This window comes from Amblyomma maculatum, chromosome 11 (genome assembly GCF_055883805.1).
Source record: "Amblyomma maculatum isolate TAMU_Amacu chromosome 11, ASM5588380v1, whole genome shotgun sequence".
NCBI classification, from domain to species: domain Eukaryota; kingdom Metazoa; phylum Arthropoda; class Arachnida; order Ixodida; family Ixodidae; genus Amblyomma; species Amblyomma maculatum.
In genome coordinates this window covers 65,141,800-65,253,424 of record NC_139354.1, presented here as the reverse complement: position 1 = coordinate 65,253,424, position 111,625 = coordinate 65,141,800, and the positions used below count along the sequence as shown (strand labels likewise).

The 111,625-nt window shown below is 44.6% G+C and overlaps 2 protein-coding genes across 2 annotated transcripts in view; both read right to left on the bottom strand.

Moving 5' to 3' along the window:
- Positions 1-273: 273 nt before the first annotated feature.
- LOC146173995 (venom metalloproteinase BumaMPs1-like) lies at positions 274-65,915 on the bottom strand. The gene is made up of 14 exons (XM_084584967.1): positions 65,780-65,915; positions 64,928-65,100; positions 55,332-55,424; positions 47,045-47,165; positions 46,772-46,831; positions 46,594-46,712; positions 46,454-46,525; positions 37,113-37,255; positions 30,334-30,383; positions 25,163-25,271; positions 14,015-14,185; positions 12,321-12,480; positions 12,113-12,238; positions 274-351 (listed from the first exon to the last, which is right to left on the bottom strand). The coding sequence occupies exons 1-14, from the start codon at positions 65,841-65,843 to the stop codon at positions 301-303; spliced, it is 1,512 nt and encodes a 503-aa protein (XP_084441093.1). The 5' UTR covers positions 65,844-65,915; the 3' UTR covers positions 274-300.
- Positions 65,916-100,051: 34,136 nt separating this feature from the next.
- Positions 100,052-111,625, bottom strand: part of LOC146173994 (venom metalloproteinase Antarease-like) — a 62,958-nt gene continuing 51,384 nt past the window's right edge. Inside the window, exons 13-16 of the mRNA XM_084585316.1 lie at positions 102,108-102,278; positions 101,409-101,559; positions 101,189-101,308; positions 100,052-100,090 (exon numbers count right to left, since the gene is read on the bottom strand). Coding sequence (XP_084441442.1) covers positions 100,052-100,090; positions 101,189-101,308; positions 101,409-101,559; positions 102,108-102,278 — 481 coding nt within the window. The remainder of the gene's footprint in view (positions 100,091-101,188; positions 101,309-101,408; positions 101,560-102,107; positions 102,279-111,625) is intronic.

Here is a 111,625-nt window from a genome sequence, read left to right as displayed (position 1 = left end):
GCAGGAACTGCCACCCCTAACCATCTTCCCCCAGTGGCGTCTGTGTGCTGTGAGACTCCCCTGACGGGGCTGGGACAGGTGGGACACCGCCGCTTGCGGCGGGTGCTAGCCTGCCACCGAATTTTTATTTACAGTGAATCTGCGTCATTTATTGGCGAAAGGACAAACATCATCGCACGACAGCACCCCTACAGTATCGTCTGGTTAGACTATTAGTGCTGCCAGTTAATTATGTGCATTCATAAAAAGAACAGAACCACTTTGTTCAACTTCGATTTTATTTCTTTTATTTCATGCCGCTTATACCTTTTTCGGTCTCGGCCAATGTTTACAATCTCCATTTATGCATACCTGGAACACAGTGATTGTAAATTTTTAGCATAAACACGCTGTATACAACAATGACAGTAATAAATCAACATCAATGTCAGGCTTCTGTGTAAGTATTTAAAATGTCAAAATCTCTTACAGGGTCTACAACGAAGGTCACTGCGCCTTGCAAATCAAAGCAACAGATTGTAAAGTACGGCATTGTATGTGTTCGCTAGCTCCTACACCTTCGCATCTTAATGGTGTAGAAGATCTTGGCATCCTTCGTTTTAGAATACGGTACAAATAAATGTTTGCCCACGGTTCACTTACGGCTTCATAAGCGGCTGTTGTGCCAAACGAAACAATTACCAAGAGCTACAGTCGGAATGCACTTGCAGCTTGAGTCAAAATTACCCAGTGAACTTGCGATTATTTGCACTTGTGAACATGTGACCTTCTGAGCTGTCCTGTGTCACATGTGCCACATGACAATTGTCAATTGTCTTGTGGCACACGGGGCACATGACATTTGGACAATTGGCAGTAGTCACGTGTGCAACCAGGTCAAAGCGTCCTAGTAGCAACCGTCCATTTTTAAAGGTGTGCTGTAACAAAAGAGGGAAGATGTACTGAGCGGTCACGCCAGAACAGCAGTTGGATTTGATTTGCAGCTTTCATTGCGTAACACGACCAATCCAGCTTTCGGCGCCCATTCGCAAAACAGGGCAACCTTTGCCACCTGGACAATGCAGAAATAAAATGCATTAGGTAACCCTAGTGAAAAACCCCGTACCGCACCAAACGGATTTTTACCCATCATGTATATATATTGTTCGCTAAAAATATCATACCATCGTGACCAGTACTGTGTAAAATATAAAGAGATTTATAGTGATTGCTAAAACGCTCGATCCGGACAGGCATCGGATATGGACGTAATATAGGCAGGAAATGACATGTAGGCAGGTCAAACCAGAGAGATCGTGTCCAACTTGGTTCTCAATCCGGACGCATCGATCCAATGTGGAGCTCATATACTGCATTTACTCAAACCGCATAAATCCGTCATTTATGGAACTGCTACCGGACAGAGCATATCCGCTTCCGAAACTAAGCCGGACAGGTCGATGAAGCTTAACCAGAATGGCCGTGTAGGAGCATGCCAGTGCGGTAAATAAGCATGAAACCATGCATAGCGTTCGTTACAACTTTTTTTTTTATATGTAAGGCGTACACGTTGTTTCACAAGTACCCAGAAGATATTGCCGCAAACCATTGGAATCCTTATTATTTTTTCGACAGCCGCCGGAATGCGGTCTCATCATTTCGATTTTGGCACGCATATCAATTCTGTATTTTAGTTCATTCACACCCATTGTCGCGAGGTGCAGGTTTATTAGTATTTTTTTTTTGTCGCGCAGGACGCGCCGAGATGTATCATGATGATTACTGCCGCTCGCGTATGTTTCTGCAATGTTCTAGGTTATGCTAGACACCTTTTGCGGCTTCATCTATATATTTTTGCCACCATTATATTTAGCGCTGACGAGTGAAACAGGCATTCTTTATTCGATGACCGCCGAAAATGATTGTTAATATCGCCATCGCCGATTGCTTACTTCTTGTGCGGGCGCAAGTCAGCAGAATAAAGATTTTATTCAAGTGAAGTGCAATCCTTGTCATGCGTTTACAACTGCATTGTAACTACTACGTGACAACATAAAGCGCTCTAAGTGTGCGGTTGCAAATACATACGTGCATAAAATTGCATTTTCGGGTGAAACAGTCGCTGCATGTCGCCCGATCTTGCTATGTACCTTCATATCTGCGACTGAAGAATACCCTCAAGTGCAAATGCTGGAGCGTAATTGAAGCATTTGGCTCACCATAAAATATGCACAGATCTCATAGCAGAAGACGCTTTCTTTAGTATTTACGCTTAGATGAAAGTGCATTCATTTGCGTCGCAGCTCCGCTGGCAGCATGTGAATTTAAAACAAGCAATATTGTGCCAGATATATTTGTATGTTGCAAATGTTACACACGTTGAAGATGATGAGCACTTGTAAATAGGGATATTTTGACGTTTCTCTACAAGGCAGCGAAGTATTCTAAAGATGCAGTATATTGGTGACCCCTCGTCATACCCAGGAAAACGATTCAGGGTGTTTAAAATGTGTCGGTGGACTACGATAACTTCTCCAAACAAGAAAAAAATATACAAAGTTCTGAAATAGCAAAGTTCGCTAAATAAAAACAAAAATAACCACTGCAACTAGTAGCGGTTAGTGATTTCGCCTTCGACAAAATGAGTGCCTGCCCCACGACCGCTAAAGAAATGGAACGTGAGCATGGAAGCTATCCAGGAAGTCACGCAGACTGATCTCTTAGGATGACACGCAAGCAGCTCTAGGGTCAATTTTGGAAGAATACAATTATATATTAGCCTCTAGGGAGGCTTATCTGGAGGGTCATGCTGTTCCTGGTCACCATACTGGACGTTGCAGCGATTTCATACATTATTAATGATGAAGAGCGACTTGTATACTGTGACCTCGCTATTTCGGGTGTTCAATGCAGAATTACTTAATTTTATGCTTCTGTAAAGCAGCAGCGTAGAATATTTTTTCTGTCTCTGGTTGACCATTTCCACACAAATCGTAAAATGATACTCTTGTGTGGTTTCAGTTGTGCTTGAAGGGACGAACACCGAGCGGTGTTAAGTAATCGCTATGCGCCTCTCGCTATATCGCTATATCTATTAGATACTCGCTAAAACTTAACAGGTTAATATTCTGGCACCAGATTCTTACACATAAGCTAAAAATCTATTAATTTAATTACACAAAGCGGTTGCAGCGCGAAAAACCAGACATAGCCACAATAACTCCTCAGTCCCAATTTTTGCGCGCACGAAAGCGTCCAGTTTTTTTGTTTTTTTTTTTTTTTAAGAACAATTTAAGATCGGAATTCCTTTCCGGTAAAAGTAACTTGATATAATAATTTATCAAAGCAGCTCGAGGATTATCGCATGTAATTTTTGTATTTGTAATCTAATTGTGAATCATTCACTATGGTTTTCTGCAATATTTTCGGATGTTTTGCGTGTTTTTTTGGTTTTGGTTAATGTATTTCATGCATAAAGCTACAAGCTAATTTTTGAGTATTGTGCCTATCCTGCTTGGGCCGAAATGGATTGCAGTATTTGTAAGTATTAATAACAAATATAATAATAATTATATTAACAATAATAATTATACCAATATCGAATATTTGAGGCAAGAGATATTTGAATTTCTCTTCCTCGCTAGTGTTCCCTTGTAATAACGACAAAAGCGGTCTTGTATCAGTTGGCAGAGTACAGGGCTGTCGTGCTGGTGTAATGTAGCTCATATCCCGGCCTGTACTTAAACGTTTTTCTATTCTGAATTTTTTTTTTTTTTCAGGTGTAGTCGTCGTGGTTTATAGCTCTGCATGTTTGTTCAAGCCCTCTGCCCTTTTTTGTCCTGAAACAAGGACCACTGACAACACAGGAACTTCCAGAATCATAGCTCCGGCTGTTTTCATGCTGAATCTGCCTGTAAAATAAACCGGTATTCCAAATCCTGTACGCAATATACAGGATTTTTTCAGGGGTGAAAGCCGATAGTGCGCAGAGGTGGTGGTCGATGCTGTTCGAGCAAAGACTTCTAATCCTGTGAGCGTTTCGCCCTACTGATGGACTTCACTACTGCAGCGGGGAGCGCATTGCATCGATTGAATGTATAAATAATCTTTTGTAACCTGGTTTTGGGGGCTTCTAACCGAAATCAGAGTGCGTCATTGTCATTTCACAAAGACTAAGCCATATATCATATAAAATTCCTGGTCTTACTTCAGCGGGTAGTAGGCACTAATATGCCCATTATCCTAAAGCAAAGAGCCAATCTCACAAAGCTATCTCTTGTATTTTGTGTGTGGGAAAGTGAGCCAGCAATATCTTATTTACTCGTGGTTTACGCACATCATTAGGGCACTGCAATATCTAAGCGTTCAAATAGAGATAAAGAAGGTCGCTTCACATTTGGATTGCATTGTTTAAAAGAGGTGTTATTTATATAATATCATATATTATTATTATTATTATTATTATTATTATTATTATTATTATTATTATTATTATTATTATTATTATTATTATTATATTCATGCAATATTGCAATATTTACAAATTGGTATGGGCCAACCAAAGCCACATATGGGGTTGTAGGGTGTGGCCCGGCAGCAGCGACATTCTATTTGCCAAGAACATATGTTACAGAACGAAAATAAGAAGCAGATAAGAGTAAAAAAGACCTATATATCTATATAGACCTATAATGGCCTGGCAAGGGCTAAACGAGCAAATATCCCCACTTCTGGTTCTCAAGCGTCCTTCGTTGGGAATTTTAGAGCAGATGCAAACCAAACTCGGGTTTTCATACAGAAAACTCTGGCCTAATGTAAATGAGGTTACCCACTCAAAAGCCCCATAGGCTCCGCACGGGCCATTGCGGCGCTAAGAACGGGCGTGCGCGCACTTTGCCTACATGGGTCCCTTGAAGAGTACTCGAGGAAACGTACGACGGAACTGTGGTCTTCATGCAGAGAACCCCTGGACTACCCCAGTTGCGGCTGCACACCAAACAACTCGATAGCTTCCGCATGGAGTGTGACGGGGCTGGAAAGTGGTCATACGCGCTTCTGCCCACATCGCGGTCTCTTGTCTGGCACTTTAGGGCCGACGCGACGCAAATGTGAGCAAAAAAAAAAAAAGAGAGACGATGAGCTAGCCGAAATGGGACTTGCCGCTGAAAAGCCGGATATGTCCCGCATGGGTCTCGGTCGGGCGAAAAGCGGGTAAAACGCGGGCATCCCCCCCCCCCCCCCCCCCCCCCCCTGCCCGTACGGGTCTTTTTAGGGTACTTGCGGGCAAATGCAACATATATTTTTTTCTATGCGGTAAAACTAATCAGCCCAATTGAAGCTGGCTATGGAAGTCAGCATTAGGCCCCACATTGGCCGAAGCCGGGCTTAACGATGCGAAACCTCTCCACTCTATATTTTGAAGTGCCATTTTGCTTATGTAATGCATATTACCCACACCTGCAATTCACTCTTCTGGTGGTTTCATATAAGGGTTATAATCATATTTATGCTGATACGAATGATTATATGGTTAGTAGTAGTAGTTCTTCCGCTTTGAGTATATACTGAACTACCTGAAAAGCTTCCCGGCGCCGTCGGTATTCGACCAAGAGCGCCTAAACATTTGCACACAAACATTTAGGTAGTTACACTATTATTATTATTATAGCGTGGGAATAAACATCGCTTACATTACTCTGCATAGAATACTAATTAAAAAAGTTGTGATTAACGTTTCGCACTTGATTAATTGGACTTGGGCAGCCCCGAAAATGCCAACTTCAACCCATGAGGGATATACGTGGGTCAGCCCCAATCGGGCTGGCCTCCGAATAACCCACGCTGGTAATATTTGGGTTTTGTAGAGATCAACAGACATGAACATTAAAACGTTGAGCAATGGAGCAGCACCCGCCTATTAGGGATTCTGGTGTTCTGCGCACTTTGCTATCTGGACTGAATGCGGGCATTCATATTTCCTGGGCACGAATTTGGATCGATAATGGCAAAATTAAGCAGCCCACGCGGGCTCCATCTGTGCACGAGTTGTAAATCCCACATGGGGTCCATATGGGCTGCCACCATGGCCGCAGCACGGGCCTGCACTTCGTAGCCCCCTTTGAGCTGCTTCTGCAGCTTACATTTTTTGCGTTGCTGTGACAATATATGTGACAGCTAATGCTCGTGCACTTTTTTTTATTTTCGTCGCAACTTCTGGTGTCTTCTTTTAAAGAAAAAACAAAGTTGTGTGTAATGGTAAAATCATTCGGACCATTGCATCGCAAGTCAGACAGGCTACGCATACTATCCCTGCTGTCATTCAGTTTGGTTCCTGTTCACATTGAAAAGATAGCGTGGAGCGAAAAGCACTGCAGTACAGTGGTGAGCATCCTTGTCTAGAGCGCGCCGACGGTGCTCCGCAAAGCAAGTCAGCGCCATCTAACGTTGGGCTATGGGTTTGAGTTATGCATCCTGTGCGCGTGCGTGGCCAAAACAAAACAGCGCCTGGTCGGGGGTTCTCGGACTTATGTCCGCTCAGTGTCTGCGCTTCATGCCGCCAGGTACGCACTTAATGATATGTAACAGCGGCCGGAAACCCAACGCGTTTCGCGCGAATCACGAAGCGGCTAGGTAATTGCAATGGTATATCAGGTGATTGCTCAGTTCAAAATCACATTTTGCAAGTGATAGCGGATGATCGCGCGTTTCACACAAGCAGTAGGCAAAGAGTGCGAGAATTGAGCACTAATTCGTTTCTTATTGTCTATTTTCCTCCTGCGTTGCAGTCGTATTGTTTGATGGCGTGTTTTTAGGCCGGATTACAGCTATAATTTTGCATCCGTACAGATCTAGGAACTTGACTTCCTTCACAATAAAACACAGGGGCGACGAGTGGTGCGTATGCAGGAACGCGCGCTGTCACTCGCGCTTGCTTGCCTGGCCGTCTCGTTACAATCGAGAAACACGGTGGCATCGCGACGCTCTGACGACCGTCACAGCCTCACAAATGCAAGAAGTGCGACCCTAGCGGCACAAAAGGTACTCACAAGATGGGGGCTGGAAAAGGAAGCGATGAGTAGGCATCCGTTTGATTTGGCACATGCGCATGAGACGCATAGCTCAAACCCAGAGCCTAACGGTAGATGTCGCTGACATGCTCCGCAGAGCACCGTCGGCGCGCTCTAGACAAGGCTGCTCACCACCATACGTTTACATTCAAACCACCAGCCAGAACTGAGAGCTCAAATTGAACTTTTTCAGGCCTATGGCTATTTTGGACATGTATTACCTTCAATTAAATCCTCCCTCTAATGAGTAAGCGTCGTACTCAACATCTCCTGGAGCCCTCTTCACTTTTCGCCCCATGCAATGTGCAAGCAGAGCGACATCAAGACATATAACGACACACCTCCATCATTAGCGACAGACAAGTCTTACATCATGTAGCGTAGTTGTTAGGTACTCTTTAAACGTCCTTCTAAAACTTCTCAGAAAATTACCTTGTCTCAATGTCCAATTATATGTGTAAATATTTTAAATCGAAAGCCTTTTTTTACTCGTGAGTGGTGTGATGAGATTACGTGAACGGGAAATGTTCACCGTCATGGCGCTATAATAAACGATCTGTCTGCACCTGGAAACGAATCACTAACGCTACGGATGCCACTTGAGCGCGGAGCCCAATACTCCGCACCGGGCTCGTGAGACGCAGATAGCAATTATTCGCGTCTAGCGAACCTGCCATCTCCATGACAACGTAGGGGCCGTCGGTGTACCTCGGCGTAACATATAAGAAAGGGGAAGAAACAGTAGTTAGTGCACGCGCTATAACAACAGAGATGGAGAAAGTGTGACCAACCGCGGCCGCACATATACCAACCCCGCACGTCATCTAGCGCTAAATCCGCGCCCTCTCGCACCGCTCCGCAAACCAAGCAGTGCAACGAGCGCGCCCTATCGCCGCCAAGTGAAGCTTCTGACCCCTAATCCGGCACTGAAGAAGCCCCTCTCCTTTCTTGTGTCATCTGCGGGGCCACCTAGCCCGACCAGTTTGTCTGTCGCGAATTGAGCTCCTCGTCCGATGAGGCGGAAGTAGATCTGAGACCGTTACCGCATTCACGGCAAGCTGCAGCCCTTCTCCGGATACGGACTTGCACCCGAGTAAAAAAAAACATATCCCCTGACATGGAAATGGACCTTGACGTAGGCGTTGGAAGGAATATAGTAGGTTTATGTGTTATGTGTAAGCTTGGGACGCGGCATTTGCGGTTACCAACCTCTCTTAAAATCTGACAACGGCAAAAAAAAAGAAAATAAAATGTACCAAGTGAGTAAAAAAAACAATACTACCAAAGAAACACTGAAGTAGAAGAAGACCCAAAGACGTTCGTCTTATCGAACTCAAAGGGTCTTAAGTGCCTCCTAGATTTTTTTCTTTTACCGTAGATCAAGAGGTCCACTGAGTTTTCCTCGATCAACGCACTGCTAAGTAACAAAAAGAAAAAAATTTTGCCTGTCAACTTCTTGCACTGGGCTTTAAGTAGTAGGTGACTGAACAAGCTGCTAACTACTGCTAAGGAATGCGTTAGGGGCTCGTAAGTGATCGTATGGTTACAAGGCCGTCGTATCGCAAAATCAGGGTGTATTAAGTTGCCCTCAATATATTCAGTGCAAAGTCATCGAAACGGGGAGTAACTTTGGATTTCACCTCGTTCGGACCGAATGATGTTGAGGGACTAACAGAGTTCAAAGCGAGACCTATACGAAAATTAGAAAAATAAGTGAACCCTGTCTATGCAACTTCTCAATCTATACTTCCTCCATGCTCCTACCGGAAGCGCTAATCACTGCTCCACGCTGACTTCCCGAGGACAAGTCCATATTTTTCTGTGCCCTGCTTAAGCGCGTCGAAGAATGCTGAGAAAAACAACCGAAGCGGCTATGTGGCAGGGGGAAAATATCACGGCAGAATTGACACCGCATTATCTGATAGGCAATAAAGTGTATTCAAAATCAAACTCATTGTAAGTTTGCTAAACCATGCAAAACCACACTTAACAGAGCATATATAATTAAAGGAGACAATAGGCTAAGAACTCAAGCTATACGTAGGGGCTGATATTTACGTTTTGTATTTGACATTGACAAGAAATATTCCTGAGATGATTTTAGGGAGAAACAACGCGCAGATGGTGGGAGTCGTACCCACGAGCTCCGAATATCGCGTCCAGTGCTCTCCCAACTGAGCTACAACGACGGCTGTCCAACATTTTCCTTTCTTGTCTCTCTGGGTATTTAATTGACTATTGACGTGGAACATCCTATCATACCGCTAGTGTCAGGTCCCACATGATCATCAGGGAGGGCGGCAGCTGTGCGAGAATCCTCCTACGCTACCTTTTCGACCTCAAGACTGCCAGAACAGAGACCCTCGCAAGCTATTAAGCAGGAATTTAACATGGAAATGCGGGGCTCGTTAGGATATAATTAAAGGAGCCAACAGTCCAAAAGTTCAAGGTATACATAGAGGATGATATTGTTTTTTATTTTTTACCGCTCAGTTTTTTACATCATACGCAGGAGGTAAAAGACCCTTCTTTGCATAATGCGTGACCTAACCTTTAAACAGCGGATTTTAAATCCACCAGGATGAAAGCAGGTAGCAAAAAGAAGTCGTCAATTACAAATATTTAAGCCGTTATTATTGATGGCACCCAATAAAGACAGGCAGAGCGAGTAGTATTCAATGCCGAATTATGAAACTTCCCTGCCCTTTTTCCGCTGGCCTTTTCCGCAAATCATTCTGCGAAACGCCGCAATACCGAATAAATGGTGGTGCCTTGAGACCATTCAGATTTTTCCTAGTGTTTTTTAACATTCCTTTCAACTCTGTTTTGTATATCACTGTTTTCTTCATCCTTCGTCCACTCATTTTTCGCTCAGGTATAGTCCCTCAGTGGCTTCCGCTACGCGAAGGCTGTTGAGAGTTAGGTGCTCAACTGCATTTTTACTGGCGCCTATATGTATCAGCCGAAACTCACAAACGGGGAAATCCATTAGAAGGTTCTGACAACGTCAACGAATTTCAAAAGCCGTCAAAGCGCGAGTCAGCAGGTAATGTCTTCGCCTTGCCCATGGCGAGAAAGAAAGGACTTAACGTAACTGCGGACGAAACAAAAAATTTCGCGAAATTGATCAACCCTACTTTCTCCCTAGGTTGAAAAGGTTGCAGAAGTGGTCGCCTATCTTTTCCTCAGGTTCCTCAGTGTAGCCAGAGAAAGAACGTAATCACGCTACCTACCCTCAAGAAAATCACAAGGTCAAGTAGAGACGCTAGGCATGCATAAAATCTTGCCGACACATGAAAGTGTCTACCACCATGAATAGGACATCCTAGAATGCGGTAAGCTTTTCTCGTATACATTTCTTCCTTAACTTACTGGTGGCTGAGTAATAGTCATTATTGTCCACGTATGCTGTGCTCAAATCTCCAAGGAGCTTAGCTAACCTACCCATTCCATCAGTTAGATAGGAGTGTAGGACAAATCTTCGGGCAGTACATGACATATAATCAAGAATGCGCTGCGCCAAGTAAACCACACGCCATTTGGCTGCGCAGCCAAATAGTTGTCATAGCTTTAGTGCACTTCATCTATCGTGCCGAAGATGTTCAACACCATTTTCTGAAGAAACGTCTAATTTGCTTCCATGCAGGTCGAATGATTAAAAATCTATTTTGGCAGTATACATTTTGCAATATGTGGATTTGACTGCTTAAATTTACATACTCGAGACTGGGAAAGAAGACCACCCATTTGTAAACGAGGCGTATCAGCTCATTCGGTAAAAAGGATGTCTCCAGACTTCAGTTTCGGCGTGTGTGCTTTATCAATTTATTGGAAATTTGAGGGAGTACGCGGAAGTGTTAGGCACATGGCACGAAAATTGTCAGAACTTGTCTGCACGGATGCATGTAGTTGAGTAACTTTCAAACTTGATTCATAGGGAAGGAAAGGCGAAGCACCTTTCACAACTCTGGTTTGAAACCGCAACTATGTGGTCTAAGAATTGATGAACGTAGGAGCTAAAAAACAAAATGAGAAATATGTGCCGTAATCGGGTGCATTAAAATGCCTATGACCACACAGGCATATTTACCGCGCATTGGCACAGTCGAGGCAATGTTCCTTTATTTACTTCGTGGTTCAGGTCAGGTATTCACCGAAATTGTCCCAGTGTGCCTTTTCTTTCCTATCAACCCATCCAAAAATGATCTATGCCGTCTACATTTAAGGAAGGGCTTGAGCATTACCTAATTGTTACCAATATTGAGCCCCGCGGCTTTCGGCAGCGGATGTAATATTTGTAATTTATAACATGCCATGTGTATGGCAGTGGTCATTTCGCCCAGTCGCAATGATGTCCCGCCGCTCAGCAAAATTAAGCGTAGAAGTTACAGGATTCCACCTAATTGCGCTTAGGAATGGGACACCAAAGGCACTTTATAGGACTGTTTTTCCTAACCGCATCGTCATTGTTATCTCAACTCTCACCTTCTAACAAATATTCCAATTTTAATCATTACCAACTAAATGCGTCATCATTAGTATTGTTACGACGACGATTATCATTATCACTACCTGCATCATCATTGTCATCGCTACTATAAACCTTATGCTATACGAGGAGAATTACAATGTGTTTCTCACAAGCCAACCTTAAAATAGTGATTCGCGCTCGGCTGGATATAGAAGGTATAATGATTCAATTCCAGGTGGAGACAGTTTTTTTCTTGGGTGTCCGTTCGCGCAAACATTTTCTGCGAACAACTGCTGAGGACAGTTGCGCAGTCCATGAGCCGAGAAAAGTATTTGCTTCATAAATTGAAATATTGTTACGGACGAAAGATGAAGAAGAGGGCAGTGGCGCGGGCAGGAGCCCGCTCACAACTTACTAGGCCCGCTCACAACTTCATTAAAAGTCACCTCACGACACCATCGAGCATCTTCTCTCTGTCCTCTGTTCTCCTGTTGTCATCGCTTGCCGCCACGTAACATTATTATCGGATTTAGATGAATGGAATTTCGGAAAAGGAAGTGTTCTATAAGAGCCGTCAAAAAGGTCATATGCATACCAGGTCCTTATGGCTCTTGCTACAACCAGTGCCGTCTATGAGTATCATTGGCCACATAGAGTCCGAGGCAGCGAACTCCTTGCCATCGACAAAACACTGAGCGATACAGTGCCTGATCCCATATTTCTGCAAAAGTAAAAGCAATACAATATATGCGCATGCGGCACCAAAGCATTATATCGAGCACATTGACTCTAGATTTAAGTACCTCCATATAGTAAGTGTTGCGAAGAGTTGGGTAGGTCATGCGGCACTGCTTGTTTAAGCTTAAGCGGTATCCAGGTAAAATGTACTTCTTTGTCCACTTTTTACGAAGAATTTTGGTAGTTCGCGAGTTATTGCGTTGTAAACATCCTGCTTCGTACGACCTGCAGAGAAAGTAAATGTGTGCTGGACGATCATACATTATCACATGCTACAAAATAGATACAGCAGGTTCTCAATAGTCATGCATCCGCTTTGCTCTGCTTTCTTGCACTTAGCTTCCACTCGGCCAGGTAGTACTGCTGGATGATCGCGTATTTCGGTCGTCGCTCCCGGTACAACAGATTTTATTCCTCACCACTTCCACTGCTGTTTAGCCTTCTCTATTCGGCACGCCGCTTGAGCTGTGCTGTTGCAATGTCTTCGCTACTTGAGAGATTTTAAGCGTTCCTTGGAAAAGTAACTATCAACACTGCTATAAGAAGAGCAAGGAAAGGGGTGCTAAACTGGCGCGCGGCGTCTATGATGGAGTACAATGAGCAAAGCTTGTTAACTCGCCACACCGATACTCCTCTTCGGACCAAGCTAGCGCAATACCGGCAAGCGCGACAGCTCACTTCCAGCTCTTGAGGGAGCTCGCTTGCTACACGTGCTTGGGAACACGAGACCTAGTTAATGAATTTCGACTACAGATCTATAACCCTATTACTTGTAATATCGAAGGCTGCGCTCTTCGTTTTTATTTTTAATAGTAAACATAACATCACAAATTGGATGCCAAACAACTAATAATCTGTTAACTATCTTGGAGTCCCACACCGATTTGAACATATTTACACTTTGTACGGATTCTGCAGTTACATCTTTGCTGGCTGCCTTTTGCAACTTCACATCAACCTCTTCAGTCGCCTACTGTGTCATTAATATCATAGAATTATATCAGTCAGCGATCCTAACGCACAATCGGTTTCCTTTTTTACGTGTTTCACCCGAGTTCATTCCCCCTTCATGGTTTGAGCTAGTGCCTAATCAATTATCTGCCCGATCCGTGCCCTCTTTGTTATATAGTTCTTATGTTCCTCCGGTTCTTTCACCAATACAGGTACTCTATTGCGGCTTTTAATATGTCGCCATTCATGATAGTTTTAAATTTCGAATTCGTGGCGTAAATTAATTCGAATACAAATTTTTGTCATGGTGATCGCAATTTTCTATTATTATATCGAATTCGGCGCTGAATTTATTCTCTGATTTATACAACGCAGCAATCCCATGTTTGATTGTAAGCTTACTTTTGCGTTTTAGAATTTGCGGTCATTGCCTATGTTCCTAAGTACCTAATGTAAACATACATACATTAAACGAACAGAAAGTCACCCTATCGTTAAGCTGACAAAGCCCGTTCGCCTAATAGTCATTTTTTCTCTGTAAAAGAAAGCAAAAATTGTACACATTGTGCATATAGTTTTCTCCTACGACATCCGTGTTCGAAAATATATACAGTGCAGCAGTACACAATAGTTACCTAGGACGGCTGATTTTAATGAGCAAAAGCAATGTTATTATGCCCGCCCTTCTCTTTCTTCACCATTTTGAGTAAAACACTTCTTAAAATGTAAACCAGGTTGAACGCTTCGAACGAAGTTGAACACAATTATATCACATGCAATTTAAAGCACATACTCTCAGCCCCCATACCATGTCATCTGGGAAATTTCGTAATCGCAGCAGGAGGAAAACTTCATGCTTCGGTGGTCTTCTTCAATATAGCTCATGATGTTGCCATTTTCCCAAGGACACCTAGTTGAGTCAGGCTTAAATGATTTAATGTGACCATCTATTTGTGTCCCGTCGTGCGGACATCCCAACCTGTATCAGCATAACAAAAACAAATACAAACACAGTTTACCTAATGCGTGCATTCGGATGCGTACAACAGTTCTGAAATAAAATTCTCTAAAGTTTGCAACAACTGTTCGTATACATTCAGCTTATATGTACCAAATACAACATTCTAAGCATCGAGATCCCAACGTGTTAGCCGCGATGCCGATTTGCTACTAGTCGCTCTATTCAGTTTGAATTTCCAAGAGGTTTCAAAACGTTTGTCTCAATTTCAGCTAGCCATATTTAATATATATTTGGTCGACTGTGATTAAAGCAATCTGTGTTATGCTGAGATAGTTTAATTCTCTACTGCATAATTTGAAAATGTTCTTTTAATAATATCCGAAGAGCGGTCCAGCGCAACCTACATACTAGCAACACCAACCGCGGACATACTAAACAGTACATGTTTCCAAATGTGCTATCTTCATCAAGCTTTATAAAAGACAATGTCAGCGTTTGTTTCTTGTATGACATTTAGCTTAAAATATTACCGCTTTCATGGGCTGGTATGATGTAATAATCGCGGTGAACAAAAAAAATATTGACACCCTTATGGCTCTGTGAATAATTTTTCTGTATTCTTAGCAAATGAGTTACACATTTAGTGTAGTGCCTACTTTACGAGCTACTCTTTCTGAAGAAAACTATTATCCGGTACATATGCCTACATACATAACTTTACAAGAAAAAAAAAATGAAAAACCTTGAGTAGCCATAGGAGACATGGAGACAGAACACGGTTCTAGTGTATAGGGTACAAAGCAGTGAGCGGAACATTCACTCAGAAAGTAAAGAGAGAAAATAAAAAGCCCACATCTTCCTTGTATATCGGATGCACATTTTAGAAAACAAGAATGACTAAGAGGGTCACTATGCCTTTATATAAAAATGCAACTGATTAAAACGAATAATATGGATCGTGAATTAAAATACCAGTAATGCAGATCCCATATTTCCAGAGTGGCATTTATTCACGGTTGGTGAAGCCATCAGAGTAATAATATATCCCGAGGACGATAAGATGGTTGCAAGTCATGGATTGATGTTTGTAGAAAGTGTGAAAATGCGGGACGACCAAACTGTCGTTCCTCTGGTTGTCATATTAGAATATGTAATGCGTTATTTTAAAGACGCGAACGAATTGCTATAGTGTTCCACTCTTGCGATAAAGAGCAGAAAATCACCTGTAGTAAGCAAATTTGTGACGATTATTTGTGGTGACAATGTTAAAGGAAGGAAATTATTGTTTTCAAAAAGACAGATACTGTATTTACAACGTGGCAGAATCTTTTTCTCAGCTACTGAAAACTTGTGAAAATTACGTTTGTACTTGTACCCTAAAGTTAAAAATGGTATATAAAGTGGAAGTAAATAATGCATTCCAAGTTTGAAGCTTGACTTATAAATCTATAAATCGAACAAACTGCGACAACGACGTACTAAGCATGAGACAGAGTAAAGGTTAAACGAATGTTAGCCACCTGCACGGGAAAGCTTAATATGAAAGAAATGGGCAACGAAAGTTTTCTGATGATTGACAATCTCAGTTTCCTAACGTTCAAACGCAATAACTTCACCATTTGAAATTTGCTTATTTTACATGAAGCCCAATAGATAATTTTTTCGGGCGGGTTGTCCCTCATTTGAATATGTTTCGAACAAGCACAAAACTGATGGAGTACTTCATCGCATATTATTATATGTTGAGCTTTAGAACCAAATATAAACATTGTGCCGTTGTCGGCGTAAACAGTAAACGAAATCGTACTATTTATGTTTGTTGTACCACTCATGTGTAGATTACATGTTAGACGACCAAATAAAGTTCCTGGTGAGCCGCTGTAAAATAGGCAGAAACGACAGAAGTCAGTTTAAATATACACGCTCTTATTTCCCCTAGATACAAATTTATTGATATTAAACGTTTCCACGAATTCTATAGGTCTACATCTTAGGCACCAAAATGCGATAATCAAGGGAGCCAGAACATTGTTATAATTAATAAATATTGCAAGTGTGAGCATGTGTTTCAATTCTTGCTACAATAATTTTTTTGTGTTTAGCTGTCCCCATTGAGCTTCCTCTTCAAAATTTGCAATGTGAATTTGTGGTAATGTTTCTATATTCACGAAATTGTCTATGCCAGATATATATATATCTTTCCATTTTCTTACAGAGCAGGGATTGGTTGATAGTATTTTGGTGATATTTGTTCGCCGTCTTTAAATATCATGGACATTTGCTTTTTTCATCGCAACTGGATAACTCCTCGATTCAAGATTTAGATTAAACGTATTTAGGTTACCTTGTTGAATTGTAATAAATGTTTTCATCGTTAGTTTATTCGCACCTCATGCGTGCTCAATGTTCAGGCTCAAACATATAATGTACTTCAGATTCACCTCTTGGATAAAGAAGGGCCTTCTGTTCAATACTCGTGATAAATCCTGATGCATACAGAAATGGTTTTTAGGACAATACGCTTAATGCACTAAAGCTTGATGCAGTTCGCAAGTGCTTTGTCTGGCTATTCGTTATCATTAGGCATCAAGAAGTGTGGTACGCAATTTGCCTTTCCCGACCTGAAACATTACCAACTTCTAAAAGATGTCAGGGCGCCGAGAGGTAATATCAGCAAACATGTGATCGTACAATTTTTTATTTCTTTTATATGTTCGCAGGTAACACATGGTATTCTCGTTTTTTAGGTACCCTTTTTTATTTCCCATGTTTATGCAAAATGCTGAATGAAATTGTTATAAGCATCATTTCGATTTACATACATACATACATACATGAACTTTATTGCGAGAAATATACATGCAAAAAAAATAGCGGGTGCCCGCAGAAGCGCAAGCGCTTGTGGGCGGGCAACGGCAGTCACAGCGGTATGCATTCAATATAAAAAACGCTGATAGTACACAGTCAGTCAAAAAAGAAAAACAAAAACTGGTACAATGCATATATATTTTTCTCAGTACAATCAATAGCTAAAAGACACTGAAACCTGTAGTCAATAAACGTAATGAAATCGGCAAAAAAAGAAAAAAACGAACATAAATTACAAAGAAGCTTAATAGCTTTCTTCGCGACCTGCAATCCACGCTTTCAGTGCAGATTTAGTAGCCTTCATAGAATCGCAACCCAACACATGTGCTGGTAGTTTGTTGAAATAGTAAGGAATATAAAACTGTCGTGTCTTTTTGCCATAATTGGTATAAACCCTTGGTACCTTGTAACGTGCTATGTGCCTAAGGGACTCTGGTTTTTTATCTGGTTGTTTGAACTGGTTTGAAAAGTAATTTCTTAGAATTACCACTTGCACGTACAAGTCATGCAGGGGACTAACACCTGCTTCAGCCATCCTGGTGTTGTAGTCAGCCTTCTCATAAGCAGTTCCATACAGCAAATTAGTGGAGATTCTGCACAACAACTTATCAACCTTCCTAATCTTACAGGGCGCACACGATCCATAGACAGAAATGCCGTATCTAAGCATAGATTCTCCCAAAGATTTATACACAGTCTGACGCAACTTTACAGGTGCAGTGTATTTTATACGATACAGCTGCACAGAAAGGGAACGCAGTCGCTTTAATAAGTGGTCAATTTGAGACGACCAACACATATTAGAATCAAGATACAGGCCGAGATATTTAACACTGTTCGAGTAGGGCAGCAGCGAACAGTCACAATTGGCATAGTCATTACCATGCAAAAGAATCGACGCGGAAAGATCAACATTCTTGTGCGGATTTCGGAAACATATTAACGCAGTTTTCTTTTTGTTTATGTATATTTGATTTCCAGAAAACCAATCTACTATTTTTTTGACATCGTACTAAAGTAGTTTAAGTGCCTGTGGGCTTGATTCATGGGATATTACTAATGCCGTATCATCAGCATACTGAAATAACCTTGCATTTATATTTAAGTCAACCATATCGTTTACATAGATATTAAACAAGAAGGGCCCCAAAACAGAACCTTGTGGTACGCCGTACTGAATATCAGAAAAGGTACTAAATGATTCATTAATTTTTACTACTTGTTTACGATTAGACAGATAGCTTGCAAAATATTTTTGATATGGACCACGGAATCCAACACTTTCCAATTTTTTTAACAAAACAGAGTGTTCTACGGTATCGAATGCTTTCGATAAATCCATAAATAACCCAAAAACACATAAATTCTCATCCAAATTACCATTGATAAAATCGCAGCAATCTTCGAGAAGCTCAACCGTACCAATATTACGACGAAAACCATACTGTGTAGTACTCAAACATGAATACTTTTCACAAAATGATGTCATATATTGGTGGACAATTTTTTCCATCAGGATGCTAATGACCGGCAGTATGGCAATCGGTCTGTAGTTGGTTGGATCCGACTTTTTTCCCGACTTGTAAATTGGTCTTAAAACTGAGGTCTTAAGACCTGGCGGTATGTCTCCTGTATTAAAACAACCATTGAGTATATGTAAAAGTACTTCTTTAAGTATGGAGTAATTGCTCCGCAAATCACGCAACCTAATCCTATCGTATCCTGGTGGTTTGCTATCTGGTAGCGTCTGAATAAGGTTCCACAACTCTTCGTCATCAACAGGTGGAAACGCGGCCGAATTGATTGTTTTCTTGCCTTGGTAGGGGATGGTGGAATCGTTAGTTCGCGTTTTCAGCTCCCTAATGGATGATAGAAACGCGTCATTAAAAGAATTCGCAACGATCGCAGAATCCACCTCTCCGAAAGTACAACGCAAATTCTCATCCAAATTAGGTTTCTTCTGTCTACCTAATAACCCATTTAATAGATTCCAGGTTTTCCTTTTATTCTTGCTACACCTAGAAAATTCAGCAGAAAAATATTGCTTCTTTGCTAGCCTCAGTGCAGCAGTAAGTTTATTACGATGTGCCCTGTATTGCTCTTTCAAGGCTAGATTCCCGACATCTTGTTTATACGCACTCCAAAGTTTGTCTTTTTGATGAGATAATTTCAGTATATCATTCGTTATCCATTTCTTCTCAGGATTCCTTAACCTGATTTTAACCTCCTTTGTGGAACTGGCATACAGGTCATCAAACTTAGCTACTAAAGAGTTATAAGCATCAACGTGACTTTGAGTTAACAGTATCTTCCAGTTAAAAGTTTGAACAAGGTTGTCCAAACAATTCTTATCGATAATTTTTATCGTTCTAACAGTCTGACTTGACGTTTCCCTATCGTGCTTGAGCACACAAAGCACAGTGAAATAATGATCCGCCACTTTTCTTCGTATTACTGCATCGTTAACGTCATAATTCGGGAGTCTAACTGCTATATGCTCGATACACGACTGAGTAAGTCTAGTGCCCATTACCTCTTCTCTAGTATAACTACGAATCATATTCTCTATTCCGTATGAGGCAAGTAAGTCTAAATAGCACTCAACACCAGGCTTCCTTGTTTCTGAAATGTCAATATTAAGGTCTCCCGCTATTATCAGATTAATTTGATTGTGTCGATTTAACAATTCTGTAAGTTCAGAAAAACATACGTCGAGTATTGAGTTAGGAGGGCGATATATTGCCAGCACAAAAAATGTTTCGTCTTTGGAAGTGAGTGAAAGGGCCACCACCTCCGCCGCAGTAAAAGCACAGGATACTCTTTCAACGTGCCAACATTCTTTAACAAATACTAATACACCACCACCCCTACCAGAGTCACGACAAAAAGAGAAAGATTGGAAACCCGGAAGAATAAACGTGTCAGACTCATACTGGTGAACATTAATTTCAGTCAGAATCACAATGTCAAGGTACCTAGCCAAATCAGACAGGTAGACATTTAATAAATTCCAATCCTTCTTGATGCTCCTTATGTTGATATGGACAAGATCTACTGCAGCGTTGGCTTGGGAGTTAAACAAACTACTTCTATGTGTGTTCCAGTCGGCAAAAGAATCGAAGTCGTCAGTCATGGCTATTTGAGCTTATCAATATCACATAGGTTTTCAATTCTTATCGCTCCAGAGCCCTCAACTTTCCTCACAAAAATTTTCCCATTTTTCAGCCATACAAATTTGTATGATTTTTTCTTTGCTTCTTGTTTAATTTGCCACAGCAACTTCTTTGTCTGAGCAGGTAGGTTCTCATTAATGTACACATCTTCATCCTTCAGTGCGTAGCGCTTATTTATCCACAGTTCACGAGCAGTATGTGAAGTAAATTTCACTAGCACAGCCGGTATCCTGTCCTTTTGTGCAGGTAGTCTGTGCGCAACCTCTACGGATTTAAGTGTGGTCTCTGGAATTTCCAACCTACAAGCCAGTGACCTCAATGTAACCTCAAGGTCCTCATTTTGCTCTGGTTTGAGACCATGAATTTCTATGTTGTTACGCCTTGAGTAGGCTTCCAGGTTATTCAAGGCTGTGCTAAGATAGCTGTTGGAGCATCAACATGGTGTCAGAAGTGGGATTGATGCAAATACCCCAATCAGGTCAACCGGGGCTGCTTCCTCTTCCATCTTCCATGGCACACGCCCCAGCAGCGTCTACGTCTTGGGCTACGTGGTCGGAACATGGCGCCCTTCGTCATTAATCCGCCCGAAGCCTTCAACTTCACGATGCCTGCCAGCTGGTCAAAATGGAGGAAGCGGTTGAAGCGTTTAGACATGCCTTCCGGTCTCTACAACGCGCCAGGGTCGTACCAAGTCGACACTCTCCTCTACTTGATGGACGACCAGTCCTAAGATGTCTTTGGAACCTTCTAACGCTCTAGTGATAACGCCCAGAACTTAGAACTCGCCCTAAAGAAATCCGACAGCTATTTCATACCGCAGCTAAATGTCATTTTCGAACTGGCAAGCTTCAACACGAGGGCTCAGCACGAAGACGAATCAGTGTAAGACTTCGTGACTGTCCTTCACACATTTTCTAAACATTCCAAATACGGCACATTTCGAGCGGAACTGGTTCAAGACAAACTGGTCGTCGATATTCAAGATTATATAAATTTTCAGTTAGACTACAACTTGTCGCTCAGATTACCCTTCAGAAGACCCTTGATTCCATCAGGCAGGTCGAAACCGTATGTCCGCAACAAGTGGAGCTTCACCTTGAAACGCATACGTTGCCTACATGCAACACCGGGTAGACATCACTGAAGCATCAGGACCCGACAGCGAAGATGCATTTTTCGAAACTGTGATTCTTCTATACGTCAAGATACAAAGATCCTATTTCAAGGCCGACCTGTAAAGTTCAGGATCGAAACAAGCGCCGACGAATCTGTGATCACAACTTGGACTTTCAGCCTTACCCGTCATCAACCTGTGTTGTTGTGTGCTCCTGGGCAGATCTACAGTCCTGATTGGAGATTTCTCGCAGCCAAAGGTGCAGCGCGTCTTCAATTCTCCTACAGTGGACGTGAAACGCTCCAAACCATATACGTGCTGGAAGATGTCATAAATCCCGGACGCGGCAATTCGCCCATCAAAGAATTGCAGATGCTAAGATTTTTCAGCGCCATCACAACGAAGGTGAGTCCAAGAGGCGAATTTCCTTCGTTGTTTCAAGGCCTTGGCAAGTTACGAAGAGAGCACCACATTCGCCTGGGTGAAGGTGCGAAACCGATTGCTTTGAGCCCTCATAGTTCCATACCAATACCGCTCTACTAGAGAACAAGGCTTAAACTGCAGCGAATAGAAAATATTGCTGTCATTTTACCTGCGTATGAGCCGACTGAATGGTGTGCACCTATGGTAATAATCCAAAAACCAACCGTGGTTGTACAATGAGAGTGGACTTCACAGAACGTCCTAAGAGAGTCGAATTTGATTCGGTCGGTCGAGCATGTAATCAGGCGGCTTGACAGGGCCAGGTTGTTTTCGAAACTTGATGCCTATTCAGGGTTCTGGCAGACACCACTTGGTGGAAACAATAAGCTGAATACCTTTATCCTGCCATTCGTGAGGTTTTCTTCAGCAGGCTTTCAATTGCCATTTCGTCCACTCCCGAGCACTTTCAGAAGTAGATGGCAAAAATTCTGGAAGGGGTTAAGAGTTATATGTCATATGGACGAGTTTCTCATCTGGGGCTCAGAAGAAACAGAGCTCAACGAGAAACTTCACACCGTTATTCAACTACTAATTGAGGCAGGTGTCACGCTGAATGAGAACAAGTACCTATTTTACCTCGACCAGCTCACATTTCTAGGCTACAAGCTTCACCAGTACGTAATCAAACCCGACAAAAAATGTTGAAGCCATCCTAAAATGACCAGTCCGACAAATAGGCGCCAGTTGCAAAGAATACGCTCGGAATGACTACATATATTGCCCGCTTTGTACCCAACCTTGCGGACATACTTCAGCCACTGACTTGTCTGCTGCCATAAAAGCAGGAATTCGTTTGGGACCTTCCTCAGCAGCAAGGGTTAAACAAATGAAAGCAGCAACTTTCATTTCGCCAAGTGCTAGATGTGCACGACCCTGCTAAAGAGACAGTGGTCAGTGCAGACGCTTCTTCAGATGGTGGCAGTCATTCGACTCAAACAGACCCGTGGCAAGTTTGCAGTCAGCATGTCTCCCAGCTTCTATACCACAAGGAGATGCGATATGCGCAAATAGAGAAAGAGGCTCTTGTCTTAGTTTAAGTTTGAGGAAAATTCAGTGACTACCTTGACGGCAAGATGGTCACAATCGATACAGAACACAAGCCATTGGTACTCATAATAACGTCAAAACTTCTTGATCATCTTACACCACAGCTACAAAGATTTAAATCGAATGATTAAGTACCACTACGATGTGGTACATGTCCCTGGGAAAGAACGCCTCGTGGTAAACACGCTTTCCATAGCGCCTCTGCAAGCGACCAACAACTTAAAGAGTTAGGTAGTGAGCGACGTCCAAGCTTTTGTGCGCTGCGTGAGGACAAACCTCTCCATTAAGCAGCACTGCCTTGAGTGAATTAAAGAAGCCTGGAAAACGCGTGTCCATATATCATCGAGACCTCTGCAAGAAAACCTGGCCTTCCCAATGGGATATCCTTCTTGATGTAAGATCTTTTTACAAGCATCATCGGCAGCTCACCGTAGAGGACTATCTCCAACTCTACGCAGCTCGAGCGGGCATCCTACTCGCGTGCAAGAAGATCTATTACGCCTTTTTCAAGAAGGTCCCTTTGCTATCACCGAGACGGAGGCTCACGCTAAAGACTCCGTTTGGTGGTCCACAGTGGCAAAGTTATAGAAACCACTATAAAACATTGTCAAGAATGTCTGAGTAAGCCCAGACCCCGGAAAGTGCCTCTTCAAAACACAGAATTTTCAGCAAGACCATGACAGAGAGTTGCAATGAAACTGTTCTTCTTCAACATTGGCTGGTAGGTAATCGCCACAGATTATTACTCTAGACACCGGCACTGACCCGTATAGAGAAGCTATCATCGATTACAGAGAACAATCACAGCAAATAAATTTTTGCACGACATGGTATTCCAGAGGTGGTAGTCTTCGGCAATAGTCCGCAGTGCTCGTTATTTGATATCACGACATTTGCTCAGGAATACGGGTTTGAACACCAAACATCAAGCCCACACTACCCTCAGAGCAACGGACTCACCGAGGCTGCTTTTAAAATCATCAAACCTTCAACACAAAGGCCCATGACTTATGCTGAAAAATGGATAAAGCCCCTCTGAACGATTGATTGGGAGGTGATTGAGACAGAAGATTCGTCTTTCTCCCGAAAGTCTTGTTCCTTGTTCGCCAGACACCACCAAACTTCGTAATTTCGAAACCCAATACCGCGAATACAAGCGGAAAAATTACGATATACGACATGACGTAGGGCAAATGCAAACCCTTCTCGAAAGCGACGAAGTCTTGGTTACAGACTTAAAGTAAAAAGGAAACATGGTGGCGCCGACAAAAGAGCACCGGTAATATAAAATTGACACGAGGAACAGCACTGTGCGGCGAAATTGAACCCAGCTCAAGGCGGCGGAAGAGGAGAGAGACAGCCAAGACGCCGCATACGAGGCACATTTGTACGGCGGCACACACATAGACACGTCTCCAAGAGATTCACAAGCAACCTGAGTTACGCCTCCCGCCAGCACACCAGATGTGGACATTGCGTCAGTCCTCCCAAATGATTGCTTTTCTGTCAGGGAGATGTTGGCAGTAGCCACATATAGTGCCTAGGCCGGTTAGATTGGCTGCGTGCTTGCGCGACACTTGCTAGCTGCGGCTGGCACGTGTCTCCTGCTCGTGCCAGTATTTGTTTCGAATAGACCGGTCCTGTTGGCATCTCCTCAGTCTACATAAGGGTAATCTTGCAATGTGGGTCGCCTGAAGATATTAAACTTATGAAGCGAACCATAATTTAACCATAATTAATCCGCCACGGCACCAGAGAAAATATCCAAGCCGGTGGTTAAACCCGCGACGCTAGGCAAGGAGGAAAGAAAATCCGGCTTCAAATCTCGTCATTGGAGAATGAGCTTATAGAACTTTAAAGAAACTCCACTTTCGAGTGTAGGTACTTTGGGCCAGTGCTGTTAGAGCCAACATCTAGAAAACATACCTTCACATTTCGCCTAATTAGATAAGTCTATGAGGCCTATGCCCTACTACAGACAGGCACGTTCTATGTTCCCGAAATGTATTGCACTAATGACTGCTTGTACTATAAATGGTGAAGAAAATTGTAGCCTGATTCCTTCGATTCTCGAAGCAGGGAACCACAAATAAGGCTTAAAAAAGAGAATATTCATGAAATCACCATATTTAGTTCAATAAGTATATGTAAAATCTGTATGTAGAATTCAGACCAGAATACTTTGTTCACGCACCCTGACTAAGTAAATTCTCAGGCACCTCCATTCTTCAAAACATGAGACAATAACGCTTAGTATACGTGTAAGACTGGACGGCTAGTCACACTGGCGCTTCAAAAGAACATACTCACGTGTGGGCAACTTCATGGGCCATTATCCGAATCCCCCGGAAAGAAAAGGGGGTGTCCTCTCCAAGCTGCTGCCGGCTTTTAGTGCAAGCAGATGCAACAAAGGCGAAACCTGCATGATATTAGGATTGAAAACATATCTGAGGCATTGCGCATTGCGGACGTTTTCGTACTTCTCCGTGTTCAATAACACTTATTGCCAAATCATTGCGAAAGCCATAATATTAAAAAGGCTTCTTACTGTTTATGTGACGAACGGAGTGTTCATGCGTTCTTTTTGTTTTTCCTGTTTTTTTTTTGTGCATGGTCACGTATTATTTTATTGAGAAAGACAGTAATTGATAGGACATTAAAGTTCTAATAATTTTTCCCTGACCGAGTGGATCTCATTACTATGCAGGTGCCACTAAATTATAAACGTTTCTGATATTGAGATAGGAAAACTCTAGAAAGGAACAGTAGGCGCAGATGGCAACATAAGTTGTTATATGTGTTATATGGGTGATAGTTTAAAAATCATTTCTCGGCATCTTCGTTCCAGAGCCCCTTATACGCCCATTCACGTCTGAATGTGAAGTCTGTGGTGGTATGACGTCCGTCTTCAGCATAGTGCCAAGAAACAGCGCACCCCTGCTCAGAGCGCTTCTATTACAGTTGTTTTTACTTACCTCCTTGCCAGCGTTAAATTAATAATGACGAGTGATGCACACCTAAAAGACAAACACAGAAAGGGAACGATGGAGATGGAAAGTGCTATCTTCATCGTTATCTTCCTGTGTTTGTCTTTTATGTGCGCGCCACTGTCATTAAAAAAATCATGCGCAAACTATACCAATAAGTTCTTAACTATCATCGTTAAATATTCCGTTATAGGCCTTCAGCAACCACTTGTCTTTTGGTCCAAAAATGAACTTATTTTAATTAGGCGCTTAATTCGGCTCACTGATAATAACGTTCAAAATAATAACTTCACATGTCACTGCGAAAGTCTACTTCATAAATGCGCTTTATGATAAGATGTCCTGCGCGCCTATATCCACTAATGACAACCAGAGGCGAAACCCTAATGTAGACGTGTATTCACTAATTGATATTAAAAAGACACAACACAGTTTTCTCATGGTGCCCTAATTACAAGGGTAGTCGGAACGCAGGCACGCTACCAGGCTGCCAGCGACTAGGGCACACTCTAGGAATCCCGGAGGAGCGCTGTAGACTTCGGAACAAAAAATGATTTTCGGATCATAAACACCTTTTGTCCTGATTCGATGACCAGGAGCCCGCACGGAAGAGCTCAAACGACGAGAATAAAATAAATGCAGATTTACATCCAGCAGCAAGTAAATGTTGCGCGCCGAATTAGGCTACACTTGAAGAGAACAAGGACATGTAATCAATAATTAAAAGTGTACTTGAGAGAGCGCACTAAATATAGGAGAAGGGAAGGATATGGAGGGAGAACACTTGCAGCCTCTCCAGGAGATAAAAGATTGAATGAGAAAAGTCAAATGTGAACACACTGTTATATCCCAGGAGTGCACCATGATGGATAAGGCAAACATAAAATAAAATGTTTGCTTTAGACAAGGTGCACCGTAACACGTTCCTAAATGGTAAAAGAACGATGATCACAGAGATGTGCCGGAGAAGACAGTCCTATTCATCTGTTATTATTGGAAGCAATGACTTTCTAACTAGAGGACACAAGCTCAGCTGTTCATGAATTAAATGACAAAAAAATGGTACCGTCAGAAAGTAGTGTAATATATTGGAAATCAAAGCTCCGCTTAGGACTGGCAGTACAGCGTATGCGTTTAAGAAGAAACAATCATAATAATTCATACGACGTTGTTAGGAATATGATTACGGTATCAAAGCCAATGGTTCCGACGCATACTGAGATATTGTCCGAGGTAATAAGAACAATAATGATAGCGGCAGTAGGCAGCGGAACTGCATATTTCACTTGCGACGAAGTAAACAATGCCTTAGAAGCAAACTGAACAGTGAACGCAGCTATTAAGCACCACACAACTGAGGATAATCAGAGAGATGGTGCCGAGAGTTTTGCTGAGAACTGGCCACATCCTATTCATTTTGTTTTGTGACATCAAGTCAACAGGAATCATGCAAGAAAGCCAACACTGCCGTGCAACGGTAAAAAAAGGGCGCTATGAACATGAAAAAGAGAGCGTCAGGCGATACTAATGTGATCTGTAACAAAGTTTCAACCGCGTCACGCTTCAGTCAGCCTAATATAACTAAATTCAATTTCATGAAGCAAACTGGACAGTCAGTCGTACTCACACAACCTGATCCATACACATATGCACTTGATGATACATATATACGCTGAATATAACCACACTTACATATACACTTATATCACTATGAAAAAGCATCTATTTTACAGCATTGTTAGAGTAGATGAAAGTATGGTTTACTTCAGGAAGTACACAAAGAATATAACTATCTTTTTGTAGTCAGGTTACCCCTCAATGTCAAGCTAGTTTGCCCATTTGTGAGCTCAGCAATACCTTTTGCAATGCCCATACCTCTTTTGAAAAATGACAGTACGTTCCTTTTCACGATTGATACTCTTGACAACTTAGTACACACCACAGGAAAACTAGCAAGATGTTAGCTTTCATTCTAGCACCTTCCTACAAGCTTGCTACCTAGGTCGAGTTGGCAAATTACACATGACCACCTGGGGTTCTCTTTCGCAGCATCAACGCATTTGTCAAAAAAAAAATGATGTTCTCAATGAACCAGGGTGTCTGTGCATTAACTCACATCCTGTAATAAACTGTAATGTTCATCTGAAGATGTATTCTTTGAAAGTTGCCGATGGGCGTTCAGCTACGCTATTGTGTACTTGTTATTTACAGTTCATAATTTCAACCGCAGCTGTCCATTTTGCGAGTTGCCCCAGCCGTTACCCCATAAACACCTGAATAGAGCTGTTCATCTAGAACCACGGAAGGTTACGTGTTTGCCGAGGGGGCAGAAGGAAAGTATAATTAGTTGGAATTGGGGAATTTCAACCGATATTCTAGAATGACAATTGCGTTTTTCGTGATGAATAACCTTCAGAGGTAAGCAAACAGATCATTTCGTAGTCGTGTCATTGCAAAATTCTCGTGACCCCAAAGAAGGTTATGGATTTTTCTGATGCTATCCTTGCATTACATCCTTAAGAGCCGGACTGCGCCCACTAAAGTGCACAGTCCGTAGTAAAAGGATCCTTATCTCTCCTCTTAGCCGGGTCTACTTAACCCCCGAAACATCTTAATCTTATCCACCCACCTAAATTTCGCCAGCCCCTGCTTCGCTTTATGCACCTTAGAATATATGTTACTCTTCGCGAACATAGGCTATTCGTCCTTCCTATTTTATTGTACTGCCCACGTCACCTTTTTCTTGGTTGCGACAAAAATGCCATTAACTCGTCTTTATTCCCTAACCAACTTTGCATGCTTCCTGTTTCGTTAACCTATCAATTTGCATTCCGTAGCTTTCTACTTTTTCCCCAAATTAAGCAGAACCCTTTTAGTCAGCCTCTGCTTTTCTGCCTTGTTGGTGAGTACTTCTAAGATAGTGTTATATACGATTTTCCTGCTGAATAGGTACGCAACTGTAGTTATTAATCACAATCACTTCCCAAATGCACCTCACTCCTATCTGATTCTGCAGATACTTTTGTCAGATTTGGTTCTCACCTGCATACGATTAAAGAATGCATCTGCACTGAGACAGCTTCTATTCTTATACTTTATGAAGTTAGCAAGGCTAGCAAAAATCTCGGCTTCAGGTTGATACTTACTATCTGAGTTTTAAATTAGGGGAAATCGTGCACATTAATTTTGGTCATTTGAAATGACGCACATCAAGCATGTTGGAACGCATGCCCTGCGCACATGTTAGATGCTCTTAGCATGTTTCCAGAAGGTTTTTCCTGCATAAAACGGCAGTCAGCACGCACCATTACTCTTTATGGTTTGCAACTTTCTTTTTACACGAGTGGAATGTGGTTTATACCCGCATACAGCGTATAAAAGGCGGCCATTTTATCGTTTTTGTTTCTCGCACGCGAAAGTGTGAGAAGAGGCACAGCTGTAGTGTGACTGGTTTTTACTCTTTTAAGTCATTCCTGTGCAAGACAGTAGCATCTTCAGAAACAGAGGGGAAGTTCCAGCAGTCGGTGCTGCCATTCCGCTTTCTTCAGACTGCGTGAAATCAAGTGGTGCAGGAGGTAGCCAACGGGTCTCGTGTCCTGGAACCTAACGTCCCTCAGAATAAAGCTTTGCTAGAATGGTTTGCTCTATACTCAGATGACTGTCCAGAACAAGAAGATTATGACTGCTAAACAAAGCATAAGAGTGATGTTTTCGCGTTTTTCAAGCCATGCTAATACTGTAAGCACTTTGCGGGCAGTCAGGGCAGGTTCCCATCCCAACCTGGCACAAGCAGTAAAATGCCTGCCCTCTATGAGAGTTGTGTCATGTCAGCAACGCCGAGATAAGTGAGAGTTTACTTTGGCCAGACGGGTGACTGTCCCAGCGACAGTCTGGGGCAGCAAATTTGTTATTTAAACAAGGTGCGAGTACCAATCTTTCACTACAGTAGATACAACGCAGAAGTTGCTACCGTGAGTTGAATGCCGTCTCTGGCATCAAAAGGTACTAAGCTCGACTATAGAAGGACCCGTTAGAATTGGCAGGTAACATCATATTCATCTTAACATCTGCGTAAGCAAGCCTCATGTGGCTCTTTTGGATAACAGCACTCAGGTTTTACAATTTTTGTACATTTGGCGGTCATTTGTGTCGTACCATGCACTGTCATGTCAGGATTTATCTGTACATAGTTTTCTACGTGCTGCCGTGCACTTTTGGTGCACTGCGCGTGTTTTTACTACATGCGTATTAACTGCTACCACTTGTGCCGTCCACACCTCTGCCCTAAGTCCTGTCTGAAATCTTTGTGTGTATTGCGTTTCAGGAATTTGTGTGCAGAATGGGGGGAGGGGGGGGGGCGCCATTCACTAAAACTGCTTCCTTCTTGGGTGCCTAAGAACAAGATATTAACACCTCTGTACCGTTTCGCAGACCAAATGTGAACATTAAATATTGTAACCCAGGCTTTCAATCACGTCGCTTCTTGAGAGTCACCTGAGAGGGACTTTTCTCTCCGAGCTCCCTCCACAGCAACCATATCCAACCTGTAAAAACAAGCAGTTGTGTTGGACAGTGCCGTCACATGCATACATGCAAAAAGCGAAAAATGAGTTTCTGCCTGGTCGAATGAATTTCTCTGTTTTGTGTTTTAACGCAAAAACATTCTTTCTGTATAAAGTTAGAAAGAACAAACTTAAATGCAGCTTAGAACCTTAGTGTTCCCATATTTTTTCTCAAACTTTCTGCTCACATTTTTTATGAACCAAGCAGATTATTTTAGTAAAAGGCGAAAAAAAGCAGACAGCAGAAGATTCATTCAAAAGAAAAAGCTTAACAGAAAGGCAGCCTTTGCGTAATACTCAAAGTCCATTTTTGTACCTTTGAAAAAAAATTAAATGCCAAGAATTCATTTTAATCTGATTCATGACGCCTTTTTGAAGTTACGGATAGTAATCTCTATTTTGTGGCCCCCGTTTTGCAGTCGTATTACTCTATTTAAGCGAAGGAAAGAAGCCAACAGTCGGCGAGGCCAAGGAAAGCGTTGGGGATGGTACTTTATGTTTATTTTTATGTTTATTTGGATAATCACAGAGATTAGTAATGTAGTCTGTTTAGGGGAAAGATAATTAAACACAAAGTAGAAGAAAAAACAACGTGCCGATGGTGGGAACCGAACCCACGACCTCCGAATAACGCGTCCGGTGCTCTTCCAACTGAGCTACATCGGCCGCTGTCCTCCCTGCTACTTTCTTGGGTATTTATGTTGTCTGTATACGAACCTTGAGAGTGTTCACCAGCGCCACCCTCAGCCAAGGCGGCGGACGTGGAACGTCCTTTTGTTACCGCCAGCGTCACGTTCTCCGTGACGCTGGCGGTAACAAAAGGACGTTCCCCTAAACAGATTACATTACTAATCTCTGTGATTATCCAAATAAACATAAAAATAAACATAAAGTACCATCCCCAACGCTTTCCTTGGCCTCGCCGACTGTTGGCTTCTTTCCTTCATGTATTATAACGAGCACCCTCATTTCCCCTTAATTGATCTATTTAAGCGAGTGATGTAAAATTAGCTATGATCTTTACTCCAATTTTGCTTCAGATGTCAATAGATACTTGTCGTTAAAGGCTCCTCAAGACGATTGAGAGTTAGCGGCGCAACTATTGCATTGGTAATGAAGCGCTAAGACAGAGGATATTTTGTTCTGCAGTAGGGCATCCAAAAGTAAAGCCTTTGAATTTTTTATAATCATCGCGACAGTTCTCTTGACCAGGACCTGCTTCGCTGGAAGACCGACAAGAAAACGCACATTACAGGCACGTCCAAAATTCCTTCTGCATAAGCCCGCCGGGGTGGCGCAGTGGTTACGGCGCTTGACTACTGTTCCCAAGGACGCGGGATCGAATCCCGGCCTCGGCGGCCGCTTTTCGGTGGGGGCGAAAAGCAAGGCGCCCGTGTGCTGTGCGATGTCAGTGCACGTTAAAGAACCCCAGGTGGTCGAAATTTCTGTAGTCCTCCACTACGGCGTCTCTCATAGCCTGAGTCGCATTGGGACGTTAAACCCCACAAACCAAACCAAACCAAACCTTCTGCATAAGGTCCGCTATTATGCAGGATTTTGTAACTGAGGAGAAAAAGCACGCTTTATCTATTTATCTATTTTAGTCATCAATATTGCTATTAGGCATAAATAAAAATTCATTCTGCAGTAATCAGGTACCCAAAAGCTGCGACTAAACATTTTACCCGCACCATACTGTTCTATTGACAGAAAAATGAGCGAGCATTTGCGATGAATAGCCTATGATGAACACGAAAGCACTTGCAGCCTTTACTTGCTGAAGTATAAGTGTTCAGTTCAGTCGTTCAGTCGTGTCCGACTCTTCGTGACCCTATTGACCATGTCAAGCCACGCTTTCCGGTTTCTCACTATCTTCCTAACATCACATAACTTCATCTGCAGTGCCTCGAGGATGCCATCTAACCATCGCGTTCGCTGCCTACCCCTTCTCCGGCGACCCTCAACCTTTCCCAACATCAAATCTTTCTCCAGCGACTCCTCTCTTCTCATCAGATGACCAAAGTAGCTGAGCTTTAACTTTAGAATTTGACCCTCCAATGAGCAGTCAGGGTTTATGGTCGACAATATTGACTGATTTGATCTTCTGGCAGTCCAAGGAACTCTCAAGAGTCTTCGCCAGCACCACAATTCAAACGCGTCAATTCTTCGGCGGTCAGCCTTTTTCACAGTCCAACTCTCGCATCCATACATCACAACTGGAAAGACCATAGCACGAGTTATACGGATCTTGGTTGGCAGACTAATGTCTCTGCTCTTTACTAGGCGGTCAAGGCTAACCATTGCTCTCTTTCCCAGAAGCAGGCGTCTCCTAATTTCATGGCTGCAGTCTCCTTCCGAGGTAATCTTGGAGCCCAAGAAGAGAAAATCTGTCACAGCTTCCACTTCTTGTCCCTTGATGTTCCAGGACTTGATAGGGCAAGACGCCATGATCTTTGTCTTTTTAATGTTCAGTTTAAGCCCAAACTTCTCACTCTCTTCTTGTACGTGCATCAGAAGTCTCTTGAGTTCCGCTTCACTTTCTGCCATTAAAGTGGTATCATCCGCATATCTAAGGTTGTTGATACGTTTTCCAGCAATCTTCACTCCAGCTGAAGACTCGTCCAGACCAGCCTTCCTCATGATGCACTCTGCATATAGGTTAAATAGGCAGGGCGACAGTATGCAGCCTTGTCTCACTCCTTTCTCAATAGGAAACCAATCAGTAAGACCATGCCCAGTTCTGACTGTGGCCTCTTGCCCTTCATACAGGTTCCTGAGGAGGCAGATGAGGTGAATTGGAACTCCCATCTCTTGGAGAGCTTGCCACAATCTGCTGTGATCTAGGCAGTCAAACGCTTTCGTATAATCAATAAAGCAGAAGTAGATGGGTTTCTGGAACTCTCTTGCTTTTTCCATGATCCAGCGAAGGTTGGCAACTTGGTCTCTAGTTCCTCTGCCCTTGCGAAACCCAGCTTGCACGTCCGGAAGCTCCCGATCCACATACTGCTGCAGCCTACCTTGGAGGATTTTCAACATCCCCTTGCTAGCATGCGAAATAAGCGCGATCGTGCGGTAGTTGGAACAATCTTTGGCACTGCCTTTCTTTGGAATGGGGATGTAAACTGACCTCCTCCAATCCTGTGGCCACTGCAGGGTTGTCCAAATCTTCTGACATAATGTATGCAGAATGTTAACAGCGTCATGGTTGAGGTTTTGAAGCAACTCAGCTGGAATGCTATCAATTCCGCTAGCTTTGTTCTTAGCAAGGCTGGCTAAGGCCCATTCACCTTCACTCTTCAGGATGCCCGGCTCGAGATCAGTGATCACAACCGTCTTATGCTGGGTTTGCACATTCGGGTCCTTCTTGTACAGTTCTTCTGTGTATTCCTGCCACCTCTTCTTTATCTCTGAGGCTTCAGTGAGGTCCTTGCCTCGTTTGTCCTTTATCACGCCCATCTTAGCACAAGCTTCCTTTGATATCTTTGATTGTCTTATATAGAGCTCTTGTGTTCCTTAATTGGCTGTTGTCCTCAACTGCTCGGCACTGTATGTTCAGGAAGGCATTCTTATCTCTCCTTGCTATTTTCTGAAAATCCGCATTGAGAACCTTGTATCTTTCTCTTTCCTCCATAACTTTTGCCATCCTCCTTTCCTCAGCTATTTGCAAAGCCTCTTCAGATAACCAGTTTGCTTTCTTGCATTTCTTTTGCTTTGGAACTACCTTAGTAGAAACTTCTTGTATTATATCACGAACATCAGTCCACATCTCTTCGGGCTCTTCGTCTTCTAGATCTAATTCTTGAAATCAATTCCTCACTTCCACAGCATATTCTAATGGAACTTGATCTAGATTATACCTGAAAGGCCTTCTAGTTTTCTGCGTTTTCCTCAATCGAAGCCTAATCTTGGCAACAAGAAGCTGATGATCGGTGCCACAATCGGCCCCAGGCCTTGTTTTTACTGCTTGTATAGCGCTTCTCCATCTCTGTCGGCAAATAATATAATCGATCTGATTCCTGTACAGACCGTCCGGCGAAGTCCATGTGCACAGGCGCCTCTTGTGTTGTTGAAAATGAGTATTCGCTATGGTGAGGTTGTTTTCTTGACAAAACTCTACTACCCTCTGCCCAGCTTCATTTGGCTCACCAAGACCGAACTTGCCTGTAATTCCGGATATTTCTTCACTCCCTACCTTAGCATTCCAGTCTCCTATGAGAAAAACGACGTCTGATGATGGGGTGCGGTCTAAAAGGCATTGTAGGTCCGCATAAAATCTCTCAACGTCAGCTTCTTCAGCAGTAGTGGTCGGTGCATAGACTTGGATAACTGTTATGTTGAAAGGGTGACCTTGGATCCGAAGTGAAATCATTCGGTCGTTTTTGGGGTTGTACCCTAGCACTGCTTTGCCCATTCTTCTGTTTACTATGAGAGCGACCCCATTCCTTCTTTTGGATTCGTGCCCACAATAAAAGACATAATGGTCGCCGGAGTTAAATTCTGCCATTCCGGTCCACTTGAGCTCGCTGATACCCAAGATATCAATGTTCAATCTGTCCATTTCTCGCTTGACGATATCCAGTTTACCTTGCGTCATAGATCTTACATTCCATGTTGCTATGTGATACATCTCCTTGCAACATCGGACTTTCCGGTCGCTTCCCGACACATCCACAACTGAGCGTCCTTTTGGCTTTAGCCCAGCCGCTTCATTCGTCCTGGAGCTACTAGGAATCGCCCTTTGTTCATCCCCAGTAACATATGGGACGCCTTCCAACCTGGGGGGCTCATCTTCCGGCGCCATACCATTAATGGTATTGTGACTGGCCATAGGGTTTTCTTGGCAGGAAATACTGGAGTGGGTTGCCATTACCTTCTCCAGTGAATCACATTTTGTCAGAACTCTCTGCCGTGACCTGTCTATCTTGGGTGGCCCTACACAGCAGAGCTCACGACTTCATCGAATTTCGCAAGCCCCTCCGCCACGACAAGGCAGTGATCCATGAAGGGGGAAGTATAAGTGTAGAGAATGCAAACATACTTGTAGAGCAGAGATGAGACTATAAGGGGACGATAACTCCGTTCCATACACCTAGGACAATCCAGGCGTCGGAATAGGAAATCTATAAGGCTGTTTGAGAAACTTTCTAGTCAAAACGTTTCTCCTGATGTGAGACTTCAGCCTGAGCCCACCGCCAGTCCGATGCAGTCAACAGAATCTACTAAACGAACGTGGGATTTAGCTGTTTCGTTGGTATCGAGGAACTGAAGTGAACCTTGGGGATTTCCGTAAATATTCGATCAACACCGTTCCCACTTTGATTTATTCATCAGTCCGCCTTCGCCCTACCATCTGGTCTGCTGACCGTCCTAGTTAACTCAGTTGGTAGAGTGACTGCTCCGTAAAGGCGGTGGTCTCGGTTCCAATCCCCGGAACAGGGCGAATTTTTCTTTAACTATAAAGATACTGAGAAAGCTGAATAACTTTACTTTGTAGCCACATGGCTGTGCTGAGGTAGATGTTAATGAGTAATTTCTCGTTTGTTAGAAATCTACTCTACTTTGGGAGATACCCCTAAATATTCAATCAGTCAACTGAACAGCCTGACGAAAATAGCGTTTTTCGAAAGCGGAAATAAGGATTCTACCATATAAACTTAGGATTACGTGCATTTAAAAAACGACAAAAACACACGTCCTCAGGCGCTACCCGCATACGTAACATCATCCAGCCATATTGCTAGCAAATATCTGTGGTACCGGTGCCATAAACACACAGCAAACGGCTCCCTAAAGGTCTCTCGCATAATGACGATACCTCCTGTACAGGACACCTTCGCAGGTTCACCAACGTGCGCTGAAATCGCATTGCACATAGTTGCCTTGCACATAGTTGCCTCCCGCGAAAATCGGGAACAGTGACCGGGATTTGATCCCGCATCCTTGCGGCACAGAAACCGAGCGCCCTGAGCCCTACGCCACAGCGACAGGGTAAATGTATATGCAGAATATCATTATTTATTAATATTGTTTAATCATAAATTGCTTGCGGACAAAGCATACAGTCCATAGTGCCTTTTCAGCATCTGTGTATACTTGTGCTTTACATTTATCTGGATGATGTTAATTTGCTAGAGATTTGCGAGTGACATATATTGGCAACAATGTCAACGATCATTTCGCTAATAAAAATATTAATTTATTGGGGCGAAAAGGGGTAGTCCTAGATTCCAAGATTGAAACTATGCTAAGAGCATATACGATTACATCTCTCACCAATTACTACAAACCTTAAAAGCCCTCGAAGTGACCTTTTAGTCCTGCATTTTATTGACATTGACCCACAAATAGCATCAGCAAGAAATCGGGAAGAGTGTCAATATGCTAACCAATGTTTCGACATGCAGACTTGATTCATTGCAAAAATATTCGCTAGTGAACTACAGCTGCTCCTCAATATTTGCTCCTGTTTTTAGGAATGGAAAAATCCCGCTGCTGTTTTTCGCCGATAGTATTATTTTCCATAGGAAGAGGAACCAAAGAAATGGCACACTAAGGAAACGGGTTCCTAATATTTAACATACGTAACAGGTAACGCCTTGAGCAGGTAACGCCTTGCTACCTTTGCCGCCATCATTTACAGTGGTGGTTCATAAAAGGCACCTCCTATTTTTAGCAAAGCTTTGCACCAGTACCATTATCTTCGACACTTACGCTGTTACGAAGTAAATCATGTCAAAGTTCCAGTATGTGGCATTATTTTTTTCGACGTAATCCACAATGTTGTAAAGCGATTTCAATGCATCTATTTCAGCCGTGTAAGAAAGATAAGAGTAGTATTTATCATCCTGTTCGCGCTGTAAATAAAGCATGTGGAGCTCCGTCATTCTGTTCATGTATGCCAAATAAAAACCAAAAGACAGATACTAAAAATTGGCGGGGGGTTATCTCTGTTAACCAATTAAGTGCAAAAAAAAAGAGTAGCTGCAGTATCAGCTGCATCAATGCCGCCCTCTGTGGCCGCACTGTCAAATCGCTGCTCGTTTACTCTCCTTAATTATTATGATAACCAGCATAAAAGCTTGCTTTTGCTCAGCAGCTAAGACGCTCGACTGCTGATTCCGAGCATTCGAGTTCAAATCCTGCCTGTTTTAATCCACTCCAATGTTTTTTTTTAGCGTGCAAGCATTGCATGAAGTCACAGTTAGTCATGTTTCACTTTTAGACTCACTCTCTCTGTTTTCTGCAGAACTTGAAAGACAAGCCGAAAAGAGCCGCACGTTGGAGCCACCTTAAGGACTTGGTTTGGATAACCCAAGCTAGACAATGTGGCTGTGACCTCAGAAATAGCATAGCCAATCATAGCGAAGGAAGAAACAAGTTCGGACAAGATTCTTGTTCGATGCTGTGAGCGTATGCGTGCACTCGCTTTAATAATGCTCTCTCTAGAAAGCAACAGCGACAGGATTTTTCAGGCATAATTTTTAGAAATTTAATATTTTGGCGGCTGAATACACACACGACAAAACAAAACTATTTTCAAGGAAGATAAGACAGACCTGCGGTCGTGCGTTCCGCCTGCTGCTCACTGTCTTTCTGACTTACCCGCGATACATTAGTGGTGCGGGGAGTCTACTCCAATTAGACTCAACTACACTCTGTCTTTCTGACTTTCTGACCACAACAACAACAGAAACATGTCCTGTTAAAGCCACCACACGACGCTTCGGACGTAGAGAAGCAATACATTGCATGTAGTAGTAGCCGGCGCAAAGTGGACTGTGCGGTCATCCATCGACTTGCACGGTTTCAGTTAGCACATGCAGCTGCTTGATTACTGTAATCCAAGCTCAGAGCCAATTCTCCTGATTTACTTTCACTCTAACGCCCGCATTGTATGGCGGAGTAGCAATTTTCTTGCATACTTCGAACTCCCATGGAGCTGACAACTTACACCAACATTGGAAATGCAGCCTCTACCTGGAAATCATTTCTTTCTATATGCATGTACTTCGTATTGTCAAAACTAGCATCCGATATCGCCAATTTGGCTACGAACTTGGCTCCTTTGACTGAGGCTTGCATAGACATAACATATTTGCTCAATAAAAAAACACAAGTTATTAACAGAGTGTAAGTTAGGCCTAGTTGGTATACTTCCTTCGCGATTACTTTGGAATATGGGATTATTGTTTTGTGTTTCCTTCTTGCTTTATGGTTCGGTTTGCTTAAAAAGTATCTTGTAAAAATTTACAAGTCATCGTTTCATTATTTCATCATATTCCATATTTGTCCTAGTACGAATTCTTTGCACGAAAAAAGAGCGCTAGTGGAAGTAAGTGATGGTGTTTTTCCTCCCGTTTTTGTGAGTGATGGAACACTCAGTTATTTGTTTTATTTCCGAAGTTTAATGCGATCGCACATTTGTACAGGTTAAATTTCGCATACACTTTGTATCAGAACCATCCAGTACACCATTTCTCTTGGTCCAAACTCACATATTTCGCAATATATATTACTAGCTAGATGCATTCTTTGCTGTAGGTATTTTAACAGATTAAATACCGTTTCGTCGCAGCCTGCACAAGAGCGTTTCTTAAATATTCTTCAGTGCTGAGTGGTCCAAGAAAGTATCGCTGGCGGAGGCAGCAGTTTCATGAACAGATTCCAACAGCGAACATCAATGTGTGCTTTTCGCGAGTGCTTTAAACCGTTTTCGCCTGTCCCGCGACTTTAGCACGTGAATCACTATTCGCAGCAGCACAGCATGCTGGAAAGGTCCCCTATGACGCTGTCAATTTTTTGAGGTAATCGCAGAGTCAGTTGCTGCATGGTGCTTTCGCAGTAAGGCAGCTCTCTTTTGCGAAATTTTTTGGTCGCCGTTTCGTTCAGGATAGGCAGATCACAAAAATTATTTTCGTTCTGATGTCTGCACTCGCGCGTCACAGCATCTTTGCTAACGTGTCCAACATTTGAGCCCCTGAGTGGGTGCTTATAGCGCCAAGAAAGCGATAATCGGCTCTAGTTAGTTATCAATGCTGTTTTGATGCTGTAAATATTTTACGATATTAAACAACCTCTACACAAAACGGCGTGCGAAATGACAGCTATTAACTAAGGAAAGAAAGCTTTAATGTTTACACAAAAGTTAAACGGGATAAACGCTGCTGAACCGAGTGTAGAGCGAAAGCTTTGGTGGCGAGCGACCGATAGTTCTATCGAACATAACCAGCGTTGCGTTGAACCCATCAAACTTCACCGGCATATTAGGTGGTGGTGATGAAGACGTTTATGCATCTAAATATGGGGGACACTTAAGCTCTGCCTTTAAGGGTATGATGCGGTAGCTAAGGCTACCAGCCCACATATAAAGCCTCGCTTTAGCTAAGCCGTATGAACGTGCCTTAGTGGCCTATAGGAGTAACATGAATGCCATGGTCCTGGCATTCACGTTACCCATAGCTGTACCTTGTGAAATGAGAGACCCAAGTTGGCAGCTCCTGCCTTAGTGCCACGGTGCCACGATGGCTTGAACACCTACAGTAGTGTAGCTTTCACTACAAAAGTGCGCATGTCAGGAGGTTAAATGTAAGACGCAAAAAACTTATAGGAGAGAGGGATGAAAAACGCACACATTAATAAAAACGTGAAGCGAAGCCCACACGTAATTGAAACAAAATGATGGAACCGCGCTTCGCAATAACATACAACTTCCACTTCATTGGATAAGATAAGAATGTTACTTCTTTATCTTAAAATAGCAACGAAACGTCACTATAATGCCTTTCTCAGATCCAGTGTATCTAATCATGAGAGCTTCACACGTCTTTCTTTCACCTTTCCTTCTTGCATATCAAGTGATAGCAGTCGTTTTAGGCAGCGGCTCGCAATTGTTGCTGTGGTGGCAGGCTTTTGAACGCTTAGCCGGGTGGTCCATTACACGACACGTGAAGTCGTCCTCTCCAACCTTTCATTGATCCATCAACCAGTTTTTCTCATTTCTACATTCTGCATGTAAGAGATACGTGGAACACCTGAGAGCTGTATCTATAAGCATAGATATGCTTATAGATGTATAGATAGATATGTTTATAGGTTAGAGATATAGATAGATATGCATATAGATTTTGTAGCTTGCGTCAATACTGCAATGCCTGCGTTTGGCTAAGTGCAGCAAGTGTTTGAAGATGCAAGTATATTTCTTTGTGGTGGGCACAGTTTCCCGCTATGTCGAGATTTTTTGCTTTGTTTCCTGTTTCAAAACTGACCCTGGCGCCATCGCTAGCTCTTCCGTCAATACTATCAAAATGAAGTTTGAAGGCCTATATTTCACGTCTGTAAGGCGAAATCCTCTACTATAATGTTTCTGACAACAATGCATTTTAAAGCAAGATCTATACGTTCTGGGCATACAAAACAAACAGTGAAAACCCTTTTTTTTTATTCTTTCCATTCTAATTTAACACCAAGATCAATGACATACTATAACGACGATACAAGGTAACAAAAATATTGTATGGGCAGAAGGTTGGGACCTACTATAACGACGATACAAGGTAACAAAAATATTGCATGGGCAGAAGGTTGGGACCAGCCTTAACTAGAAATAGCACATGTGAACGAAAGTTGACAGGGCGTGAATCGTGTTCGTATATTTACACCCAAGCGCAGCCGTACGGCTGCGCTTCCTCCCAGCACCGGAAAAGCTTCAAGTTTGTGATCGAGTGTTAACTGTGAAGGTGGGGCATCCAGTGGGCTAAGGTGCATCACTAAACATTTCAAGCTTTTCGTTGATTGTGACGTTGACCTGGTTTATATCATCACAGTGGCACCAAGAATGCCGCATTTGGGTGGAACTGGTAGGGGCATTAACGAATGGCTCGGTGAGCACAAGTGTGTCTAATGAACCGAGTCGTTTATTGTGACCTCAATCTGGCTTAAGGCATTTCACCGACCTGCGGAATGCTTTGTGTGGGCCAAGCTGGTAGGGGAGTTAACGAAAGTCTGGGCGAGCACAACTTTAACTGCGGTCTAATTAACCACCCGGATAAGCTTGTCCTAACAATCATGATTGCAAAACTTTCGAACCGCTGCATGAAAGGGCTTTTGTTCCGCATTCAAAAAGCAATACTGAAAGGTATATAGAAGCCTCCCTCAAAACTAATGATGAAGTATATTTGTTTAGTAATAATGTCAGACTTCGTCCTTAATTTTTTTTATTGGCATACTTTTAAACTTCTTTTATTGGCATAGTGAAACTCCAACGCTCCAATAAAGGTGCAAATAACGGTTAAATTTATAAGGTTCAGAGCAAGGATCAAACCGTAATCGGACGCGCAAGGCACGGTTGCGTTGTTTCCGAACGCACATTAGAAGTAGCTCATTCCACTCTCATAAAATAACTATTTACAGAGGAATTAAATATGCAGTTATGAGGACGTCACTTCAACGATTCCACTTCATTATGTCATGTGCTCTCACGAGTTGGCTACTCTGCCATCGCGCAATAGCAAATATAGATCTGAAAATGCCGACAAGAATAATAATATATTCATATTTTCTGCTTTAAAAAGCAATATTTTTACGAAGTCGGTATTGTCAAATTCATCATATCTAAGATCATCTGTCGAATATTCAGTAATACAGCAGCAGCCCATAGAAAAGTTTCCTGTACATTTACCATAGGCCCAATGTGGTGATAAAGGTCACACATGTGTCTGAAATAAATATTATAAGAAAATGGTCCAATTTTATTAGTTGTCTTTCGTTGCTCTGTCACAAGTGCTGCCGCCTCTTCCGCTTCTCACATGAAGATTTCTACTGTAGGGTATTAAACTAAACCAGAAATGCGAGCTTGAAGCATGACGCGATAGCATTAGCAGTTGGCGTCCACGGGCACGCCCATGTATACGCATTTCGCTTCGCTCCTACTCATTATTATTTTGTTTTGTGCCCGTGTTATTCACAAATAGTCGTTGTTATTCAGTCGTACGCTACAGAGTTATATGGAGGACTTACATCACTAAAAGTAAGCAGACACTTAAGAACGCCTACGTGTATAAATACGAAAGCTCACTCCAGTAACGCACTTCCGTGAAACGTTTCCCCATGCGCCCTCCTGGGCGCGCGCGACTCAAAACGTCACCGATACGCGATGTCCTTTCAATCTCTGTGCTTCTCTTGTAGCACCCTTTCCACTCTTCCTCTTCTCAGACCTTATGCTGTGCTATGTTACGTGGTGAGGCGGGTCTATTGGGAAAGAGCTGGAGGTACGATTCTCGTCATTTCGAATCCCTATCAGAACTCGTTAAGCAAACATTGGAGATACTATTGTCATCCATTTGAATCCCTATCAGTACCTGTTAAGCAAAAATTTGACGTACGATTGTTCTCGTTTTGAGTCCCTATTAAAACCCGTTAAACAAAAAACGTCGTCGTTTTGAATCCCTGTCAAAACTTGTTAAGCAAAAATTGGAGGTACGATTGTCGTCGTTTTGAATCTCTATCAGAAACTGTTAAGCAAAAATTAGACGTACAATTGTCGTCGTTTTAAATACCTATCAGAACCTGTTACGAACAAATTAGAGGCACGATTGTTGTCGTTTTGAATCCCTATCAGTCCCTCTTAAGCGAAAATTGGAGGTACGATTGTCGTTGTTTACAATCCCTATCGCAACCTGTTAAGTGAAAATTAGACGTATGATTTTCGTCGTTTTGAAACCCTATCAGAACCTGTTAAGCCAAACTTTCAGGCACGATTGTCGCGTTTTGAATCCTTATCACAACCTCCTAAGTGAAAATTGGAGGTACAATTGTCGTCATTTTGAATCCCTATTAGAGCCTGTTAAGCAAAATTTGGAGGTACGATTGTCGTCGTTTTTAATCGCTACCAGCGCCTACACTACAGTTTGACAAGTAAATGCAATGTAATTAGTACGCGGAATAATACGGTACTGCCAAGAACGATGCACGCAAAACAGTTGCACCATAATTTTGATGTGAAAGGAAGGAAGTCTGGCGAGACATCAATTTTACTAGTGAGGCCGTACGGGCGTATAGCCTGCCAGAGCTGGTAGAAGGTGCGGATCTGCCAGATTGATATCTGTTGAGCATAACCTCGTGGTCCCAATGGCCTTTTTTTGTGGTTAGATCAAAAGTTGTTCCGACGCCATCTTATTATTAACGCCGATAGACACATTTTCGCGTAATGGGGCCGGTGACGCTTTCGCCTTAAAGTTGCATCTCCTTTAGCTATCCTGGCCAAATATATTTGTGGGAAAGAATGTCCCGTTTCATTTCGGTGTCGGACCGAGCGTTTGGTTTCAAAATAAGGCATAGGACGGCGAAGAAAAGGACTGAAGTCCTCAGAAGTAGGGCACTATAAATTTTTGACACCACGTAATGCACATTAATTAGATTATAATTCAGCGTTCTGTTTGAATCCATTGCACACAATGAAAGTTTATGAACGCCACATATACAGCGAGAGGAAGTGGCAGTTCAACACGATGGCTGGTCGGGTGCTGCGATAGATATGGGCTGCCCTATTCATTTTCCTTGAGAAACTTTAGGTTCGAATTCGCTTCAATAAATTTTTTCTTTAAAACTAAATGTTCTCGTCTTCCAAGATAGCCAACACGTTTCAGATTTATCCCGTGATGTAGGTCTTCCGCACGATAAGGCCCGAATTACTCAGCCTTACTCAGCTTGCGTGTCCTCTTGGCAGCGTGTCAGATTCGGGATCCAAAGTTCCAAGGTCAAATTCCAGTCTCTTTCCCTCACATATCATATGTATGCGAAATCGGGCATCTAATGTGGTTTTTCACGCCACAAAAGCCACGAGTCAAACAGTCCCTGGCCAAGTTTCCTGCCAGTCATCAATTGTCAAAGGCACGCTCGTTGAGTTCGCTTGCATTGCAGCCGGGAGTTCTGCTGGGCTGGTGCTTTAACGCTGTTGCATTGGAAGGTTATCAATGAGGAGATTAAAAGTACATCTACGTTAATTGTACTTATGTGATGGTAATGTGCAAGAAGTACATATCCTGAGACGTAAGATTACTGGCCTAGGGTAATTATCAGCGACAGGTTAGTGGCTTTGGCTGACACGCCCTCCACCTTTCTTGGTATCTACCTTCCCATGTGTCGTCGCAATAGCTAACCTAATACTGTCAATACATATGCCCCCGTCAAAGCATCCATCACTTACTACAGCTACAAACTGCGTTCTTCCCGCGACACCTACAGTCCGGCCCCTACAATGTCTGTTTTACATTTGTTGAAAGCAATTTTTTCGCTCAGATGAACATCTGCCAACAATTGCGCCCGCGGCAGATGGTCGACTAAAAATATTTTCAGACTTCCTATCTATGCGCATCTTTGTCGTCCTGATAATCATATGACTGAGGCTTCATTTTGTTCAGTGGGTCGTAGTGCTAGAGTTTTTATACAGGGAAGAGCATTGATGTCTTATTGGCAGTAATTTTTGCCACGGTTGTATTCGTTATGCCATGGCGCATTTAGAACGCAAAAATTCTTTTCCACAATCGATATAACCCAACTTATTCTTGTTTAAGTTAATGCAGCCAAGAAAAAGACGACTACAAAATACAGACGACGCGCTCCTGTCGGTAATAACATAATTTCATAGTTCTTCTGATTAGGTAATAAATATTATATATTCATAGTACAAAGTTTAGATATAATTATGAATAATCTAGTAATATTAGGTTTTATAACGTGATACCAACAAATATTAGGATTAAATAATATAACCTAACCAATATAGCACTAATGCTATTTTGTGATCAAGAGCATATTTTGTAGTCATTTCTGTCTTTCTGCTTGCTCTCTCTGCTTTAGAATCAATGTTCAATCATGCAGCAAGCAGTCAAATCCCCTTCCGATCCCGATCCCTATAAATTCTGGGAAATAAACAGTAAGTTAAGTTTGGATCTATCGACGATACTGTTATGAGCATCTTGATGGTAAATGTGTAATTTTCCGACCTGGGGCAATGTTTTCTTTTAAAGCATTTATTTGTACACTGTGAGTGAGTTGTCGGGAGTGCTATAAGAAACTAGTAAGTTCCTTTTCTGAAAATAGTTGTTAGGCTACTGCAAAATGAGGTACGCTTCGGATGTAATAAAACAAGTTGTCCAAACTTCCGAAAAGTACTGAAAATTTGCTCTATAAAAGACTATTTGAGCCCTTTTTTATTTTCCTTAAAGAAAGTCGGTGTAATAATGGGATATCGTGATGCACACATTAATTTAAACGCTTCGAAATTCCGGTACGTACCAAACGCTTGCTTTAAGGTTTCTCTGGCGCACAAAAACACTAAGTCACAATCACATTGACAGTTAAAGGGGCACGTTTTAGAAGATTCTTTTCAAAAAGATAATAAGCCTGCTGAGGGAACCTGTGTGCGATATTTCATGGCGTAATTCTGTCCTCTCAACAGCGGAATACAGCAACTTTTTTCTCCTCCCTGGTTGTCTCGCAGCGCGTTAAACGGCGATTGTTGCTGAGCCGTGTCTCTGAACGCAGCCTAAAGGTAACATACACTAAATGAACACAGGAATTATTACGGTAAAAGTAATTGCATAGTGCAACCGCTGCATACTCTCACCTCCTGGCTATGTTCGTGGCTGGTCTGCGGCTATTTAGCATAAGAAGCATCATATAATTCAAGCTAAAGGGGACGAACACAGCTCATGAAAGGTGTTAGTAATTCGCTGTAATGCTGAGAATTGTAAAATAAAAATATAAAATATTGCATTCAGGGATACGAACAGATATTTGAATGCTTTGATAAACCGTTCGCCACAGAATCGAGACGGGAATGGCCGGGTTTGTTTGCGATCTACTTCGTTTTGACATTTCCACTTTTTGTCGCCAGGGGACGCTACTCAAAGGACCATTGAGTGAACGGCACGCTATTTAATGTTATCGTAAGGGCAAATATTGTATGAAAACGCTGCTAAAACACAGAAAACATTCAAAGCCTCCTGATATACATCCAAACACATTTTTAGAAATAATTGGCAGCCACTCACAGTGCTCACTTCTACACCCCTGAATACAATTTGAACTTTGGGGCTATTAACTCCAAGGTAGCGTAAATTAACCTGAAAAAAAGAAATTCAAACCCGTCAGTAGGGACGCAGTTGTTGGCACTTATGTGAATATTGCTTACCACTCGGAACAACACGAGCAAGTATTTCATCATATCTGACAATTTTGTAAATCCTGCTCGGAAATATGAGTCCACAACCACAAATAGTTCAGGTGTCACCAGTGGTACATTGTATGTGCCTGCAAAAGTGGTATTAACAAGATAAAAATGATCACGTACTAGAAGGTGCTGCACTTACTTGCGTCAAATCCTCTATTACGGGCTGAAACCTGCATCTGTGTACTCTCCGGCATTTTTCCTGAAACATCAACGATCAGGCGTCACACAGCAAACCCCAGCCTTGCTGCTAGAAACTGAACTACCTGAACATGAAGCCAAAGAACTGACCGTAATGTGTGTTCTTTCAACAGCTAACGCAACATTGTCTCCTTCAATTATATTCTCTTCGTTAACTATGTACGCTCATTGATTCCAAATATATGAGAAGAACTAGTCAATGGCGTGTGCACACCGTAGAAGCGGTCAGAATCGGTGTCTTCAATAGGTTCCAACAGATGCGGATGTCGGCCTTCTGCAGAGCGTTCCGCGCCGACTACTGGCTTGATCTTCAGGTCAGGACCAACGACGCCTTCCTGTGAAGTAAAGATATCTTCAGAACCATAGAACGACACCCATGATCACGCGGTTCTCGACAGCCACACAGATACACCCACGAGAACCCCAATGGCGAGCAATATTTTTTCCTTATTAATGCGAAAGCATTACTAGGCTATGCTCATAAACTCGTGTGTACAAAACGTATGTGCAGTCGTGTGTCGTTCTCATAGAGTCAGGATGAAACGAGAGGCTATAATCGAGAATATGGTTTGAGGATGCTAAGCAAAGTTATGTCAATAAGGTGATTAGATCATTATTTAGAGAATGAGATGTGAAACTAAAATCAATCAGAACTCGAAATACCCACACGACTAATGCCGGTGCCCAAAGGATTTGACGTCTTGAGAAACAGAATAAGATGTTTTTCTGACCTAATTAGCAAATAAAGGCGCAATAGTGTATTCAGAAGTGCATTACGAGTGTGTAGTCTTCAAACAAAATATAAATAGGGTGTACAAGAACCAAAAGAGATGAAAACATTGCGCAAAATAGGCTACGCGTACGTAGTGATGCCACGACAATGCGGCTGCCATGGGGACCGCCGAAGGCGACGTCAAGGCGCAGCCTACCGCTCGAGACATCTTTACTTCCCGAGGGCGCCCCTCTCTACGCCAGTAAAAAGGTCGTTGACTGTAACCGTGACGTCATGTCGCATCCTGACACCGCATGACGTCATGCCGTCCGATGGCACCCCTCGTTTGTGCCAGTGGCTCTCTTGGCGCCGGCAGCGGAAGACGCGGTGCCTAATAGTGTGTTCCGTGAATCTGTTGGGGTATACCGGTGCGGGGAACGTAACACAGAACGCCAAACAAAGAGAGATATATAATCAAGAGAAATTACAGGAAAAAAAGGAAAGGCAAAGAGGGGCACTGAGTGACGAGGAGGATTCAATGCTTTTGCATTCCACTTCTGGCATGCCCTAAATTTCACGCGACCTCATGATATTACACTAACAAACGCCGCGAACGACCCAGTCACAGATCAGGATTGTGCAGATATCTTCAATATTGCATTTACATCTGTGGTAACTCCATGGCTTGACGCGCATACACAATTACTACCCTTCTAAAAAGAAGCCTTCGTCGAAGAGGGTATTTTATCCATAATTCATATGAACCTTTTAGTTTCAGCTGGCATAGACATAATTATTTCAAAAGTCTAAAAAAATGTAGATTCTATTTGTGCAGCATATTGTTGTCTCGTTTTCTCCCAATCACTCAAGTCGGGAACCCTTCCAGTTGATTGAAAACAGGGTAAGGCCGTTCCAGTCTACAAATCAGGTAACAAAAACTCATCCTTGAACTACCGCCCCATTTCATTATCTAGCGTATCTTGGAAATTACTGGAACACGTCATCTACTCACAAATTATAAACTTCCTTGTCTCCACCCAAATTGTTTCCATCCTTTACAAGAGGGATTTCGCAGGAGCTGCTGCTGCGAAACCCAGCTCGCGCTCTTTCTTTTTAACTTATATATGAATCTCGACTGTAGCATGCAGACCAGTGCCTGTGTTCTAAATTTCGCGAAAGCTTTTGACAAGTTTGCTCACCGGCGGCAATTACTAAATCTTCCGTAGCTAAACTTACAGCTTAAAATAATAAATGATTTGAATCATTTGTAATCAATGGTTGTCACTCAGTGCATGTTAGCGGGCACATATCTGAATTTCTTAATGTTACATCAGGCGCTAAGCAAGGATCTGTCCTCAACTCCTTCCATTCTTAATATATTTTAATGACTTAACCCGGCATGTTTTCTGTAGGATTCGAATGTTCGCGAATGATTGTGCCATTTATTGCGCCATTAGCAATCGCGATGATCCAACACACACTTCAGATTGAAGTTAACAGCGTAGTAAATCGCTGCAGCAATTGGTTAAGGTCGTTCAACCTTACTAAATGCAAACTAATATCCTTTTCTCGTCGTCAAAATCCCTGTCGCTTTTAATGTTCAGTTTCTAACCCACAGATTGAGCTAACACAGTAATATAAATAAGTAATAGTCACCGACTCTTCGAATTTATAATGGCGCAATCATATTAGTAATATTATCTCAACAAAAAAACAATAGGTTTCCTTTAAACGCCACCTCCACCTTGCTCCACCTCAGGTAAAATTTCTCGCATATAAATCAGTTACAATATGCAAATTAGAATACGCATCAGCCATTCTGAGCCCACATCAAGCATATCTAATCACTGCATTCTAGTTTGTTCATATAATTGTACCGCCCAGTTCATTCATTCCTTATACTGATATGACACCAGTGGTTCAGCATTGAAAGCACAATCCGGATTGCCACTTCTTTCTTTTCTTTGCAGCCAATACAAGCCTTGCTCTTTTTCACAAATTTTTTATTCATCTTTGAGTCAAGTACCATAAATCAAAGCCGCAGCGCACATGTCATCCACTTCAAGTTGATCCCCACAATCGCGCTTCTTTTCTTCTTCGATGTTTTTATCGAGCATCTACAGACTGGAACGGCAGTCCATATGACATCGTTTGGCATAGCACCGTAATCTGCTTTTCAAGAATGTGTAACCGGCCAGCTAAAATGTCAAATAACCATCTCCGTTTTTTAGTGTTTCAAGTGTATCTCACCCCTCATATAAAACACCCTGAAATGAGGGCCTTTAAGGAATTTTTTCAATTCAATCAATTTATTTTTCAGAAAGCTTCTGAAGGGTCACCTGGGCTAAAAGCTGTCATGTCAGCTTGACAAGGCTCAGGTGCCCGATGTACAAGGCAGGGCATGGTGGCCTACCATGCATAGGACAGTACAATGAAAAATAAAAAACACTAAATTCATGGTACAGATTTGTACATGTGAAAAAGTCAACTATGATAGGACAGTATGGATACATGTTTGCAACAAAACAGCAATGACGTCATTCAAAGAGTAGATGCGAGAGAGGAAAAAAATCTACATATGCAATACAAATAGTACTTCTAAAGGGAAACATACAGGAAACAAGTACATTTTCATATTAACGGCTTCTGAAAATCAGGATAGCAGGAAATATCACCCACTAAAATCTAATGGGATAAAAAACACTGCCGTAATCGGTTGAGGTTGGGGCTGCTAAATTCATCATACGTATTGAGAATTTGTGGAAGATTATGTTTCAAAGACTGTAGCTTGTAATTGGTGCGGAAGCGTGGAATCAGCCACACGTTAGCGCTGTGTGTAGAGGCATTACTTTGATAATGTTGTGAGGATGTGATAGACGTAATGAACTGCCTGAAAGCGGGTGATGATAAATAAAATGAGAGCAGCATACGAAATTCATAAATGTTTTGTATCGGGACTATATTGTATTGAGGAAAATACTGTTCAGTTGAAGAGAAGTAGTGAATGTTAGCTATAATGCGCGCAATCTTCTTTTGCAACATGTAAACCTTCCTAATGTTGCCTTTAGTTGTTGTCAACCACACCAAAATGCAATAGTTAATGCATGAGAAGAACAGCGCCTGATATATTTGAAGTTTAGTGTGCAGTGGAAGTAATGAGCGGCAGCGAGATAAGGCCCCGGTTGTTTTACTGAATTTCGAGCAGATATTGGTGATGTGCGAGTCCCATGTTAATGAATAAAAACTGAACTAAAATTAATTGAATTCCCCCAATGCGGATTCTGCTGTGATCTAGCAATTTTCGGCACTACAATCACGAACCTTAGGCTTAATCATTGACTACTAAAATGAACTGAATAAAAACTGACCGAGACCCTTAGGTCAACAATAGACATTAGCGCAAAAAGGTATACGGCCGGGAAAACAAACATTGTTTCCGTTTCACGTCCGTGTGCCTTTTTTGCATTATTGCGTCTTCCTGAATACACACTGTTGAAGGCGGCAGCGTTCGGTCAACGTGGCTGCTACACGTTGTTGTGTTTGTATTTACTCCTCCTACACAAACATCCTGTTTTCGCACTCACTCTAAATCTATTTGAGCACAAATACTCAATTGATGAACATAACTTTGTTCGGGTCATCTTCATGTATGTCTTTCCCGGCTTTCCTATGCACCATCGGGTGCTGCATTGCTTTAAAGCTGCATTGTAGGCCCCGTACCTGCAGGAGCTCTTTTATTAAGTTGTGGATACAAGCCAACTAGGCGTGCCCTGCGCGCCCGTCACAATTGTACGAGCCACTACAGTCTGAGGCTAGAGTCGTCGGTACCACCCCGAACATATTCCAACCTGCTTGCTTTACCGTTTCGCGGGGCACAGTGCCCGCTTTTTACAGTTTCTATTTTTGCACCGCAGTAGCATTAGTTGATGCTCTCGCCTTCTTACCAATCAGTAAACAGTAATGTGAACTTGCGATTTATTGCCCCGTGGCTAATCTGAGGCTTTTGCGACTAACGGACACGGCAGTATGTCATGAAGTGGTATCTATGCTATCGCGTTAAAACTTTGTTCTTTCGTCAGGAGGAAAAGGTAATAAGCTGTGTATACCAGTGGCAGTGAGGTGAGGACGGACCCACGCGGATTTCGCGACAGGGAAAGTCCGCAAATGAGACAGGACAACAGCAACGTGGTGAATAGTCTGTCCTGGCTCTAAACGACAAATTGTAGCGGCATGTTATAGCGAGCATGTAAATAACTTTAACACAAACAAGGCTGGGAAGCCAAAAAGGCATTACATTTCTCAACACCGGCCTGACTGCACCAATCGCTGGGCGGATGCTTTTCCGTACATCATCTCTCCGCTAAGCCCTAGACCGTACGAATTGTGGCTCACTAATCTACGAACCTTTCTAATCTAAACCGCCAACTTATTTTTCTCTGCTACCTGGAAAGCTTGAGTTGTCTTGGACTCTTCTAACGCTTGGGCATACTTTCTTCACAGATGTTTTCCACGGAGCTTCTTCCTTATACTATATCTGCACAGACTATGGCTTCGGACGAATAATTAGATGAAGCTCTCAAGGTAGAGACTATTTTAACAAGAGAGTAATTACTCATTCACACCTATCCAACTACAGCCGCATAGCTGCAGTGGAAAGCTATACAACTTTCAAGGAATGTTTGTGAAGAAATATTCGTCTTGGTCCAGAGATCGAACACTAAGCCACCGCCTTTCCGGTGCAGCCGCTGTACTAACTGAGCTAACCAATACGATCAGCAGCAGAACAGGTGGTAAGGCGAGCGCGAATTGATCAATACCTCGAAGTTGGTGATGCTGTCTGGTTGAATATTTAGAGGGATGCCAAGGCGGATTAGGTTTAATTAGGATAGTTTTATTCTTAGTATTTACTCCATTTGTCTAGTGTTTCTTCCTTCAAACCATCTGCGTCATTGCGGTTTCCTTCCAATACACCTAAAATATTCCTCTCCATAGTTCCCTGCGTTGCACTGAAGATAGGTACAACCCTCTCTTTTGAACTGCGTTTCTCTCCCTCAGGAGAGTGTATGCAAGGAAGATAACTCTGGTATGTCAAGTGTGTTTCAGCTCAGGCGAACCTTTATAATAAAACACAAATGTTATTCTAAACTTAAACTGGTTGAATATCGTTTAGGAATATCTTAAATACTGACTTGTAGACCTCTCGTTGCGCCTGCATGATAAATTATCCGACGTTAGGTGTTTACCTATTTAAAAGTGATCTTCATCCCTGCGGTATGTATAGAAAGTTAGTTGAGCGACAGGCGAATGGTCCGGCCTAGGCACTTGTGGGGAAGCACGCTTAGCATCGCGAACTTTTAACAAAATAAGACATGAAATCACATTCTATGCGTCACGCAACGCCCCACCTGCGACCTAATAAATTGATCTCATATTTGCGCCTTCTTCGATGCTCATGCAATAGCTTCGTTTTGTTTCTTCCTGCGAGACCACACCTTTTGGCGCGCCCCTTGTCGAACACAACCAGCATTTCATTGAGCCCTTCAAAGTTTACCGGCGTTCTATGATTTGTTTACCGGAAAGGAAAGGCGCAGTATCGGTCACTCGCGGAATCCCGCTATCATCCTCACTATAGACAAGCGGAATTATGAACAGTTTTCAGGATCCGGGGCGAGGCGCAGCTGGTAAAGCGCTGGGCCGGGAATTCAAGGGATGGAGGGTCGATTCGCGTTCGGGGAAACGTTTATTAATCTATTTTTAACTCTCGCACTCGTTCGAAAGTGTGGCACCTCTGCTGACAACCTTCTGTCGACAACGATGAGGCCGTAAAGGCTTTCGCATTGAAAACTGCTTCTCGCGACAACAAACATGAACAAAAACAAAGTATACAGAATTGATACTTGCGCCAGATGAGTTATAAGGCCGCATGCCAGTGGCGACTGCTTTGCGGCAATATTTTATAGGAATAAAATTTATTGCTATATGAGTAAGCAGGCGACGACTGAAATTTATATGCATATATTTATGCATATTATACGCACGGTTAATGCAATATCTTGCAAGCAGAAATATACCAAGAAAGCGGCTGCAGCTCGTAAGCACGTAATCTCAAGTTCTTCACAAGCTGCGGCCCACCACCTAGACGCCACTGCAAACTGCAGCAACAATGCAAGGTGCGGCGAAATGCAAATGAGGTAAGCTTCCAGTATTCAAACCATTAAGTGCTTACTCTAGATATAGCACTCCGAAGACCGTCACAGGTTTTATCCCATGCTTGGGGGCAAAAGTCGCTAAGCGCACTCAATTTTCACCGTTGTACCCGCTGATGATATCCCTTTATCTGCGCTAATATATTCACTTGCACACATTTCTTGCACTGTGACAACCTGGCTTAAAAGCTAATTGATTGATGTTTTGCTTTGGCCACAATGCGTCCTATTGTGACCTGTGTGTATTCAAAGTAATCGTAAGAAGGCATTACGCTGGTCAGAAAAGTAGGTTTGTTGTTACAAGCGTTTTACAATATGTGTAGCAGACAACAGTGCAGCCTGTCGACTTCTCACGGAGCTGATACACGTTCCAGGTATGATGCAGGAAGGACACACGAGAGTTGTAGTAAGCCCTGCCCATTATTGGTAAACCGATTTAGGATGGCAAGCAGGAACATCCTCGAGGCCCAAAAGTGGTTTGGTGGTTCCAGCTTTATTGCAAGGGCCTAATTTCCGCCCCGAATAACACGCAGAAAAGCTGCGGACACTTCGGGCACTTGAACGCGAACTGCGAAGAAGACCGCACGTGTATCGTATAAGCTTGTTAAGTGTAGAAAACAGGGCAATACAAATTGTAGCCTGAGTCAGCGGCTGGACTTCGTTTGAAGCAACGTAAATTCTTTAGGTGGGCGTTCGCGTGTATCTCAATACTCGAATTTTACTCATGCCCATTCGCTAAGGTTTTTCCATTGAGCAGAAAGCCAACCAAATTCGAGTGTAGCGCACAAAAAGTGGTGATTCCGCTCATTTTTACGACATGTCCTGCACTTAAAACAGGACGCCTTCTTGCCCGTCAAATTCGCCGGACGACCGTTTTACGAACAAGTTTCAGATACTGGCTTCAATTCAAAGTCGCATATTTTTATTCTACTGTCCTCTATACGAAGTACTGCTGGAAAACGCACCCTTTACAAAGCGCATTGGTAGCCTAGGTTTACCACTGTAATCATCTTCATTTTCAAGTGTGTAAAAGCACAAATTGTGCAAAAAATACTACATCATTTTTATCAGTCAGAACTACGCAAGGGGTAAGGGACTGTCTGTCGACTGAATGAAATTGGTGTTTATAAAGGAACTACTCCCTCTGCACGCATGCGGTGCGATAAGATGTGGCTGTGGCTATAATTGTCTATTGCGCCGGCGTCTTAGAACACTCCTTTTTTCGCTGGTGATGGTTAGAATCGTGCACGACAACGAAGTTTCATTCGACGACAACGCTTCGATAGGCTTCCCTCCAGCCGCTATAAAACGAATTGGCGCCAGTGTTTTAAATGGGGGACATTTGGCTTCTATGGAGGTTTCTTGCCTCTGGCTATGCGTCCAAAAAGGCTGTCCGTCCTTCCATGCAACGTACTGCAAATACAAACATTGTACGTCAAGTAACACTATATAGTAAGAAGCCATATGCGTAGGCGTTGCTTGAACTAGGCCAGTCATAGCTGGACAAAGACAGAAGTCTCTTTGCTTTTCGCTAGCTAGCTGTAGAAGGTCTTAACAACCGAAAAACGCGCAAATTCATTTACCACTTTCAGCGCACCATCCTCTTCAGACAAAAATACCGCAGCCAGTCTTTTACTGTCATGGTACAAATCTTCCTGCAAGGCTTCAACGTTATACTGCAAAAGAAAAAGCGAAAGCTTTTAACCCTAAATCCCTTGAGAGGAACTTGTTCTGAACAAACACATATTACAAAATCATATTGATGCTTTGCAGTCATGAGAGCTAATCTGTTTTGCTTGTTGATGAAAAAAACTCCGTTTTTTTTAAACACATTACATTATCTGAGATAAATATGTAACTGTGTAGAGATATTGGCACGTTGTGGTGACAAGGTCTAAACCAGCAACCACAGAGATTGGTGTGGCACTTAAGTTAGCTCTCCATTGTGCTGACTTGCGCCCTATAACTAAACAAATCGGCTACAGCGATAAAGGCAATCGAGCTCGGAGGTCGTTGATCTACGTAGGCTCGTGCATTCAGCAGTTTTGAATTTAAAGTCGACGCAGAAGCATCGAGACAAGCCAGTCAAGGAATTACTTTAAAATTGTGGAGCAATACGAATGCAGCTATTCTTGCCTGAAATCATTCCAGACTGATCTCGCGTATTTCACCCTACAAAGAAAGTGATTGAACGGTGTTTCGTTGCACGGAGCCCAAACAAACCAAAGAGAACAAGGCCGTTCCGCGAACTGCCGTCACAGTTATCAGGGCCCATTCGAGCGCTCGTTAAAAAAGAGTAAGGATTTCGAACGCTCGCCGTAATATCCAAGGTATATCGACGATGATGCTTACTGCGGCGTGCAGTTCAAAATATCGGATTAGCTGAGATATTCCTTGCTCATTGCTGAAACCGCTAAAACTACAGGTATCACTTCAGTTCAAGATTTTGGACTTCCGCCATTCTAGGAGCACTTGACTTATGCCGCCGTTGTCAACGGCTACTATACATCTTTACCGGACGTGCACTGTTGTTTAAGGGCCTTCGCCAGCAGCTGAGAAAAGCAATAAGGGGCCCTCTAGCCCACCGCTCAAGACCTAATTCGTAGGCGGTAACGTTCAAAAACAAATTTTATGGGTAGAACTGCAACGAAGGCTCTATAAATCCCGCCCGTCCCCGCCGTCAAAAAGTGGCTGCCGCCGAGGAAGTGACGCCTGTTTTCGTGTATTTCTACTGCAGACCTCATACGGGTGCCGTATAGTTCTATATATTTAGGGTTTTCGAAAAAGGTCCAAACTGGATGTTCAAACTTCGAGCAGTAATATGTCATTTCAATGGTTGTCTTTTAAAGCAGGCGTCCTTCAACTTAATATTCTGATCTTGATGGCAACAGGCCTCAGGACGCAGTGGCCACTAAGCATGAGGCCTCTACACCAGCCACTTCCTATCAAAAGAATGAAACATCAACCTCCTAAGAGACATGCGCCATCTTCTCTGGGCTTCCGACATCGTCCGTGAAGCTAGACTGCTGCATATGGCATCCTTGTACCTGCATTCGTTCGGGTAATCCCCATCGGCGAACCATTCTTCAGCTAAATATTTCAGTCTACATAGTGACCACCTCCGTAAAAACCAAAATAAACTTGCCAGCATTCCCTGGGGTCCAGCTATTTAAAGACAGACCTCTAGCCACAACAGCATCATAAACACAACATCAGCCAATCCTTGTGGATAGGCGCTCTTATTTTAGCTCTTCAGTAGGGTTAGTGCAGATTTTAATGCAATTCTGTCGAGAATTCAGGACTAAGCTTTTGATGGCATCTAGCCGACGACTTCTCAAAAAGTCCGTATAAGTTCCGAACAAACTGTGTATCATCAACAAAAACATTTTATGAAACAGCAATCTACATATCGTCTACGAAAATACACTCATATTTTAGTTGCTTGACCAAAGCGGCATGCAACAAAACATTGCTGCTCTAGGCATCAGCAATTGTTTCTCTATGTGAGCATTTTTGAGCATTATTTACGTGTAGTCCAACGCCACGCAACGATATATCACAAAGGCTGACATGGAGCTTCATAAGGCCAAAGTAAAGCCCGTGAACTCAGCCCTTCAAATACGAGAAATTCAAAATGCTAGGCCCTTTAGCGCGCGTAATAAGACTTCAGGCTCACAACATGAACGATTTCTGGGCGCGGCCTGCGCCGCTGAGACATGGTCGTGCCGTCAGGGATTGCTTCCTAATTAAGAAGTCCGATGCACAGAAGGACTTTTTTTATGGGCCGAAGTACCGCCGCAAGAGATTTTCACTCAGTGGGTGGCACTATATCGGCGTCTAAACTAAAAGTCTTCCGGCCTGTAGTCGGCGTCACGTCGTCACACGTTGTACCGCCGCACGTCCGTGTGGTGATGATCTTCGGTGCGCAGCCGAGCGAGTCGACGGGCTTGCTCTGCACGCTACAGGTGGGCGGCGACGTCTGGGTTGTCTTCTGCCACATGCGGCAGCATCGCGTCGAGCGTCGACGTGGGCTCCTTGTCGTACACACGCTTAAAAGTGGTCGCTCTGGTTGTCTCCTGGATGGCAGCGTTTTATGTGAAAGTCACGTGCGGCACGATGGAGTCCCAGGTCTTGTGTTTAGCGTCGACGTACATGGCAATCATGTCTGCGATCGTTTTGTTCAGGCGCACAGTAGGTCCACTGGTGTAGCGATAGCTTGTATGACTGTATTCTACCGTTGTCAACTCTGGCGTAAAGCAATTCCCCTATCCATGATAAGCACTTTTGGGGCGCAGTGTCGCAAGAGAATTTCTTCGACAAAACATTTGACGACTTCTTCCGCGGTACCATTAGATATTGCTCTTGCTTCGGTGTATCTATTAAGGCAGTCGGTGCGTACGATGATCTACTTGTTACAAAGATGTTGTTATAAAGATGGAAAGGGGCCGAGGAGATCCATCCCAATTTGCTAAACGAGCAGGGTTGGTGGCCGAATCGGGTTCAGTAGTCCCACTGGTGTGATCGGTGGCGTCTTGTGTCGTTGGCACTCACGACACTTACGTAGTGGGCAACGTAGTGGGCGCGGGCAGCAATACTTCTCCTGGATTCGATGCAACATGAGCGCAAACCCGAGATAGCTTCATATGGGCTCATTGTGCAACGTATGCCGAATTTCCAGCCGGAGCCTTTTGCACAACAGGAACCTGCGCGGTCTTATTGGGTGCAAAGCTCTTCACGAAGAGGCCATTGCTTAACCCGAACGATGATAAATTTCGCCTGAACACACCAGGAAGGGAAATGGCCTTTCCTTCTAAGTAATCGGCTAGATCTTTAAGCTCAGGGCCTCATCGCTGTTGTTCTGCGAAGCTGCTGCCACTTTCCGGTCCCAAAAAATGTCTTCGTCGTCTTCCTTCGCAGGCGCATCAACGGGAGCTCGTGACAAGCAGTCTGCATCATAGTGCTTGCGGCCTGATTTGTAGTCGACTGTGATGTCGAATTCTTGAAGTCGTAGGCCCCATCGGGCAAGTCGGCCAGAGAGGGCTTTCAAATTTGGCAACCAGCAGTGCGCATAGTAACTGCTTATACTACCTTGAATTTTCGTCCGTATATCTACATCCGGAACTTTGAAGTAGCCCAGATGATCATAAGGCACTCTTTCTCGGTCGTCAAATAGTTGGCTTCGGCTTTCGAGACGGACCTGCTAGTGTAGGCGATTACGTTATCCTGTCTGGCATTCCTCTGAATGAGAACGGCGCTAGGCCGAGACTTTTCGCCTCGGTACGTACCTCAGTCTCGATGTTCTCATCAAAGTGGCCTAGCACAGGATTGGACTGTAGGCGGCGCTTAAGTTCCTCAAAGACTTTCGCTTGCGGTACTTCCCATTGAAATGGCGCATCTGCTTTTGTAAGCTGCGTCAAAGGTTTGGCGAGCCTCGAAAAGTTTTTACGAGTCGTCGGTAACACGCGCACAATCCGCGGAATCGGCTCACAACTTTTTTGTCACCGGGCTGTGGAAACTGTTCGATCGCAACTGTTTTCTGTGGGTCGGGGCGACCTCCCTGCTTGCTGACTATATGACCCAGACACAACCGCACTTCGTAGACGAAGTGACCCTTCTCTGCTTTCAACGTTAAATCTGAGGACTTCATTGCCGCAAGTACTGTTCGAAGCCTTCTCAGATGGCCTTCAAAAATCGAAGAAAGGACAACATCGTCGTTTAAGTACACTAGACAAATTTGCAACTTCAAGGCAGCCAACATGGTATCCGTTAAACGCTGCAACGTCGTTGGAACATCGCTGGTTCAGAGCAGAGGTTGAATGACATTACCTTGAACTCGAAGAGGCCGTCTGACGTGATAAACGCTGTCTTCTCTCGGTTTCTTTTGTCGACCTCAGTTTGCCAGTAACCGCTCTTCAGGCTCATTGACGAGAAGTACTTAGCGTTACAAAGCCGGTCCAGTGTGTCGTCGATGCGGGGAAGCAAGTCGATATACTTCTTTGTTATGCTATTCAAGCGGCGGTAATCAACGCAGAAACTAAGTGTGCCGTCTTTCTTCTTCACCAAAACGACTGGTGGCGTCCAGGGGCTGTTCAATGGCTGGATCATGTCCCACGCAGCATTTCCTCAACTTGATTGCGTATAGCCTGGCTTTCTCGCGGCAATACACGGTACGGGCTTTGACGTAGCGGTCGAGCGTGTTCTTCCGGGATGATGCGATGCTTTGCCAAAGGAGTTCGCCGCTCCTTCGACGCTGAAGAAAAGCACTCGCTGCAGCTTTCAAGAACAGTGCGAATCCGGTCTCGTCTGTCGGAATCTTCGAGAAACAACTCGCCGCATTGCACGATAAAATGATACAGCGTGTCTCGGAACAGCAGGCATGAATAACAAACAACACATAATCGATACGCGCGGATGATTCACAGTGATAAAACCGCGTACCAGCGGCTATCTAAAAAGAACAAATAATTTAATTATTCGCGACAATATGGATTCAGAATAACAACCTAAAGAAATTTAATATACATTCCCTCAAGATAGCTGCGAATTCAAATCCGAAACTTACAACGACCCCCAGCGGCTACCCCAGCCGCCGAAAGCATTGTGGCGAGTATCAGTCCTCTGACAGTCGCAAGTAATAAAGAACAATAAACTGAGATCGCAAGGTGTCATATAACACAAGGAAATAAATATTCCGATCTTTAAAAAATGTAACATGACAATTTAATGATATTTATGTCCTGTGGAGAGGATGTGGAATGCTGTTGGGATATATAGAGGGATAAATACGTTTTTCTCGCTTTACCGCGGCTGATTGCCTACAGCGCCGCCCCCAACCCGTGATCGTACAGCCTAGCGAGTGTACGCCGACCATAGCGAGCCACGCTCTTGGGAAAAACGAACAATGCTTGCTGAGAACGCATATTTATTACGACATTAACAACGCAAGCTAGCACTAAAACTCGCTAATGAATCTAGGTCATCCGAGTCACTAGCAACGTTACAGGCGAATGTGTGGCCACGTCGGGGAGGGGTAAACTCCAAAGCAGGGCCGGACGAGCAGACAGAAGTCCCCACAGTATGCGCCTCTTCGCGTCGAGTTCCCGTTGCTGCAGCACCTGACATCCTCACATTCGTAGACAAAGCCTTCAGGGACGCTCGTCATGCAGCAATGCTGGCGCCATATCTCAATAGTCAATTTTAAGTACCGACGCTGGCGCCATCTCGTTATAGCTAGAGTGCCTACCACGGGGAAGAGCTGACTTTAACCACATCCGACAACCTTAAATTTCCACACGCCATCAAATATATGTAATAGAGATGGCTTCGAGAACTTGCACTTGAGGCAGAACCGGTAAGGAGATGTAGCACCAACGACGTGTTGCGCCGGCTTATGCGGTGCGCCGACAGTAGGGTGGTCTGCGCAGGGTAGCTGGCATGACCCTTCCACTTCCATGTCTGAAGGCCGGTAGTCAGCGGGGCCCAGACTACAATTGCGACCAGAAGTCCATAGAAGCTGTGCCTCTGTCAAAAGGAAGACACAGAAACCGCTAGTGTTCGCGGAGAGTGGACCACGTGTCCACGGGGCCCGCGAGAAAGACTCAACACTGTAGGCAAGCATTATTCGTTGTAGGCAAGCATTATTCGTTGTTGAGCACAAGGCGCCACGCTTGCACCTTCACGCCAGAGCAACAGCAGCCAGAGGGGGCTTCTGAGTGGTCTCACCAAACCTGCCCCGGATGGAATCGCCGAAAAGGATATAGGCAGCTCTGTCGCAGCAGGCGTCAGCGAGCCGATATGCAGAGGCCAGTAAACCTAAGTGGCTCTGCTGAACCTGCTAGCTGTTGGAACGCTGTCCGCATGCTTTTAACGTAAGTCTCTGGAGGCGGCCCTGGCATCCGTACGGACCTCGTGACTCCGTACAAAACTCACAAGCAAAATGTTTTATGCGACTGTACAAACATAGAAGTTAAAAGTTAATAAAGCCCTTTCTTGAATTTAATGAGACTGCTCCATTCGTACAAGACTACAAAAATAACAAGTGGGTAGCAATATGCTCCCGCTCTAAAGCACTATTCGCCTAGCGGTCGTCCATTCTTACATGCCGCATGTAGCTATAAAAGCCTTAGGCCTAGCAACCACCCATGTCAACGCTCGCCCTCAAAGCAAATATCGGGAAAATGGTAACGGCACAAAGCCACGAGGTTACATCAGGCCACCAACCCGCATGGTGTCTGAACGCTCAGTGGGTAGCTGCAATAGCAGCAAGCCCGTAGGGACACCCGTGCCCCCAGGGCAGCTACTACCGGAGTCGCAAAAGCGACAGCACAGAAAATATACGCAGAAAACCCCGAAGCACCCACGCAGCTTTCGTAGTCACTCGCTTCAAGCCGGCAACTCCGCGGGAACGAGGCCGCGCGCTCCCTCGGTCTGGACCACGTAGTTTCTAGACCGAAGAACATTCTCCAAAAATGCGCACATAATATGCTTCAATTTGAAACATGCTGCAGCGGAATTCACATTCCACACAAGAATGCATGCCGCAGGGCCTAGCAATCAAAGTCACTTTATGACTAGCATTTGTGATATGTGGACAACGAACGTCCCTTGAATCGAGCTAAGAGTCGCCCAGTGTTTCAACAGCATGCCCCACGTTGGGCTACAAGTTGTGGGGTTATAGTAGGGGATAAATACGCTTTCCCCGCTTAATCGCAGCTGCATGTCCAAACCAAAAACTCCAACCCGTGGTTGTGAGCACGAGCGAGAGTACGCCGATCAGGCGGGCCGTGTTCTTGGGAAAAGAGCAACATGTCCTGAAAATAAGCAGGCCTCTATTTCTGCAATAAAAATAATACCAGCTAGCAGAATAACTCTCAAATTAACGTAGGCCTTTCCGACTCGCCAGCAAGCTTATAGATGAATGTTCGTATAGGCTAGACCAGGGGATTAACGCAAAGGCCGGGCAGGATGAGCAGGTGGGAAACGTCCCTCAAGGCTTCGTCTCGCTAATGACTGCCAGGTCTCGCGAGCATGCCGGTACTAGCGCCGAGTTCGTGATGTAGAAGCCCCTCACTTCACGGCATGCATAGTGACGAAGCATTCGGCGGTGCTTGTGCTACCGCGATGCTGGCGCCATCTCTCGACCGTTAATATTAATCACCGACGCTGGTGCGATCTCGTTATAGCTAGAGTAACAGCCATGAGGGAAAGCCGGCTTTAATGGGAGCGGTGGAAGATCGCTCCCCACAATACGGAACGCCCACATACATTATAACCAAAATTAACTTCATGTGGAAATGTTTTCATGTGTTGCATGTGTTTTAAGACCTCCTCGAGCATACCTTTGGAAAGAAACTTCATAACTCAAGATACACGTTCATTTGAACCTTCTGAACAGAACCTCGTAAACATCATTGACAAGCTATTGAGAATTCTGTTGCGTGAGCATCCCTAATTGGCCATAATAAAATTTAAATGCAGTACTGCATCTAATTGAGGGTAACTTTCCCAGAAGCTGTTTATTTTGTGCAGAGAAAATTAAATGCCCACTGCAAAGCAATGCGATGTGCATTGCGTATATATACATTAAGTTAAATGAAGATTGAGGAGCTTTAAATCAGAAAGCTATAAACTATATCACTGTGTGCGAATTAGTCAATCAACCGATCATATAACTGCAGATCACAAAAAGGGCATGTGCCCTATTAATGAAATTCGCATATGACACAAACCAAGAGGCTTATCTTCTGAGTATGTGAGTTGAAAGGAGTTTATACAGTAAGAGCAGGTAAACCGAATAAAGCTCAGAGATAGAGAGCAAAAGCTGAATTTTTAACCTCTTACATTACACAGTGTTTTCATTTTTGAACAAAACCTTCAGCTGGCCAAGTCATAACTTCATAAATATTCCTCATGGTTTTACTTTGAAACCTGTTTATTATCATTGCAATGAAATTCCTATGCAACAAATAGGCTCTAAGAATATTATATCACACTTATAATTCAGAAAAATTCAATTAAAACTAGTAACTTGTTTCTTTTTGCTGACATTTAAATTAATATTAATTTACTGTGAAGTATTAGCAACATGTTGACTTAGTTAAAAGTGAAACATCACATCTATATTGATTTCGATTGACTGATATCAGTAGAACATGCTGTAACATGTAATAGGTTCAGCAACGTTTACTTCTTAATAAAACTTTATGCACTCTCGAAATACTCAGCCAGCAGAAGTAAGGACCACACTGTGCATTCTTTATTAAACGCACGACATCTAATGTTACGCCTTTCCTCTCGCGCTCTTTGATTCTTGTTTTCAACCTTCTGTGGAAAGTCAACAGTAGGCTCAAAATAATTACAATGCAATGTATTCCAAGGAATCTGCTTGAAAACGTTCAGCTAATCAAAGGTACTATTCATCTAAACGATAACTGTGCAAATGCAGCTGCGCTAAGCAGGAAAGGTAACCAGGTTCTTGCGTGGAACCGACTTTCACCGCTCAGTAAATAATACAATGAAATAAAATGCAATGCATATGGATGAGAGAGATTCGAAAAAACCCAGAGACCCTAGGGAAGCAGCGACCTGTTTCTCATCCGATGTAGATTATAGTATTAGTATCCAAAAGTTAATTTCAAAATGATAACTACAAAGAACTATCCCTGCCCAGCGACGAAATCGGTCATTCACTACATTCCTTTTATAAAATCCAGCATAACAATGAAGCGATACGACGACCTATGTATATGTAAGCGTCATCGAATAAATAAGAAAGGCTGCGGGAAGTAGCCATTGCCGAGCCCTAAACGTGTACCTTCAAGCTCTGAGAAAAATATTTTAGGGCTATAAAGAAATTTGTATTTGTACATATTTAAATTGTTAAATTGTTAAATCTTCTGCTTTTTCTAGTTGATCTAGTTTGAGCGCCGAGATGCATAGGCTAGATGCTAGATATGATCATTTCTATCTTATTGCAAGAAACAGCTGCATGTCAATCTTCGCTGCTATTGTGCTCCCAAGGAGCAAATCTCGAAGGCTTTCACATTTTTGCGTTATCTAAGTTACGTTTTAGTGTACCACTTTTTACAACAGCAGTACTGGTGCTAATATATTGTCTTGAATCAAATTGCAAACTTTGGTCGTATACAGGACCATATCTTTAAAAAGAGCCATCTCTTACGTATCTGTGCTGCGGAACTCCTTGGCGATACGTTCGCAAGAAAAATTCATCGTGGAGATCAGAACCCTGCTCCAGGTTTAGCGTCAAGTCATCGGTGATTTTCAGAACTCTAGGGCCTTCATCATCACGTCCTTTGAACAACTCTGGATACACAACAGCTTGATGCGTCGGTACTGTAAAATATCAGCAGCAAAAAAAAAAAAAGAAATTCAACAAAGAAACCTGAAAAACGCAGTGTTGGATAGAAATATTTTTTTATCTTCACAGACTAGCATTCGACGAAATTGCGGCCTTGGATGAAAGTCATCAAAGTGGAAGTTCACGTCAGATTTGTGTTTTCGAGAGACCTAAGATCCTACAAATCGCTTCATTCTGAGATTACTATAGCCTTCAAATTATTTTCTATTTTGAATCACTATTGCGCATAACCTAAGTAGGAAACAGTCATTTCGAGACAGGTTTGTGTGCTTTGAGTTGAACTCTGCACATATGCAGGTAAGCAACCCAATATTGACTTCTAGATATGTAGTTGAAATTTTCTTCTCTATAATTTATACAAATACGGCTCAAGTAATTGCAAATTGGCTTACGAATTTTATCCATCGGTATTGACATTCAGTACTTCATCGCAATCAAAATAGCTGGCTGATAGATGTGTGTACTAATATAAATATATAACCCAAGCTGTCTAATCCATTTCATTAAAGGGACATTCCTCTTTCTTCAATATCTCACTCGTCTGTAATCGCAGAGATACTTCTTAAAAAAAACTTTCTTGAGTGTATTTCGAGAGTCGCAACCGAATATCTACCACTGCACACTTCACAATTTGATATTTTCAATTATACTTACAGTTAGCACTCCCACATATTAGAAGAAGCGACGCAAAATATGCAACACACGGCGGTACACCCATCCCTGTATTTTCACGCGAATAACGTCGCCACCTATCGCAAGCCTAAACGATCTATATATTAGTTTCTGTAGAGCACCGGCAGCGATTTTAAGCGCGTAGAACAGAAGGTACGTCATTTTGCATTGATAAGAGCGAACCCAAGCATTAGTATTTCGAGCGAGCAGATAGACATACTAGATCTGATTATGTACCATGGTTGATATTTCTTTTCTGGAGGTTGTATATTCATCTCCACAAATTCGACATATAAAATAGCGCATACATTGATGTCACGGTTTGCTGCGCGTCCTGAAATAACGCGCTAAAGAGAAGCGGTAACCGTAATATAATTTATGCCAAACTTCGCGAGAAAGTCTGCAGCTGCGCTTCACTTTCTCATGCTTCAATGTCCGACAGAAGCATTTTGTGTTACCGGCACAGCCCAAAAATCAGGATTAGAATGAAGATGCTGACGCTTGCTTTGCTCTACTAACTGACTTGCGACCTTTCTCGCTTCAGGGAAATTTTCTTCTACACTGTGCTCTTCGCACTGGGCAGCAAAAACGACGTTTCTTGCTATTATGCTTACCTCCATGAATAAAAGATCTTTGCTCTCATTTCGATGTCCTGCTTAACGCTGTACTAAGCGCGTGTAGGCCAGATTTACATCATAAACCCAGTAGTATGACAAGTTTTATTAAAGAACAAACAGTCTCGCAAGCCTCTAATTAGAGTATGTACGTCTTCTATACAGAAATAGAGAGTTTTAGCTTGCCGTGATCCTCGATACGCTACGGTGATCCGCCACCGCGCGTTCCACTCCGCATGCCCAGACCCCCCTTGACGCCGATAGATGGCGCCACATACTGGATGTCGGCACACCGCCCACGCGCGGTAGAGAATCACGGTGGCGGATCACGGATCATGGTAAGCTAAATCTCCCTAATATTAGCTCCACGGTATAATTTTGCTTTCATTTGTTTGTCTTTATAAATATCGCAAGTGATAGCGGTCTGTTCAGAAAAAATGCTCACTTCTATGTGTTTCATGTTGGAGAACTTGATTGCCGGAAATCCCACAAAATGAATTCTTGTTAATTATCTCGTAAAATAACCCCTCGCCGAGCACTAGGAGGTGCTTATTGCTGCTAGGAGGTACTAAAGTTTCAGGAAAAACAAAACTTCTACTGTGCTTAGCGGCAGGCACGTACGGTGATTTCACAGTTTACCCTGCAAATGAAAACATGGGCAGCAGCATCAGCCAACGGAGTTTATGACTGAGGACCCAACCAACCCCACCATTAACCCATAACTCACGTAACGCAAATAAATGTTTTACACTACTTTGGGCTCGGAGTCCTAAAAAAATACGCGTACAGTTGCACGCATGAAGCTCTTCTACAGAATTAACGACAGTTTGACCGGCATAATAATTGCACCTATTATTAAGATGTGTGTGTGTGAAACTTTGTACAAGCCTAAGTGCCTACATCTAGTCGCGATGACTACAGATTTGAAAACTTCTTCAATGTCGTAAGTGTGTCAAAAATTAGCAATAAGTAAAGTAAGAACAACGCTAACTGTACTGTTAGATGATTTCAATACGAGGAAGTAGGCTGAAAAGCAGAAGTACCCTTCCTTGGCATAGATAGGCTCTGGAATTGTTAAGAGGACTTATTAGTACAGTTTACGGAACAAAAGAATTTCCATTCCTGAATGCCATCTGCAGAAGACATGAGAAATGCAAGCCGACTTGAAAAAGCCCCGAAAGGAGCGGCTCAACAAAATAAAGTGGGTTTCATATTCTCAATTACGTTGTCATTGCACACTATGCAAAGGTCACCGGAAACGAGGAACGCTCTGGCCGCAATGTATTATACACCAAATGTATTCTATATTTAGAGGTAGAACAGATGAATTATGAAGAGAATATATTATTACTGAACAGAAATTTCAGTGGTATTATTACTACTTTCGCAGCGGAAGTGGCCAGAACAATACAGGATTAACACTCTAGAGAGACATAGGTTTGCTTAGATGCAGTGGCGTGCACGCATTTCTCTTTCTGCTGCAATTACGTTCCTCCATGCTTTTTCAGAATGTCTTTATTGTTTATGCCACGCGCTTTTACCTATACTTCACACGTAAATACAGCCTCGAGGCACATTTTCTGCTCGCTGCCACACGAGACTGTTGCGCTGTGCTGTTTTGCGTGAGCCTCGATAGATGGCCCAACGCGTCTAATAGAAAATGCATCGTGCATTTTGTGTGTCCAATTTTGCATTCGTAATTTTCAAAACGCTCTCCTCTCCTGTGATAACCTGCACTCTATACAAGCTTTATTAGTTATATATAAATTTTGCCTCTTTTCTTAGTGCCCCTGTTGTGTTTTCCCTCACCGCCCTCCTGCGTACTTACGCTAGACAAGGGAAAGGGAAATACAAACGTGTTCTCACTCAGTGTGGTTTAATCGTTTCCGCGCTCAGTTGAGAAGCGGAAGGAATGTGCTTCGATTAATGGCTGTGGGACAGTCTTTCTTCTCTCAAATGACACTGTGCGCGGGCTTGCTTATTGAAGACTGCCTCTTTACTCACAGCTCCTCACCCAAGAACTGCTTTCCGACAAAAATTATCCAAAGCGATGAAAGATCTTAATAACAGAGCTAGATACGTGAAAACCTTCAACCCGATACACAGAACAAAACTGGTAGAGGTAGTAAAGGAGCGTCAATGAGCGACAGCAGGGATTGTGATTTGTAAAGCATTTAGCAGGCTTTAAAAAACGGAGGTATCCGAAAAGCGGTCAAGAGAATTAAGGCCTAGGCGAACATTAAATTTCTGCCCTAAAATACAAGATGGGCACTGTGACTGCTAACGCCGTGAAAATGTTCGAAGTAAGCTGGGTGGGGTTGTATCGTGGTCTATTTATTCGCCTCATTAGTCGCTACTCTAATAAGAGCGGCTATAGCGCTTAGAAATCAAACGTCCCGTCACTAACGAAAAACAAAAATGCTTTGCAATGAATTAAAAGTGAAAATCAGCAGGAAAATTTGGTAACATCGATGGCAGCGAGGGTTTATAAAAAAAACCTGCTTTGTATACACAACTTCATATTTCACCAAAAGGGCTCGTCAAGAACATAAAAGCTACACACTGACTAGCCTGCGTTTCTTTCTACACAAATATATTTACTAAAAGGATAGCTAATACAATCGGAAAAAACTTAGAATTCATCAGTTAAAGGGTCAGGCGAGTTTTCACATAGGCTGCACAACCGCAGATTATATTCCCAATATTAGCCAGGCAGGGGAATAGTAAAAGGTTTCTATTGTAGCCAGCTACTGTACATAGCTTTCATATTGCCACCCTCCCATCTTTAATGGCGACGACCACCCAGACGTTGACGACTGGCTGGACGAATACGAGCGATGCAGCAGGAACAATCACTGGGACGCGACCATCATGCTGGCCAATCTAATTTTCTATTTGGCGGGAACTGCTCGCACGTGGTTCTAAAATCACGAGCACCAGCTGGTGACCTGGGAAATTTGCAAGCAAGAGCTTCACGACTTGTTCGGGAAGCCCATTGGACGGGCCCTCGAAGCTAAAACCAAACTTTCCTCTCGCGCCCAATCTACCACGGAGTCCTACCTTGCCTACATACAAGACGTGCTCGCGTTCGCAAGGCGAACAGCTCCATGCTGGAAAGTGAAAAGGTAGGGCACATCCTAAAGGGCATCGCAGATGACGCGTTCAACATACCCTTCTGCATGGATTGCTCTACAGCCGAGTCGGTGCTTCAAGTTTGCCGAAGATTCGAGCAGGCTAAACAACGACGCCTGGTACATCGCTTTGAGCGCCTTCCGAACACGGCAGCTACATCATCCTGCGATGATCTGGCTCATCTGCAACAGCCTTCTCAGTCCAGTACCATGACTCGGATCGTCAGGCGAAAACTCGAGGCCTTAGCTCCTGCACCACTCCCATCTCCACTGCCCGACACCGTGGCCATGATACAGGCTATTGTCCGCCAGGAACTTGCCAACGTCGGTCTTTCCTCCAACCCCGTACCACCCTCGTCACCATCGCATCCTGTTCCTGTAGTGGCTGCTGCAACCACTAGCCAAGCTCCCCCACGTCGCTACGTTAGTCGCAATCCTGCAGAATGGCGCACCTCAGGTGACAGGCCAATTTGTTTTATTTGCTGTCGAGCTGGCCACACTTCACGATATTGCCGCACTCGTACCTTCCCCACCCCTCGTCCTTATTACAACGCAGACCGTCCGTACTACTACGGACCTCGACGCTTCCCTGCCCAACCTGAACAACTCCGCCCCGCATATGATGGACCTGGACAATTCCCTTCTCACCCAGATGAACCTCACACCGAAGCCGTCTCAAGGGTCCGTCACTCCAGCCGATCTCCATCTCCACGGTCTCGTCGATCCCGTTCACCGGTGCCTCCTCGCAACTCCTCCCCATCATACGCCGGTACCTACTCGGGAAACTAGCGAGTGCAGCGCCCGGGAGTGACGCTGCATTACCGACCCGGACTGTCAACTCGGAACTAACCCTCGCATCCAGACGTAACCTCATTGACATTTTTGTGGACGGAGTCTCAGTTTCTGCTCTTATTGACACTGGCGCTCACATTTCCGTCCTCAGTGCCTCGCTCCGTCAGCGCCGCAACAAAGTCCTCACACCCGTTCCCTCATCTACCGTTCGTGTTGTTGATGGCAACACAGCTACTGTGGTTGGTATGTGTACTGAGAGAATTACCATTGCCGACCGCCATATCCCTGTGCTATTTACAGTCCTCACCAGTTGCCCTCCCGACGTTATATTAGGACTCGACTTTTTAACTGCACATTCCGCGCTCATTGACTGTTCGTCTGGACTGCTTCATCTGGACCTGCCACTCTGTCCTGACAAACAGGCCTCTTCAACGCTCCGTCTCCGCTCCTCTACATTTACTCGTCTGCCACCAGAAGCTGCAGTGTATGTGCTCATGTCGCCTTTCCCCTCCGTTCCTGATGGCGACTACGTTGTTTGCCCCATAACCGACCGCTCTCCCTCATAACAGCGTGCACGTAGAAAATAACAACGCTTATATTCCAGTCTTGAACTTCGGCCTTTTTGTGCACGTTCTTCCAGAGGGCATTACTCTCGCCTAACTGATCCCACTGTCTGACGTCACAGTTGCTGCTCCTTTACCTGACTCTACTGCTAAAGTGTCGACACGACCTGCATCGTCCCCACCTCCGGAGGCCCGCATATCAGGAATGGTTGCACCTAACTTGCGCCCTGACCGAGCTACAGCACTTACGAGTCTTCTGACTTCACACAGCGATATTTTCGATTTTGGTGACCACCCCTTAGGACAAACGTCCCTCGGTATACGTCGTATTGATACCGGAGACGCCCGGCCAATTAACAGAAGACCTTATCGAGTCGCCATTTCTGAACAACGCGCCATACAAGGTGAAGTGGACAAGATGTTAGAGAAAAACATTATAAAGCCTTTGAACAGTCCCTGGGTGTCGCCTGTCATGCTTGTTAAAAAGGACAATACCTGGAGATTCTGCGTTGATTACCGACACCTCAACAAAATTACAAAGAAAGACGTTTACCCGCTTCCCAGGATAGATGATGCCCTCGACTGCTTGCACGGTGCCAGCTATTTCTCTTCCATTGATCTTCGTTCCGGTTATTGGCAGATCGCAGTCGACGAACGAGACCGAGAGCAGACCGCCTTCGTCACTCCTGATGGCCTGTATCAATTCAGGGTGATGCCTTTTGGCTTGTGTAATGCGCCCGCAACATTCGAGCGCATGTTGGATCCTCTCCTGCGCGGCTTGAAATGGACGATGTGCTTGTGCTATCTCGATGACGTCATTGTATTTTCTTCTTCATTCGAGAGCCATCTCCATCGCCTTGATACCATTCTTGGCATCTTCCGAAGAGCTGGCCTTCAACTGAACTCGAAGAAATGTATCTTCGGCCGACGTGAACTCAAGGTGTTCGGTCACGTGGTCGACGACCGTGGCGTCCAACCCGATCCAGACAAAATACGTGCTGTACGTGCATTTCCTACACCCCATTGTACCAGTGACGTGCGTAGTTTTCTTGGGCTTTGCTCCTATTTCCGGCGGTTTGTGCCCAACGTTGCGGAGACGGCTCGTCCACTCATCAATTTTTTGAAGAACGACGCTCCATTTTGTTGGCACCAAGAACAATTCGACGCCTTTTCTGCGCTCATTGCAACCCTCACCAACCCGCCCGTCCTGGCACACTTCAATCCTTCGGCACCAACAGAGGTACGCACCGACGCCAGTGGTCACGGTATTGGTGCCATACTCGCCCAACAGCAAATAGGTCGCACTCGCGTTAATGCTTATGCCAGTCGTCTCCTTTCAGCGGCTGAGCAGAATTATTCGATCACAGAACGTGCGTGTTAAGCCCTCGTGTGGGCCATTACAAAATTTCGCCCTTACTTGTTTGGCCACCCGTTCTCCGTCACCACCGACCACCACGCCTTATGTTGGCTTTCTACGCTAAAGGACCCTACTGGTCGCCTGGGCCGTTAGGCCCTCCGACTTCAGGAATACACTTTTTCTGTCGTCCACAAGTCTGGCCGGCTGCACGCTGACGCAGATTGCCTGTCCAGCAACCCGGTAGATCCGCCACCTGCGAGCGAGTGCGATGATGACACATATGTGTTGACCGTCTCGGATCTTTCAAGCATTCGCCATGAGCAGCGCTTAGATCCCAAGCTTAGCAGCATTATTAATCGCCTCAGCACTGATCACCTTGATGCTACTCATGCTCTGTTTGTGCTCCACAACGACACCTTATACCGACGAAATATGCGACCAGATGGCGGCGAGCTTGTGCCCGTAGTCCCCGAACACCTGCGTACCACCGTTCTTCAACACCTGCATGACGCACCCACAGCGAGTCATCTTGGCGTGTCTCGTACATACGATAGCGTCCGCCGCCGCTTCTTTTGGCCAGGCCTCTATTGCTCTGTTCGTCGTTACGTGGCTTCTTGTGACCGGTGTCAGCGACGGAAGCCGTCGGTTATGCCTGCTGGATCCCTGCAGCCGATCTACATCCCAGTAGATCCGTTTTCCCGAGTTGGCCTTGACCTCCTCGGGCGTTTCCCACTTTCTGCGTCGGGAAATAAATGGATTCCGGTGGCCACAGATTATACTACGCGCTACGCTGTCACCCGAGCGATACCCACCAGCTGTGCAACTGACGTGGCTGCGTTTCTTCTCCATGACATCATCCTGCTCCATGGTGCTCCACGTCAGCTGCTCACTGACCGTGGCCGTTGCTTTCTTGCTCGAGTAGTCGACAAAATGCTTCGGTACTGCTCCATTAAGCACTATTTTACCACCGCTTACCATCCACAAACGAACGGCGTCACCGAACGCCTCAACCGCACGCTCACAGACATGCTGTCAATGTATGTCTCGGATGATCACCGTGACTGGGATATCACATTGCCGTTTGTAACGTTCGCGTACAATTCCTCTCGACACGACACAATGGGCTACTCACCGTTTTATCTTCTATACGACCGCGACCCTCCCCTTCCGTTTGACAGCGTACTGCCTCCCACCGCTAACGCCAGTTGCTACGTTCGTGATGCCATCTCCCGAGCTGACACCGCCCGTGTTATTGCTCGCCGCCGACTGGCCTCCTACCAAAATTCTCAAAAAAGACGCCATAAGGACTCCCGCTCGTAACGTTGGGCTGTGTGAGAAGCTTTTGCCCTGCTATGCAGGACCCTACCGTGTTTTACGGTCAGTCACTCCTGTGACATCCGAGGTCGCCCCTGTACATCCGCCGCGACAGTCCTCTGTGCCATGCACCGAGATTGTTCTTGTCGCCAGAATTAAGCCGTACTACCCCTCCAGTAGTTTGTCCTAGTGCGCACCGGGACTGTGCTTTTCGTGGCGGGGTAATATTACGTATATGTTACCGAAGAGGACGACGATAGAAAATAGAGTGAGAGACGACGACGCTGAAGAAACCGTTGGGGCTTGCCTGAACACCTGCTGTGTTCTGCTCTGCTGTGATGTGAACACATGCTCATCACCTGCAGTGGTTTCCTATGCTAGCCTTCTGCCCCGTATCAATATGTTAAAAGAAACCCTTTGGCGCCGTCGAAATTTCTATATTCATGCAGCCATGATGACATCGTGCTGCAGAGTAGAGAAATCTGAAAGTACAAGACGATAACGATACCCCTTCACATTAACCATAGTCATCGTCAAAGGAGCAATAAAATTCATATAAGGAAAGGTATTAGGAAACATGACACAATATCTCAAATGCTATTCACTCCCTCATTAAAGGAATTATTCCAAGACCTGGGTTACGAACAGTTGGTAACAACGGTAAAGGAACAATAATTCAGCAAACCGCCATTTCCTGGTGGAAATGTGCAGCTAAGTACCGAGGGAGGCGGAGGGCGGACTGCAGTCGTTTAATATTTTTATAAATATGGAAAGCATGATGGCAGTGCTATAAAACAATGATCCAAAACCTAAAATGCCCTGCTACTCCTTCTGAAACAGCATTTTACCACGGGTAATCAGGCGCCGGCAATTGTAAGAAAATATGTCTGCAGTATGACAGGCAGTCTTCGCACATTCGATCTCCGAAATAAAAATAATCAATTAAGACGGGGTGGAGGTCATTTTGCAAGCAATCTCAAATTACGGGAGGCCGGTAATTAGCATCCTTCTCGAAGAAGTAAAAAACAGCATTACCTCACCGGTGCTGCTATATGGAGCGTAATGAATGGACCTAACAATCTGACGACAATGCTGACACCTATATGAGGGAAATTTATAGGTGTAACGTTAAGGGAACAAACTCCTGTTTTAAATATTCTAGTGGAAATCATGAAACGGTTATAGGCAGGGCATGTAATGCAAAAGTGAGGTAACGTATGTAAGCTACCGGTATAAGATCAGAATCCAAGGGAAGGAAAGCGTAGCATAAGGTTACATAGGAATATAATATTATGGGATAAGTGGGCATCAAGTGAATGCAGCTAAGTCAAGACGATGATAACTGGAGAGATAAGGCAAAGATCCTTGTCCTGCGCCTTTTGTAGTCAATATATATAATTTTATAATTATAATGATGAAATAAACCTTAAAATGATCTGCCGCTTTAGCAGTTCTTAGAGAAGCATCGTCCTTATGGTTTACAATAAAAAGGTGAAAGGGGAGATATTACCATAAGAAATAAAATAAAATGTTGATAACATAACTACAAAGTGTCCATTCACGCGCACAATAGTGCTTTATGAGCACAAATACACAATCTTTAGTGGGGCAAACGCCACAATGATACTGCGACATCGTCGGCAAGGCATTTGGACAAATTCTCTGGTTCGACAAATAATGTACCTCAGACTACAGTAGTCAACCATAAGCTTTGCACCCCTGATAAAGGGCTCACACAATCATGCATGGTCACTCCATTCGTTCTGACAGCATAGATTGAGCATAACCGTCGGAACGCTATCAATTATTAATGCGTAAGTATTGATAGTTGGTTGGTTGGTTGGTTCATAGGAAGGGAAAGGCGCAGTATCTGTCACACTTGCTCTGTGGACACCTGAACCGCGCCGTAAGGGAAGGGATGAAGGTGGGAGTGAAAGTGGATAGAGAGAAAGGGGAGCCGTAGTGGAGGGCTACGGAGTAATTTCGACCACCTGGGGATCTTTAACGTGCGCTGACATCGCACAGCACACGGACGCCACTTCGTTTCGCCTCCATCGAAACGCAGCCGCCGAGGCCGGGATTCGATCCCGGGAACTCCGGCACAGTAGTCGGGCGTCTTACCACTGCACCACCCCGGCGGGGCAAGTATTGATAGCCATGTCGACAGTTTCGTATCACCAGAACTTGTAATCACGGTTACTTTCGAACGAAACAAATTATAAGAGAAATAATGACTTCATGAGATAAAGCATAAACAATCCCACTGGAGAATAAATTTGGCGCGTGTGAGTTAATTAGTTAATTGTTTAGTGCCAACTTAGTCAATCATATGTCGAAAAAGCCAGGAGGGGTAATGGCGATGTGCAAATTGGATCACGTGGTGCTCGACTTCTGGTAGTGTAGCCAAGCTTCCAGCGGCAACACATTTCAAATGTTTTAATGTGAACGAGCAGGAAAGGGAATCATTTGCGAGCATATTTGTGTCGGAATAGTTAGAAATTGTGTAAAGAGGTAAACAACCAACTGCAGTCTGAAACGTTTCGACAGCACTTTAGAATCTGCAAAGGAGAACTACGAAAGCCTGAGCATTGCTGCTGCACACGGTACATCGTGGGCCCCTTCTCGAACACAACCAGCGTTCCGTGACACTCATCAGTTTTCTTGCATAATAATAATAATAATAATAATAATAATAATAATAATAATAATAATAATAATAATAATAATTGGTTCACAGGAAGGAAAGCCGCAGTATCTGTCACACTTTTGCCTGTGGACACCTGGACCGCGCCGTAAGGGAAGGGAGGAAGGTGGGAGTGAAAGTGGAAAGAGAGAAAGAGGAGCCGTAGTGGAGGGCTACGGTGTAATTTCAACCACCTGGGGATCTTTAACGTGCGCTGGCATCGCACAGCCATCTTTTTCTGGAACATCTTTTTTCTGGAAACGAAGTTATTTCCATTTCGGCTTACGCGAATATTCATAGCGTTTTTTTGTTTCCTGAAAAGTTATTTTAATGCAACTTGGCACACTTATTAGGAACCGAAGCGGAACACAAGGACACCAAATTCTAGCCGGTGGGTCCACCATTTTTGGATTTATCGGACTTTTGGTTCTCCCACGGGGCCGCCGAGAGCTAAGCCCAGATTAGGCTTAACGAGCACCGGGGACTGCAGGCGGCCCAGCCGCGGCGGCAAGGGCGCCGGAGGCCCGAAAAGACCTTCCCCGGGCACGCGAACACCCTGAACCGAAGAAAATGATGGAGGGACCACCCAGGGGCCTGGCAGAAGCGCTGGAAATGGACTACCACGAGGCGGCCGAGACCGAAGGCGCAGGCCTAACACGGTTAGGCCTAACCGACGGCGTGGTCGGCAGCGAAGCCCCGAGAAGCAGCCCCTCACACAACCCAAGTCTATCGGAGGAGGAAGACAACCAAAACTGGAAGCTCGCAATGTCGAGGAGGCAAGCAAGGCGCCAGCGAGAGAAGAAAAGACAGAATAGTGACGGCAACGATAGCGGCGGACCGACCGGCACGGTGTTAGGCCTAGCGGGATCGAGGAGCCCGGCGAGCGGCGAGGCCGGCATGGAAACCACCAACGGCGAGAAACGCAGAGAAGAGGTGAGGTAACGACTTCCTCCTCTACCCAAATATGATTTGAAGATTATTTTGAGACCTAAAGGCCTCATCGTTAGAAACCTACAGACCCACCAAGTGGCTCGGGCGGTAGTCGCGGCGACCGGTTCGAGGTGCAAGGGGGAAGACCTAATTATCAGACTACGCAACGGCTCCAATATAATCATCGTGAGCACCGACAACGAAGAGGCGGCCCAGCAAGTGAGGCGCATATCCAATCTCATTTTCGGCGGGAAATCCTACGAGGTTAACGCACACGTGGCGGCGCCGGAAGACACAATACGAGGGGTGATCCACGGCATCGAGCCCGGAACAACGCCCGAAGAGCTGAAAGCCAATTTAAGGGTACGTACCCAGGGAGTCAAGATTCACAGCGCTCGCATGCTAGGCAAGACAAGCACGGCGGTAATCACCTTCGACGGCCACATTAAACCCAGACAAGTCTTATACTACGGAGGGGAGATGTGGTGCCACCCATACTTTCCCACCCGCCAGTTCTGCCACATATGCTGCAAGCAAGGCCATAGATCCGACGTCTGCCCGACCCCGGACAGTAAGGCCTGCAAGCAATGCGGAGAGCAGAACCCAACCCAAGAACACCGATGCACCCCGAAATGCCTGATTTGCGGCGGAGACCACCAAACAGGCACCAAGGAATGCAAGCAAAGACTGAAGCCAGCGGCGGAGCTGAGAGGGCGACCCGCATTCAGAAGCCAGCAACAGCAGCAACAGCAGTCGCTAGGACGGGGAAGAAGTAGGAGCGGCAGAAGAAACCGACGACCAAGATGGTTTGGGGAGGAAGAGGCCACCCAACCACAGAACAATTCGAGAAGCCCGAGCTGGGAGAGAAGCAAGAGCCGGGACGGACGGCGAGACGAGTCCTACCCGCCACTGGAGAAGCTCGGGGGCCCCGGGCCGAAACAACAGCAGAAGAAGAGTAGCGGAGTCAAGGTAAGCTGGGAAGCGGGTCCTCCTAAATCGTTTAATCCGCATTCAAACGCATACACGGATATAAATACACCCTTAAGCAGGGAGAAAAAGCTAGAAGAAGAAAATAAGGCTCTGAGGGAGGAGCTAAAGAAAAGTCGAGAGGAAACTAAACAGATTAAACGGAAACTAGACGACCTCATCAAAGAACTACAATGGCAGCAACAGGGCAGAAACGAGGCAAGCAATATTACACCAGCCTCTCCCCCTCCTCCACAACCGGTCGAGGAGAAGCAGAAGCAAACGGAGGACCAAAAATGCGACGAAATGAAAAGCTTTATGATGACAGTACAGAAACAAATGCAGGAATTCCAGCAGAGACTAGCTATGCAAGACCAGAGCTTCCGCAGCTACGTCAAGAATCAAAACAACAGACCTATCCACGAGGCTAGAGACAGACTATTTAGCGAAAGACGCTTTGGCGCAACAGAAAACCAAGGGGTAAACAACAATGCAAACCCATCATGGCAAGACAACAGCAACTAAATATTTGGCAGTGGAACTGCAGGGGGTACAGGAAAAAACAGGGCCTCCTGCAGCAGTACATAAACTCCAGGGGGAAACAGCCAGACATAATCCTGCTCCAAGAAACCAACAGCACACCCACATTAAAGGGATACACTTGCCAGGAAGGCGGGAAAAGAGCCACAACCCTCATCAGCAGCAAAATAGCCACCATAGCACACAAAGAGATCGAGGGAACGAATATAGAACACGTAATTACCGAAATAATTCCAAAGAAGAAAATTGGGGCAAAAAGCACCTTCATAGTAAACCTATACCGCCCCCCGAGACAAAAGGACGGCGATTTTGGAAGGTTGTTTACCGAAGTAAACAAATTAGCCAAAACAAACGCCCTTGTGATAGCGGGAGACTTTAGTGCCAAAAGTCCAAACTGGGGATACCCAACGTCTGACCGAAAAGGCCAAAGCATCTGGGACACTGCGGCAGGCCAGGGCTTCGAACTAGTAACGGACGAAGACCAACCCACAAGAACGGGCAACAGCGTAAGTGCAGACACAAGTCCAGACCTCACTTTCGTAAAGGGTACAAATCAAACAGAGTGGGAAAACACCCTAGAGAATCTAGGAAGCGACCACTACATAGTCCAGCTCACAATGAGGGCAGAGTCCACCAGACGGAAGCTTGGGAAAGCCCGCCTCACAGACTGGGACGCATTCAAACAAGGGAGCAGGGACCTAACAGGACAGATTACGAGCATCCAAGAATGGTGCCAGCAGCTCAAACAAATACAGGAAACGTATACGAAGGAAGTAGACAGAACCGAGCGAGCACCAGAGGTGGACAAGCGCCTGCTTAGGCTATGGGAGGCAAGGCGCAGTCTCACCAAGCGATGGCGGAAACAAAAGCTAAACCGAAAGCTAAAGAAAAAGATTGCAGAAATCACAGCCAAGGCAGAAGAATACGCCACACAACTAGCAAGGCAAAACTGGCAGGAATTCAGCAACTCGCTAAACGGCACACTGAGCACGGCTAAGACATGGCGTATCCTGAAAGCCATGATGGATCCGGGAAAAACGAGGACCGAAAGCAACAAGACAATACAAAGACTAATCCACCAGTACGAAGGAACCGAGGACCAAATGATTGAGGACCTAAAGGCCAAATGTTACGGGAAAGAAAGCCCAGAAGAATACAAAGGAAGTTATCAGGGCAAAGAGAATCCTGAGATGGACAGGCCGATCACGCTGGCAGAAGTGCACGAGGCGATGGGGGCCCTCACTAAAAACACGGCAGCCGGGGGAGATAAGATACGAAACTCCCTCATACGCAACCTCAGCGAGGGGGCAGTAAACCAGCTGACAAACTACCTCAACCAACTCTGGACCGAGGGCACAATCCCGGCCGAATGGAAACATGCAGAGGTGGTAATGATTCCCAAACCGGGCAAACAATTGCAAATCGAGAATCTGCGGCCAATCTCCCTTACCTCATGCTTGGGAAAGCTGTATGAAAGAATAATTACGAAAAGAATCCAGCGGTGGATGGAACGAGAGCAAATCTATCCACACAGCATGTTTGGATTCAGGTCTAAGCTATCTACGCAGGACGTTCTCCTACAACTCAAGGAGGACATCCTAACCAACATCCCAAAAACAGGGGAAAACGTGGTCATGGCCCTAGACATCAAAGGGGCCTTTGACAACGTCAGCCACCCGGCCATAATGGAGGGACTCCAAAATATAAACTGCGGGGAAAGAACTCACAACTATGTAAGAGCCTTTCTAGCAGGCAGAACAGCCACCATAGGGCTGGGAGAGGTGAGAAGTCAGCCTTTCAGCACCCCCCACAAGGGAACCCCACAGGGGTCGGTGATCTCGCCCGTGCTCTTTAACCTAGCCATGATTGGCTTGGCCAAAAGACTGGAAGAAATCGAAGACATACAGAATGCCATGTATGCGGACGACATCACGGTATGGACCAACCGGGGCACGCTAGAAGAGAAGCAGGAAAGCCTACAGAGAGCCGCAACATGCGTAGAAGAATACGTAAGGGCAAGAGGCCTAGCGTGTTCAACAGACAAGTCGGAGCTACTCAGGGTGGCGAAGAAACCTACGAAGGCGAACCTGGAAATCAAGCTCGAAGGCCAAAACATACCGGAAAAAAACGTCATAAGGATATTAGGCATGTGGCTGCAGAGTAGCGGAAAGTGCAGCCACACGATCCGCCTACTGCAAAAATCAACCGAACAAGTCAGCAGAATGATTAAAAGAGTCTCCAATAGAAGGCATGGCACGAAGGAAGACGACACCCTTAAACTAGTCAGAAGCCTGGTAGTCAGCAGGGTGACATACTCCCTTCCCTACCACCCGGCAATCAAGAAAGAAAAAGAACAGGCCGAAGCTCTGATAAGGAAAGCCTACAAAACGGCCCTAAACCTACCAAGAAACACCCCAAACAACAAGCTACTAGAACTGGGAGTTCACAACACCTTTGAGGAGCTGGCGACGGCCCAACTGGAAGCACAGCTAGAAAGGCTAGAACTCACGGAAACAGGCAGAAGACTACTGAGAAGACTAGGCTACCAGGCGGAAAACACGCCAAACCCAAACGAAAACATTCCAGACGAAATCCGGCGAACCCTCAGAATTCGCCCGATACCACGAAATATGGATCCCAACCTACACGCGACCAGAAGACAGGCAAGAGCAGAATACGTGGAGAACCACCTAGCTAAAAAGGCATATACAGTATATGCAGACGCAGGGCTATACCCGAGAGACAGATACAGCGCCAACACGAGGATAGCAGCAGCGGTGGTTGACTGCTCAGGCAACACGATCAGCTGCGCATCCGCGAGAGGAAGATCGGTAGTAGACGAAGAGGAGATCGCTGTGGCACTCGCAGCGGCCGAGGGCTATCGAAGAAACGAATCACAGGTTATAATAACAGACTCCAAGACAGCCTGCAGAAGGTTCCAACAAGGAAGGATCTGCAGGGAGGCCCTACGCATTCTCCTCGGCGCAGGAGCTTCGGGCTATAAAGCAACACAAGTAGTTTTCTGGGCACCGGCGCACACCAACATAGAGGGCAACATGAGGGCAGACAGCCTGGTTCGCGAAATCACGCACCGAGCCTTGCTGACAGAAGACCTCGTGGACCCCGTGATGGTGGACCCGACGTACGCAGATATTTTAAATCACTACAGAGGCAGCAGGTTAAAATACCCTCCGCCCCACAAGCGACTCACACAAGAAGAAGCGACCAGCTGGAGAAGACTGCAGACTGGCACCTTCCACAACTTATACATTCTAAACAAAATGTTTCCCACACAGTATAGAGATAGCTGCCCCTGGTGCGGAGACAGTCCGACCCTATACCACGTCACATGGGAATGTAAACACAACTACACTTTCCACAAACAAACTAACCCGAGTGCGGAGCAATGGGAGGGCCTGCTAACCAGCTGCGAGCTCACCGCCCAAAGGGCATTGGTGCAGCACGCATGCGAGGTAGCCAGGACCAGTGGAGCCCTGGAATGAGGGAACCACCCGTGCTAAGGAGTCTCCAACGGTGGCGAAGAAGCGGCAGCAGGAAGACTCTCCGAGACTAACCAAAAGACCTCAATAAAGTTTTTTCACTCACTCACTCTTCAATATTGGGCTGTGCAGCGAACCACATGAAATGAAATTGTGCGATAACTTTTGCTGCTGCATTTGTTTTGTCCGTTTCTTTATGAAAACCATTGTTTTGGTTATTAATAATAAATAACCTCAATCAATGATATTGTAATTATTTTGGTGCATTGTACAGCTGCCATCATTAAGCATATAACTGCAAAATATAATTTCGTAACGACGAGGTATATAAGCGCTAGGATTGCTGGCGTAGGGTGCATACTTAGTAACTTGTTTTTACAACAAATGTAAAAAAACGTACAAAAGTGGATCTTTATAAAGACCACTATTTTTTTATTTTTGTTTGACTCCCAAAAGGTTTTTTTTTTAAAGTGGCACAAGCAACCGTGGTGGTTAAGTATAAGAAATTACGGTCCTCAGTGACTTCTGATTGCTAAGCATTGCAAGCTCTCCCTCTACTCAATGAAGCTGACATTTAATGTCAAACTTCTAGACAAAGTACACGTTAGAAGCATCAGGAAAACCTTTGCGATTGAAAGTGACATGGGAATCCCTTTGAAGTCAGACACGCGATCATAGGGTCATAAGCGCCAGTTCGTGCGACTCAGTTGAAGCGGGGCTTTATATGTATGCCGGGTGGCATTTGACATAACTTGGTGTCTCACGAGCGTGTCCTAAAAACAGGTTTGCGTTAAAGATGCGCACATTTAGAGATTAGTGATAAAACTACTGAATTGGTCTCTGCGCGCGAACTATGATTCCAAAGCAAACCACAGAAGGAAGCAAGCAGTACCTCAAGTTTTTTCTCAGACCAATTCTGCACGTTTCATTTCTCTAAACTTTACACACACACTTTTTCAATCCACAGCCCTCTGCATTGCGCTCCCATAGGGGTTTACCAGTAATGTGCAACTCCTATACACTTCTGGTAAGATCGATGCCGTTAATCTGCTAGTCAATCTGCGAATACATTCCAAATGCACTCCATCCCAGTCTTATCCTCCTAATTATTTCTCTTTTATGATCGGGATCATCGGTTACAACCTGCACTTAGGAGCAATATTCGCCTACCGGTTCCAGCGCTTCACACACTATTTTAAATTGCTGTTATTTCCCCAGGCTGTTCAACACTACATTATTTTTCCGCATATTCTTCTTTTGTTATACCTCTCTGCTTCTTCTGTCCAGGTCATTATCCATTCGTTGCAATTGGCCTCTGAGACACACAAGAAGGCAATGTCATTAGCGAATCGCAGGTTATTGAGATGTCTTAGCGAGAGCTACATTGGCCACATTCTCACCAATTCGCCCTGCCTATCCCTGCCTGTCGGAAGAACGAAGAAAGAAGTATAAGTCGTGGGCGGTAGCTGGTAGCTGACACGGCAAAGCACTAACTGAACGTAGGGCTTCCTGACATTATATTTAGCTGGAGTTGTCAACACGGGCCTCTCCTTTCATATGGGAGGATGATACCATAATGAGCGTGCTAAAACCCTTGCATTCACATTATCACTAGGCCACGCGGGTACGTTCAAACAGATCGATTAAAGCGGGGCTTTATATGTTGGCTGGTAGCTTACGCAGGCGCGTCATCGCGAAAGTGGGAGTGAAAACAAAGAGAAAGAGGTGCCGCAGTGGATGGCTTGTGACAACTGCGTGATAGAGGTTTTCGTCTCAACGCACTTTAGTGGTCATAAGTGCCCCAGTGTCGCCATTTTGTCGTGCCTGTTCGGAGAGCACGTGCCTGTCCCAAGAATAAAAAAAGAAAGAAAAAAAACCACAAGAAGGAAAGACGAAGAAGAAGAAAGAGAAGAAGCATAAGGAGAAAAAGAAGAAGCAGAAAAATAGAAGACCGATAACTCAGTAGTTGGCAGAGGCGAACATCGACAGCTAGTTTCTAAGACAATGTTCGTTCGAACGTTGTGACGGCGATGTGCCTCCGGCGTTTGACGTAGAGACGATGTCATACCACTAGAAGTCTTCTACACCCAAATGAGAATGGTCAACAATGAGAGGCAAGGGTTTCTCATGCATGAAGTGACTCCCATATGGCATAAAAAAGCTGAAACCATATAGTGCTCTACTATGTGGAAAACCCATCTCTTTACTTTCAAGCCGAACCTATTCCTATTTACTTTCAAGCCGAAGCTAGTGCAATATGCATGGCTACGCCATGCATATTGCACTAGCGTAACTTCAGGTTTAAACACAAGCTAAATCACGGCAACATTTTTGTCCATCAACCCTGATGCCTGACTGATCTCTTTCCGTGCGATATACCAGCGCAGCTCTGCAAGTATTTTAGTTTTGCAATCCACTGAGGTTACCAATTTGAGCGGCAATATACTACACTTAAGTGCTTGAACCCGAATAAATACTTTCAACCATAACTATTATTCAAATGGTATTCATTTCCAAGTACTTTATAGCAAAGTACCAGGCGATCCTTAGCACCTACCGACAGCTCCACTAAAATCTGACAGCCTCACCAATAGCGGCACGTGGACAACGTGAACGGATTTCCTGCAAAGGCATGTTTTATCACGGAAATCGTGGGCATGTTGAAAACGCGTTCTGGCGCTCATCTCCAGCACCGCTTACCCATTTTTTGTTTCCTTTCATCTGCTTTATTGCTAAATATTGCTATCTTAATTTACGCCCTTTCACAACACACATCCTCGAAAATGTACATTGCATGCAGTAGTAAGCTACCTCACTGTGTGAAAACCCACGCGCGACAGTTTGAAGGCAGCGCTTTATCCAAAGCGTACAAAGAGCCTGGCGCAGCCAATAGGTTCCAAGACTGACTTGAAATCCGAGGATCCTGGCTTCAATTCACTTGCCACCTGGTTAGGGCGCTCGACCACTGTTCCCAAGGGCGCGGGATCGAATCCCGGCCTCGGCGGCCGCTTTTCCATGGAGGCGAAAAGCAAGGCGCCCGTGTGCTGTGCGATGTCAGTGCACGTTAAAGAACCCCAGGTGGTCGAAATTTCCGGAGTCCTCCACTACGGCGTCTCTCATAGCCTGAGTCGCTTTGGGACGTTAAACCCCACAAACCAAACCAAACCTATTTGCAGGTGCAGAGTTGGCAATTGGAAACTGGTAGCAAATTACCCGATATCTGTGCCTCCAAGCTATTCGGCCTGCGAACTCCCATGTGCCTAAAGCATGCTCCTAATTTTTCTTAAAACATATGCTACCGCTGTGGCGCCTATCTTCCCCTTTAGGCCGCTAACCATCTCAATCTCTAGGAGCCAGAGCCCCGCTGATGATGTTTTTAACAGTGTGGACACCTTAGGCACAATATTGTTAGCTGGTAAGCGGCGTTCACATCCACATAAAACACTGATATACTCACACCAAGCGAGACACAAGCACAAAGGATTCGGGCCCCGAGCACGCGCCATACGCACACACACTTCGTCTGCCTCGATGAATCCGTCGTATGGCCCTCGTGGGCAGAAGCACCGTTACGGTGCTGCTTAGAGGGTGTCATAGCAAGATCGACTGTATAGCTTTAGACGCGAGGAGTGCAAAATATCGGAGTGTACGGTACGGGAAGCGCGCTCGGGGAAGGCGGGGTCCATCAAGTAGGTGAAGGCTGTGACTTGGACAGCGCACGATACGGGCCGAAACAGCAAGAAAAAAGCTTTTACGAGAACTCAATATGGCCAGAAGGCACCCAAGCGACACAAGAGACCAGGTAAGAAGGAGCTGTCGAGGTGGCGACTGTTGTAGTGCTCTTGCTAATAAACTTGGGAGGCTTGGAAGCGGGAATGAACAACTGGGACCATGGTCGCAGCGGGCAATGGCTTCACGGGCGTGGGCAGTGTATGCAGAAGCTGAGGCATGGCCAGTGTCCAAGAGTTACAAACGCTGTCTTCTAACGGCCGTGGTTATCCACTGCAATATGCCAATAGCCAGATCGTAGGTCAGCGGAGAAGAATTTCGCTCCGTAGAGGCAATCCAAAGCGTCGTCGATTCGAGGAAGCGGATAGACATCATTTAGTGATCTTATTCAGGGATGGTAAACCCGACAGAAGTGCCACGAGTCATCTTTATTCATAACCAGATCGACGGGCGAAGACCAGGGACTGTGAGAGGGTTCAGTAATGTTCTTCTCCGGCACTTCTGCCACTTCCACCTGCATTACATGTCGTTCTGTATGGGAGATTCGGTAGGGTCTGCGGCGGATAAGATGAACACCGCCAGTTTCGATGCAGCGAGTGACATCGGTAGCTTGGCCGAGGACACTTTTACTAAAATCAAATACATCAGAATAAGGCTCAAAAGCGCAAGAAGCTGACAAGATTGGACAGGGAGCAAATCGGAGGGCTTCATTTCCATGATCGCGTCAGTCGTAGTAGGATCGTGGGCAGTGCCTGCAGAAGCGGGACATGGCCAGTGTCCAAGAGTTACAAACGCCGTCTTCTGACGGCCGTGGTCATCCACTGCAATATGCCAATAGCCAGATTGTAGGTCAACGGAGAAGAATTTCGCTCCGTAGAGGCAATCCAAGGCGTCGTCGATTCAAGGAAGCGGATAGACATCATTTAGTGATCTTATTCAGAGAAGGTAAACCCGACAGAAGCGCCACGAGCCATCTTTATGCATGGCCAGGTCGACGGGCGAAGCCCAGGGAATGCGAGATAGTTCAGTAATGTTCTTATCCAGCAATTCTGCCACTTCTGCCTGCATTACCTGTCGTTCTGCATGGGAGATTCGGTATGGTCAGCGGCAGATAAGATGAATGTCGCCAGGATCGATGCAATGAGTGACATCAATAGCTTGGCCGAGGACACTGTTACCAAAATCAAATATGTCGGAATAAGGCTCAAAAGCGCAAGCAGCTGACAAGATTGGACAGGGAGCAAATCGGAGGGCTTCATTGCCGTGATCGTGTCAGTCGGAATAGGATCGTGGGCAGTGTCTGCAGAAGCTGGGGCATTTTCAGTGTCCAATGGGGCAACTTGATAGAAGCCAAGAGGTAAGAACGTCCCCACACAAATGTATGTGAGCACGTGGGCCGAAAAGCTGAAGGTTATCAGTAGCAGTTCACCTTGACTGTAGCGGCAGTATGGGGCAATTCCACGTTGAGACACAGCAACAGATCAGAAATAGGCGTAACTAAGTAGTCATCATCAGGGCCAGTAAGGTAGTACGCAAGGTAACTAATTAGGCGGCTAGTGAGGGCAGATAAACTTGGTCGGACGAATATAGTGGGAAGCACAATGGAAGGGTTCAGGATTGATGTTTGGAAAATCTAGGTGCCGGACGCCTTGCGAGCTTTCAATCAGGGCAGTGTGTTCTCGTAGAACATGGAAGCCGAGGATAACTGCATGGGCAGAAAGGTTCGAAACAGTGAACTACAACGGAATTTCACGGCCACCAAGACTAACATAAGCGGTGCGGAATCCATCAACACAAACCGTTCCGCCGCCCGCGGCAGGCACCCGGGAAGAAGCCAGCGTCAGATCTTCACGTAACTGATGACGAAGCTTTGCACTCAAGCCAGAGATATGCGTTCCAGTATATGGGAGCACCATCAACACAAATGTCTAGATGTTCAAGCGGGAGGTCTCTAGAGGATTTGTGTGCCTGGTTGTGCATGCAGCGTCACCTCCTGGAGCTGCACCATTAAGTGTTTCAACGCAGATTAGTCGTATGAGGCAGCAGCCGAGGATCGAGGGAGCTGTGGGGATTGAAAACGATGGGCTCGTAGAAATGGGGAGTGGGAAGAGCGACAATGACGGGAGGGGGCGAAATCTTTGGCAATATCTGACTGGACAGGCTGTGACCGGGGCGGAAAACTGCGGGGAATTTCTGGACGGGGCATTTCTGGAGAGTATAGTAGGAAAACTCGGCGCGAGGAGGCGGATACCATGTATTGCGGAAATATGCCGAGAAACGTGGCCGATACAGGAATAGTTGCAGCATTTGGGGCGATCCTTGCACGTCCGCTACTCTGCTGAAGTTCGCTAGTGACAAAATTATGGGGCCTGGGGTCGGAAAACATTTGTTCTTGGTGTCCGGACGCTAGGGCCTGCGATAGAACAGACAGCAGGCGACAGGTCTAAGCCAGCAAGTTGCCCACGCACGATGCCCCGAATAAGAAAGACATCGAGGGTTTGCGATAGAACAGAGAGCAGGCGAGAGGTCTAAGCTAGCAAGTTAACCACGCACGATGACCCGAATAACAGAGACATTCCACAAAGGGGGGCCGGGGACAGTGAGTTGAAGTTGCCAATGTGCACAGGCCTATATTTCTCGGCGAACGATCTGGGTCATTGCGTCAGTGTTAAGAGTCGAAGCGGAAAGTGTTCTAGTTGGCGGCTGCTATGCAACGTACGAAGATGTGGCGGCCGTATGGGGAAGTCGTTAAAACTTGAAATATGAGTCGGATCTTTACTTCCTCAACGTGACGGCACTTCTTAAAGAATGCACGGAATCAGAGCCCTCGCTGAGGCAAATGGAAAGCGTTGTCCGCAATCCCTTTCAAAATGTGGCCCCCCTTTTCAGATTCCGATATGGCGTTGTCAACCTGGTGACATAAGGCTAGCACGTCTTGAATGTAGGTGACGTAGCACTTAGTGGAAGACCAAGAGCGTTACTGAAGGTGTGTTCTTGCTACGAGCTTCAAAGCATATCTCGTGGTTCAAATAGAGCGCGAAACTTTACTTTGAAGGTGTCGCAAAGTGCCAATTCGTTCTCTTGGTTGTCGTACCATTCATTGCCTAGCTGGGCCAGATAAATTAAAAATGACATATGCTAGCATTGCGTTGGTGTCACGCCTGTTATGAGTGCTGGCACGTTCATACATCGATGATATGATGTGATAACAACTTTATTTTTCCGCCAGATAAGGACGCCCCCAATCCCGCACCCCCGGCACGCAGGCCTAAGGAACGGGAGCCGAGACCTCCGCGATCAGAAGCAGGCAAGGAGGCTTTGGCTCTTCGCGGTTTCTTCCACCAGGCGGATTGCATGGTGCTGTGGAGCAGGGACCTCGCTCCGCAGCAGGGCTTCCCAGGCTTCTCTACAATTTATCTTTGTTTTAGCCCTTGGGGAACTAGCACATTTCCAGATTATATTGTTGAGAGTCCTTCTCTCCCCACAGTGTTTGCATTTATCGTTTTTCTATCATCCATCTTGACATAGTATGCCCTGACCAGGTCGCGATGTTCCCAGCTTGCTGTCGCCGCTATGCGGCTGCCTCCCTATTCTTTACACTTTTATCCGGTGGTGGTACCAGTCTCCTGATTTGAAAAATCAGGAGACTACTGGCCAGAATGATTGCCGCTTCCGGCGAGACCCTACCCTTTCCAAAATTCCAAATAGCCTATTTGCTATCCCTGATTATGAAATTGGCTTGCGTTCCGACGCAAGCGAACGCTATTGCAACTTCTTCAGCCGTTTCCGTGTTGTGGCTTCTAATGGTGTCGGCTAATACCAGGGCACCTGAGTCGTCGACACCGAGGCGACCGTCGCCCCCGTTTTGCCACTTACCTCATCCACGTACGCAATGGACTTGCTGTCCATCGAATCGAAGCATCTTATTAGTGCTTCTGCTATCTTCTCCCTCCTCTCTGTGTTGAATATGGGATGTATGGAGGGAGGGGGGTAATGATTAGATATTCTCGGCAGTCCTGTGGGATACTTGATTTTTCTCGTAGTCCCCTATCTGTCTGCAGGCATACCATTTCGAGTATAGTTCTGCCCGTGGTCGTTCGACCTAATCTTTCCAGCGGCGAAACTCTGACAGCCTCCGCTATTTCGTCCCAGCTATTGTACACTCCCATAGAAAGGAGCTGCTCTGTATATGTGGTAATTGGTAAGCTCAGGCTCTCTTTATGTACCGTCGAATGAGAGAGTCTAATCGCCTCTTCTCCTCTGACCTGATATTTAGGAACGGCATGGAATAGCTCACGCGACTTATTACGTAAGCTTGGGTTATTTTAAGCAAGCTTCTTTCCTTCAGGCCTCGTCCTTTCAGCGCAATCCTTCTAAATATTCTAATGGCTTGCGTGGCGAATCCCTCTAGCTTTTTTATTGTTCCATCATTATATCCATTCTCCTGAATGAATAGTCCTAAGATTCTGATTTGATCAAACTCTGGAACTGGTTTCCCTTCTTCATTATTGTCAAATTCCCAGCTGCACCTGCATCAGAGGGACGTTCGGTTATAAATGAATAATTCCGATTTTTGCGGCTAGCATGATAGACCCCTACTGGCAGCGTAGTCTGCGACAGTGTCCGCCGCAACCTGCAGGCGCTCCTCAATGCTCGCATCACTACCCTGGTTAATCCAGAGATTGATGTCATCCGTATAAATACTGACATTTAGCCCCTTTGTGCTCCTCAGAGCTTCTGAGGCGCCTCATCACCACGTTGAAAAGGAATGAGGAGAGAACCGAGCCCTGCGGCCGAGGTCCATTTGTCGACGTTATCACCTGAGCCACCGGAAAAGATATTGGGGTGACGGGAAAGAGACATGACAATGAATGTAGGGGCAGTGGCGCTTCGCGAGTCACCGGTTTGAGTCATTCTGGCCGTTCCAGTGTAGAGACCACTGCGACGTTCCGTGGTGAAATAGGCCAGGACGCGGAGGATGGGAGAGTACGCACCGTCATCAAGATGTTACGTGGAAGGAGGCGTTCACACCACGCAAAACACTGATGCACTCACACCAAGCGAGACACAAGCACAGGGCGCATCGGACGTCAAACCACTGACCCCTGCGAAGGAAAGGGCATCGAGCACACGCCATGCACACGCACTTTGTCTGCCTCAGCTTCGATGAACTCGTTGCAATATCGTGAGCACACTTGAGGGCCTATGAAAAACCATTTACTTAAACTAGAAATCACACACGAGTGATAGGTACCCCATCATTCATCTCGACAAAAAATTTAAGCTATGAGGCATTAACACTGAAAATATTAGTGATCAAAATAACCGTCGTCCTTCCCCCCTCAACTCAATGTCGCCGGCGCGGAAAAGACATAAAGACAATAAGACGCAACGACGTCCCACCACGCATCGTTCGACCCGCGTCACTTGTGAGAGTCCAGTCAGTGGTCGCCCCCAACAAGCTCCGATGGCGTCACAGGGCAGGTTTGCACAAATAGAAAGTGTCGCCCTAGTCGGTTGCAACTGGTCACCAGAAGGTCATTTTAAGAAATATTTGTACATTATTTAGTTCATGCCAAATTTTTAAACTTGCCTCCATGTACTAACAATGGCCTCATCTATTGATTTATTTCGCTATAATATTGGAGACAGTGCCCTTTCAGGGGACCTTCAATGTTTGTCTTTAATTGTAGGGGCGATTACGCTGTACAGTCCCTATCAAACATTGGGTTCACCAGCCCGTCGGAGCAGCTCCGAGCCGAGAAAAGTCTTGTGCTCCAGGTTTGCGAGTGCTACATATGATACGGTGGCCTTTGGACCACATTTTGTCATACCGATGCCAACGTCGATGAAGGCGCACCTCATGCCTGAAACTCACGTCAAAGAGCTGTTCTTTCAATACAGATTCCTAGCTCAAGTGAGCCAGTTCCTTCAAGTGATTGGACATATGACTCAAACAAGGAATCGTCTCTTCCTTGCTCGGTGCAGCGCACTAAGAGTGCACAATCACCAACCCCCTCTATGGGCATCGAGTCGGTAGGTTTTGTTAAGGTTTCATAGAGGTGATATAATTACTACTTTATGAATATCATGCATGCGGATACGACATAAATATCCATAATTCTTAACAAAATGTCTACGCCACATTTGATGGAAAACGCAAGTTGGCAAACGCAATTGGTGATACCAGGTGTAACTCCTTATCGGTTTTTTTTACAGCCAAAACACACAAAATGAGTGTTCCTTTTCGGTCTGTGGTCAGTGAGAATGGTACCTGGCAGCATATCCTGAGTCAGTTTCTTAAAAGGCACCTACATGACCTTAGTGTCCAGGACCACTTCTTGACAAAGAGTTCGATCGATGTTGTTAGGTTTCTTAACAATGAGGCAGATGTGGGTAGTTGTTTTCAGTAGATGTTCAAGATTTGTTTTATTCTGTGCCACATGCAGAACTGTTCAGCTGTTGAGATTTGCTATTGAGTAAAGCAGTGCTGTGCGTTTTCAGAATTCTTTGCGGTTATTTGTGGATAGTTTTTTTGAGCCTGCTACAGTTTTATCTCGGGGTTTTTGTTTTCATTTCATTTGACAACAGATTTTATCGTGAACGTCAAGGGATATGTATAGGACATGCGTTGTCCTTTTTTTCTGTAATATATTTTAGCTTTTATTGATCGCGACCTGGAACAGGATTTTAATGGACTGGGGGTTTTAAAAATCTTGAGATATGTTAATAATTTTCTAATTGTTTTAAGGAAACAGCTTTACCTCCCCTGCACAAGCGTTGTGCGTAGTGTTTTATCTTGTTTTTGTGATAATGGTAAGGGGTTGGTTTTTACGCACGAACTCCCTTTATAGGATTCGTTGCAGTTTTTAGGCATTATGATTAACTTCGGGGGTAACCATGTATGCTAAGAATACGCACCACGGGCACAGAAGGCTCTGCTTCCTTATGAATCAGCCCATTCCAAACAGTTAAGAGGGCTATTGCTAGCCTCTGCCTAGAGTCCGCACTCGTGAAGTCGTGCCCGCATGTCATGGCTTCGAGATTCAGGAGGCAGGTCGAGTGGCTGCATAAGCAAGCTTCTCCTATGCGGTCATCACGGGTCATCACATCAGTAATAGAATGTCTGATCAAAAAGAAAAGAAAGTCATGCCAGGAAAGCTGGAAGAGTGGAGTAGGACTGCGGTTAAACCTGAAGTGTTGCCATATGTCCACAAGATATCCCACAACATCAAAGAGGTGGCGTATAGGCATAGTGTTCCTGTCGTGTTCTCTGCTCCCAGAAGCTTTCAAGACTCTGCTCACGTGTCATGCGTGACGGCAGGAGGCCCGCTTGCGGTGTTAGGCACGAAAAACGATTTGTGGAGTGCCGCACGGGGGTTGTGTATGAGATCCCGTTGACGTGCGGGAAGGTTTACATAGGCCAGAAAGGCAAATGTGTTAATGACCGCGCGGCTTCCTGAGCACTGTGTTCAGTGCAGTGGTGTAAGCCACGGCTGAACTAGACATGAATTCTGGGCAGAAGCGTTAATAAGAAGGCGCGCGAACTGCTTGAAGCATTTCACATAAGAAAGAGGGGGGAGGAGTGTGTTAGTGACACGTCTGTTGCTCTGTTAGGGCAGAAATGCGATTTCTTAGCGGTTTCGGTGAAGGGGGCGTGTTTGGTTGATCTGTGCATGTGTGGTCATTGTTATTTATTGTAGGTCATTTCAGTGCAATAGACCAGATGTAGTAACCAGTGCAATAAACCAGATGTAGTATTATCGCATTTATTCATTCAGAAACCTTTATTCATGAGGATGACCTGAGGCATAGAGGGGAAGGGGGTGGGTTAGGTTAGGTTAGGTTAGGTTAAGTTAGGGGTTAGAGGGGTAGGGGGTGGGCCATTATCGCAGTTCGAACAAAAATTTAGTACGCGGTGACAGCGCCAGATAGCGCAATTGTGCAATTATGGCGTCCGGGCGCACAAGCTAGAAGCTGCCAGAAACTAACAATATTAATACTTCGCAATGCTGTTATTGCAAGTAGTGAATAAATAGACTAATTTTGGTATCCCTTATTCTGATGTTATTTTGGAGTCACTTACTACACCAACCCACGAGAACGATTAGAACGCCTTTGATAATCGATAGGGCACCTCTGGATGTCGTTTTGCCTTGGTGGACGGAACAGTCACGGACAAAACGATGTGAAAATGTGGACGTTAAAATGTATTTCTTTTGGGGAAAACGAATGCATTCCTGTTTGGGAACCTCTCACAATAATGAACTTCATCAAGACTCTCGCCGCCTACCACGTGTGTTTTTTTTATTTTTATATTTGCTTATTTCTGATTAATTTTGTTTCTTAGAAGACATTAGTCACTATTGAACGTTTAGGTTTGTAGACTAATAAGCGTCTCTTAGGTCATTTTTGAAAACAAATTCTGTATACAAAAACGAAGTAGAGAACGTGTTCAATGATTTATCCATTACTGCTTTTTGGCTGAGTCATGGCTTTCATGGCGAAGCATATCTCCACTTTTTAGAAAATAAATATTTCCAGAAACTAAAAGCGACCTTGCTAACACCACTGCTTTATTTCACTATCAAGCAACACCATTCGCTAAGGTGGCCATATATAGTGGTTGTAGAGGATGAAAAAAGCAGCGCGAAAAAAAATGACCAATAATATTCCCAACTTTTTCACGTCAATCGTAGTAGCCTGCTGTAGTCGTTCTTGGAGGTCTTGACTTCTCTTTTGGTGTCCTGTATTCTCCCTTTACCGCAACGCAGTCGCCGTTAATGCATCTCTAAGAGAACAAGAAAAGAACAATAAAATAAATTCATTTCAGGCAAGCAAAAGAAAAACAGGCAAAACATAAGCATAAATAAATGACAATGTGATGATAATGTACCCTGTTACAAGGTAGTGTCGACTGGATACCTGCTGCAATGTTCGGTTACCGATGATCGATCGGTTTGCTGATCGATTGAGTCGGACACCGAGGATTCCACCATCAGCGCATTGCCCGAGGCGGTATTTCTTATATAGAGTGATACATAGCTGCTTTTCCCTAGTTCCATCCAGTTTGTTTGACCTTTCCCGATTAAGCCCGGAAAGACCCTTTATTATTCTTTTCAAATACCTGCCTATCAAAACGATGTTAAGGGCACGCGTTACAAGCAGTCAAAGAGGAGATGGGAAGAAGTTGGAAGTGTTCTAGTGGACATGTGCATAAAAAGCGATCGTTTCTTCTAATAAAAACACAAACTGCCGTCATTTCAACCGATAGCTGTGATAACTTTTATCCATCGGTTTTTTCTTACTAAAACACTAGAAAGCGCTGTCAGTTTGCTTCATTAATACCATCGCTCAATTAGTTTTGTAGAAACCTTATTTGGACACATATTTCTAACCGTTTATTTATCCACATGACGGTAGTGTTCCAATGTTGCCACCCAAAGGCTGAGGAACGCTCACACTGACTATGACTTATACAGAGTACTCTCAACAGACTTCACTATATATGTGCCAGAATTACTGCGGCTCTGCGGTTTTCCTTTGAAGAGCTTCGCTTCGCTCCTATAAACTAGAGCACAGAGGGTAAATTGAAAGCCGCCATTTTGAGAGCGCTGTAGCGCCTCTATGGGCGCCGCAGCGGGACGAACACGCTGGACTGCCGAACGAGGCGCCCAGGATATACGCTGCTCTCGAGCTTTTAGGCTTGTTAGACGTTTTCGTGATTGAATGCTCGTAAAATAGTCTAACGTTCATTTCAGCCTCACGGTAAGACTTCCCTGCATGCCTCACGATGGCAGGAGCATGCAAAGCGTCCAGAAGTTGAGCGGATGGTTCAGGTATGGGCATGGTATCTTTCCGTCGAAACCTACTGCTGCTTTGACTTTCCAATTTCATATGCATGCCCAATTATCATGCACTAGAACATTCTTGCAGCAAGTAAAGTATTATACCTTCGCATGAGGCCTGCAACAAATCTGTAAAAGCCTGAATCTCATAACCAGACGCAATTCTGTAACCAGCTGCGTGTAAACAAGTCGCCTTTGCGCTCATCTTCTGATGTCTCTATTTTTCGTTCAGCAGGGCAGAAGAAGGAATTAGCCTTAGATCAGCTGAGCTGGGGCTACTAGGAAGTTTCGTTTGTTTTAATAACACTTGCCGGCGTTGCGTTGATACTCTGTTATGATAAGCAACATCAAACCATGACGTGCGATTCCGTGACTTGTTGGTGTTGGCGATCATGATAGAATCGGAATGTCACGCCATAAACGGTTGTTTAAAACATGACTCTCTCGTAGCTCCAGCTAAGCTGATCTAATACCACCTACTTCTTTTACCCTGCTCAAATAAAAACAGAGATATCAAGGAATCAAGGAGATATCAAGGAAAGTGAGGTCCAGGATGTGAAACATTTTCGCAGACATCACACAAATGGTGTAATGTATTACATACTGCAAAGATTTGACTAATACATGGCATATAATTGGACATGTAATCCGTAGTAGTTTTGCATAGAAAGGTACCATGGCCTTACCCGAACCTGTAGCTCCAGTTGTACATGCTGCTCTTGCCCCTGCCGGCGACACATTGCCTTTTTAAAATTTCTTCACCTTCTCTGTCATGAATGTATTATTATCAACAAGCACGAATACCAAAAAAACCCACACTAGCATTCAGCCACAACAAGCCTTGCGAAGACAATCAGGCCATTCATCACCCGCTGTAACACTTTCAAGTATTGCTTCTTTCCGTCCATTATAGAATTATGGAATAAGTTGCCACGTGACGCGTTAATATTCATATATGTGGATAGATTTGCATCCAAGCAGGAAGCATTTTGCCAAGTAAACTGCAGAATTGTGAGCAGACGCATTTATGGTAGTAGTGTTAAAGAAACAATTAACAAAGTGCGATTCATCTGCATGCATCAAAGGTCTGAAAGGTAGGCAAGCATACTTCCTCCAATTTTCTTAAGATTGCCCTGAAAGACGTTCAGCAGCAATAATTCTAGATTAATTACCTTCGGCTCAAAATATGTGAGGTTTTACAGTGTTTCGATTGAAAATACATATTTATTCAAGCGTGCAGCCTCTAATACATTCCTTTAATCTTACTCAGTATTTTCTGCCGCAAGGGGAATGCCATCAACCTGCATTCGGCATTAAATTAACCCGCCGCGGTGCCCCAGTAGCTAACATACTCGACTACTAAACCTGCGTGCTCGTTTTCAAACCAGACCTCTGCGTTTGCGTTCTGATAGAGGTTAAACGTAAAAATGTCCGTGTGGGGTGCGATGTTAGTGCACGTTAAAGGTTTCCAGGTGGTCGAAATCATTGCGCAGCACACCGCTACGGCTCCTCTTCTTTCACTCTAGCCTTCTGCTCTTCCCTTACGACGCAGCTCAGGTGTCCGCCGAGAAGTGTGGGATATGCTACGCATTTCCTTTCCCATTAGTCGATTCAGCCCCGCCGGGGTGGTGCAGTGGTAAGTCGCCCGACTACTGTGCCGGAGTTCCCGGGTTCGAACCCGACCACGGCGGCTGCGTTTCGATGGAGGCGAAACGAAGTGGCGTCCGTGTGCTGTGCGATGTCAGCGCACGTTAAAGATCCCCAGGTGGTCGAAATTACTCCGTAGCCCTCCACTACGGCTCCTCTTTCTCTCTGTCCACTTTCATTCCCACCTCCCTCCCTTCCCTTACGGCGCGGTTCGGGTGTCCACAGAGCAAGTGTGACAGTTACTGCGCCTTTCCCTTCCTGTGAACCAATTAATTATTTATTATGAGAGACGCCGTAGTGGAGGGCTCCGGAAATTTCGACCACCAGGGGTTCTTTAACGTGCACTGACATCGCACAGCACACGGTGTCAGTGCACGTTAAAGAACCCCAGGTGGTCGAAATTACTCCGTAGCCCTCCACTACGGCTCCTCTTTCTCTCTTTCCACTTTCATTCCCACCTCCCTTCCCTTATGGCGCGGTTCGGGTGTCCACAGAGCAAGTGTGACAGTTACTGCGCCTTTCACTTCCTGTGAACCAATTAATTATTTATTATGAGAGACACCGTAGTGGAGGGCTCCGGAAATTTCGACCACCAGGGGTTCTTTAACGTGCACTGACATCGCACAGCAGACGGTGTCAGTGCACGTTAAAGAACCCCAGGTGGTCGAAATTACTCCGTAGCCCTCCACTACGGCTCCTCTTTCTCTCTTTCCACTTTCATTCCCACCTCCCTCCCTTCCCTTACGGCGCGGTTCGGGTGTCCACAGAGCAAGTGTGACAGTTACTGCGCCTTTCCCTTCCTGTGAACCAATTAATTATTTATTATGAGAGACGCCGTAGTGGAGGGCTCCGGAAATTTCGACCACCAGGGGTTCTTTAACGTGCACTGACATCGCACAGCACACGGTGTCAGTGCACGTTAAAGAACCCCAGGTGGTCGAAATTACTCCGTAGCCCTCCACTACGGCTCCTCTTTCTCTCTTTCCACTTTCATTCCCACCTCCCTTCCCTTACGGCGCGGTTCGGGTGTCCACAGAGCAAGTGTGACAATTACTGCGCCTTTCACTTCCTGTGAACCAATTAATTATTTATTATGAGAGACACCGTAGTGGAGGGCTCCGGAAATTTCGACCACCAGGGGTTCTTTAACGTGCACTGACATCGCACAGCACACGGTGTCAGTGCACGTTAAAGAACCCCAGGTGGTCGAAATTACTCCGTAGCCCTCCACTACGGCTCCTCTTTCTCTCTTTCCACTTTCATTCCCACCTCCCTCCCTTCCCTTACGGCGCGGTTCGGGTGTCCACAGAGCAAGTGTGACAGTTACTGCGCCTTTCCCTTCCTGTGAACCAATTAATTATTTATTATGAGAGACGCCGTAGTAGAGGGCTCCGGAAATTTCGACCACCAGGGGTTCTTTAACGTGCACTGACATCGCACAGCACACGGTGTCAGTGCACGTTAAAGAACCCCAGGTGGTCGAAATTACTCCGTAGCCCTCCACTACGGCTCCTCTTTCTCTCTTTCCACTTTCATTCCCACCTCCCTCCCTTCCCTTACGGCGCGGTTCGGGTGTCCACAGAGCAAGTGTGACAGTTACTGCGCCTTTCCCTTCCTGTGAACCAATTTAACTTAACTTAATTTTTACGTTATTAATGAAGTTAATATTGAGTGGTCTGATTTATATTGTTTAACGTGCCAAAGCGACTCCGGCTAAGATGGACGCTGCAGTGAAGAGCTTCGGAGATTTCGACCACCTGGAGTTCTTTACCCAGCACTTAAATTGCACAGCAGACGATTGCCTTTCATGTCGGCTGCTTTCAAACCTTTGAGTGGTCCCTGTTGTGTGGACAGGGGATTAAGTGAAGGAGATGCGGTTAAATTGTTCACTTTTGGTAAGATTTCGTTGACAGAAAGCAGTGTTTGGCAGCACATACGCTGTATTTTAATGGCTGTGGTCTTTTGTGACCGTATTTCTGGACTAAATGTCTAGTCCACTGATATTATTTTGTATATTGATTGAAGGATGGGTAAAACCGTTGCATCGTATACATATAAAAAGCTGTTCAAGTAACCGAATCCAATGATGTATGCTTGACTATGTGATAAATGTAAGCCATTTGACACTCATCGAGCAGGAAATCATAAACCACGTAGCAATGGTTTCCTTAGCCAAGTTTGTTCCTGTGGCACATTTGATATTTTTCTTTTTATTTCCACTCATGCGCTGTTCCCTCTTCCCCGCTATGCAAAGAAGCTGCTCACAGTGTCTATAGCAGTGTTCTTTTCTGTTCGTTCAACTATCTGCACAACTAGACTGATTCCTTGACCTAGCCTCGAGCCGACTGGTACCTTCACTACAATTGATTGATTGATTCATTCATTCATTCATTCAACAATAATTATTTGATTTATCTATTTATTTATTTGAAGTTTGAATAATTCATTCAACTCCTTGGACCCTTGTGAGGTTCGCCTAGTCCAACAGCCCACTCGCCTGCGCAGCAGTGCGGCTCCTTCGAACATTTCCTCGTTGCTTTTCGGAGTTCTCGCTGTTCAGAATAGCCTTCCACTGTTGCAGATTGGAATTGGCAAGTTTCTCGATAGCGGGACGGGATGTACATATTCACACGAGCGTCTCTAAGCTTCCGACGTCGCCTCAAGCACTTCCTTTGTGCACTATAGCCAGAACAAATATCAACTCGCTTTACTTGTCTAACTTTGGATCATGGCGAAATTGCATCTCAGTGCCCATTCATTACATGGACCCCTATAAAGAAAACTGTTGTACGTGCTAATAAAGTCTTTGCCGTGCAGTACTTGGAAGGATACATGGCCGGGTAGTTACTGGTTCGCAGTTTGTACCACATCACAAGACCTACAGAAGGTGACAGAGCTGACAGGCACTGCAACCTCCGACAGCTGCTATCGTCGGGCTTATCACCGATCTACCGATACTTATCTATGCATTGTTCATTACCAGGTCTTATGGTGGTTTGCAGCACGCATTTTTCTTACATCCTTCAAAATCATTTTCACCGTGCTTTAGGGACCGAATTGTTTCACGTAGAGCATTTCATACCAAAGCTGATATTACACCTTTGCTACCACTTTCAAACTTCGGCAAAGATAATGAATATCATAGCTGGCGTTCGAGATAACTGAAGACGGGAGTGGCAGTATTATGTTGACATGTCTGCATTATCTATATTTAGCGGCATTACTCGCATTTTCTAGGTTCCCAAGAGGCACAGCAGGAAGCTTCAGCGCTTGGTTTTGACAATTTGGAATAAACACATTTACATATATTACTGCAGGTCGACGTTGATAGAGCAGCTCGCCGGCGCCACTAATCATAGAGGCCTCCATATTTACTCAAAAAGAAATGTGGCAAAAGCTTATCTTTCAGCTTATGTCCCAACTTGCGATTTTCTCAAAACGCAAAAGTGTTGCTTTTCGCAGCCTTGAAATGTTCCTGAAAATACAAAATTTACTTTTCGTCGTCATATAATACTAGTCTTTGCCTTAAAATATATGAGGTTCCTCTAGAAACAAAGGTTCATGGCTTTGTTATAAAGTTCACTCATCCAACAAACATATTACACGAAAAAAAAACAATAATTGAACCATCGTGACAGTGTTCACTTGAATGCTCCAACGTACAGAAATTACGGAAACATTTTATGTAATAGTTGCTTACACTTACGACTCTACAAGAAAACAAAACATGTTGCGTAAAGCCTCGCTTTTGCACAAACCATCAGGGAGTAAACGTACCTTTCCTGTGTTATCGCATGGGGTACCGTCTATGAGCAACATGGACCAGTGGCTATCTGCTGCTCGAAACTGGTAGCCTGGAACGAAGCACTCAGCTTTGCAATACTGTATGCCGTGCTCCTGCAGTATTAAAAGCATAATGTAAGTCACGCGTAAGAAGGCATGCTTCGAAACGCAACGCCAAAATTATTTTTTTTAATTATTTTTTATTTTTACTTACCGGCATAAAATACGTTTCTACGAGATCTGGATAAGTAAGCTTGCACTGCTTATCCTTGTTCAGTATTTCTCCTGGTAAGTATGGGCGGCGTTTCCTCTTTGCTAGGCTTCTAGTCGAATCATTCCGTCGAAGACAAGCAGCCCCAATTGACCTCACAAGGAAAAAGAAACGATAGTCTTCTCTTAGAAATTGTTTTTTTGCTCGTGCGTGCTAAATTACTCAAGAAATTAAACATCATTGGGGCGTTCATTATATGCTCGTAACGTTATCCCTCCATTGAAAAGTAAACATTTGCATTGGCGAAAAATATATAACTTAATGTTTTTAGAATATCTTGTTCATACGCCTACTGCTGCATTCCGTTTGGACATGCCTAACGCTATGTTTCTTATTGAGAACAATATGCACATACTGGAAGAAAATTTTACCTCAGCTTGATAACATAACCATTACTGTATGGTGCACTTAATTAGCATCATTATATTGATAACGACAGTTAGAGCCGGGACCAGGAATAATTACTAATCATCGGCTGTATCTGAGGCTATCAAGCTAAAATCATGGCACCGTTCTGAATTGCAGAAAACTCGACACTCTTAGAATAAGAATGACGAGGAAATTGAACGCCAGTGAAATGAACAATCTAGCCCAAGTCATAGAACAATTATTCAATTGTGGCGCATTTAGGTTATCTCGTACCATGTCATCTGGGCTATCTGGTAACTGCAGCATGAAGAAAACTTCATGCTTCGGTGGTCATTTTCCTCGTAGCTCATAATGTATCCAAGGTGCCAAGGGCACTGCTGGGAATCAGGTTTGAACGCTTTCACGATTCCATCAATGGTAGTGCCATCATGTGGGCACCCCAACCTATAAAGGAAACAAAAAGTGTATACGAGCTTTTTTAAATAACAAGAGGTCGCTCCTTCTGTAGGAGTAACTCAAACTAAAGGAACGGTTTCACACTTGAAATTATTCGCAAATTATTCCCTCTAAAACCATAACCGCTAGCATTCTTTTCATACATGCACATTAGACGTGAAATCCTTCTATAACATACCAGTCCTGCAACAGCTACTGGAAACAGCGTTAAGTTCAAAATAGCGCGTTTCTTGAAATATTTGTCATTTTCAATAGAAAAACGCTGGTAAACTTTTGATTTGCAAAATAGAAACAATTGAAAGCGCAGAGAGTATAACTGTTTCCTTAGTTCAGAATAGTGCATTTCTTTAAATATTTGTCATTTTCAATAGAAAAACACTGATAAAATTTTGATGTGCAAAGCAGAAACAATTGGAAGCGTGCAGATCCTTAGAGCATTTTTCATCATTTAAGACGATTTTTTCATCAATTTGTACCTTCGATTACTATTGCTCAATTTTGCATCTGAAACAGGATAGATATTGTATATATATGTCTCAAGAAAAAATATTTATTTATAGGAAGGGAAAGGCGCGGTAACTGTCTCACTTGTTTTCTGTGGACACCACAACCGCGCCGTAAGGGAAAGGGGGAAGGTGGGAGTGAAAGTGGAAAGAGAGAAAGAGGAGCCGTAGTCGAAGGCTACGGAGTAATTTCGACCGCCTGGGGATCTTTAACGTGCGCTGACATCGCACAGCACACGGACGCCTCTTCGTTTCGCCTCCATAGAAACGCAGCCGCCGCAATGTGGTTCTTGCGGCGTATGAACTCAATAAAAAGATTGGAGGGACCCTTAGATGTATCTTAAAAGGAGAATGACGGAAAGACGAAAGCCTACCCTACCTCTCCTATCATTTGCCTCTCATCGTTTGGTTGGTTTGTGGTGTTTAACGTCCCAAAGCGACTCAGGCTATGAGAGACGCCGTAGTGGAGGGCTCCGGAAATTTCGACCACCTGGGGTTCTTTAACGTGCACTGACATCGCACAGCACACAGACGCCTTGCTTTTCGCCTCCATCAAAGCGCTGCCACTGAGGCCGGAATTCGATCCCGCGTCCTCGGGAACAGCAGTCGAGCGCCGTAACTACTGCGCCACCCCGGTTTTTTTTTTTTTCTTTATTGCCTGACTTTTACAAGACAACACAAACACAAACAAGACATTGATATAATAAGCCTGCCAGGGACTGGCTTCGTCGTTCTAAAATTCCGTTAGATCCATCGTTCTACCTTTGGCAACCATTCAGAATTATCATCGACAAACTTCACAATCTCAATAAACTAATGAAGAGCCTCGCGGAAAAAATTCGTGCAGGACGCGCATCAGGATCACAGTGATATCCTGCCATGCGCGACCACCCATATACTGTGGACGCCCATTAGCATAATTAAATCATATGGAACCCCCTCCTCATTTTGCGTGGGTAAGTACCGTATTCCATAAGGATTAATAGGTAAATCTTTCTTTATGGTTCTTTGAAGTACGTCCGAAAATAAACCCCTCCCCAACAGTAAAGAAATACATGATGTATCGTTTCTGGCTGTTTACAAATTAAGCAGTCTGCACTCCACGGAACAAATAAACCTTTTCTTTGCAAAAACACTTTGACTGGCAAAGTTCTAGTGTGCAACTTAAAAAAGAAAGTTTTAGCCGTTGCTGGCACCTTCATTCTTTTTACCGTCTTCAGTACTTTCCTGCCACGGCCTCCCCTGTATATGGCCCTATAGATGGGCTCCGGAAGAACAACGTCGCATAAATCTCTGCACAACTTTTTCTTTTTCACAGTTGATAAATATTCTTTTGAAAATCTTGCAGAAATAAATCGCACACTTTGAACAACTTCTCTAAAGTAACCAAAAATACCTCCCATGTAACATTCGGTTGGCAAAACAAAATCTGACAATGCACGTCCGAGCCTAATTTGGCAGACAGTCAACAAAAATTGATCATGAACGTCAAACAGCAACAGAAATCTGCTGACAATCCACCGCAAAAAAAAAAGATGCCCTAAGCCCACGCCGCCATCCTTGACACTTCTAAATAAATCCATGCGGCTGCATCTTTCCCATTTTGAAGCCCACCAAAAACCGCGAATATCTTATGCAGCTTCTGCACACTCAATCTTGCACAGTGTAAAACTTGCATCACATACCAAAGCCTAGAAATGAAGTGTACACTGTGGCTCTGGCAACAATTGATAAGCTAGTTCCTTTCCACTTATCTGCCGTTTCCCGTATGCCATCTGTGCCTGCTCTCCAATATGTTTCGCTATCACGATAGCATTCTAATGGCACGCCAAGGTACTTTGTTGTGTTGGGTTTAGTGGCACATAAGCAACTTAGGCTATCATGCGCCAACTTCAAGGCTAAGAGTGCTGCATTTACGTAATTTAAACTTACGCTCTGTTTAGCACATTTGCTTCTATTAAAAACCTGAAAACACAGGACAAATCAAGTAGAGCATTTTCACCTAAAAGCAACGCTGGATGAAGAGGAATGTGTTCTTTGTAAAACCGCGTAAAATGTTTTTTTCTTAGTTGTTCAAGTTGTCTACATGAAAGTAAATTATGGGTGACTGTTAGCTCGTGTCCGCATGAATCACACAGTGACTTCTCCTGTTTTGTTAAAATGAAGCTATGTGTTAAATGTGTGTGTCCTATGCGAAGGCGGCATAGAGCCACTTCTTTGGAACGTTGAAGGTGGGTGCTCGACTTCCACTCTTCTATCACAGGCTTTATGAGGTGTAGTTTGTTAAGTGTTTCAGTGTTCCATGTGGACTGCCATTTTTGCATCAGTTTACTTTGTACCAATTTCATGCAGTCTTGAGATGGTATCTGCACTTCATTTACTTTCTCGTCTCGAGCTTTGGCAGCGCACATATCTGCTTTTTCATTACCTTAGATTCCTACATGACTAGGGACCCAGCAAATTTTTATGCTTCGTCCTTCATCTGTAAGTGTTGCTATGCTGTGTATGATGCTTCCCAGTATTGGTATAACTGCGTTTCTCGGGTGAAGGGCTGTGACTATACTAAAGGAATCTGTGTAAATAATAGTTCTTTTGAGGTTTTCTTTTATTATTTTCTCTATGGCAACAGAGACAGCATAGCATTCAGCAGTAAAGATGGACGCGCACTGTGGAAGTCTTATTATTTCCTCCCGTTCTCCTTGAACAACTGCGCTTCCGACATAAGGATCTGTTTTCGCGCCATCCGTGTAAACGTCCGTGAAGCTACTGTATTTTTCTTTCAGCTGAAGTAATTCTTGTATGATGTGCTCTTGTGGGGTTATTGTTTTTTTTAACTGTGTGAGAGAGAGGCCGCAGACTGCAGGGACCAGGTACCAAGGAGGCAGAGGGTTAGGTCTTTTGGCAATACTAGGTAAACAATCCGGTAGCTCAACCTCTTGACACATTTGCTCAAATCTTAGGAGCAGTGGTCTCACAGCATTGGGTTTGTTGGTGAATAGTGTTCTAGAAGGGCATTTAGCTACTAGGGAATAGCAGATACGCTTTGGCAGAGATCTGATTTTAAATATATAGGCACATGTAAGAGAAGTTCTTCTGATTTCAAGAGGAGGTTCGTTTGTTTCCACAAGCAGACTGGATATAGAAGTTCGGTATGCTCCACATGAGAGTCGAAGTCCTGAGTTATGTACCGGGTCTAGTTTTTTCAAGTATGATGGTCTAGCTGACCCATACACTATGCAGTCATAGTCTAAGGAGGAGCGTATGACAGATCTCTAAATGTGTTTAAGGCATGTTCTGTCAGCGCCCCAGTGTTTACGGGAAAGAACTTTTAGTATGTTTAGAGATTCGGAAGCCTTTTTCTTCAGGACACTTATATGAGGAAGAAAGGTGAGTTTTTTGTCAAACGTTACGCCTAGAAATTTGTGTTCGTTTTTCACCGGTAATTCTGTTTTGTTCAGGTGTAGTGTAGGATCTGTCTGTGAGCCTCGTTTGAGAGAGAATACAACAGCCACTGTTTTTTGAGGAGAAAACTGAAATCAGTTTGTGTCTGCCCATGCTGCTAGTTTATTTATGATCAACTGCACCTGTCTCTCACATGTAGATACGTTAGAGGATGTGTATGCAATCTGTAGATCGTCAACATAAGCTGAATACATTATGGATTTCGGGATAACTGTGCTTACGGAATTCATTTTTACAATAAAGAGAGTTGTACTTAAGACGCATCCCTGTGGTACGCCATTCTCGAGTACAAAGTTCTTTGAAAAGATTGAGCCCAAGCGCACACGGAATGAGCGATTCGACAAGAAGTCCTTTAGACCGTTTAACATCCTACCCCGTATGCCTAAATCTGCTAGGTCACGGAGGATGCCAAACCTCCATGTAGTGTCATACGCCTTTTCCATATCAAAGAAGACGGCAAGGCAGTGCTGTTTGTGAATAAATGCTTCACGAACAGTGTTTTCAAGGCGGACTAGATGGTCCGTGGTAGAACATGCTGTTTTGAACCCACATTGGTGAATGTCTAGAAGTTCTAGGGAATGAAGGACAAAGGCTAATCTGGTATTAAGAACACTTTCAAAAGACTTTGCAAGGCAACTTGTGAGAGCTATGGGTCTATAACTGCGGGGGCCGTTGGTGGCTTTCCTGGTTTCAGGAAAGGCACAATCATAGCTTTTTTCCAGGCCTCAGGAATACTCCCGGATACCCATACATTGTTGAAAAATTTCAGAAGTGCTTCTAAAGCAGGTGTAGAAAGATGTGCAAGCATCTGATAGTGAATTTGATCTGGCCCAGGTGCAGTCTTCTTGCCGGCAAATAGAACCGTGTTTATTTCTTGTAGTGTTATTAAATTGTTATATGCTTCATTTGTACTTCCACTTGTTGGCAGTTTTTGTTTTTCGGCCTTGTTTCTGTATGTTATGAAAGATTTTGGGTTATGTAGAGAGCTTGAAATTGCAGAACAATGCTCGCCTAGAATATCTGCCTGTTCCTGTAAGTTTGTTTGGGTGCCAGGAGCTGTTAGAAAGAGGCCTGTGTACGGGGCGAAGTTACCATCCAGTTTGTGAACAAGCTCCCACATTTTTTTTTTTATTGAGCTATTTATTGATGATATGTATTTTTGCCAAGAAGCCTTCTCAGCGTTGCAGCGGACGTACCGTGCCCTAGCTTTCGCCTGTTTGAATTTTACAAGGTTTTCGTTTGTAGGGTACCTGCGAAAGGTTCCCCAAGCTTTGTTTTGTTTCTTCTTTGCATCTCTGCACTCCTGAGAATACCAGACTTTGCGATTTTTCAGTACCACTCCTGAAGACTGTGGTATAGCTACAAGTGCTGCGTCAATGCTGCAGGCGGTAAATTTTTCATTTAACTCGTCAACACTGAGGTTTTCGGAAAAGACCTTTTCCAGGCTGGCTTCAGACTGTAATAGAGCCCAGTTCGCAAGGTGCAGCTTCCACCGCTTGGGTTTATTTAGAGTGATGGAGAGTGAGGGTGTTAGGCTGATAATGGCAGGCAAATGAACACTTCCTAGAGGATTGTCAAAGACGTCCAATTTAAAATTAGTAAAAATTGATGGAGAGCTAAATGATAAATCTAAAACGCCCATTTTCCCCGTGCTTGGGGAGCAGTATGTATGCTTTCCTGTATTTAGCATGCAGACATCATTTCATAATATAAAATCCTCTAATATACGGCCTCTAGCGTCTGTCTGATCGCTTCTCCAAAAAGTGGAGTGCGTATTAAAATCTCCAACAACCAGATATGGTTCTGGCAGTTGTTCTAAAAGCTCTTCCAGATCATGAAGGGTTACAATTAGGTGCGGTTGGAGATACAGTGAGCATATAGTTATTGTTTTATAATGAATTATAGAGACAGCAACAGCTTCGAACTTGGTTTTGAGGCCGATTTCACGTGTTGCAACTTCATTCTGCACTACAATAGCGACACCTCCAGATAGCCTATTTGCTTCTTTTCGGTCGTGCGAAAGACGTTGTGTGCTTTTAAAATGTTTTGATGTGGTCCTAAGTTAGTTTCATGTAGGCAAAGGGCTACAGGATAAAATGAATGTAAAATGTCGTTTATATCATTGTAGTTGTTTATGAGACCTCGGCAGTTCCAGTGTATAAGGAACGCCATTTTTTATGGAATGTACCTGAATTTAGGTTCAGGTTTGTCTGGTCCTGTTATGCGAGTTTTTTCTCTCCGTTTTCTTTCCAGAGAGTTATGCCGCCGATGCAGCGTGGACGAAGAAGGGGAGAATTAGTAGTTCATTGCCTCGGGGGCTTTGGACCTTTGGAGAGAATTAGGAGTGGTGGCTGTAGGCTTCTCTTCTGGGGGAGAAGCCTTTCAGGCTGCTGGCTCTGGGGCCAGTGTGCCCTGTTTCTGCGATGGCAGGGCAGCTTTCGCTGCTTCTGATTGGGGCGGGGATGGACCTGCCTGAGGCTTATCCTCGACGGAGTCCAAATCCTGTTGTGGTGTGCTGCCCCCACGCTCCACCACATTGGAATAGTTCGGTTTGGCTGTGAACAAAAAAGTACCTTGTTTAACAAGATATCGCTGTCGCGCCTCTTTAAACGTTATGTTTTCCTTGACTTTTATGGTAATGATGTCCTTTTCCTTCTTCCAAGAAGGACATGACCGTGAGTATGCGGCGTGTTCACCTGCACAGTTCGCGCAGTGTGGCGCAGCTTCACACTCGTCGGATTTATGTTCATTTGAGGCACATTTAGCGCATGTTTGTCGGCCACGGCAGCTCTGGGAGCCATGACCGAATCTTTGGCAGTTGAAACAACGTCTAGGGTTTGGGATTTAGGGCCGGATGCCTACTTTGATGTAACCGACTTCAATGAATTCAGGGGGGTTTGCTAGAGTTGAAAATCAGAACTATGTGCTTTGTTGGTATTTCTTGGTTGTTCTTTCGGATTTTGATCCTGTGTACACCGATTACATTTTGCTCGGAAAGACCTTCTAGAAGTTCTTCTTCGGTGAGTGACAGGAAGTCGTTCTGTGAGATCACGCCTTGGACTGTGTTCAAGGATCTGTGAGCACTGACTGTTACTGGGATATCCCCAAATGTGGCAAGTTGCTGAAGGTTGCTGTACTGGTGTTTGCTTTAGAGCTCAAACAGGAGATCCCCGCTAACCAGTTTACAACTTTGTATCCGGAGCCTAGTATGGTTGTGAGAGACCTAGATACTGCAAAAGGGGATATTAGCCGAGCTTGTTTGGCAGGGCTTTCACTGGGGATCACATGATATTTAGGGAAGGTTTCATGCTTCGTTGAAAAGAACTGGGCTGATACATCGGTCCACCTTTTCTTGGAAAGGAGATCAGTTTGTTTGGAGAAAGAAGCCATAAATAATGTAAGATGCTCGGCCGCGGCGCCAGCCACCCACCATGGAGCCCAACGAGGGGACAGGGCAGGAATTGGCAGGCAAGTCCTGTCCACGTCAGCTGTACACCGTAACTATAACCTAATATGTCGTAACTCAGGGTAGTCAGTCACACAAGGTTAACCCTCGCCACCTGGAAGTAAGGAAAAACCAAGAAGAGAGTAGAGGACAGGAGAGTCGTAGGATAGAAGATAGGAACGTGAAAGATGGAGGGGAGGATATGAAAAGGCGACTTCCGGTTTCGCCCGGGTGGGTCAGCCCGGAGGTGCCGTCTATGGGAAGCGTGGGCCAAAGTGGTGCGTTGCCTCCGCCGATGGTCCTTAAAGGTCCAGACACTCGACATCGGTTCACTACCAGGATCCCCTTTTCCTCAGACACGACGATGCCACGCACGGCTAAGCGTGGGTGCTCGGGGTCCGTGGTGTCGCACAAAACACGCAAAGACATGCTTTAACAGGTGCCCCCTGCGGGGCCAAGGTACATTGGCGAAGTCGTCACCCAGGGCACGTTGGCAAAATTATCAGGAGCACTTTGCCATCTATCGTGCCAGAGTCCCAGGGACTTGGACCAGCTTACTCTACTGCCTGTTACTTCGCTAAAGGTTTTTACAGAATCAACAACTTCGGTTATACCCTTCTGGTTAACCGTGAAAACCGCAACATCATCGGCGTACGCCAGCAGCTTCACTGCTGGGCCGTAGCTGCGCCACCCTGGCGGGGTGCCTCTCATCGTTTGCCTCTTATCGAAGTTCATGTAATTATAATCGGGTTACAGTTCAGGAAAGACGCAGCATCTGTCACAATTTATCCGACAAGTGTGGTTTTGGACGGTACACCCTCACTCCTGTCGCATGAAGTTTCTTGGCGCGCGTTCAAGAGTGGCATTGCAGGTGGCAGGAACGCTAGACAAGAATAAATCTCGTGGAATTTCGCGGAAAATAACAGAAATCGCGCACCAATCTCGCGCAGAACTGTTGCGAACAGGATTTCGTTCCATGGGCCTAGAAAGGCTTTCGCCTTAGAATGACAGTTACAGCGACAGAAGAATCACTCCTTGATTGCTAGGTACGCTTAGGGCCCATATTACGCGTGTTCGTATGTACTCATATATACAGGGTGCCCAGCTAAATATATCCAAGGTTCAATAAAGTATGGTGCACACTAGACTCCTGAAATGAACTGAGCGCTGTTCAGACTCCGGAATCCTAACCTGAAGTAGTTTCTGTTCGGGGAAGTTAATTGAAAATACTAACAATTCTCAAACTCTTTAACGAGTGCCTTGAGGAAGAAATAGTCTATTCAGTAGTTGTAGATCTCCTTGGAAAGCGTCCAGCTACGTCGGTTCCTTCAAGGCCGATTTACGTAACTTTATGTATTGGCCTCCAAAGAAAGCTGCGAAGTATAGAAACAACCACGTGATAGGGCAGCAGTTTCAGTGCCCCAAGCGATCCGTCAGTTAACGAAGTCCACTTCTCTCTGAAACAGTGCCCCAAAGAGGGTTTACCGTTTTGAAGCGGTGGTGAGGTTTGTTCTGTAGCTTTGAGCACGGCGCCATACACTGTGACTTGAAATTCCTGCTTCATTAGGCGAGGGGAGCACATACCTAATAGGAATAAGATGTTTGATCTACTCAAGAACGAAGCGCCATTTGTGACGCTGTACGAGAACTATTTTCCGTTTAAAGCACAGCCCGTTTCCTTTCTAACCCCCGTACGCACTTCTGACGCACTTCTCCACACCATCGCAAATCTCAAGCCCCGATCGGGACAGCGTAGCAGAGCTAACCGTATTTCGTTATTTGACTAGTCGTTTTAAGGGCTGAAATTGCTGACCTATCACCTGGTCGCCCTTTTTTTTATTTCGTGGGCTTTCGAAAGCCAATCGGTAAGGCCGCGCAAGTCATAGCTTGATGGATAGAACGTAACTATCATTTTTTTTCGAGAC

Bases quoted from the DNA above. Each gene is read 5' to 3' on its own strand.
- LOC146173995 (XM_084584967.1), bottom strand. From the start codon at position 65,843: ATGGGTGTACCGCCGTGTGTTGCATATTTTGCGTCGCTTCTTCTAATA. The intron at 46,713-46,771 runs GTAAGTGCAGCA...CCACTTTTGCAG, and splicing joins TAATAGAGGATTTGACGCAA to GCACATACAATGTACCACTG. The intron at 46,526-46,593 runs GTAAGCAATATT...TCTTTTTTTCAG, and splicing joins TGCTCGTGTTGTTCCGAGTG to GTTAATTTACGCTACCTTGG.